The sequence below is a fragment of the Calidris pugnax genome, unplaced genomic scaffold (genome assembly GCF_001431845.1).
Source record: "Calidris pugnax isolate Ruff unplaced genomic scaffold, ASM143184v1 scaffold52, whole genome shotgun sequence".
Classification (NCBI taxonomy): Eukaryota; Metazoa; Chordata; class Aves; order Charadriiformes; family Scolopacidae; genus Calidris; species Calidris pugnax.
Genome location: NW_015090811.1, coordinates 21517 through 159002, shown reverse-complemented (window position 1 = coordinate 159002; position 137486 = coordinate 21517). Strand labels below are relative to the sequence as shown.

The 137486-nt window shown below is 37.8% G+C and overlaps 1 protein-coding gene across 1 annotated transcript; it reads left to right on the top strand.

Annotated features, from left to right (window-relative positions):
* Positions 1-17784: 17784 nt before the first annotated feature.
* SI (sucrase-isomaltase (alpha-glucosidase)) lies at positions 17785-68378 on the top strand. The gene is made up of 47 exons (XM_014938791.1): positions 17785-17908; positions 21589-21662; positions 25346-25466; positions 25556-25665; positions 26344-26495; positions 29030-29201; positions 30556-30655; positions 31212-31324; positions 31498-31623; positions 32466-32597; positions 32774-32893; positions 33683-33796; positions 35348-35432; positions 36198-36315; positions 36701-36872; positions 37576-37692; positions 38218-38372; positions 38943-39027; positions 40134-40190; positions 40823-40947; positions 41385-41473; positions 44152-44201; positions 45439-45609; positions 46543-46692; positions 48087-48296; positions 49109-49263; positions 50523-50691; positions 51572-51668; positions 51781-51893; positions 51978-52103; positions 52904-53032; positions 53134-53241; positions 53524-53586; positions 53850-53984; positions 54500-54584; positions 55427-55565; positions 58738-58871; positions 59305-59339; positions 59431-59547; positions 60943-61091; positions 62040-62124; positions 62220-62276; positions 62902-63026; positions 63309-63397; positions 64729-64778; positions 66876-67046; positions 68316-68378. The coding sequence occupies exons 1-47, from the start codon at positions 17785-17787 to the stop codon at positions 68376-68378; spliced, it is 5436 nt and encodes a 1811-aa protein (XP_014794277.1).
* Positions 68379-137486: the final 69108 nt, after the last annotated feature.

Genomic DNA, 137486 nt, shown 5'->3' with positions numbered 1-137486 from the left:
TGGGGGGGGGGGGGTTTGGTTTTGGTTTGGTTTGGTTTTTGTTGAGTTTTTTTGTGGTTGGACTCAATGATCTCAAAGGTCCCTTCCAACCATGATGAGTCTGTGATTTTGTGAAAAATAATAATAAAAAAAAGAAAAAATACAACACTTCTACTCCAGTGAAAGTGTCCCCACAGATACTTTAAAAAAGTGTAGATGTGGTGCTTAGGGACATGGTTTGGTTTTTGTTGGGTTTTTTTGTGGTTGGACTTGATGATCTCAGAGGTCTCTTCCAACCATGATGAGTCTGTGATTCTGTGAAAAATAATAATAAAAAAAATTAAAAATACAGCACTTCTATTCCAGTGAAAGCTTCAGGTCTAGCAGAGTAGAGCTATTTATAAGGTATATATCTAATGGATTAAAGTCTCCTTTTCAAAAACTGTGTGCTTTATCTCGCAGCGGCACACCTCTCGATAGGACTTTTAAAACCTTTAAAAATGCAGATGCAGGGTTATCATGTTGCTTCCAGTCTTACCCAATTTGCCAAGGTATTGTTCAATACATTTAATAAAGATGGGAAGTGCTCCCTGACATCAGTCATTAGTGTCTCAGTCTCTTCTTGCAGGTCCTGAGAGCTGCCCTGCAGAAAAGAGGGATAATAAATTACGTATATTGGGACGTGTCATGCCTTGGGGATACTGTGCAGGAGACATTTTTTACAGTACACCCCCACACGGAGGTTTTTCTCACCTTCCCTTTGTCTAGTTCCCTCCCTAGGGCTGACAGTGATACCTTCTGTTTGTAGTGTCACTTAGTCCTTAATTGAAGAATAAATAAATGAAGGTGCTTCAGTTCGGAGGAGGAATTTCCTTGGCTTTGTCTTGCTATGTAGACTTTGATGCACATTTTATAATTGCTAGTGTTAATAGGTTATATGAAGTCTGTAGAGAAACATAAAATGAAAGAAAAGTGATGTTAAAATTGATGTTAAATTTGAAGTGTCTTGTGAACGTTTGGGAATTGGTGGTTGTTTTTTTTAAGCCTTTTTGACAAAAAAAAAACAATCCAGGATGACTAACAGCGGTCTCTTATTTTTCAGAGGCAAGATCCTGGAACTCAACATTTGAGGAGATTTCCAGGAATGAGTAGAATATAAGATACACCTTGTTACTTATTTCAACACATTAATGTATGATGCACAAGCCCATGGCAGGACTGTGATCTGCCCCATGGTCCATGAGTACAGGAGATTCCTTTCCTCTCCTTATCAGGAATTTCCACTAAAACTTCTGTAGTTACAACCCTCCTGACAATAAAGTTTAGTTACAGCCATTTTCCTCTCAACAAAAAATCATGACACTGAGAATATGAGCATTCAATATCAAGTCCCACTTGAACAACACTCTTAAAACCATTTGGTAGTTACTCCTGAAGGAAAAAGAGGATTTGCAGTAACAACTCGTAATTAATCTGTCTAGCAAAAAAGGATCATTTCATTCAAAAAAATACCTGTAGAGTGAGGGCAATAAAGTAGACAACTTTTTTATTTTTTTCATAAATAGAATGAAGATATTGGCATTAGGGGACAACTCAAACTTTTACCTGCTCCTTTGGACCATATCAACCAAATAATTTGGTTTTACACAATTACATACAAATATTACCAGTCCTGAAAGACTGTACATGTATGAGAGCACTGGAACTTTAGGCTGATTTTCCATTTTTGGTTACCTCCTAATGGTCCCTTAGAATACAATAGTATGGGCTTAGAAAGATGAGTACGGGAGATCAGTTGAGTGGCATACGATATTTCTTATAAAATTTCTAACATTTGATAAATATGGAATGTGGTTAGCTGAGGAAATTGTGGACACATTCTTTTGTTTTTCATAGCCAGAAAAACCTGATGGGACTCACTGCAGCTTTGAGTGACACTCTGTTTGCAGAAGGACACCTTTATTGGGACGATGGTATGTATGTTGGTATGTATGCTGCTGTATGTATGATGCTTCTTGCCTTCATAAAATCCCTTTTTGCTCTGAGGGTGGTCGAGCACTGCAGGAGGTTGCCCAGAGAGGCTCTGGAGCCTCAACTCCTGGAGATATTCAAAGCCCAAATGAAAACAAAACAACTGGGGAGAGATGAAAAAAATTACAACAGTCTTTGAAAAGCAAATAGTGCTCAGTAGCTGAGTTTTGAGCTTTTCTGCCTGCAGTTTATAACAATAACACAGTTGTCACAGTGGAAACTGAGCTGTAAGAAACTGCATCACTTTTCCATCACTTTGGAAAAGAAGAGCTGGGGGTTCCTTCTGCCTTAGAAATCTTCAATGTTGTGGGGGGTGTTTGAGGAGGAGCAATAGGAACAGGTGGAAATGATGGACTCTGGCCAAAGCAAGCACATTTCTAGAGGACACATCTGAACATGTCTTCAGAGACAAAACTGAAATTAAACCTTCAGATTAGCATTAATTTCCTTACTTAAATGGCATAAAATAATAATTCTATGAGTTATGGGATTAATATGTTGTTTAAATGAAATTGTCCTCTGGACCTAAGGCAACACAGATACCAAAGATTTGTTCTCAAACCTAGGGGAACCAAAAGCATAGAAGATGTGGAAAGTTTTAACTAATTTCCTCAACATGAGTAAATTTGAATTGTCTTCAGATAAGAGATATTTAAGTCACTTATCCTTTTCATCCAGAGTGTATCACCCTCGTAATAGCAAAAAGCCATCACCTGAGATTACTGCAAGTAATGCAGAAAATGGTGTTATTTTGCATAATGATGTGTAGGGAACTTTGCAGGATGCTGTTAGTGTATTTTGAGGTGCCTCCTATACTCCACTGCCTGTTAGCACCAGAATTCAGAAGTGATGGCTGTGTTTCTGAAGTCTGATGATAAGTGAAATCAGCACAGATTACAAGGTGCATCTCACCAGGATGTCTCTGATCTCCTTTTGGCAGTGCAGAAAGGCAAGGACCTACAATGCCCGTAGAATTTCTGGCTGACTTTGTGTGCAAAATTTTGTTAAAAAAAAAAAAAAAGAAAAAAGATATGCTTAGTTTTAACTACATGGTTTTGGGGCCATAATCTGCATGTAATGTCTTTGTCTCGGGGCCAGTCTCACACTGGCTACCATCAGGCATGGACAATCAACTTTGATGATCCTACGTGGTTTGCTTCTAACTTAGAAGGTAATTCTTGCTTTGGTATGTTTTTTTTATTATTATTTTTAAAGAAGCACAGCTAAACATTTTGTCTTTTTTTTTGTGTGTGTACCAAAACACAGAAGTTTCATATTATGTATTCAAACCTCTGAAGACACATAAAATTTTTCTATCAAATACATGTGAATGGAATTAATACAAATTTTTGAAATGTTTGGTTTTGATACAGCTATAAATAGGCTAATTTACATAACAACTTACTCGTGTTTAATCTTCATGATTTTATCTTTTTTTAAATCATTTTAACCCGGTGGGCTGCCAACATATTTTGGAAATTCTGCTGTAAGCAGACACCAGCCCAAAGGAAAAATGAATATAGAGCCATATGTTTCCTGAAATATAGCCCTCAAGGAATATAGGCAACATTCTAGGACCATTTTACAGAAATAAGTCTCTTCAGATATTAGCATAATATTTCATCGGGACCAGTGTGATATCTGGCATGAAAACAAGCTTTTTGAGTAATGCCACCATTCAAACATAGGGTACTGTAATATCCTGCACTTTCTAAAGAGAACTTGGTTCAAATGTTCAAGAGTAACTTATTTTATAGCAGCAAGAGTGTCTCCACAAACCTATATATCATTCCTGAGCTAGTTTTATCCTTTTCTGATTTGTTGCACAATTTTCTAGACTTTCAGTTTTGAGAATTTATCCCATTCTAATTACAATAATAATGTAGCTAGTGATATTGATTTGATGATACCTCAAGTTTTTGACTCAGACAGTAAAACTTAAGTTATACATTGTTTTAAAGTGGTTAACACTGTATTGCCTCAACATGGTGTAAATATACCAGACAGTCATTAAATTTTAAATTAGGTGCTCTAAATATAAAGTAGAACTTTTCTAGCAAAAGAGGACCGAAAATTCCTTATTTCAATGAGTCATCATTGTCTAACAGTATCCAATTGCCCTTTGCTTTATTGTTTTTCCACTTTTTAATGGCATTACATAACCCTCTTCATCAAATATTTGGAACATTTATGTCTATATAAGATATTTTTTCCCACAATATTCTCTCCTGTCTCTCTCATATTTATCATCTCTCTGTCTCCACCTGAACACTTGTGGCCACAAATGCTCAGCTCAGTTTCAATGATCCCGAGATGTTTTCTCGTGGGTGAATAATAATTTTTCTGTCAATAGTATCACACCAGTTTTGGCATTTTACTTATTATTTTGCCATTGAGATTACCCTCCTTTCCCTTTGGACATGCGTCAACAGTTGCACTTCTTCCGATTCACACAGAAAAATCTTTCATTTATCAAGGTCCTTATTTAATACTAATTTAGATCTAACAGTCTGTAAAGCATATCCCTCCATTACTACTGGACATGCATTCCTGGTATAACTACACTGTGATCGCACTGTGGCTGTGTAGTTAAAAGGAATTTTTATCTACCTACAATATCAGTTGCATATATCTTTTCTAGGTGATATATCAGTAAGGCTAGAGAGAGGATGCATTGCTAACCTACTAGTTTTTTATAATGAGCTGGTGTTTACAACAATGAGAATGTAATGATTTTGATAGTGATCATCGCACTAGGAAGGAAGCAGAGGTGGTGGAGCATCCTGGTAAGAAAATTTGGGGAGGAAAGAAAGTCAGACTGAGGTGCAGCATGATCTGCAGGTCCCATTAACATGGTTCTTGGGGAAAAAAAAAAGGTCATTAAGCAAAAGAAACCATTTTTTTCTAATAAACTAAGTGGAAGATTTCCCTGGATCCCTCTTGAGAATACGGTGATTCTTAGAAACAAAACTCTAACTAATTTAGATCTAACAGTCTGTAAAGCATATCCCTCCATTACTACTGGACATGCATTCCTGGTATAACTACACTGTGATCGCACTGTGGCTGTGTAGTTAAAAGGAATTTTTATCTACCTACAATATCAGTTGCATATATCTTTTCTAGGTGATATATCAGTAAGGCTAGAGAGAGGATGCATTGCTAACCTACTAGTTTTTTATAATGAGCTGGTGTTTACAACAATGAGAATGTAATGATTTTGATAGTGATCATCGCACTAGGAAGGAAGCAGAGGTGGTGGAGCATCCTGGTAAGAAAATTTGGGGAGGAAAGAAAGTCAGACTGAGGTGCAGCATGATCTGCAGGTCCCATTAACATGGTTCTTGGGGAAAAAAAAAAGGTCATTAAGCAAAAGAAACCATTTTTTTCTAACAAACTAAGTGGAAGATTTCCCTGGATCCCTCTTGAGAATACAGTGATTCTTAGAAACAAAACTCTAGAACTAGTAACTTTGGAAAGATTTTTAGGAATTTCTGGATTTTGTGGATCAAAAAATACAAATTTATAGAATGCATTTTGAGAGCTTGTATTTCTTCTATCATTATTTGTTATTAAACTGTTGTTAGGTACACCTTTATGCTAGAACTAGTAACTTTGGAAAGATTTTTAGGGATTTCTGGATTTTATGGATTAAAAAATGAGAAATTTATAGAATGCATTTTGGGAGCTTGTATTTCTTCTGTCATTATTTGTTATTAAACTGTTAGGTACACCTTTATGTACTCTTGTGCAAACTGTTTTTTTAAATTTTAGTTATGTAGCTTTTTAATAATCTACAGATTATTTAACAGGTAAAAGCATTTTCAATGGTATGATCTGTCCTTTAAAAGCATTATCTTAGAGAATTCAGAATTAACATAATTTCTCCAAGTAGTGGTTTCCTTTTGGAGTAGTCTTCCCTTTCTTAAAATAGTTTCATTTAGAGATCCTTGTTCTCCTTTGGCTTGTGTCTGACAACAACAATGGTAAAACTATTGTAATGTGAGGAAGTATCCTGTGGTACAGTCAGGTGTTTGGTTTCCAATAAATATTATTGGAATACCGCTTTGGGTAATTGTGCTGTACAGAACTTGAACCAGAAGAAGTGCTAAAAATTAAATGGAAAATGAACCCATGTATTCTGAAGCTTACATTTTTTCCTTCATGCATTAAAAAGATATTTGAAAAAAATTACAGACTTGATTAACCCTAAACTTACACATAGTCATAGTTATGACCCCGTATCTGTTTTAACAGACTATAACTATTTTTAAAGACCACCTTACCTTTTCTTTTCATTTTTCTTATGACACAACAATACCATAAAACTACTGGATTTGACAAAATATAAAGACATTAGCATTGGGAGATCTTCTTGGTGATATTTCTGGAAGAAAAATGTCATCTTGCATTACTAATTTTGAAAAACTTTCTGGTAAAATTTCCTGGCTGTGGGGCCTTTTGTTACTGGAAATAAGATTTCAATAAGTGTTACAAAAAAGCCTTCTCAAGCTAAAATTAGGTAAAGTTTCTCCTTTGTGAAAAGACGTCATGTATTGAATTCATTAGCTTTCATATTTCCTTCATGATAAATTAGGGCTGTTATGCGAAGTTTCAAATTACTATAGTAACGACTGCTTTTGCTTTAATTTTGCAATTTCTTTATTAATTTTAAAATTAATTCGGGTTAATTATATATGTTCACTAAACTGTATTATCAGCTGACATGAAGTTCTTTATTCAACACTTGTAAACTTTATAGGCAGTACAAGGTCATGCTGGTTGTCAAGCTATTCCTTCCTTGGAGCAAAGTTTTCCTAGAGTGAGTGATGCACTGTTAAATCTGTAGAGTTAGGAAAAGGTTGCTTCTTTATCAATGCTTCCTTAGTAACACAGTTCAATATTAACTATAAGGATAACTATTTACCATGGCCCTGTAGAGCTGCTGCTAGTGGCTTAGTAACTTAAGAGCTATTTCTTAGGGTGCCTCCTGTATGCTGGTGACTATGACAGTAATTACCAACTAACTCATCTTAGCTCTAGCTTAACCCATAGCTTTCCTGTTCACCCAAGGATTTTGCAGACGAGGAAGGAGAAACATACCCATGGAGCTCACAGAGAAAAGTCCAATGGGCCTAAGGAAAGGATCACATTTTCTAATCTGGACATCTGAAAGAGAGAAAACAAGTTGTAACCTTCTACTGAACACACCAGATCTTCAGCGAGTAGAAAGCAATTGAATTAAGCAAAATCAGTCGATGCATAGAGATTTGCAGAAGAGAAGGGCTGAAGTTTCTCTGTGCTGGGTGTAAGTACAACTCCCTCCACATTGTCATTTGTAGGTGTTATGTGCAGCACCTACACAACACCACTTGTAATGTTGGTGGCTCCCAAAGCTTTGTTCAAAGCCTGGCACTACTTGGTGTTTTCTTTCAGACTCCCACTTGAGGTTACAAGTGACTGTAAAAACAATAGCTTGTTTGTTTTTTTTTTGCCAAAAGAAAAAATAAAAGCTTCTAGCTGTTGTGTTTAGAGAGAAAATCTTGAAACCAGTATAAACAGAATCTTTAAGTATCTCTGAGGAATGTGTGTGTAAAGCAGAAGCATCTAAGAGGATTATTTAACAATTCAGGATTTTAATCCTTCATTGTAGCGATGCAAACATTATCACTAGGTCCAAGAGTACTGTTTAGAGGTCACTGTGTAGGTTAAATGACATGGAGGAGACTATGCTAATGGAGGTCATATGTCTTTGAACTTTGGGGTTTCCCATATCTTGAATGGTATAAGCATGAGCTGATCCATACTGCCTGCATGAGCCCTTGTGTCATTTATGCAGACCAGGTCGCCTGCTGAGTGGTTGCTAAATTACTGTATAGAAATGGAGGCGTAAGAAAATTAGATTCTTGGCACTGATATTATTCATATCTTTCAGTTGTTATTACAAATATATGAATTTTAAATATTCACCCTTTTTTTAAAAAGCTCCCAAGCCTTTAATCCGTTTGTTTTCTTACAATGAACATCTATTATTTTTATTGAAAAAAAATGCAAAGCTGAATAATACACTGTAATAAAATGTCTAAATAAGTAGCCTCCCCTGGCGAGGAAACAGTGTATAATAATGGTGGCTTTGCTTTGTTTCCTGCTCAGTAGCAGCAAGAAGCACGGGCACTGGCTGGAGAACCATCTGCAGCAAGGACAAGGAAAGTCATAGAAACAGTCATCATACAAGCTTTGACAAAAAAATGCAAAAGGTCAAAACAGTGATTTCATTAAACAGCTACTTTCAGAATTATCTTTTCCTCACTGCAAAGCTGGGAGACAATCTGTCATTTCAGCTTTTGTTCAATAGTGACCTGAAAAAAAAAATAGGTTAGGAATTGTGGATAATAAAGTTAGGACTTAATAAGGTGTGTTTTGAGTGTTATTTACTAACTGGAGTTTTTCATTGCTTTTAGGTTAATGTCGGTTTTGCAGCTCTATAATTTCACCTTAAAATAATTTAATTTTTTATTTTTTATTTTTTTCTAATTAAGCGAAGAGATTAACCTTCATTTAAAAATAATAACTAAAGTTTCTGGCCTTCCTGGTTGCAAAAAAAGAGTAAAAAATGCACATTTGCAACTTCACAAGCCAAGAACGTTAGAGTCCCTAGTTATTAGTTTTTTTAAAAAATAGCATTACAAAATATATCCATTGCTGTTTTGGATCTGACTGATGTATGACTCAATAATCTTTGGAACTGGCAGACTCTTGGGCTTCCTAGTGGTCTGTGCATATGTGTCTTCAAACTGGCACAAGGAGGTAGATGTATAAGTATTTATTTTATGTTAGTGTGCATTTTGACAGCCTAAATACAGACTGGAGTGATGTGAGCTCTTTCTTTTGCCTTATTAGTTTTTTTAAAAAATAGCATTACAAAATATATCCATTGCTGTTTTGGATCTGACTGATGTATGACTCAATAATCTTTGGAACTGGCAGACTCTTGGGCTTCCTAGTGGTCTGTGCATATGTGTCTTCAAACTGGCACAAGGAGGTAGATGTATAAGTATTTATTTTATGTTAGTGTGCATTTTGACAGCCTAAATACAGACTGGAGTGATGTGAGCTCTTAAAAACAAGACTTTCTTTTGCTTATGATCAAATTAATAGACTGTACATGCTTTAGTTAAGCACATATGTGAATTTATCAGTTTCTAGAAGGGCAAAAATTAATGACATGCCTTGGGAGGTTTAAGAGACAGGTTTCCTTCTTCTGTAAGGACTTAAAAGGAGGAGAGGGGAGGACTCTCTTTTTAAGGAGATTTAATACCTGATATATGCATTTTTGTTTCCTGAAACCAGTTCTTAAATTTTTCACCAATTAGATTTCATATGAAGCAATACACTTTCTTTACTCAAACTGTAAGTTGAATGTTATCCTTGATGTGTAAGTGTGCAGAAAAAGCCTCTGATGTCTCTAGATCTGCTGGCAGAAGTGAAGAATCCTTTCTGCTGGTACATTTCAGGTAGGAATGAACACCCCAAAAAAAAAAAAAAAATTAAATTTCTCTCTGGTTTTGGGGTGTCTCTTCAGTTTTGCTGTGAGAGGTGTTTTCATCAAACTGCAAATTAAGAATGTCTTTCCAATGCTGCCCAAAGCAGAGCAGGAAGATCAGAGTCACTGCTAAAGAGACTGTACGACTCCAAAGAAAGTCAAGGTGAAGGAGGGAAGACACGAAGAGGTTTAAGGGGGATGGCACAGAGGCAGCTGTTGGACGTTATGGCCTGCAAACACCCTCAGTAAGCTTCAGTGTGAATGTGCTGTAGCAGCCCAAAGATTCCTGGATAGCATGGATAGTGGTATTCCCTTTAAAGCACCCTTGAGATGGCAGAGTAGAGCTGTGATGATGTAACCGAGAGTTACTGGTGCTATACTTTTGAACTTTATGTGCTGTCAGGAGGTAGCAATTAGCTGGAAGCAAATATTAATTCTCCCTTTTCCCCTTCATTTATAGGCAGAGAAGTCTATCCTAAAGTTAACATTGTCGGCTACAAATGACAGGTTCAAATCACTTGCTTGTAGGACACTTTATGTTTCTGAATATCCATAATGCTATCTCATTTCAGCTTAAAAAATAAAATAACAGGCAATGGGTTTTCATCGGTTAACACTGTCAAACACATTTTGATGTTTCCACATCTTGATGCATGAATGGCCAAAGAAAAAATCTTTTTTTTTCAAGCAATCTTGTAATTCCTTTCTCAGCTGAAAGAATGGATAATAAATATTGGCAATTTGGCTCTACTAAGACCTACCATTTGCTATCTTGAAGAACAGTAGTTATTAATTTACAGACATAATCAAGTGATTTATATTCATGATTATGGTTCAAACTATCATGACACTTGTTCTTTCTATATCAGACACCTTCTCATTTTCTGCTTTCTGTGTTCACTAGTTATAAAAAAAGAATGAGAGGTTTGGGGTTTTTTTAGAAGCCTTATTAAAACATTTTTGCTCTGATTTCAGATCTTAACAATTGAATCATTGCAAGCACCTGAGAAACCTGTACTCCTCTAACTATAGTAAGGCTCCAGCAGTGATTGCTATATTTTAGAAATTTACAGCAAGTAATTTCCTCATTTGAACTAAGAGCTGGAAAACTTCTTCTCTCTATACAGTATATGTTCAGCTGGAATTCTTACCTTTGTAATCACTGTCATGGCTTGTATAGGTCTCTAACTTGACCTAATAAAAATTCATAAATAACACTGGGATTCAATTTTAAACTATGGTCATTAGCTCTGCTGTGTTGGCTCAAAAGTGTTATTTGAATGAGGATAAAGGCCCATAGTTTACACACACAGAAACCTATTTATCTTCAAAAAGACAGAGTTAATACAATGTCTAATTGCATTGTTTTAGAAGAACTGCACATACTTTGAAAATGAACTTCAAACATGTTCTGCTTTTCCATGACAATGAAACTATTCAATTGACATTATTTCTGTATCTGTTTAGTAAACAAAATCAAAGTCTTCTGTCTGTCAATTGCTATAAAATGAAAACTGCTTTGTATGAGACCAAGCTCACAGTATCTGATCTTGAATTCTGAGGTGCTTTGGGAAAACAAGAATGAACTTTGAATGAATTCATTTGAATGAATTCAAATTCATTCTCTCCAGAGTCTCTTTGAGGGGAAAAAGTTTTTGCAATGAATTTATGAGGCTTTCCCAATTCTTTGTCTTACTTGGCCGGATTTGCATGAATCTCAGCTTGGTGTCTGAAAGAAACTCCATGGCAGGTATGTATTGTTTATTCCTGGTTTTTTTCATGAGGAGGTTTCTTGCTGTTTCTCCTTAAAGATGCTTCACAGTTGTGGTTTTTTTTCCTAAATATAGAGATCTTCTGTGTTCTCTTCTGCAGCCTATAACATGTTGCAAATCTGAACAACAGTCTGCCTTCATGGTCAATTGTGGAGCTGTGACAAAAATTTCCCAGGGATGTCTGGTAAGACTTCAGTCTAGAAATTTCCATTAAAAAAAGCTGCCTCACACTAGTTTTCAAAGCTCTGTTCTGAACACTGTTTACTGAAGCTTAAAAGAGGAAGAAGATGACTATGGTGTGGCAAGCATTTACTTTGTTATAGCCATTAATGAACTTTATGAAGGTGTTTTCTGTTTTCTTTGCAGTCCATCTCCTGACTGAGTTCACAGGTGCTGGTAGAGCTCTGGAGGGTACTGGTGCAGCAGACAAAGCTCTTCTGTGAACCACTTTGTTCATTCCAGATGGTGATTGCAGTTTTGGAGAGTGCTGAAGAGCAAGCTAAGGTTGCAGAACCTTCTTCACGTTGAATTCCACCAAACTCATCACATCTTATATTGCTTGGCAAAGGTCTGAGGACTTTATCCAGGTTTCCATTTACTCATGTGATAAAGAAAATAAGGTACAATCTATAAAAAATAAAGGGGAAGAGGTATCAACCTAAGTTTTTCTTTGCTCCTGTTTGGCAGTGCCAGGGTAGTTTATCGAGTGTTGATCGAGCCAGAGAAAACATGTAATTACTTCAGCTGAAAGATACTCTTTTCAAATTAAGGAGTCCTAGTCTCCAAGCTCTGCTTCAGCACTGTGTCTTTTATTCACCATTTATGTAAAATAGAGAAATAACCCTAAAAACACTCAGTCTTCTCTCCAGATTAATATAAAAATGGGAAAAGTGTAGTTATAGTTTCCCTTAGCTCTCTCTGTGGGCTGGGGTTGTTCTAACAGAGTTCTAAAACCTGTTCTTTTTCAGTATGAAAAGGAGCTGTGCTTCTATTTTTGGAAGTTTGGGGCTTTTTTCTTTTGGTTGAGCACTGGAACAAGTCTTCTGTGATTTCAGTGTCAAAGAGGAAGATTTTGGGGGCAGGAGTAACATCCATGTGATCTGCTTGTTATTTGATGGAATTTTATCAAGGGGTTCCCAGGAGCCCTCTAAGAGCTGTGCTGAATTTGGGCCGGTTTTCTGCTTGCGTGCATCTGCCTCATTAGTTTGCCAAGATGTCCTGAAATTCTTGGGAGAAAATTCATCACCAGTATAAACCGACTTACAGCGGCAGAGTTAGAGCAGGAACATACTGGGTTTCCTGCCAACAACCTGTTCAATCGTCGAATCTGAGACTCTGACCAAAATGTTGATTTGACCTAATTATTTAACTTTTGGCCAAGTAGGGAATTCATTTTGTCTCCAGAAAAGTAAGTTATAACTCAACGTATGAAGGATCTGTAACGTTCAGATATGTGCAGATGTATTTCATAGGATCATAGAAATCATATCTAGATATAAACGGTAGTACAACTGTGCCCATACTGCCAGGGAGGGACTTGTGCATGGTCCCCCTGTCCCACAGGTGACTGGGGACCTACACCTCAGCCCACTGACCACAAGATATTTGCTCATCAGGGAATATCAGCCAGAAACTTCAGGGTCTGTAAGGCTCCCTGGGATAACAATCCAGTGACTCCTTGGAGAGGCTGAACTCCCTTCTGTTGTCTAGGTGAAAAGCTCTAGATGTCTCTAATCAATCCATAATTCACTTAACGTGTTTCACAGTGATGTGTATGTTTCAATGAGGCCCTGCAATATTCTGTTCACACCAGAGTAATGCAAATCTGTTCAGATCTGAACTATGTAAGTTGTGGAAGCAGAATCTTACACCTCTCACTGAAGCTTTCCCATCTTTGCCTGGTTTTGTCTCAGGTTGTGTCTTGGTTAAGACCATTGTCGTGCTTTCACGCACTGCCTTTCACCTATAGACTTTAGAAGCATTCACAGAACTATTTTCATTACTGATATGGAAAAATCCTGAAGCAAGCAGGAGATGAGTTAATGAAGACTGACAGCTGATACTAAGTTGCCAAGTGGCTGACCTGGGAGTGGAGCACAGACCTATGGCTCTTTGCACTAAACGGGTACTTGCGCTTCAGTACGCAGAAAGGTGATAAGGAATGATATCTCCTCCTCCTTCTGAGGGAGCAAGGGCTGCATCTGGTATTTCAGAGAAGAAGCATACCTCAGTTGTCAGCTGCCTTGTCATGTGCACAAGGTAAATCAAGATAGTTTCTTTTTCTTAGGCTTGAGAGGTGAGTCTTTGAGCATGGGCTTCCCCTTGCTGCCTCTAAAAACTGCTCAGCCTTCTTCCTCCCTTAAATATGACTGTAGACGCACTGAAGAGCTTCCCAGTTGCTGAACTGTGATTGCTGAGTGGTTTCAGCCATGCAAACATCACATGTGGGGAGTACAGGAGTGTGCTCTGTGATGGTTGTCCTTCCAGGGTCGTTAATGAGTATCTTCCTGACTGAAATGGTAATCTGCAAGCAGCTTCTTGCAGGAATTAAGGGTTCCAAACTGTAATCTAAAGTAAATGTTTGATAGTGAAACAGTGAAAAAAAATATCTCATGAAACCATAGAAAAAGTGTAAGTTATTTTTTTTCCTAAATTGGTTCCTGCACTGAAAACTCAATTATTAGCTTAACTGTCTGAATGAATACAACCAGAGAGTTAACTATGACCAGCTAACAAGGTTTTCAAATTATGTGATTTAATTAAAAATGCATCTGTTAAAAACTAAGAGATAAATGTCTCTTTTTAAATTCCTACATTTTTAACACTACTTAATTTCCTAGCTTGTTTTCCTACACTATTCTCTGCAGTCTAGCCTGTAGTCCTGGGCTTCTAGTAATGCTGCTTACCAGCTGTCAGAAGCGAATCAGCTCTTAATTCCTGGAAACCAAAGCAGGACACAGCAGAGACCATGCTGTTCCAGGTCTTGATTTAATAGAGTTCTTGGTTGTCTTTATGGTCTCTCAGTGTCCCCGACTGAAGAGCTTTCCCCATTCCTGCTTCTTGGAGTTCAATATCAGACCTCGACCTGAACACCCTGTTGTTGATATCCTTTGTAGTCTAACAAAAATATACTCAGCTAGGAAACCTGCTGGTTAAATCTCTTGTGAGACTTTTTTGTTCAGTGCTTTTATGCTCTCAAGTTGCATAGAAAATGTTCACTAGGTGATTGATAATATAAGTTTGTAGGACCATGAATTCAAGAAAGCACTTAAGCAAAAGGTTATATTGATGTCAGGGTGATTGCAGACATGTTTAATGAACATGTTAAATGAAACACATGGCCATATGCTTTGCTGGGCTGAGTACTTCCCTGGAACAGTTAAATGAAAATACAAACCTTGGAGAACACATATACCTCAAACAAAAGTCCCATGCGTCCCAAAACCATTGATATCTTCCTAATCCATGTGAAACCATTACTTCTCAATGTGCACTCATAAAGCAGCATATTAGCAGTATCGAGAAGGATGTTAGAATTACATTTCCAGAGTTTATTTGCACACATGCAGACATGCATGATGTTACAATGAAATGGAGAGGGTAAGACAGGTAAATAACAGGCTGAATTTCAAAAACAGAGTCATTGAGAGTGGTGGCATTGATTTGTGTAAAGGTGGATGGTTACAGGAGAGCCCCAGTGCTCTATATGTATGATTGATTTTCTTTCTTTTAAGTGCTGACTAAGGAAAAGAGAACCATTCCCTTTGTGCTCAGAGAGAACACATCTCATTCCTGCACTTCACAGTGGGAGGTGAGATGTTCAGGAAATTGAATAAACTTGTGAACAGTTGAAGAACTACAAGTGGCACTTCTGAGCCATTTCTACATTACTGAAAAATAACTTGAAAACTCTTTAATAGTATAAATTGAAGGCTTTCTTTTTGAAAATAAAGATTTAATGTTAAGACTCTACTTATGTATTGTGAGAAAAAGACAAATCCTAGTTACATATGAAGGTTTCATATTAAGTTTATGATTGAAGCTTCTTCCCTATAGACACTTTTCCATGTTAGTCTTTCATCTTTTTCTTCTGCTTTTGACATTTATTAGTAGTATCTTATGAAATCTGTTTATATTAATATTAAATTTAATACTTTATAGTAATTCCTAAAAAAGTTTTAATGGTCATAAATTCAATTATCTCCTGCAACTATTTTAATAGCTCTTTTCCTTATTTGGGAACACCACTTCTTGAGGTGCTTAAAGCAGAAATGATAGACAAAGAATGTAAAGGTTCCATGAAGGTTCTAGTGGAAAAAAAAAAAGAAAAAAGAACAAACCCCATTCAGTCATGCAGGATGGATAAGCTTATTGGCATTTTATTGCCTCTTTTCTCTAATTTGCAGATTCTTATGCGTCATATTCAACAAAAATATTATTAATTAACCAGCCATTCCTTGCCTGCAATAATCACGGTAACTATATTTAGTCCAAAAAATTTCTGTAATCTTCCTGTAATCACGTATGTGCCTGCCATTGGTAGATGGGTTAGCAAACAATGCAATAACTGATAAGAGCGAAGGATAAAGCATCGGTTTTGATGTTGAGCTTTACAATCAAGAGCAGCAGATGAAGGAAGCAGAGGGGCTTTAAGGTATGTCATTCATTTTATTGCATCCAAGTTTCTGGAGACCTTTACCTCACTGCTGAGTACATACCACACAACACAACTTATATTTATAAACTATAAAGCCTTACTTCCTAAGTCTCTGGTCTTGGGGGAGACCATGAGAAGGAAAAAACTGAAATGCAACGTTATAGTTGGAACAGGGGAGGCGGGGTAAGGCTTGATGATAAGAACTTTAAGAAAATCCTAGTTTTCAGAGAAACGAATGTTACATTTTGGGACTCCTAGTCAACATGTATTCAGGCAATGTTAAAGGGAACTCAGGAGAGGAACTGCTAGAGTATTATTTCCACATTGTAAAGAACAGGTATTAAAATGTATGCTTTTCAATACACAGTGCAGCTGCAGACTTTGAAAACAATATTCCCTGGGGAGTTACAATATAAATGCAATATTAACAATGGCTATGAATTTTGATATTAATGGAGAAAATATTAATAGCCCTATGCTATTTATAAATGCTTCTTTATTAATCACCATGCTGAAAAGCACTTAGTTGTCTAAGTACTAGCCTTACTCATCCAGGGACTGTCGATGGGCCAGTCTTGCTTTTACTCTTCATTCATTCCTGTTGCTGTGGGATTTCCATGAATAGGGGTGCAGGTGGGGTGATAGGTTATACTTGGAAGAAATAGGAAGCAAGAATATACAATAGACTTAAACTGTTATTTTGCACAAGGAAAAGCTAATTCTAAAGTGTTTTTCATTCCTTTGGGTCATCAATAAAGCATGTGAAAGTGTGTGGATATGTCTGTGCAATGCACGTGATTCACACACTATTTGGCTTTGACTAAAAAGAACTCGTTTCTCTGTCTTTAGGGCTGTTTTATAAGGTTAAATGTTCTTAAGCAAATGTAAAATGCAGTAACTGCTGCCAATGTATATTGATCTGGATGCTGGAGGTTAGTTTTAATTAGTTTTATTGCTGGTGCGCAGTTCAACATTAATGGTACGGTGTTGTTCTTCACACAGGGCTGAGCTGCTGGCTCTGCAGCCAGCACAGCCCCCTTGGCGCAGTACACCCTGCTCCACTCTGCCTCTCAAAAATAGCAATGCTGGGAAAAACAGGAGTTTTACATAGCATTTTAAGGCACTGACTCCATCTACATACTTTCCCTGGTTTCAATTGTGATTTTGGCAGCAACCAGTGTACCTGAGAGGCAGTTTGTTCTGTCTTCACTGAACTGAGGCCCCCATGAAATCCCATGGGCTTATAGGCATGATATATTCTTCCACTTTACAAATAAGTAACTTACCTTGTTGCTACATCTTGCCTTTCCTGTATGTTGTGAGCATGCAATCAGAGCTCACTAGACGTTTTGTCAAATATGTTTTAACACCTCTATAAAACAGGACATAGTTTGTGTTTGTTCTAATGAAGGAAAGAAAACTTTAAAAAAAAATCAAAAAGGAGATTTTGATTTTTTTTCCATTTAAGGAATTTCAGTAACATAAATTACTTCAGTAGTTATTCTCAGGAGAAAATTGATTTAATATTAAATGGTTTGCAGGGAACAAAATGCATTTCTCAGTGATTGCCCACTACTGTAACAATGCAGTAATCTGCGCTGTGTGAATTTTCCTGAATTTGAGATTTGTTGCACATAGTCCTTAAAGAGTGTCTTATTTAAGCCCTGGGATTAGGGGACATGGTTTAAAACTTGAATCATCTATACATTTTGCCAATTTCTTAATTTAGTCATGTAATTTATAGAGTTCTCAAAGCTGTTATTTCTGTTTCCCTTTTACCAATGGTGTTTCTCTGGGTCTAGATGGGCAAGAGGAAGTTCAGTGGGCTGGAAGTCACCCTAATTGTCATCCTCTGCGTGGTGTTTGCTGTAAGCTGTGTCCTTATTGGGCTTTTGGCATCAGGACACTCCGGAGTCAAAAACATAGGTAAGGCCTTCCCATTGTTGTTCTAAGACCAGAGCAAAAAAACCTGAGTGGGAACTGCTCCCCTCTGCTTGCTGTGATTATTGAAAATGCCACAGAACTTCAGGAACTAAGTGCTGACATCCATTGTTTCTGTCACTGTTGGACTTGGACTTTTCAAAAAATATGGATGTTCCAGTGTTTCCCCATTGTAAAGTACTGACTCTCGGTGTTAATTGTTACGTTCTTATCACTACCCAAAGGTGAAGGATAGTCAGTCTTTCCTACACCTGAGGAAAGTTTCCAGTCATGAACATAATAAATATCATGACTCATAATTTATTGTCTTAGCTAAACAATCACGAGCAGCAGATAAAGGCAACAAAGGGGCTTTAAGGTATGTCATCTCTTCTCTTGCAGCCAAGTTATGTTTTAAGGCTCACAGCCGACATGCATTCAGGCAATGATAAAGGGAACTCAGGAAAGGAACTCTGAGGTATCATTTCCTCATTAAAATGTATGCTTTTCAATATACAGTGCAGTTGCAGACTTTAAATACAATATTCCCTGGGGAGTAACAATAAATATAATGTTAAAAATTACTACAAGTTTTTATATTAATGGAGAAAATATGAATAGCACTATGCTATTTATAAATGCTGCTTTATTAATCACCATACTGAAAAGCACTTAGTTATCTAAGTACTACCTTTACTCTTCTAGAGATTGTTGATGGGCCAGTCTTGCTTTTACTCTTTGTTCATTCCTGTTGCAGTGGGATTTCCATGAACGGAGGTGCAGGTGGGGTGATAGGTCGTACTTCACCGACATCAGTGTCTGCAGGGTTGTTTCTCTTATGTTTTTTCCTCACACCTTCCTCTCACGGTTGCTCTGCAGCATTTTTTGTCATTTCTTGAAGATCACAGAGATTCCAGCAGAACCTCTGATGGGCTTATCTTTGGCCAATGGTGGGTCCATTTTGGTGCCAGTAGGAACTGGCTCTGCCTCACATGAGACAGTCCCTGGTCTCTTCTTACAGAAGATATTGCTGCAGCCTCCTGCTCCAAGCACTTTGACATGTAAACCCCATACGAGCATGTGAAATTGTGTTGACATGCCAGTGCAAGGCACCTGTATTCACACTTTTTGCTTTAGCAAAAAAAACCTAGTTTCTCTGTCTTTAAGGCTGTTTTATAAGGTTAAATGTTCTTAAGCAAATGTAAAATGCAGTAACTGCTGCCAATGTATATTGATCTGGATGCTGGAGGTTAGTTTTAATTAGTTTTATTGCTGGTGCGCAGTTCAACATTAATGGTACGGTGTTGTTCTTCACACAGGGCTGAGCTGCTGGCTCTGCAGCCAGCACAGCCCCCTTGGCGCAGTACACCCTGCTCCACTCTGCCTCTCAAAAATAGCAATGCTGGGAAAAACAGGAGTTTTACATAGCATTTTAAGGCACTGACTCCATCTACATACTTTCCCTGGTTTCAATTGTGATTTTGGCAGCAACCAGTGTACCTGAGAGGCAGTTTGTTCTGTCTTCACTGAACTGAGGCCCCCATGAAATCCCATGGGCTTATAGGCATGATATATTCTTCCACTTTACAAATAAGTAACTTACCTTGTTGCTATATCTTGCCTTTCCTATGTGTTGTGAGCATGCAATCAGAGCTCACTAGATGTTTTGTCAAATATGGTTTTAACAGCTCAACATTCACCTTTATAAAACAGGACATAGTTTTTGTTTGTTCTAATGAAGGAAAGAAAACTTAAAAAAAATCAAAAAGGAGATTTTGATTTTTTTTCCATTTAAGGAATTTCAGTAACATAAATTACTTCAGTAGTTATTCTCAGGAGAAAATTGATTTAATATTAAATGGTTTGCAGGGAACAAAATGCATTTCTCAGTGATTGCCCACTACTGTAACAATGCAGTAATCTGCGCTGTGTGAATTTTCCTGAATTTGAGATTTGTTGCACATAGTCCTTAAAGAGTGTCTTATTTAAGCCCTGGGATTAGGGGACATGGTTTAAAACTTGAATCATCTATACATTTTGCCAATTTCTTAATTTAGTCATGTAATTTATAGAGTTCTCAAAGCTGTTATTTCTGTTTCCCTTTTACCAATGGTGTTTCTCTGGGTCTAGATGGGCAAGAGGAAGTTCAGTGGGCTGGAAGTCACCCTAATTGTCATCCTCTGCGTGGTGTTTGCTGTAAGCTGTGTCCTTATTGGGCTTTTGGCATCAGGACACTCCGGAGTCAAAAACATAGGTAAGGCCTTCCCATTGTTGTTCTAAGACCAGAGCAAAAAAACCTGAGTGGGAACTGCTCCCCTCTGCTTGCTGTGATTATTGAAAATGCCACAGAACTTCAGGAACTAAGTGCTGACATCCATTGTTTCTGTCACTGTTGGACTCGGACTTTTCAAAAAATATGGATGTTCCAGTGTTTCCCCATTGTAAAGTACTGACTCTCGGTGTTAATTGTTACGTTCTTATCACTACCCAAAGGTGAAGGATAGTCAGTCTTTCCTACACCTGAGGAAAGTTTCCAGTCATGAACATAATAAATATCATGACTCATAATTTATTGTCATGTAAAAAACTTTTATCCCTTCCTGACACGACTGGACTTGTTTTATAAAAACATAGAGTTGGTATGATTTGAAAAATTTTGAATGTAAAAAAGGTAACACTGAAAAAAAGAAAAGGGACCAGTGAGACTATGTGGGAGCTGCCAAATTGTGTGGAATATACATTATAACCATAAAAACCTATAGTGTTTCCTACTAATGTATTGGTACATTAGAAAACCCTTGTTTTACAGGGATATGATATAGAGCATCTTATAAAACTTTACATATAGTTCTACTTTGTGTGAGTAATCCCATTTACACATGGGGATTGAAGTAAAAAGCTTAAAGGTGAAAATGGCAGTAAAATAAAAATAATTGCTTATACACAACAAAAATATTGGTGTTTTAGTAAAACTACCCTTACAGCCTAATATCTGCATATTTTCTGCCTGTTTCTGCCACACAGTAAGTATAAATCTGCCTGTGCAAAATGTCTAAGTTTGTGTATTGCAGATAATGCAAACAGACAAGTCCATGTATTTGTGTGCATCTCAGCCTGAGACTTTATACACTTCAGAGTTCTCATTCTAAGCATATTCAGTGTTCCAAAATATGTGTAAAGTAACAAAGAAAGCAGCAGTGAAAGAAAACTTTTGTGAGCTGAAGTTGCCAAGAGGTCTCCTTAAATTTGGTCTGACAAATCTGAAATCTAATGGAGCAACTTAATGGAGCTTTAAGGTGCTTTTGCCTGATGCTTTAATTCAAGCTCCTGTGGAAGAACATTATTTTAGGGAAAGGAACACCTGTGAGAGCAGCAGCACAGTTATCTTTAAGAAAAAGCAAAGTCCTTTCAATTTTAATTTTGCAAGTATTTTCACAAGAAGCAATGCATATTGAGTTACAGGAATTACTGAATGTCCTGTACATATATAACTTAAGAAATAAAAACAAAGTCACCCATATGTTCAAAAACTTTAAAAAAACCTTCATGTGAAATAATTGTGTGTAATTTTTCAAAGGTAAGATAAATCACACTAGAATAGTTTACACTCATTTAAATATATGTTAATAGTTAAAGTATGCATTTTGAAATCCTGATAATAACCCATTAATTTATTTCCCTAACAGAATTTTATCCACAATGTCGGAACATAAATGTAGAAGAGAGAATTGACTGCATCCCGGATCAAATAGCAACAAAGGTCTGAAAGCATTCTAGAAAAAAATCAAAAAATAGGCTTTATCTTATACAACCTCATGTTTAATTGCAAAAAATTAACTTGTGTCTACCATATCAGTTGTAATTGACTGAATACTTTGCAAGGAATCTTAACTCCTGTATAACCCATTTCAGAAAGAACATCTGATTTTTCTAGCCGCTGTAGTAGTTTGCTGCCAAATGTTGAAGACCTTAGCCAAAGTACTCCCCAGCAGTGTGATGTTGGGATAAAAAGAAAGAAAATTAGCCAGACATCAAGCACTTAAAAAAAGTTACTCTTTACTTTTAACAACTTTTGGTTTTGTTTGATGGTCAGGTACTAACACTTATAATAGTTCAGAAATAACAGGTGAAGATGCACAAGACTTTTATAACATAAGAGACATGAACACAGTTTCCTTTCAGAACCAATTCGAATCTCAGTGTCTTCCTTTCCTGGTTGTGAAGTTTCTTATCTGGGAGAGCGCAGAGTGACCTTTTAGCTTGAGAATCAATTACTTAAGATTCCCGTTGAAAAGCATCATCTTAATTTTTCAGTGCTCTCACATTCAGAACCTTTTTGTAGTGGTTGGTCTTGAAAGGTTATTATTTTAATTTTTTTTCATTATCATTTTTTTCATCTTTATAATGGATGTTCTCATTTTCTGACAGAAGCTGGGGGACGTCTGATGTCTTTCTTTTGTTTTGGGGGGCAGCTTAAGTGAAAAAATAATAAATATATTATGATATGTGATATTTACGTCATTCATAGAGGTATAAAAAATTATTAACCAGCTCTCTCAATCTCTGAGGAAATTCACAGTCTAATTTCAGAAATGACAGTTGTTAAATCTTCTGTCATGCCATAGGTTTTGTTATGATATATGGTTTAATAAGGTCCTGTGGGCAAACAGGTTAGTAAAGGCTCAAATCACAGTCTATTTTTCTACTCTTTCGGTTCCTTCACTCCCCCAGGAGCAAGCACACCACAGTAGGACCAGTCATGCAGATCACTTTAATCTTTAATTACTACCTTCGAACCATTCACCCCACATTAAGTGCTGCACTCATTGTACAGTGAGGGAAATAGTTTTGCTCTGGTTGCAACTGTAAGCCTTATTATAAGTTTGCCCTTAATTTTTACCATCACTGATTAGAAAAAAATTTAAAAAAAAAATAAATCAAATTATAGATACCAGCAGAGAAGTGGGGCCAGATCCAGATTTGAGCACTGGAGTACCTATTCTGGAATTAGAGGTAAAATAAATGATTCCCAAACCTGTTCTTCCCTTAGTGAAGACCAGGCAGATGATTTCACAGGACTAGAAATAAGTATCACCTTTAACCTGTGCCCTGATGAAAGCTGTTAGGTGCATGCCTGACACAAACCTGAGTCCCACCCTAGTGTGTCCATTCATTCCTGTATAAATTTTCTCCTGGAAGCATTTTGGTTATCCTTCTTTGGGCTTTTCCAATACAGCAACCAGCAGAGCTGCAAAACTACAGGTACCTGCTTAGAATAACCTAACTCTTCTGTAGTGGTTTCCATTAGTGGATTTCGGAACAAATAGCAGCTAGGAAAAGTATGATTTTCCTAAGCTCATATAGCAGGTTAGTGCCTGTCTTGATTTTTTGTTCACTGAAGATGTAGGATTACAGAGGATAGAATTATGGAAACCAAATAGATACTTTGAAATAGTTTATAAAATGAGAAATAGGGAGCTCTCGTGGTGGGAGTTGGGAAGGTGGAAAGTGAGCATGGGTTTTTCAGCCTTAGAAAGTGCATTGATTTGCGGATCGATGTGGGGGAAAATGAGTCACTGGATCTGTCCTCTAACAGTGTTTTTTGCTTGGAACCTAATGAAAACGACCGTACACATGTTTTCTGATGTGATGAGTCCCTCACAGAGAGACGAAAATGTACCTGTTTGATGAATCTGGGTTTTATCTTGGGTGGTTTTGCAGAGATTTCTGTGTTCCATGCAATTACTACTGAATAAATGCACTAAGTCTTCCCAAGCCAGTGGCTCTGTGAGCTCCCTCTGTGCTTTCCTTCAGCTCGTGCATGATTTCTGGCTTGAGCCTGGCTTATTTTGCTCTGTTCAGAGGCTGAGAACAGCATTTCACCTGCACCGACCAGGCTAGACTCTATAGTCAAAAAAGAAGTACCACCCAGGACAGCAACAACAGAGATTTTGGGCCATTTTTCACCTATTTCAGCCTACAGAATATTCTAAAGAAGCATGGCACAAACACCAAAAGCATTTGAGCACAACCAGATGAAGGCAGAAACAGCTTCTGTTAGTGGGAAGGTGGAGGAAAAGGTCTTAAAGATCTCCATGTTGGATTTGGATACCTGAGATCACTTATGAATGCTGCCCTTTGCCCAAAGTGAAGCTTGTTGAATTACTACTGCCCTTTGCCCTAAGCAATGAATTGGGTTTTTAATGTGAGAAATGGTGTGGAAACTTAATGATTGCCCAAATCTTATCTTCAAACATAAAAATCACGCAAACAGCACATGAATAAGTTAATTTCTAACAGCAAAACAAAGGCACTGTAGCTTATTGGACTACTGAAAGATAGCGTAAAGGTTGGTGCCACTATGCTGAGATACTTTTACAGAATAGGTTTATTTGCTTGGGGTTTTTTTTTTGTTTGGTTTTTTAAAGCTAATTTGTCTCAATTTGAGGTTCATCATAAGCAACCTGAATATTTCTGCTATGGGAAAAATACATTAAAATGTAAATATTTTACATGATGAGCAATTATGCATATGTAGATCTTTAACAACCAGATGTTAAGCCAATTAGAACTTTTACCCCCTCTCCAGTGTGTGACTTTTGGTCAGACTATAATGCATCTGTCACAGCTCAAATATTTCAATAATTCTTTTTAAATGTTCATTTTGCCTGTGGATCTTGTGATTTTAAGAAAGAATGAATGTCTAATAAGGATGTTTCTACTCTGAATCCAGAGGAAAATCCTTTCTATTTAATGTATTTTGTGCTATTGAATTGACCTGATAAATTTTCAGAGAAAGAGTTCATAGAATCATAGAATCATAGAATCATAGAATCATAGAATCATAGAATCATAGAATCATAGAATGTCTCAGGCCGGAAGGGACCTCCAAGGGTCATCTAGTCCGGCCTCCCCGCAGTCAGCAGGGACCCCCCCAACTAGACCAGGCTGCCCAGGGCCTCGTCGAGCCTCTCCTTGAATATCTCCAGGGATGGGGCCACAGCCACCTCCCTGGGCAACCTGTTCCAGTGCTCCACTACCCTCACAGTAAAGAACCCCCTTCTAATCTCCAATCTAAATCTGTTCCCCTCCAGCTTGAAGCCATTTCCCCTCGTCCTGTCACTGCAGGCCTTTCTAAACAGGCTCTCCCCAGCCTTCCTGTAGGCTCCCTTCAGGTACTGGAAGGCTGCTATTAGGTCACCCCGGAGCCTCCTCTTCTCCAGGCTGAACAACCCCAGTTCCGTCAGCCTGTCCTTGTAGCAGAGGTGCTCCATCCCCTTGATCATCCTTGTGGCCCTCCTCTGGGGGAGGTTGTTGGTCCAATTGTTTCTGGTTTCTGGTGTTTGGGGTAAAATACACTCCATGTGTATTTTAACTGTTTTAGTACAGAGGATTTATTTGTATAAAATCAACTCATTTTTGTCCCTCATGTCCTTGAATCAGAGCACCTGCAACCTGCGTGGCTGCTGCTGGAGTCCCCAGAATGATACCAGTGTGCCCTGGTGTTTTTTCTCTTCAAACCATGGGTACAAAGTGGATGGGTCGATACGATCAACTACAGCAGGTAAGTTGAAGGCTGAGCTCCCCGATTTATGCACGTGCTGGTGTTCTGTTCAGCATAATAACATTGTGACAACATATTTTTTTCCCAAGGATTTGAGGCTACACTAACAAGGCTGCCATCACCTTCCCTCTTTGGAAATGATATCAATACTGTCCTCCTCACGGGAGAGTACCAGACACCAAATCGCTTCCGGTTCAAGGTTAATTTTTTTTTTATGCTGCTTTAAGGTTCATGTTTTGTACAAGATTTTAGGCTGGTTGTTGCTGTACAGTGAGAGCTGGATTAATCCCTCTGATGCATTCTCGTGACTCCTCCTGAAGTGCTCTGTTCCTCCTTTCTTTGTCCTCTCTGCTGTTGCAATACATCAGGGTAACTAGAGTTTAGCACAGTGGGATTTCGACATGAAAAATTACAGAGACCTTTGAAAAGCTCAGTTTTTATAATATCTAGCTTTTTTTCTCATCGTAGGAAAAATTTGGAGATAAATGTATTTATTTAGTTTTATTTATGGCCTGGCCATATCTCTTAATCAATTTGACACATTAGCTCATACAATGATTTCTGTTTTGCGTGGAAAACTCAACAGTCCATGCAGTGAATGTGGGGTACCGATGGGTTCTGGCGGTGAGCAGGGCTTCTTTGGTGGGAGACCTTCCTCTTGTGGTGGGTTCCTGCTGAGCCAGGGAAACACAGGGTCATGTATTAGGGCTGAAAATGAGTGATGAAAGTCGGAAGTGAATAACAAAGAGGGCAGAAGAGGAGACTGGGATACGGGTGGGAATAACCTAAGTAAGAACTATATGTTAACACTGGAAAGTGTTTGAATTAGGAATTAATTTTTAAAGGCCCAACGCTTCTGTTGTTAAAATATGTGCAGATCACTGATCCTAAAACAAATAGATTTGAAGTCCCTCACGAGCATGTGAAACCATTCACTGGATCTGCAGCCTCCAATTTAAACTACAAAGTGGAAGTGAAGCAGAACCCCTTTGGAATCGTGGTGACGAGAGTGAGCAACGGCAGAGTGCTGTAAGTAATGTTGGTGCTTTTTCTGTGTAATACTGATGTCATAGGTTTTCTCTGAAAGCCCCTCTTGCCACACAATCAATGTATGTCCAAGGTGCCATAAGTGACGTGACCTCTTGGACATGTAGTCTACTTCTCTTCTTTTGATTGATGGATATTCGACAAGGATTTCAGCGAGGCCTTTGGAAACTAATTCTGTGATATGGAGGTTTTAGGTCTGGCACTCTCGTTCACTTTCCCTCAATACTAGGGAAATTTTACAGCTACTTTCCTCAATTCAGGAAATTACTATTATTATTAATATTATCTGAAGAACTCTTGACAGTCATTCAGATTACATGGAAACATTCTTCATTGTATCTTTTATCTTATTTGTTGCAATCATAGTGAAGCTCTGAATCACCAAAACCAGGTTACCCTTTAGCCCTGTGATATCCAAGAAAAGCTGGTGCAAGTCACTGATAACCTGGTCATATAATGCTGTAAGCAAAATATTTGATGGAGTTGTACATTGAATGCTTTCATCCCACTTGGGCTGTAAAAATTAATAAATTAAAAAACCGGGAAGGAGGAAGTGTCCAGATGAATCTGCTTATTAAATCAGTCCAAGAATGATTACCTGTCAGAGTGCTAGGCTAGTTGGATCATCAACGCTCCAAGATTAATTAATTAGCGATTACTTTTGTCCTCTTATTAGTATTGTTTTCTTGCTTAGAATCCTCTGTCATGATTGATTTGCAATTATAGAGAGCACAAAAGAGGGACTTGCTATTCAGCAGCGCATGACTGATTAAACAGGTATATGGAGGGGGAATAAGAAAACTAGTCCAATAGAACCATCTTGAAACAGTGCTCTGGAAGATTTTCTGTATTTTCCTTGGGTTTTTGTTTAATTTGATAGAAGTGATTGAACTTTGTCCCTAAAGAAAAAAATTGCAATGATGCTTGACTCTGAGTATGAGTATCTCAAAGTATGCTGTTGTGAGCATGGGATAAGAGCAGCCCCTCAGAGGCAAATCCTTGATAAATTTGTTTACACAGGGTGAGTGCTTTTCCCAAACTCTTAAACAACCAAAGAAAAGGGAGGCCTCTTTGGAAGAGTGGGGACCCATATGTTATTACAGTTCATTACAAAATATCTAATTATCCAGGCAGTTATAAAGCCTGCAGCCTTCCATCACTTAAGCCCTCCAAAAGAGTCAGAACTCTGATTGACCTATTATCATCATCAAGTGCAAGAAAACCTGGAAGATTGTCATAGTTTCATTGGAAATACAAAATTCTCCCCCCCCCCCGAAAAAAAGCTATTTTCAATACAGTTTGTGAGCAGATAGGCAAGATAGTCCTTCAAATCAAAAAAACAGGACAGAAATACATCAGATGAGGATTTGTACTGTGAAGCCTCTCTTAAGTGTTAGTATTTTTAACTTAAAAACAAAAAAGAAAAGGAAATCTGAGCAGATTAAAATTGCAGCAAGCCCAGACCCCTCTGGTCTTGTCACTTTTTTGTGCAGAGTTTGTAATGACTAATGCACTCTGTATTTATTTAATAGTTTAATGGCCTCTTTATGTGTAAAAGAATTTCCTGATAATGACATACTTATGCTGATAAAGAAATGTAGTTATAGTGTACTAATACATATAAAGTGCTAAAGTCCCTTAAAATTAATGTGTCTGTGTTTGCCTAAAGTTACATTACTCTCCTCTGTAGGAATATCATGACTGTTAAATGTCACAAGTGTCACACAAAAATACAGCTGTTAAAAGAATTTCCAACTAAAACTACATAAAGTGAGCAGATAAAAACACATCCTTTGAAATTTTATACAATGTTAATACACATCAAAGTAGTTTGCCATCTGAAAATAAGTCATTTTCTGTGCTTTTGAGGAAAGAGTGCGTTTCTGTGGATCCCTGTAAGCTCTTGGTTTAATGAAGCTGAAGATAGCCTTCAAATCTGAGGATCAGCTTCACTCCAATTGCTCTCTGCTTTAAATCCGGTTTAACTCACAATTATGTTCTATTTATGATTGTTTCATTTAAAAAGCGGCAACTGATGGAAACTCTAACTACTTCTGGGTGGGGGTCAATTTTGGTACATTTGCCAACTGGAAATGTTCCAAGTGTTAGAGGAATGAGAGCAGAAAATGAACATGCTTACGTACAAAAGGAATGAAATTTAATGTTTTGATTAACTCCATGACATTGCCCTGTCGCTGTGGGTGGACAGGGAGAGGGGATTCAGGATTCAGAGCAAGAGTTGCAGGGTGGGAAGCTTTGGTGAAAGAGGGGAGTGCAAATAGATGGGCCACTTTTATGAGAGGTTTCTGTAGGATCAACAGACACTGCTCATCTCATCATTTGTGCAAGGGTGGCTCTGGTCCAGCTGCACTATTCCACCTCCCTCTCCTTCAGGTCTCTGGATGGAGCCCTGAACCTGCCATCCAGCTCTAACCAAAAGCAGTAGAAACAATTATTGCAACACTTCTTAGTGAAATACTCTTTTATTTAAAATTTATTCAAACTTGTTTCATCAGGTTTGACACTACCATAGGACCACTGCAGTATGCTGACCAGTTTTTACAGCTATCAATCAAGCTACCCAGCAGCAACATTTATGGTGTGGGAGAGCATGTGCACAAGCAGTACAGGCACGATGTCAACTGGAAAACCTGGCCCATGTTCAGCAGGGATATTGGCCCCTCTGGAGTAAGGACTGGTTTTATTCTTTGCAGATGACTTCTAGAATCCAAGCTTTTCATGCAGTAGACACGTTAATAATATCCATTGAGCTTTTCCCCAAAGGCTTGTCAGGCACCGCATGTTATTACTAAAAGCTCGATGGTACTGATGAACGTTCCCTGAGGAATAGTTTTTTATAAATATTTTGATTTTTGTGTTGAGGTGCAGTTGAAAACCAGCTGATAAACATTAATATATGAGAGACTTCAGTTTCTACTGATAAAGAAAATAAATAACAATATGTCCTAATGCATTGCTGTGTACAGCATTCAGTGCAGACAACACATGCTTCTTCAGTTAACATCCTCATAGCTCAGCAAATGATGGAAAAGTTCTCTTTGACAGCTGTCTCTATACAAGATAAAACATGTCTGTCAGCAGTTATTTGTTTCTATATTCTATATGGCTGTCTCTTTATGCAACGATTTCCAGGGCAATTTTTGATAATTGTGAAATTATTTGTTGCTGTTACCTCAGTTTTATAAAGCAACCACAAGCTTTTCTTTGAGAGGGCACTTCAGCATTTTGCTGAACAAGGAACTATACTAAGGGAAGCTTGAGGGGGAGATAACCAGATGTAATTAATTAATAATTTGGAATTTGTACCCTTTACCTTGAGACACTTTCACACTGTCTAATCAGTTTTGAAGATAGTTCCTACCTGAAGGGCTCTATTGACTGTAGACTCGCTAGATTAAACTAACAGTGAGCAGCAGGAATTTAGGTTCCTTTCAAATTGTTCTGTTCTGTTTCTTATTAATTTGTTCTGAGTCTTCTTTTGCAAGGGAAGAAGCACAACTATGAAAATAGATGTTATCATTTTTAAGGTTTTTGCTGCTAATAACAATGGGAAAAAAAACATTAGAAATGAAATAAAAAAGGAACAAGGCACTTAGATTAAACATAAAAAATATTACTTTGCAGGATTAATAGAAATATAGATTAGATGTAAAATCTAATCTGTGGTGAAAAGTGATGAAAGCACCTTTCAAGTTCTATTTTAAGCTTGATATGCATAGATATTACCTATAAATAGTGCTGCAATATATGCAGACTTGCCTGAAGATCCATCATATCTGCTTGCCTGTGTTATCTATATACTTGGGGAAACTTTTGTTATAATGGAAAATGTTGTCATAAAGAAGAAGAATGCCAGGAAAGAGGAAACAGAACTGTAGGAAAGTGTCAGGATTTGTGTGTCAGTTGTTTGCTATATTTTGAGGAGTTTCAAGTTCTACCTGTGTTATATTTTAAGTATCCCAGAACAGATACTGTTATTAGGTTTTAATCAGCTTATTTTTTTTCTAATTTATCCTTTAAGGAAATGCATAATCTATATGGAGTTCAAACTTTCTTCCTGTGTTTGGAAGACAGCACTGGAGCCTCCTTTGGTGTTTTCCTAATGAATAGCAATGCCATGGGTAAGAAAGCATGGTCTGAGCACTGAAGTTAAATATCTTTTTTAATGATCTGTGGGATCTGTAGTGTTTAGTGTACACAATGTAAGCAATGAGCAGCTCACAATTAACATAAAGGTGGTGCTGAAAACCTGAGGGCCAGAAACCTATCCAAAGCCTGTGCAGGAATCAAAGCCTAATTTTGGAGTGAGCAGTACTTTAAAGTAAATGCCCTTTAGTTTGTTTAGGTAAGCATGCATATATGTAAGCTTTATAGAGCTCTTCACATCTCTTGAAGCTGGAAAGTTTTACTAAAAATTTCAAGAGAAAAGATCAAGCCATTGGATTTCTTCTGATTCTCTTCTCTATAGGATGTAAAGGAATGGAAATATAGACATTTGAGTCATCTGAATGCATATTCCCTTCTTTGCCAGTTCAATTAGTGGGTTTGGGTTCCTTAGGTATTTTTGGTTTGTGCTTTTTTCTTAAGTAAATTTTTTAATCATCAATTAGAAAATTACAAAGTTATTCTAGAATTAGCTGATATTCAAAATTGGGTTTGTGCACTCTTGTCCGGCAGAATTTGTGGTGCAGCCTGCTCCAGCAGTGACCTACAGAACCATTGGTGGGATCCTTGACTTCTATATCCTCTTGGGGAACACTCCAGAGCAAGTAGTCCAGGAGTACCTGAAGGTATGTTTAGCTAGAGAGACTATGCATCAAACAGATTTTGAAAAGTGCTGGGTTTTTTTTGTTTGGTTGTTTTTTTATTATTTTTTTCACATCTTTATATGGCACTGTGTCTTCAGTGTGTTATTGAATAATTGAAAATATGACTCAGTGTATATTTAACTCTCCACTTGCAGCTCGTGGGACTGCCCATGTTGCCCTCTTACTGGAGCCTGGGCTTCCAGCTCAGCCGCTGGAATTACGGATCTCTGGATGAGGTGAAGAAAGTCGTGGAGAGGAACAGGGCGATTGGACTCCCTTATGTAAGTATGGGGCTTGAGGAGGGCATCAACCCTGTGAAGGCCGAGTTCTGCAGGAGAAATGGCCCAGAGATTCCGACTATGGTGTTCTGCAACCGGTTCATTTCACATGGGTTTAAATTAGTAAATTTCTAATATGTAGGCTTCTGGTGTCAAAGGTTTGTGTGCATTTTAATGGTAGACCATTAGCAGAATGTGGGACATGGTAGGGCTTAATTACAGTAAATTTTATTTGGGCACTTTATTGCAATACTTTTTCAGTCAGACTTTCCAACCATATCCACTTATCTTCTCATATTACCTAATCCATGAAATTTTTAAAAAATTGTCCTTTGGAAAGTTATGGAAGCATATATTATTCTTAATTGACAGCCAAAGGTAAAATACAATTAACTTTTAAAATTAGATTTCAGATTACATTAGCCTGATGTCTTAAATAGACTAAAAATACCCTAATTTTAAGCTAAGAGTTGAGGAAGAAATGTTTGGGTTTAAGGGGATGGCTCTTGCAGTAAGGCAGCCGCAACAAAATAGCCACATGTCCAGGGGCTTTTAGAAAGGATGCCAGTATACACAATCATTTAAAGTCTGTTAATGTTAAATGCAGCTCTTTTTAGGCACAAAAGATGTGTCAGTACCATTAATTAGGGCTGTAAGTAGGAGGTGAGATGCACATCATTTGCTAGTGGTCCTGACAGCACACTTTCTGTCAGGCTGCAGTGAAGTCCCAACAGTAAATTCGCTAGAGGACAAAAGGGAATTGTCAGAAGAAATTGTGTTGGTTTAATATACAAAATATTTGCATGTCACTTGTGATGTTAAAGCTGAACTACCTTCTCTTGCAGGATGCTCAGATTACTGATATTGACTATATGGAGGAAAAGAAAGATTTTACTTATGACAAAGAAAAATTTAAGGATCTCCCTAATTTTGCAGCTTATATGCGTGACTATGGACAAAAATATATCATCATATTGGTAAGCATTTAACTATTGCTTTTTCCCTTGTAAAACTATCATTATAATTATTTATTATTATATTTTGCATATGCTATGAAATTATTACATTTATTGTCTAACATTTTAGTAGTCTATAATAATTGATGGAGTATATCCTGGTTTCTCCTTATTTTTCTTTTCTAATTTTTCTTTAGGATCCTGCTATCAGCACAAAAAATCTAGTTGATAATAGTACATATGGAAGCTACGCCAGGGGAGAGAGCAAAAAAGTCTGGGTTACTGAATCAGATGGAGTAACAGCATTAATTGGGGAGGTAATCGCAATTTTATGAATTTGATTTTGGTCTGTTTTCACTGTTATGGTTTAATTTAAGCCAAGGAGCTCCTTTTAAACTCCCATTTTCTAAGTTCCTTCTTTTTCAGTAAAATTACCTGCCAGTAAGAACTAAGTTTATAAGGTCTCACTTAGGATGTGATACTTCTCAACCTCTCTTGATTATTTTTTTTTTTACATTTTTTTACATTAAACAAAAAGGAAAATTAAGGTAGTTTGAAGGCTCAAGGGAGAACTCATCAGCCAGTTCCCATTTATTTTCAGTTGTGACTGAAGAGAGAGACAAACTGGTGAGGATGCAGAGGAGGGCCACAAAGATGATCAAAGGGCTGGAGAACCTGCTCTATTAAAAAAGACGGAAGGAGTTAGGTCTTTTCTCTCTGCAGAAGGGAAGGGTTGGGGAGGGCTTCAGCACAGCATTCCAGTACCTAAAGAGCGGTTACAAAGAGGAGAAAGGCTCTTTCTTCACAAGGAGCCACATGGAGAATGACAGGCAACGGGTACAATTTGCAAAGGAAATTTTTTACAGTGCAAGCAATCAATCACTGGTATAAACTCACCAGGAGCGTGGTAGAGTCCCCATCGCTGGAGGTTTTCAGGATGCAATTGGACAGGGTGTGGAATGATCTCATCTGAGTTCCCTTTGCTCTGAAAGGTGGGACCAGATGATCTCTCAAAGTCCCTTCCAACCTGGGCTTTTCTGTGATTCTGTGAACTCTTTTTAATATAATTGAAAGTTTATGTAATTATTTTCCTATTAATATTACAGGTGTGGCCAGGAGAAACTGTGTTCCCAGACTTCACCAACCCAGAATGCACTGCCTGGTGGGTGGAAGAATGCAAACTATTTTATAATGTAGTGCCATATGATGGGATCTGGATTGTAAGTAATTCAGAACTTTCATTTTTATTTTATTTTTTAAAATAGGCAAGGATAGATGTTTATCAAATTCAGTTTGCATTGAATTTGAAAGGGATGTTTACTATTTCTAACCTGAAATCGGTGCAGGATGTGTATGTCTTCTGGTGCTGACTTTGCAATTCAAATTTGAATTTTAAATTTTAATCTCAATCATTAATCATGTCATTTAAATGATCAGTGTGCTGTTTTTTGGATGTTCAGTAACACTTTAAAATGCTTCAACTGGTGAACTATTGCTAAAGGCAAATGCTAGCACACTCCTGTACTCGGAATGGCAATATTTGGAGATCTGCATACCTGCTCAGTGAATGTGTGCTAGACAGGTCCTGAATAAAGGGTATAATACATATAATCAATATATCTATGTTCCAAATATCTCATGGAATTTCCAGTCAGTGAATTTGCAATTGCTATTCCTGGTAAGGATTTAGAAAAATCAGGCTCCTTAGACAGATTATCCCACAAAAGGACTAAAATACAGCCTGGCACAGTGGATTTTAGGTACAGTTCACGGAAATCAGATGAGATTAAGAACCATTTTGATTTACCAGATTAGGTTTTTAAAGTAGTGTCTTGTTATAAAGCTTCTAAAGGTGGGTGCCTGAAGCAAATCCATGCTTAAACTTCTCAATCCCTGTTTCAGCACAGTTCCCTTTCTTTATGTGTTTTTCCTACTTCCTTTTACTTAAAAATAAATAAATATTTTGAAAGAAAATGAGAATCTACAGAATATTTTGCCATACATTTTAAAAAGCTGTAATAATTTTATGGCAAAATACAGTCCTTCCACTGCTATGTGATAGAATGAGGTTCTCCTTACTTATTTTTGGTGATTCTGTGATTCCATCAAGCCAAGCTATGAAGTGCAAGACTGCACAGCTCTCTTACAGAGAGCAGATACTTTGAGTGAAGCAAATTGGTCACTAGACTACAGTGCCCTCATGATGAATTTGCTTTCTTCTTCCATGCATGCTTTTCCTGCAGCACATTCAGGGGTGTGCATAGAAGCACTTAAAGCACTGCCAAATAAAATATTCATGGAAAGAGACTGCAAAGTTTGAAAGTATAATGGCTCAGAAAGTATTATAAAGGGGATGTTTTAGAATATCAACTCATCTCATGTATTTTTACAGAAAGTAACAGTGTACATTTGCTGGTTCTACGTTTCTCTCCAAACACATGCTCTGTACCAAAGACATTTCCTTGAGAGATGTGTGGAGTTGACCTTAGGCAGGGACAATATTTACATGATCACCTCTTGCAATTCCTTTCTGTGGAAGAATAAGATGTAGCTCTTGCAACATGACATTCACCTGCATATATAAGTCTGTCCAACACTGAGACCTATCTTAAAATAGGAATGGACCAGGTCAGTATCTGAGTTATATCATTCCTGCCTAATTGTATAGTACTAGTTCTAAGTAATTACTTCTTAAAGGGTAAGAACATAAGACTTTGTTAGGAAAATGCACTGGAGGAAACTGCATTACATTCTGCATCTTATCTTTTCAGGATATGAATGAAGTATCCAGCTTCATCAAAGGCTCGAAAAATGGTTGTGCAAAGAATGACTTAAACTATCCTCCTTTCACTCCCAGTAAGTCCACCTGCTTTAACCAGAAAGCAAAATGTCAAAGAGTTTATGAATTATTGTGCAATTGGCCACAAGGATGCAAAGTGATTTTAGTGTAGTTCTTATGAGTGAGGTTTGAACATTACTATTGACAGAAAATACTGGTATACTTTGGCCCTCATAGAAGGTCTGGTTTATATAATTGGCTTTTTTCCCTTTTCAAATTATTACTGAATATCATCATTGCCTTAATTATGTCTGATAATGTGATGATCTTCTTGCACTACCAGTAGTTTTTGAGATGTATGCAGAACTAAAATGGAGTTCATAGTTTGTATTAAGTAGTAGATTAAAGTAAGCATTGCCATTGTGCTGTCAGATAATGATTGAGAAATTTAGAGCATAGTTCTCAGTTATTCCTTGCATGGATGCAAAGCTCAAGGGTAGAAAAGGACACAGAGCAAAGATGAACCAAACCAGCAGCCAACAGTAAAGTAAGCATTGCCATTGTGCTGTCAGATAATGATTGAGAAATTTAGAGCATAGTTCTCAGTTATTCCTTGCATGGATGCAAAGCTCAAGGGTAGAAAAGGACACAGAGCAAAGATGAACCAAACCAGCAGCCAACCAAACCAGCATTTTGATTTTGTAATAGTAATATGGGCCTTAGTGCAAACATTAAAGAGAAAAAAAGGCCTTAAATGTCATAAATGTGCATTAAAGAAAAGATTGGAAATATTCATAATAGAAATGTACTTTAAAAGTGATATTTGTATTTCTTTATTGAAGGTATTGTTGATAATGTCATGTATTCCAAGACACTTTGTATGGATGCAGTGCAGAAATGGGGGAAACATTATGATGTCCACAGTCTTTATGGATATTCCATGGCCTTATCAACACAGAAGTAAGGAATGCATCTTAAGATCTTTACAAAAAGGTTTGAGACCAGCATATGGCCTTCATTTTGAAAAACAGCAAGAGATTTCACTTCTACAGGAACCCAATTCCTGGAAATTACTGTATTATATTTAAGCCAATGCAGCTAATGCAAAATCTAACGACTAAAGTTGGTAGCAAAAGCCACACATTGGTTGTCAAAGTTGTATAGAAAGATTATTTAAAATTAATGTTTTGAACTTTGCTAAAAGGCACTTGGTTTACTGTAGAGGAGTCTACATCACTGGGATTAGTAATTATTGTAAATCAGTGTAAATCTGCCTTATATAAAACTATTGATATCTAAACTGTCTTTTTTCCTTTGCATAATTCCAGTCTCATTTCCATTTAAGGGCCATCGAAGGACTGTTTCCTGGAAAACGAAGCTTCCTAATTTCAAGGTCTACTTTTATTGGATCAGGAAAGCACACAGGACACTGGCTGGGAGATAATGCAGCAACATGGGATCACTTAAAATGGGCAATACCTGGAATGCTAGATTTCAACCTCTTTGGAATTCCTTATGTATGGCATTAGTTTGTGACATCCTTTCAAAACATAGGGATAAACAGTGATTCTACCTCTGTGATAACAGATCATCTAATCAGATACTATCTAGATAACCACCTTACATTTTCAGTTCCAAATTAATTCCCTTTAGAAATCTGGTTTTAATATTTCTTTTTCCAATTATTGATTTTTTGGTTTAGTCTACTTATTTTGATTCCTGTGGCTCTGTGCGTATAGTGAGAAAAATGTGAGTAACAAACATATTATCTTATATATCCCAAGCTTGTTACTTCTAGTAATTTTTTAAAAAATAGTGATCAACGTGAAAGAGTCTTCTCCTTATAATTTCAAATTAAATAGAGACTTCCATTTATAAGAGAAATAGAGCCAAATTACCCTTGCCATCATTTAAATTTATATGACTCTTGAGCTTTTTCATAATGTATGTATATTAGCACCAAAAAGAAAGGTAAAGGTTTGGAAGAAATAGAACAATGGACAGCGTTAGCTAGTAATTACTTTAATTTTTCATACAATGCAGTTTGTACATCACCATAGACTGAATTTGAAAGAAGAAAGGTACAAATATCTTGAATGGCTTGGTCACTCTGGCTAGCAATTAAGGTTGAGTTAATGTCTCTCTGAAAACTAGAAGTTTTCTGTAGAGATTAAAGGTGCAGTCTACTGTACATCCAACACTTTCTGATTTCATTTAAAGATTGGAGCAGATATTTGTGGTTTCTTTGGCGACACCACAGAAGAACTTTGCAGACGATGGATGCAAGTAGGAGCATTTTACCCATTTTCAAGGAATCACAATTGCGAAGGATTTATAGTAAGTTGTGCTTTCTCTTACAAAATGCTTTGTGTTACTCTACTACATTCCTTTAATAGTATCACTAGTCATTATTACCGTGAATGACAATTATGTAGTTAAACAACTTGAAAACGGCATAACCTTAAGCTCTATTTTATGAAATCTTAGATCTGACAGGTTTGGCTTCGTAAGAGTTAATTGCATATACTTGAGACTGCGTTTATTTAGCAACAATTTCATCACAAGGACAAGCACTCACTGCTGTGTGACCATCAGACTGGCTCTTGGGATCTCTTTAGCAGACACCTGGGTGTCTGGTGCATGCCAGGGTGAAACTCAGGCTAATCCTAATGTGCCCTTCTTGCAGATGGGCAAGGAGGGACATGCAGTGCAAAACGTGGGCACTCCAGAGGAGCAGGATCTCAGGTCACACCACCCAGAAGGCACTGAATTTCTGCCTTTCTGAAGCAGCAACCAATTTTCACATTTAGCAGACTGTTTTCTGCATGATCAAAATAAAAATAATCTGCTATTTGTTTCCAGCCTCAGGATCCGGCTGTATTTGGGCCTGATTCAGTCTTGGTGAAAACCTCCAAGCATTACTTGAACATTCGCTACACTTTGCTACCCTACCTGTATACACTCTTCTATAAAGCTCATACTCAAGGAGACACTGTTGTACGGCCAGTTTTGCATGAGTAAGTTGACTTATCAGCCTTTTTGATAGTTTTATGAGGAATAAAAAAATAAGACACATTAATGTTCTTAGGGACTTTCTAAACACTGATGTAATCTGTGAAAATGCATATTGGAATATATATAGACAACTTCTTAATTCATGAAATACCATTTTGGAGTAATCAGAAGAGTAATCAAAATCCACCTGTAATTTCTGCATATACGCATATATTATTGTCAGTCACTCTTGCAAGTTGCTATGAGATATTATTGTCAACTAATCAAATTATTCTCCACCATCATGTCTATATATCAAAATATATGTTTCCTTGCCTGGAAACTCTTGAATAAGCTGTGTCAAGAATACAGGCACACCTATGCTTTGACACACATGTAGAGAATATTAACTCAACTAGCAAGGCCTTACCTTCTCACCTTCAGATTGCCTCAGATTAAAAAAATACCCAATTTTTATATGAAACTCTTCAGTCATGGCGCTAGACAATCAGTACTCTGAAATATTGGGATTGCTGATGTTATAGTTCATTAAAAAAAACCCAGTTATTACTATATCCTTCCCACTTGCCCAGGTTCTACTCTGATGAAGTGACATGGAGTGTCGATAGGCAGTTCCTGTGGGGTCCTGGGCTGCTTATTTCCCCTGTACTTGACCCGGTAGGTTTGGCTATTTTGGTATCCATCTCCTAACTACTTCATGGGGCACAGGCACACGTTGAGTCACCCATTGCAGCTCTTTTCTCTGCCTGGGGACTGCAACATAAAATCCTCAAGTTACACTATTTCTGTCGCTCCTTTATTGCTCTGATTAGAAACCACCTTCCTGTGCTGAGCTTGTGTGTTATTCAGCTCAAAGATTATAGCTCCTCTACTATGTATGTATTTCCTGCTGAATTCACACTCCCCCTCCTTTTTTATGTTCAACAAGCTGAACCACAAAAGTAGGCTCTGCCATTTCCTGAGAGATCTCAGAAATTTGCTTTGGCCCTATTCTGCTCTGAATTCTTATGTCTTGACCAAACCTGTAAACTCCATTGGCAAAGCGACTGCAGGGGGCCTTGTTTATTAGCATTAATACAGTTTTATTTCTAGTGCAAACATGGGGTTAGCTAGATCCTTAGGTTGTTTGTGTTTTTTTTTTATTGGGTACCTCACATTAGTAATTTATGGTTGTTGATGGATGTTGACTCTAGGGAATCAAAGTCATCTGGTCTGATACTCTGATTTACTTTGCATTATCTCTGCATTTCCTTCAGAATCAGTTTCTCTTGCTGCATTTCAGCTTGTCTGTGATGCAACAAGGAAACAAATAAATCATGGCTTATTCTGAGGCAGAATCTGATAAATAATAACGATTAATGTCAGTATCACGTATGCCATGGAGAAACACAAAACATTTGTTAAATACATGAAATGAAAGCAAGAACCTGAAAGATGCCAGCCCAGAAAAATGTGAAAATGAAGATCTAGAGCTGCTTGTGGATTTGATCACTGCATTTGAATTAATTGTGACTTTGGGTTGCATACAATGAGCTGCCACGTTGTGGAGCAGGGATTCAGTTGTCTCCCAGCAGCTTTGCAGAAATTGTACCTGGATTGTTATCTTCCCTTGTGGGCAACATCATAAAAACCATTGAAGAAAACATCAAAAAGGAGAAGTATCAATTATTTTCACAATGTGGACTTTAGTTTTATTGGAAAACTTTGTTTATTAGATTAAATTGCCTTCAAATATGAAAGTCATTTCTTTGTTCACATTTCAGGGTGTGGAAGTAATTCAAGCATATATTCCTGATGCAGTATGGTATGAATATGATACCGTAAGTAAATGCAGAGAATATTATGGGGAAATTCTCTAAATGGATATGTGACAAAATAAGGTTGTTGGCTCTGGTGACAGAGACCTAAAATAAAGCCATAGGAAAGAAACAGTGAGACAAGGGATGAAGGGTGGTAGTGTAAGTGCCTGAATCAGCACCTCAAGAAAAAGGCACAGAAGTGTGGAATATGGTCCGGAGGATTGGAAGACAGGTTGAGTGGAAACTTTATTGAAGACCGTATTTAAGATTAAATACAAATATAATAATTCTAATTACGATACACAAGAGTCTGCAATTATCATCTACTACTCTCTTTTCTACAAATAAGTTTCTGTTGCTGTGATGATCCTTTTGATGGGGGAAAAAGGACTTTATTCATGTCAGAGTCCCAGCAGGACTTTCTCTCTGCATTGACTGAGCCAAAACCAAATAGCATGAGATGTTGATTTATAACATTAGATTATAGTGGTATGCAGTTGTTTTATGTTTATGTGCCCATTGGCACATAGATATTTATATTACTTAAGCTTTTTCTAAAAGGAAGCATTAAGATGAAACTCAGGACCTAAAAAACCATTCACAGCAGTGAGTAATGCAACATACTCATTCTCTTTTACAACCCTGTCAATTAGGGGGCAAAAATCTCAATGAGAAAACAATGGATCAGTATGTACCTACCAGCAGACAAAATGGGGCTCCATTTGAGAGGAGGTTATATTTACCCTACTCAACAACCAGCTAACACAACAGTTGCAAGGTATGCTTCAAAATCAAATGCTTTATGTTTGGGGTATTTTTCCAAGACTGGATTGAGGACTTTCAGGTTACAAATCCGTAGCAGCCCATTGAATTTGTCATTTTCACTTTGAAATATGGGAATAACTGTGAGCCAACCCTCACTTCCACAACTGTCTACACTACAGGTCCAGTGATTAATTACAGGTTTATTTGCGTGGTACTTTGCAAACTTATTTTGTATTTTAATCCGTTTACATGAAAATGAAAGGCAGCCAAAGACTAACTTTTTAATCCGTTTACATGAAAATGAAAGGCAACCAAGGGACTAATCTAAGGCAATTCTCCAAGTATGGCAACCTTGTTGAGTGTCACATTCTTAACATGAAAATCATGGATGTATTTAGGCTGTTTAGATGCTTGATACACATGTAAGACAGAAGGTCTCTGTTTCTACAGCCGCAAGAATCCAATGGGACTTATAATTGCCCTGGATGACAACAATGCAGCTTCTGGAGACTTATTCTGGGATGACGGAGAATCTACAGGTGAGCAGTTATCAATAGTGAAATAAGTAGGATTAATAAAGCATTGATAGGTACAAGTTTGAATCTTCCTGCTGATTTGATGGAGCAAGAATAAGATATTATTGTAACACACTATTAATACTTGATCATTCCTTTTTCCACCACTCGAAAGTGGGAAACTCTAAGTGTTATTAGTTTAGTTTTGGCTTGCTCAGGTTTCACTGTAGCCTTAAATATGGAAAGGTTTGGTGCATTAGCATGCTGACTGTTAAACCGTGCTGTCAAGACTGATATACATTCTGGTATATATCCAAATTAGTTTCAGCGGGTGCAAAAATGCACATAATTAGTATTCAACACTAAGAATCAGTAGAAAATGAATAACTAGCACTGTTATTAGCTCTCTGGAATTCTTTAAATTGCTTGTGAAAACAGTGGAAATTTTGATAACTCCAAAGTATGGTGTTGGAGCCAAGGGATTTTTTGCCATCTGGTTTCCCTGGTGTCCTGGTGCATAAACACGCGAGTGAGCGTGTACGGGCTTTATTTGTCCTGTTGCCAACCTCGCCTTTAGTGAAGCTGCCGGAGAACTTGTTTCCCCTGGGACAATCATTATGATTATGCCAAGGGCTGTCAACCCCATCTCTTGTGATGCACTGGAATCGATGCTACTTACCTCACCAGGATTTTTCTGTCAGACAATTTACAAAACACATACATTTTTGTATAATGTAAGTTTAAGGTCACAACTTCAGTCAACAGAAGTAAAAAAAAATAAAAGAAACAGACAAACCTCTATTTTAAGGTTAAACCTGCTTTTTAATACATGCTGTCTAAGGAGAGCAGAGTTCACTCTAGAGCAATGGAAGAACTTTACAAAAATTATATGTTTTCTTCATTTTAGTCTTGAGGTGTAGAGAATTTTGAAAAATTAATATCTTGAACTGTGGGATTTCTAAAAGGATTTGGGGCACTTAAATCCTTTAGGCTACTTTTGCAGTATTTGTCCTTTATTGCATACTTTTTAGAAAAGTCAGGAAGCAGTTCAAAGGGTTATTCTGAAATGATTTTTTTTAAGAACTTTTACAAAATACACAAGCTTGTGTTAAAATGGTTTAATGACTTGTATTTGACAAATTTTATTGTTTTATTTGCAATGAACCATAACATTCAGAGCTAAGTACTTTGGTTTATGGCATATGCCAGTTAATACTGTTGCATTTCAAATAGATCCGATCTTCTCTAATTAATGTCCTGCTGTATCTATATACCAATGCCAGTGGCAGAAATGTCAGAGCTTTCTTTAGCTACACTGGAATAAAGTCTAGGTTAGAAACTAGGAAAATCTGCAACAGTAAGAATGTACAGATGAGAATGAAGTTGGAGTAATATTACCATTGAGGTAAAAATAAATAATGCTACCATATTATGTGCATATTTAATTTATGATCCTGAAAATTAGGTCCGCATCATGCAGACTGGGATTCACGGAGGTGTTTCATAGACAAGGCATCTCACTGTGTATGCATGTTTTTGGGAGATACTCTGGGTATGACAGAGATCTTCCCATGTGAATTAACCTCACCACTGTCCATCCACAGGCGGTATCTGAATGCCACAGGCAGCATTCTTACCTCTGTCTTCTGATACACTTAACCACCTTCTTCTAGATACTTAGACCGTCCAATTTATTTGCCGTATCCTCCAGCTGCTAAAAGCTACCTTTATCCTTAGGTATAATCTGTTTGTTTTACTCACGTTGGGCCTGGTGCTCTGACTATATTTCCACAAAAGCAAGCAGCTCTTGGGGTCCAATATTGTATCCCCTTTTCCTAATTGCATAACTACATTGCCCTTCTACGTTATGCATTCGACCTGTAAAAGTCTCTTTTTCATGTTAACTATACCGATCATATCTCCCAGACAAACTTTCAAGCCTCTACTTCTTTTAAATTTGGAGAAAGTTTGGGATGCTTTGAAGAAATAGAGCTGTGATTTGGCTGATTATTGCTGCCATAAATAGGAAAGGCCTTGGGTGGTTACTGATATGACAGCTATATGTACTCCTTTGTCAAGGCCTAAAATAACAAAGCTATTATTGTACTCACTTCTGTTGAGAAACAAAACAATAAAACACCTTACGATGTTATTTCCTGCCCAAAACTTACAAGTTGGAGTCTTTTCAGGGAAACTGTTTACAATCTGCTTGAAATGACAGTATTTTTCTTTTTGTACATGGAAAAAAATGCCAGATTGACTCAATTTTTGTAATTCTTTGTCCTGGTGATGAGTTACTTCCCTCCTCTCTTGTGACATGGATTATTAATAATATAGTCATTTTTGCATGAAAAGCATTTATTTAAGGTATTTTAAAGGATTAACTTTGAGCCATACATCTACATTTAAGAGAAGTGAAGAAGGAATACCAGTTGAATTAAAAAATGGTACATTTTAGAAAGCTGATTTCAATGAATTTTTGGAAAAAAATTGGAATATTAGTTCTCCTGGGAGACTGCCAAAGGAAATAATAAGAGAATTGTCAGTTCCTTGACGAAATTTTCGTAAACCTTTGAGTTGCTCAGAGCTGCCTCTGAACACAGTAATAATAATAATTAACAATTTACTGGTCTCTAGCAGTGGCACAGTCCTGCTTTCAAGGCTGTTACACTGCAGGTGTAAGTTCTTCTTTCACATTTTAGGTACAGTTGAGAAGAAAGCCTACATTTACTACGAGTTTAAAGTTTCCAATGTAAGTATTTTATTTTAAACTATCTTATTTTCATTTTCAGTTTTTATTAATAGTATCTTCAAAGATACTTTTTTCCTCCTCCTTATTCTCCTATGACATTTTCTGAGAAGCAAAATATTTGAGAAAATCAAAGAGGAGTCATGTTCAAAATACTGTAATTTAACTGGGATGAAAATCTGCTATTTGTCTTTTCTTCTCCCAGTTAATATAAGTATCTAAAGAACTCCTATTTCCTTTCACATATCCAACTCAGCAGCAATATTTATTGAGCCAAAGAACTATAAAGCATCAGTGGCAGTTAAAAGAGAGAGTCAGAAAGGAGGTGAATGTAGTGTTTGTGGTTCTCAAACTACTGGCAATTTGAAAAAAGTCTCTGTACACTATAAAAATATAGCTGAATGTTCCCAAAGAGTGAACTATTCTTTGTCTGAACCTACAGAATCTACTTCCTGACTAAGTTTTAGTTTTTAATGCTTTTTAAACTGAAACTGCCTTGGCAGGGTTAATTTATGGCAGGGTGGAGTCCAGATAGTTTTCCTATTCAAAATTCACTGAAGATGTCATATGACAAGGTTTCCAAGCAGTAGGATAACATTTTTTTGGTATAATAATAATATTTGACAAAGGTATTCTTTCCCTTGCTGTGGTGAAACAGCAGGACAACTGAGAGACAATGCATAGAAACCTAGAGTGGAAGCAAAGTAATAGAAGGTGGAAGCACATGCGTGAAATTTCTTTTAATCCTATGTAATCATATAACCATTTGTAGGTAAGAAATCTTAGTTACTACTTTCACATGGATAGTAACAAGAAAGTTATACACTGGCATATGCATGACAGCCATGGTACACTTCTGTTCTTTGGACTCTTTAATAATAACTAAAGTAATTAAATAAGAACTGGTATATTTATTTCAGGAAAACTGAATAGGACCCTTCATTGTTAGATCCTGGTTATACCACTGTAGAGTAGATGTTAGTTGCCCTGCCACAGGCATGTGCCAGCCTTTTCTAATTCCTAAAACAAGCAAAAAAGGAGGCTGAAACACAACCATGAAGCATATTATACATATGGTAGAAAAGCATTATTGTGATAACAACAAGCAAGGTAATAAGTATTATGTTAGGAAAAGGCATTCTTTACAGTATGAAGATCTAATTAGAAAAAAATAATATTACATCAGGAGGATTTTTGCTACTTTTTTTTGTAAGAATGTGATCAATATATTATCTTCCAGAATGTTCTACAAATGAATGCTATAAACAACCAATATACTGATCCAAACAACTTGAAATTTGAAGAAATCAAGATATTGGGAGCGGTCCAGGAAATAACATCAGTTACTGTATCCCAGAACAATGTTGAGGAAAATCCTGCAGTTAAGATCTTGTATAATCCTTTGGAAAAGGTAAAACAATAAATGTTTCGGGAAAATGAGAAGTAAACATATTTGAAATTGCATCACCTTTATTTTATATATTGCAAAGGACAGTACTCAGTATTAATGTTTCAACAGAATATATCATGTATTTTAGTACAGAACAAAAGTACAGTTGCATTCAACTCAGCTCCATAGAAAGTACAAGAAAGTTTTGCTCTCAGACCCTCAGTGCAACAAAGTTTAGTTATGCAGTTATTCATGTAGCAAGATTTAATTTCTAAGAGGAGGAGTAGCTTTGTGATTTAGTTTGATGTTGGAGGAGGGTAACAAATATTTATGTTTTAGATGAGTATTTATGCATTGATTTATAAAACAAAATAAAGCATGCTGTTTACACCTCTTTTACCACTTTATACAGAGTTTTTCACAGAATAAATATGGGAAAGCAGTAACAAAGTACATTTATGTGCAAAGCAAGCAAAACGTGCTGCTGCTAGTGGGAAGCTTTCATGAAAGTGCTTTTCCACACTAAGGATAGTGCTGGCATTGCTTTCAATTTGCATTGCACACCTTCTTTAGTTATTATTAGCACCTGAGCTGCCTGTTATCTCAGTTACTGAATCAAAATGAAAATATTTTAACTTTTTCTTACCTCTTGCATTCATATTTCAAAATTAAGGAGCTCTGCCATTACCTTTTTTCCTTTTTGCTTCCCAAGAAGCTGTGGTATTGACTCATTTTTTTTTAGATTCTTAATTTTTCAGATTTTATCTGCAAGGATATCAGTTGCTTGGTATTTGTAAAAGTGAGACTATATCAAAGGTTACAGGCCTTTTTTGGTTTTTTGTGAGTTGTCACATAGCAAAATGTATTGTTCCTGAGGAGTGGCATCTCTCCTTATTGAAGGAAAAATGTATGTGATGTGGGATTTAATAACTATTTATTGTTTAATATTTAAAGGTTGCTCATATAACAGGACTTCAGCTTGAACTGGGAAAATCTTATACAGTAAAATGGACTCAAAAACCCAATTTTGATGGAAGGTTTAACTGTTATCCCAGTCCCAATCCAACAAAAGAAAAATGTGAACAACTTGGCTGCGTCTGGGAGGTAGGCAAAAATGATTCCTCTAAACTAATGAGACAAATTTTTCCAGAATCAGAGCTTTCTTGTTATAATTGTTACAGTGGAAAAAGTAGTCTGACAGATTGTCAGATGTAAATAAAATGGGGACACAGCAGCAATCCTGTACTAGCAGATTTTATTTACCTCACTAAAACTAAGGGAGTTGGAAAATGTGTAAACTCTTCCAAAGTATATCAGAAATTGAGGAAAAATATGATATTTTGGAAATTCTTCACAATGAGAACAATCAGCCATTGGAATGCTCTCCCCAGGGAAGTGATAAATTCCCCAACATTGGACACTTCTAAGATTCAGCTGGACAGGGTGCTGGGCCATCTTATCTAGACCATGCTTTTGCCGACAAAGGTTGAGCCAGATGATCCTTGAGGTGCCTTCCAGCCTGGTATACTATGATTGTAGGATTATATGAAATCTAAATTTTACAACTTGGACACATCTCCAAGGTATGAAGATCTAAAGTCTTTGCTAACTACTCTTCAACAACCAACAGCTGAAGTGGCTGATGGACTGATGCACTAATAGGAATATCTTTTGTAGTTTGGGGTATTTGGAAATGGCCTTTCTTGTGAAGTCAAACTCTGCTCCTGTTATGGACTGGAGATGTTTTGAACACTTGCTCAAGCTGAAAGGTGCTTTGAATTTGGTGACGACAGATGAATAAATATTTATTAGCAATTAAGATGTGCAGAGCAAGCATAGTTTCATTTAAACAACTAGGCAGGATTGATGGTAAGTATCCAGAGGTGGAAGGCTAATGCATTAACCTATATCAGCTCATCTACCCTCAGAATACCTAGTTGGAGTGTTTATGTTCAACTGTAGCAGGAAACTGAAAGTAATTTTGATCTTGCTGTCAGGAGATCTTAGATAAATAAGATGCAATTCTCAGTGGATATTTTAAGGATAATTTGTGTGAATAAAGCCAATGGAAAGGTCTCATCTGACATTGCTGGAATGTTTAACGAGTTTTGGGTACATCCCCTTGTATGAGCCAGAAACAGGAGATCAATGGAATTAAAAGGGAGGAAGGTTTAGGAATTTCAACAGGCCAAAACTAAACCATGTGGGATTGAGCTGAAGATCACAGATACAGGACAATTAAATCCACCTTCATTTTGCAAGGATTCATTTTCCTGACTAAACTGTTTGAACAGTCTTCACTGGGTTGTTTGATTATAGCTGATTTAGTGTAGAGATCAATGGGCTCTGTATTCTTTATTGTTTACTAGTTGCATTAAGCTTTTCCTAAAATTCTACATTTGACAGCAATCATGGGAGTTTTGGATTTCATGCAAGGAACTAACAAAATACAGCAGACCAGTGTAGCTCCCTAACCTGAAACTCATTTCCGTTTGCAGCAGGTAACATCAAATGAGGACATTCCACCCTGCTACTACAGCTCTGACAATGGGTACTCTGTAGACAAAGTAGAATACACCTCGTCAGGTTTGACAGCCAACCTCACCTTAGACAGAGCCCAGACCAGAGCTAATGAGAATTTCACTGCCCCAATTAGTACACTACGTTTGGAGGTGAAATATCATCTCAACAACATGCTGCAATTTAAGGTAATGTCATTTCAGAGTTTCTATTAGTATGTAATGTCCCATTCTTAAAAATTATCTTATTTACACAAATTATAAGAGCTTTTATAGTCAATTTTATATTACACAGACAGTAGCACCCTTGCCTAAATATGTTTCTTCTAATCAGTTAATTGTAATTGCTCTCGGCTCACATCGTTTTTTGTCCTGTAATTCTGCACTTGATTTTTACAATTAAATTATATGAATCAAAGGTATAACATCAATGTATATATGTAATGTCAACTAGAAACTCTGGAACTAAAGACGTTTTATTAGCATACAGGTAGATTTAGCTATAAGCATTATCATGACTGTACAAGCTTTTTTTGTGTTAATTATTCTACTTCTATTCTAAAATTTTTAATACATTATTGTTTAGACTGATTTATTTCTGTTCATAATAATACTGAAATAAGTGTGATTCTTTAAAATGGTCAAGCATTAAAAACTAACTTCTGTCAATTTTCAGAATACAGAAAACTTTAAAAAGAAATCTTAAAGGTGGCTAAAATATTTACCATACTTATATATATACCTATATTTTAAGTATAGGTATATACTTTAAATTCATCATTCCTGATCCAAATAAATCCTTAAGGTTTTTTGGTTGGTTTGTTGGGGTTTTTTTTGAGTCCAAATCAAATACACAATTGGTTCAAGAGTACCTCTTGAAAGAAAATACTCAGCAAGTTATTTCAACAATTTTCTGTATTCATTTTAGTTCAGATTTCTATCACTGTAGGTAAGATTTCAAACAACTCATTTATTGAAATGAATTAATTTTCACTTCATAGATTTATGATTATCAAAATGCACGATACGAGGTTCCGGTACCACTGAATCTCCCGAGCTCCCCAACGAACACAGAGGAGGAAAGACTTTATGAAGTATCCGTCCAGAAAAAACCATTTGGGATACAGGTTCGGCGCAAAAGCACAGGAACCGTCATGTAAGCCATAATAATTTTATTTTATTTCATTTGGTTTTGTTAGCTCTTTTCAAGCCAAACCATTTTCTTGTGTACTGCTTTTTAAATACCTCAAGACTGGGTTTTGTCTCCTTCCCATGAAATGGCTCTGTCTGCCAAATGCCAGATGCTTCTTCGCCATTGCATTGTATGAGAGCACTGACCAGGGGGAAGATGGAGGAGGTCTTCTGAGCAATATCTTATTTTTTCTTGTCATTATCTAATATTTTTCCCCTGTCACTTCATAATCTGACACTTGCTAAAGGTCCTTCTATAACACGTTGAAGCGTAGAACATAGACAACTCCAAAAGCTGTTTCTTATGTAGTTCTCAAGTCTCTGGGAGGCATAACAATATTCTACACTTCCTAAACTTTTCCTTAGGTAACCACAGTGTTGATCATTAAGGACTGATCATTTGGTTTAATTTTGGGGAATGCCTAGGAAAAAATATGGAAGAAATTAGTGTATCAACTAGCTTGCAGACGGATTTTGGTAACATGACTGCTAATAAGTCTCACAGGAGCTTAATTTTTTTCCTTGATTAAGTGTAAGTCAGAGCTAGAAAACAGAAAAATTATGTTAGCATTTGCATGTGTTATGTTTTTTATTAAAAAAAAACACACTATTTTGTAATTTTTTAAAGTACTCAAAACTTAATTGCAAGATGAGTTACTTTTTGCCAACCAGAGTAATCATTCAAACTGCAATTCAGCCTCCTGTAATGATGTAATTCTTTGGCAAAGCACCATCAGGTTGCAGTTTGATTTCCAACCCTAAAGATGCTGACTTACAACAAATAAGACCTATGAATTCAGTTTCAGTGTAATCTGCACAAAAAGTCCAGTGAACTGTAAAAAACACCTTATTTACTATATTCTATGTGGCACCAAGGATCAGTCTGGGAGGGAAATATGATCAGTCTCTCTTGAAACACATTTTCTCACTAAATTGCCAAAATATGATGCAACTTGCTGTGTATGATGCCTGTGCGTAATATATCTCTCTCTGAGGACTGTGTGGGGACAGAGGAATTTGTGTCTCTAGACTGTGTATCAAATTCTTAGACATCCCAATTTCACATGTTTTAAGTTTTCTGAATAACCATAACAGTTTTACTCCAACTTTATTGAAGACTGAGATTTTTCAGAGTAAAAGAGTAGACTTTAAAAAGTGTCTGCTAACTGAGCACAACACTGAAGATGCTATATTCTTGTTTTTATTTTCCTCTTTCCATTTTAGTTGGGATTCGCAACTACCCACCTTCACGTTCAGCGACATGTTCATTCAGATTTCTACCCGTTTAGCATCCCAGTATATATATGGATTTGGAGAAACTCAGCACACCATGTTTCGACGTAACATGAGCTGGCACACCTGGGGAATGTTCACAAGGGACCAGCCCCCTACTGTAAGTAGAAGCAAATGTGGCTTTTGGACCACTGAGCCTAATGTGCAGAGGTATTCAGCAGGACTCTAAAGTCCAGTGGATGTTTGCTGGTACCGGATACACCTATTGGCTTTGATCATATTTATTGTGGTTTGTAATTTAGATGAGTGTCTCAATGGCAATGGTCTTCTCTAAACCTATTCTTTGCAACAAGCAAGACCAATGTTTGGAGCTCGGGTCCCAAGTCAGATATCAGAAGACAACAAATGGCTTCGAAACAACAGGACGTGCCTCCTTTTTTAATTCTTCTCAGCTAATTATTCTGAAAGCTAGATATGAGTCAGGATAACTCCTACTACTGTGGGGTTAAATTTCTACTTACAGGAGTAAACCAGAAATCTTATGTCTCTGTGTGTACTTGTGTAATTTCCTATGAAAAAGCACAAAGTTTGCAATTTGCAGGGCATGACCAATGAAACAGTGGTGGTCAATTATAGCTCTAATTTCCAGTTCAGGTTTCAATGTATTTTGGAGTAAATGAAACATAACAGAATGTCACCAGCATCTCCTGATCATATAGACACCTGCTATTCCTTGAAAAGAAGGGAAAGTTTTGTCCTGGGACAGCACTTTCTCATTTGCAAGTTTTAAAGGTGATAATACCTTTGTTTTCCTCCCTGCTTGGTCAGCCTGAACAAGACAAACTCAAACTGTGAAGTTGAAAGTGATCTTCTGTAGATATATATTGTAGTGATGTAGGGTGTAAGTATATATTTTTGGAGTTTATTTGCTGTATGTTTGGCAGTTTTTTGTCCCATCTTTTATTCAATTTATTAATAAATGTAAATAAGTGAATGCTTGTTATGTTTCCCCAGTAAAATGTATTTTACTTTGTTTGCAGTACAAGCTGAATTCCTATGGTTACCAGCCATTTTACATGGCTCTGGAAGAAGATGGCAATGCCCATGGAGTTCTCTTGCTTAACAGCAACGCAATGGGTAAGAAAATTTTCACTTTATTTTCTAAATGTGTTTTCTTTTTTATGGTCAGTCTTTTGCAATGGTGGCTAATCGAGGCATTATTTTCTCATTTCACTTCTTTCATTTCCAGATGTGACATTCCAGCCAACCCCTGCCCTGACATACCGCACCACTGGAGGAATTCTCGACTTCTACATGGTTTTGGGTCCAACGCCAGAGCTTGTTGTTCAGGAGTACACTGCAGTAGGATTCTTACTCTGTTACGAACTAATATTGGCCTTTGTTTGGTTTCACCTACTCACCACCAATATCCGTTCTCATTTTTAGCTGATTGGACGACCTTTCATGCCACCCTACTGGGCTTTGGGATTCCAGTTGTGCCGCTACGGATACAGGAATGACTCGGAAGTTGCCCAGGTGGTGGAGGACATGAAGGCAGCCAGGATTCCCTATGTACGCTGGTAGCAGTTAGCATTTGAGCTGAAGCCTGAACTTTTGACTTCAGTGTAATAACTAAGACCATTTAAACACAAAATCAAAAAACAACCAAAAAAACCCCCCACCACGGTGGGGAGCAGACTATGTTTTATGCCAGAGCTGAATATCTCTGCACACTCTGGGCCATGTTAAATGTAGGCCTCAGGGTGCTTTATCTTCCTTATTCATACCAAAGAAGCATGGAGATGCCTCGGTCAGTCATGGGCTCTTGCCATGCTGGCTTGAAGGAGAGGTGATCAACAAGAAAAAGAGCAGGAAAGAAAATGAAGCAGCACCTTTTCAATGGTATATTGTCCTGTGTCAAGTCAGCTATGATTTGACATAGGTTGTTGGGAAAGTTGGAATAGCACACAAATCTAACAAAATTATACTGTGAAACTAATGTGACTTCATTTTAAATGTAATTAACATCACTGTTTCAGTGCAGAACCACTAATTCCACTCTTTATTTATAGATATGGTAACATTTGTGCAATTTCTGTGTACGTACACGTATGTACAAATCCAGGACTTTTTTGTCTATATCTTGTACTAATTTCTACCCTCACACTAGATGCAGTATCGAAAGATTTATTTTGTATTGGACTTATTGATAGGTTATGTAATATTAATTTAATAGCTTTACCTTAAAGTTACAGCTGCTTCCAATTTTACAGTTCAAAAGTTCAGTAGCTATTTTAACAGATTTTCAATAAATATGTATTTGGGAAAAAAGAAAAAATTCATTTTACATTAATTGTTTTTGTGAACTGCAGGATGTCCAGTATGTAGACATTGACTATATGGAAAGGCAACTGGACTTCACCATTGGCACACGCTTTGCTGGATTACCTGCTCTCGTTAACAGAATAAAAGAAGAAGGAATGAGATTTATCATTATCCTGGTCAGTTTTGAATGTTGCCTTTAAATTTCAATATATCCTTGCAGAAGGCAACATATATTCAACAGCATTTCTAAGCTTGGGTAAGTGTGTTTTTATTGTAGGATCCAGCCATTTCTGGAAATGAAACCGATTATCCTCCCTTCTCAAGAGGTCTGCAGGACGACGTCTTCATAAAATGGCCCAATAGCAATGACATCATCTATTCCAAGGTACTGTTCTTAAAAAGATGACAGTAGAGGCATTGCTGTATCCAAGGGAGCAACGTGTCAGCCTAGACTTCAGTGCTAACCATAGGGGGAAAGTCTGCTAAAGGTATATTCATGCCTGGCTGTAAATGACACACTGAATAAATACTACAAACTGAATTGTCTTCAGTTTGTATCGTCTTTCACAATAGGTATCGGGGAAGAAGGGTTACATCTGTCTGTTGTTGATGGTCAGTTTATATTCAACGTGGTTTGATTATTTTAAAATTTCCTTTCTCCTATTAGGTCTGGCCATTTCTTCCCAATGTACAAATCAATGAGTCACTGCCTGAGCAAACCCAAATACAGGTAAATGTTGATACGCTTTGGTTATGGACTCAAATATAGACAGAGCAGCATATTAATTAAGGAAAATAGCAGCAAACCAGTTGGTAATTCTAGTGGGGGGTATAAGGTAAAGAAACTGGCTAGCCTTCCTAATAGAGATAAAAAAGTTAGGGAACAAGTAATACATTTTTTAAATTTTTAATTATTGTTAAACAAATTCCAACATTTTAACAATAGGTTGCTTTCAATCCTCTATCTGTTTTGATTTCCTACTATTTTTACAGTTGTATGGGGCACATGTTGCTTTCCCAGACTTCTTCCGCAATTCCACAGCGCGGTGGTGGAAGAGAGAAATCCTGGAGGTCTACAACAATCCCATCAACCCCGCAAGAAGCATTAAGTTTGATGGCCTGTGGATTGTAAGTGTAGAAACGCATTTGATTTCTGGATTATTTTTTTTCTTTGGCCAGACACTAGCAGAGTGCACCACATTTCACAGTGTATGTATTGCTGTTGAAGCTCGGAGGGCATCCCGCATTAAATTGCCATTAAGTAAAATAAAAAACCCAGGCAGGAGGTGCAAGCAGAGCATCAGGCAGAACCTGAGCCCCCAGGCAAAGGTACCACCTTGGCTCTAGGTTGTACACCTGCAGTGTACATGGTGTACCATGACTTTCTTCCTCTACTGTGTCACTGTTTGCATGGGAGAAACAGAGTCCAGACTCGCTGTTCTTCCCTAGAAACACTTGTTGGCACCCCCCATGTTGGCACCATGTCACATCTGAACGGGCCAAGAACACATAGAATGGCAGCCTGAGACTGCGCTTGCAAGGGCTCCTGGGACTTCTACAAAGCTGTCTGTTTGTCATTTAGAATTTACTGTGTTTTATAAATGTGTAGCAAATGCCATCAGGTTTTTGCTCTATCTTTTCAGGACATGAATGAACCGGCAGCTTTTTTCAATGGCGCCATTGGTGGGTGTAGAAATGACCTTCTAAATTTTCCACCATACATACCTCGTAAGTGATCACTCTTTAAAACAGTTCTGAGTCATTCTGGTTACTACGTAATTTCTTATATGGTATACGTGGCGTAAATGCCTAAAGTTATGTATATAAAACCACAACTCCTAACTGAAAGTGGCCATTTATTTCTGAGACTATGGGCGCATTTCAACTCCATCTATTTCAGTAGGCGCAGTAACTGCATGGCACTTTTAAAAAATAAAGTTATTTTACACATGGGAGAGAACGTAGTTCTCTGTTTTGGAGCTTTCTCAGCTGAGTAATGCAATTAATTTAAAATTTAGAAAATATCCTTGTGTCTCCTCTCATTACCATATTGCTGTACAGTCAAATACTTGAAATACTTAGCTTTCTTAGCCTGGCTTTACTTAAGTACTGGTGTAAAGTAGTATTAATTAGCAAATATTTATTAGCATATACCTGTTGCTTAGACTTGTCTTCAGATATTAAGAACAGTTTCTCTGGAATTGTCAGGAAGTTAATATTCAGACTCAGCCTGTACCCTCTGCCACAGCCATTTTTCTATTTATATGGATGTTATGGCAATGTTTATGATTTGTAGTGTCTTCTGAATTGGGATAAACTCTGTTTACTTTTTGAGCCTCTTCAGCAAGAGCGTCTGTAACTGGGCTAGTAACACACTCATACACCCAGATGTCTGGACAGGAATACTAGAAATATTCCATTTTGGAAATGCAATTTTTAGTAAATATTTTAGTAAATATGTCTAAAACAGAGTGAATGCCAAAGAAATTATGAAAATTAAGAAAAAGTAACTAAGATCATTATTGCTTATTCATTATTAGAAATTAATATTTTTGTTCCCTTCCTGTTAGATTTGGGATACCGGTCAGAAGGATTAAGTTTCAAAACTCCATGCATGGAAGGTCAACAATATCTTGCAGACGGTACCCCAGTTAGACACTATGATGTCCACAGTCTTTATGGATGGTCACAAACAAAACCTACCCTAGAGTAAGTGACATTTGCACTCTTTGTTTGTGTTTCCAAAATATGTTGCAGACGAATATCCTCTTTCTACATTGTTATGGTCAAAACTTTCACTAGTTCATTTAACTTGCCTGAGAAATCCTTTTTTTGATTGTACTATCATTGATTCTTCACTTTGGTTGGAAGTGGAGTTTGGTGGTCAGAAGTTAGAGCAGCAGTGCCAGAGCTCTTGCAGTTGGTGTTATTTCCGTCCCATCACTGCTCAATGACTGCAGTGACCTGGCTCCTGCTGCAGGCAGGGCGCTGGGAGCCTCAGGAGGTAGTTACTCACCCTTGAGTGTTTCCTTCTCCCAACACATTCAAACACAACATGTTGCATTTGCAGCAGAGATCTCTATTAGGAGACAGGCACCAGGGCTGTCCTGGGGCAATGCTCTCCATCGTAAATGCCAAAAGTCAGTCAAAAGACACTGCTTGGGTATTCGTTCCCAAGGCAGAATGGAGACCAGGTCAGACCATTTTAATCAGCTGTTGGGAACACTAATTACTCAATGATAGTCTCACATAATTACTGTAATTAAAAAATAAAATACTGTTTGTTTCTAGGTTTTGCTGGGGTAGCCTGGGTTACTCCTAGGATTGATCTTGTTTTCACCTTATGCTCTGTATGTACTGAGGAAAAATGAATATAGTTTTTTAACAAGGGTAATTTAAGAAGGGCTCCCCTATGTCCTCTATTGAAAACAGATTTAGTAGTAATGAAAAGTGAAAACAGTGGCTTTTAAATGCAAGGTGTGTGCATAAGGCTTTACACTGAAGAACTTATTTTCTCCCTTCCCCAGCAGAGGTTGTTATCTGTTCCTTTCTGAATAGTACCCCAGCCTGCTTTAGATAACGTCTGATCTAATGATAATATATCTGAGCTGTTTCATTTCCAATTCAACGAGTGAGCAAGGAAACTGTGTTTCCTTATAAGTCTTAATGACCTTAAAGCCCTTGGTAACTTTGATATTACCATAAAGAAAGAAAATGTCAGGGCTGTGTGGATTTGTGACTGAGTGGATGTTGTATCTGGCAACGTGCCATCGCAGCTCTGCCAGTCAAGGCAGGAGTGAAATTGCTGACAGGACAGGAAGGAACGTCTGATACCTCTTGTGTCAGTGAAATTACATGTGATTTGGGCAGTGTAAGCAGACAATATTGAGCAGGAAAAGGGATATCGCCGTCCTTTCTGTGTAGTAGGTATGAACTGAAATGTAGCGAAATGTTTCCTTCTGTTTGGAGAGCGACCATAACGGAGACATCTGTGATAAATTGCAGAGCTTATACAGATATTCTCACATATGAAATTTATAGATAAATGTGAGTTTAAAAATATATATATATACTGTCAGTGTACATATATCTCAGCTACCAATTTGTTCTTTGGTACTTACTGAAGGAGTAATTGTGCAACTGAATGTAATTAATATTATATCATTATGCAGTGATGTAATTTCACACTCAGGCCGTGGCTCATCCTTGAGCAGTTCTACATAAAACATACAATTCCTTTACATTTGATGTTTTAGCTGCAGTTTCCAAAGCATCATTGAAGTGAGGTAAACCAGGCAGAGGCTGAAAACGTGTGATAGTACATTACAAAGAAATAAAAGATACTAGGAAACTTACTGTTTGCTTGGAAGAAATAATTACAGCACATTAGTCTCATTTAATTGCTACGGTAGTTTAAGTGATGTGTATTTTTTGCTGTAATTATAGTGTCATGGAAGCAAATCCTGTAGAAAAATAAGTTAAGTAGTGCCTTACTGAAGCAACTGTTTGAGCGATTACTGTGGGGCTGGCCGTGGAGAGCAGTGTGAGTTAATCAGTGTAGCTTTCTAACTACGATTGTGATTTAGTATTTTGTTGCAATGATTCACAACAGGTGTGCATGGCTGCAAAGGAATTGTTCTAAGAAAGTGGAGCAGTAAAGCATCCATCCCAGTCACATAGCACAAACCAACAGCATATGCTGCAGAGAAAGGTGCTTGTACTCTTAGATGGGCATCTAGAAAGTATAAATTCCCCTGCACTCAGCTAATTATTTATTTTTTCCCCTAGAGGTTACTTGGTTACTTTTGCAAATACTTTTGTCACAATGGCAAAGGTTTTATTTAAAAAAAAATTATTGGGTTTTTAAATTATTTGAGGTAATGTGATTGATTAATTGGTGACTCAGTTCTTTATCCAACTCATTCATGCTCATACCCTGGGGGCCTCAGGAGCTCTTCTGAATCATTGGCAAGTCGCCATGTCCCTTCCCAACAGCAATGGTTCTGAGTAAGGTTGTTGGTTTTTAGTGCCAGTGCATCTTGAAAATTCCATGACAGTCCTTGCCCTTCCATCCCCCAAACCCAAGTGCCTATATGTTTCCCGCCCTGGAAGTTTTTTTCCTAATTTGGGAAAGAGAAGTACCAATACCCTCAAAAATTACTAACCTCTGGTCAAAATCTCTTCTGCTTATGAGGAAGCTAATGTGATGAGGCTGATGCCAAGGTAGTCACACACATTGGTAGTCACTCCTTAGCTGTGAGGCCTGTTACCTGCGCTGAGCTGAAAAAACACTGACTTAATATCCTTGCTTTTAGACAAATTCATGTTAGTCACTTTATTATCACATCATCTAGCTGTTTCTGAAGTCACTACAGATCCATGTCTTTTTTTCCAGTATCTTTTTGGCAACTAGAGCCCAATACTCCTAGCACCTCTATTTTCTCCCTATGATCTTTTTAGTATTAGTTTTGTTAAATTGTTTTCCACTGCTGCTGCAAGTTTCCATGCACTTTATGAAAGGAATGACATGCCCTGAACCACATTGTGAAATCCTTAGAAAATGTGCAAGTTGGGCTACATTTGTATTTTCCCACACAGCAATTAGTTTGAGCTGGAAATCTGTATTTTAGCACCTCCTTGTTTTGCCACTTGTCTTCCCAGTGACAGGTTGACTGACACTGCTGACTTTCAATGTGTGTGTGAATCACAGGTGAATTCCTATAAAAAAAGCACATCTGGATTGAATGTATGCATAGTCATGCATGTTGTGCTGTCTGCTTTAGACTAGAGATTGTTAACATCTGTGTGTGGTGAGGGGTTTGTTTTCTGCTTTTGTTTGTGGTTTTTTTTTTTTTTTTTTTTTGTCTCTTTTCAATGTCAGTGCTTTGCAGAACGCCACCGGGGAGCGTGGGATTGTCATCGCCCGTTCCACGTATCCCAGTAGCGGAAGATGGGCAGGACACTGGCTGGGTGACAACACTGCAGCTTGGGATCAGCTCACTAAATCTGTTATTGGTGCGTAGAAAGAAAAGGATCTGTATGCAATTTACTGTGTGCGGTTATTTCTTTCTCTTTACCTAATTGCTTTTAGTATTTGGGCGTTTTTATCTGAAATAAGCCCTTTAGTTCTGCAACTGAAATGTTTTGTGTTTTTTTTCTTACTTCAATTCTGTACTGGGTGCTGGGAGCTCTTTTATTCCTTTGGGACTTGCCGTCTTCATGCCCTGTGTCCTGCTACTCATTTCTGTCTTTTCTCCTGACCAACCAGCTCCTATCACTTTCTGTAGGAGAAAAACATTACACATTAGAGAAAAATGTGGGATTTGTGTTTGGGTTTTTTTTTTCTTCTTCTCATTCAGCATTAAAATACGTATTACCTATATAACTATTAGCATACCAAAGGGGGGAAAAACCCCAGCTAGTAATGTTGAATTATTCTTCCTTTCAGGTATGATGGAGTTCAGTCTCTTTGGAATATCTTATGTAAGTTAGTGATTTATTACCTTACGTTTCATTATCTTGATGCTGTACCACAATTTATAGTATTTCAATTGGATTGTTTTTAAACTTTCAGACAGGAGCCGATATCTGTGGCTTCTTCAACGACTCAGAGTATGAGCTGTGTCTTCGCTGGATGCAGCTGGGTGCATTTTACCCATATTCCAGGAATCACAATGAGAAAGGAACAAAGGTGAGTTGCAATTTTTTAATGGTTCTTAGGAGCTGAGGTTTTGCAAAACACACACAGAGATCAGCCAGAACATCATACAAGCTGACCTGGCTCCAAAACCCAGTACATTCCAAGGAAAATGGGCAAGAAAAGAACGCGTTTGGCTCGTTATCAAATCAAAATTGTCTTTATTTATATACTAGCTCTGCAGTGAGCCTCCCCTTCACCTGGGAGGTTTTATGCCCAGAGAGCAGCTGCTCTGGGATTCAGACCACTCGAAGGAAGCATATTCTAAGTTCACTTTGACTCAATCAAAATCCTACATATTTTTCCCTGTATGCCATTTTTATTTGATCGCACTACACCAGAAAGACTAAAATAGAGCACTTCCATGGCAAGTGTACTGAAAGGAGCAAAACTGACCTTGATGCTCTGAGCCCTAATTGTCCATAATTATACAACAAATGAGAAATGGAAGAGTGTAATAAGATTCTGGAGTAAGACTTGGCAATTTCTGTGCTTTGCACATTTGCATCAGATACTGTATTTCTTGAAAGAGTAAAGGAAAACAATGGCCTAAAAGTAGGTCTGTGCTGGCTAAGGACTATATTGTAGAAAGCTGTAAAACACGATAACTGGAAAAATAAATAAATAAAAAAAAGAAACAGCACTTCTACTTCAGTGAAAACTTCAGGTCTAGCGGAGTAGAGCTATTTATAAGGTATATATCTAATGGATTAAAGTCTCCTTTTCAAAAACTGCGTGCTTTATCTTGCAGCGGCACACCTCTCGATAGGACTTTTAAAGCCTTTAAAAATGCAGATGCAGGGTTATCATGTTGCTTCCAGTCTTACCCAATTTGCCAAGGTATTGTTCAATACATTTAATAAAGATGGGAAGTGCTCCCTGACATCAGTCATTAGTGTCTCAGTCTCTTCTTGCAGGTCCTGAGAGCTGCCCTGCAGAAAAGAGGGATAATAAATTATGTACATTGGGATGTGTCATGCCTTGGGGATACTGTGCAGGAGACATTTTTTACAGTACACCCCCCACGGAGGTTTTTCTCACCTGCCCTTTGTCTAGTTCCCTCCCTAGGGCTGACAGTGATACCTTCTGTTTGTAGTGTCACTTAGTCCTTAATTGAAGAATAAATAAATAAAGGTGCTCCGGTTCAGAGGAGAAATTTCCTTGGCTTTGTCTTGCTATGTAGATTTTGACACACATTTTGGTAATTGCTAGTGTTAATAGGTTATATGAAATCTGGAGAGAAACATAAAGTGAAAGACAAGACATGCTAAATTTGAAGTGTCTTGTAACATTAGCAAATTTTTTTTACTTTTCTTTGTTTGTTTCTTTATTTTAGCTTTTTCAACCAAAACAATCCAGGATGACTAACAGCGGTCTCTTCTCTTTCAGAGGCAAGATCCTGCTTCCTGGAACTCAACATTTCACGAGATTTCCAGGAATGTGTTGAATATAAGATACACCTTGTTACCTTATCTCTACACATTAATGCATGATGCACACGCCCATGGCAGCACCGTGATCCGCCCCATGCTCCATGAGTATGTATGACTCCTTTGCTCTCCTTATCAGGAATTCCCATTAAAATTTACAATCCTCCTAACAACAAAATTTTCTCTTAGTTACAGCAATTTTTATTTAAAAAAAAAAAAGCACAAGACGAGAAGAGAAGCTTTTAATACCAAGTCTTACTTGAAAAGCGCTATTTTTCCTTTTTTCACTCTACATAATTAAACATTTGCTGCTCTAGGAGTGAAACAAATTTTAATGCTCACCCTTAACCTCTTTAAGAGCAAAAAAATGAAAAAGTTGCATCTTATGCTGGGCATACATAGAATCACTCACTCCCCACCCCCCAAAAAAATGCGAATTCTGCCACAAATCATGCAAGTTTTGTAGCAAAAAATTGCTTTTTTGTGTGTGTCCAAGCTGATATTTTTAAATGTTGTTAGACACATAAAGCCTTCTTTGTTCCTGGTCAGGAAGGGCAGTACCTGCAAAAGCTTTAACTCCGTCTATTAAAAGATGTGGTCTACTATCTACATGCATATCTAGGCTGAGGAACACTGAGTTGTTTGCATGTATTGACTTGCTTTTTTCAAAGCAACTATCTAAGAAAAAAGTAGCAGAAATTAGAAAGTGGTTCCCAGTCTGTCCATAACCAAATCTTACTATTGCTCATATGAGCCAAGCACAATGGATCTTCTGGGTTTGGTGATCTAAATACACTGCAAAGCAAACACAAAGAAATGGCAAAAAATAGAAAGCTAAGTAATACCTTGCATTCCTCTAATGATTTTCACATTAGGATCTTTATGCATTCCTGGCAAGCATTAATTGATCTATGAATTATTAATATTAGAATAAAGATAAGGAAATAGTAGATAACAGGAATAGTAGATTCAATTACTGACAAAAATAACATAAAGAAGGAACACTTTGGAAAAGTTCGCCACCCGATGTCTAGTCATTATTCTGTTAACTTGCAGGTTTGTGGAAGACAGAACAACCTGGGAAATATATGAGCAATTCCTCTGGGGACCTGCACTGCTCATCAGCCCTGTGATGCGCCAGGTATATTTTTAAGCACTTGTGTAAATATTTAAGTAACTTTAGCTAAAACTCGCTTTTTGATTTAAGGTACCTAAAACATGTATGTTTAATTCCAGAACACTGTTACAGTGAATGCATACTTACCCAATGCCCGCTGGTATGATTACTACACAGTAAGTAATTTTTAAAAATTATGTGTTATATGTCTTCTTCACAGTGCTGTTCAGACAGCAGCTGGGTGTGCTGGGAGGGGTGGTGAGGTGCAAACCTTCTCTCTCCCTTTCACAACCTTGCATTCAGTATCAGTTCTTAGCAATGTAACAGTGTGCTGGGAGGGGTGGTGAGGTGCAAACCCTCTCTCTCCCTTTTACAACCTTGCATTCAGTATCAGTTCTTCTTAGCTGATAAAAACTCCTTGATTCCTGTATAACAACATCTAATATCATGACCACGGTTAGGGTAAAGGTGAAATAATACCATTAATTTGAAGTTCTTCTATTAACTTTGTCTTACAATGTCTTTGTAAGGGATGTTGGAAATAAGGAAAGCTTTGCTAAGCGAAAGAGCAGGCATCACAAGTTCACATTTCACCTGACTGGCCACTTTTGTTCAGCTGTGGTCAAGCCAATCTTTTATAGATACAGAATTACAGTGTTTTCTCTTAAAAATATTATGTAGTTGCTCTTGCATTAACAACTCTTAATTAATTTGTCTAGCAAAAAAGGATCATTTAATTCTAAAAAACCCTGTAAAATGAGGTCAACTCAGTAGTAAGCATTTTTATTTTTTCCTAAATAGGATGAAGATATCGGCTTTAGGGGACAATTCAGAGATTTACCTGCTCCTTTGGACCATATCAACCTGCATATCCGAGGTGGATACATCCTTGCTTGGCAAAGTCCTGCTAATACAACTTTTTACAGGTAAAATTAACTGAAAAATTAAAATTTGTTTTTGCCCAGTTACATATAAATACCACCAGTCCTCAAAGAAGCTACATGTATGAGAGCACTGGAATTTATGGATGGTTTTCCTTTTTGGTTACTTCCTAATGGTCTCCTTAGAATATAGTATGGTCTTAGGAAAATGAGTACAGGAGATCAGTTGAGTGGCATGCAATCTTTCTTATAAAATTTCTAACATTTGATAAATATGAAATGTGATTAGCTGAGGAAATTGAGGACACATTCTTTTGTTTCCCATAGCCGGAAAAACCCGATGGGACTCACTGTAGCTTTGAGTGACACTCTGTTTGCAGAAGGACACCTTTATTGGGACGATGGGGTTCGCATTGGTATGTATGATGCTTCTTGCCTTCATAAAATCCCTTTTTGCTCTGAGGGTGGTCGAGCACTGCAGGAGGTTGCCCAGAGAGGCTCTGGAGCCTCAACTCCTGGAGATATTCAAAGCCCAAATGAAAAAAGACAAGACAAAAACCAAGGATACGAACTGGGGAGAGATGAAACAAATTACAGCAGTCCTTGAAAAGCAAATAGTGCTCAGTAGCTGAGTTTTGAGCTTTTCTGCCTGCAGTTTATAACAATAACACAGTTGTCACAGTGGAAACTGAGCTGTAAGAAACTGCATCACTTTTCCATCACTTTGGAAAAGAAGAGCTGGGGGTTCCTTCTGCCTTAGAAATCTTCAATGTTGTGGGGGGTGTTTGAGGAGGAGCAATAGGAACAGGTGGAAATGATGGACTCTGGCCAAAGCAAGCACATTTCTAGAGGACACATCTGAACATGTCTTCAGAGACAAAACTAAAATTAAACCTTCAGATTAGCATTAAAAGCATAGATGCTGTGGAAAGTTTTAACTAATTTCCTCAACATTTAAGTCACTTATCCTTTTCATCCAGAGTGTATTACCCTCGTAATAGCAAAAAGCCATCACCTGAGATTACTGCAAGTAATGCAGAAAATGGTGTTATTTTGCATAATGATGTGTAGGGAACTTTGCAGGATGCTGTTAGTGTCTTTTGAGGTGCCTCCCATACCCCACTGCCTGTTAGCACCAGAATTCAGAAGTGATGGCTGTGTTTCTGGAAGTCTGATGATAAGTGAAATCAGCACAGATTACAAGGTGCATCTCACCAGGATGCCTCTGATCTCCTTTTGGCAGTGCAGAAAGGCAAGGACCTACAATGCTTGTGATTATCAGAACTGCTTTTGAGTGTGTTTAGTGCTGAATTATAGAATGATAAAATATACAACAGCGATTTCAAAGAAGCATCAATGTCTATCATGGTCATGTGTAATTGGACAGTGAACAGAGGTGGGTGTGGGAAAAGACTCCCATGCCTTCTCCAGTGAGAAACATTTTTCTCTTGCTGATCTTAACACCCTTGCTCTTCCTAATGCTGGTTGTTTGCTGCCTTTTCTATCTTACCTCTAAAATGTTCTTATTTCGGCCTCATTTAAATAGCAGTCAGTCTTATAAGAAAGTATTCTATGTCTAAAAGTATGTGTCTTCTGGAAATAAAGAGCTGTTCTGTATTTATTTACAGATAGACATGCCATATATTTGTGGATAGTATATGGAGAGAATTCTTGAATTGAAATTTTGACAATGTGTTACCTAAGGGGAGTACCAAATGCACTTTTTTTTATTCTTTCTTTTTAACAGATGCATATGAAGATGGTGTGTATCTGCTAACATCATTTACAGCTAATCAGGTATGTAATGCTATCACAGTTTCTGAATAATCACTATAGGTGCTTATTATATTTTTAACTATAGGTATTTTAATTTGGGACTTCCTAATGTCTAGTTATCACATCGTAACATTAATTTGTGCTCACGATCTAATAGATTACAAGTAATATGATTAAATTGTGTTAAGAACAAATTTAAGAATGATTCTGAAGATACCAGTTTCAGGGCATTGTTAAATAGGGTGTATATTTATGGCATTGTAATTTCTGATATAATTCTGAAAGTACAAGCTTCTTTCATAAATGATTTCTATAAAATGAAAGGATATATCAATGCAGAACATCTGGAGCATGTAGATGGGTCAGAACAGCTGTGCCAGGAAAACCAGCCCTTTCTGATGAGAAAGAAGCTGGAGGTTGCAGACAGGACGCTTTGATCCTGGCTTACAGCTCCAGAGATACACCTCTGCCCAGCAAAGGATCTGGGTTTCTTCTCAGGAATAGACACCTAGAATTCTTCAGAATCCATTTTGCACTTTCAGGGTCCTTCTTGCTATTCCTTCCTAACAAGGATCAAGCTATGTTGCTGCTCCAAAGAGGAGGAGGGCATTCCTGTTAGCAGTGCATTTGTCCATGTTCACTGTAGAATGTATTTATTGTGTGCAATCTTAGTTCTGGGAGGAAGTAGTGGAAAACACAGCTTTTGGCAACCACAAAAGAAATCACTCTCTAAAATGGCAAAGAGGAGGAACAGGACCTGCCCTGTTCATGGGTCCTACTCACGTGTTCCCATTGATGACAAACCAGAGATCTGTTTGTGGTTGAGCCACAAACTTGAGTCCCAGTCCTAGGATGGGCGCATTGACCCCAGTCAATGTATTCCATAGAAACCTCTCGCATCCCATAAGAGAAGGTGGCTTTAGCTGCTGTGTCCATGCCTGCGAGGGGCAGCTGATGGGAGAGCAGGGAAAGCAGCTCAGTCCCAGCCACAGCTCTGCGTGGTGTGGAGTCACCACCTCAGTTCAGGATTCCTCTTTCTCTTTATTCCTCAGCACAGAAAACCTGGCATGCATTCCTGGGTAATGAAGTCAATGAACACGAGTGTTTAAGTACTGGCATTTTTAGGATGTCAGGTTTCAATTTTTATCTTAACCAGTTGAGTATCTGGAATTAAATGAGACTGTAATTATACAGACTTTGAGTTTAAAAGAAATGCTTTTTCTATTGCAATAGAAAATACACTGTTATTTCATTAGTTTTCCAGGGTCCCAGAATGTCTTCTAATTTTATCTATGCTGTTCTTTCTTCTCATTTAATTCTGTCTTTGTCAAATAATTGAATGTTAATTGCTAAGGAAAAGAAGTTTGTTTTGCTAATATTCAGTATTTGCAGTTGCAAGGAGATTATAAAATAAATACACCTTTTCCTGCTCTTGCAGAAAGTTGGTAAGGAAAAGTGTAATTAAAGAGGTGTTGAATCAACCAACAGTGAAAAATACACTGAAAGTAATACCCTCTAAGCACTAAATATGCAGAATTATATCATAGCACAATTGCAAGGGATCACAGTTGGGCTGTGAACCAGCAGGCACCATCTCTGGGCTGCTCAACACAGCATTTGCTCTCTGGAGACCTGCTGGACCTGGGCACACCTGAAAACAACAGCGTGCCCATAATCTAATTAAAATCACAGCCAGCTGGAAATGAGGGGGGGTCTGTGAGAGCTGAGGGAGATGCTGGGGTGGAGGAGCTGTTCTGGGAAGGCATTATGCAGGAGAACAGAGCCTGGATGAGGCCTCATGGAAGCCAGGAGACAAGGCTGTGACAGTGATGGAGGGTTTGTCCATGCAGCACTTGCCTCCCATGTCAGGCATCTTCTTCCTTCACTCCTCACATCCACCCGCTGAGTGGCAACTAAAACCACAGCAGAGCCCAGGATCTAGCCAGATTAACAAGGTGAAGAAAACTGAAGTCTTTGACATTTGGAAAATAAATACCAACAGTCGAGTATTTAAAAAAAATTAAAAAGCAAGTGAGGAAAGCAGGTGAAAAGCTCAAGTGGGTTTGTAGCAGTCTTATGAAAATCTCCAATTATTATTTTTTTTAATTTTCCTTTCAGAATGTTTTAGATATCAAGGTTTTGCATGACGGTTACACTGAGAAGAACAACTTAATGTTTACTGAGATTAAAGTCCTGGGGGTGCCCACCAACGTTCAGCAGGTGACCGTATCTCAGAACAGCGGGCCCATTACATCACATCACACCATGAACTACGATGGCGCCAAGAAGGTGAGATGCCATTTGCAGTGTAATGCCACCTTCACAACTGTGTATGTGCTCTGAAACCTTGGCAGAGTCAGCTCTCAGCTGTAATACCATATATTAAAATATATTTCAGCAAGATACATAAGCTACTATCAGGTACCGACTGTATAATGCATTAATATATAGCAAATAGCGTGCAGTAAGTGTGATAGAGTTTTTAAGCACAGAAATTACAGTCAAGGAATCTAAACCACTTCTGACATTGGAAAAGTGATAGATTTGGGTTTGTGCTTGGTTTCTGCTCTTCCTAATAGCTGACTGGTAACCTGTGAGATTTGAAGGAACGAAAAGTAACTGCAAGGATTTTTTCACAGTCTCTCCATGACCCTGTTGTTGTCAGTCGTGTCTAACAACATTTTCATTTCCCAGCTCTGTTTGCCTCCCACCATTTCTTATTCTGTCATGTCCCATTTTGGCGGGAGGCACTGCAGCACAGGGCACCTACATGTATGAGTCAAAACCCACTTTAGATAAAGTTATCGGTGCACCTTCCACCAACCTCAGAGCACCAGGGTTTCCATCTGCCTGTCCAGGACGTTCCTCCCCTTCTGCCTCCCCAGGCAATCAAGTTAAGCCCTCCTAAAGGTAGCTGAAATAAATGTATGTAATTGTATTGCCACTCAAGGCATTACTGCTGTGGAGCATCTTTCAAACATGAACAGAACTGGTGTTGAGTCTTGCCATCTTTTGGGCGGAGGGAAACTGCCTGACCTCTTCTGTTACTGGGATCTTACTACCCTGCCCTCGAAACTCAGTATTCCACTGAGTCTTAGTTTTTCTTCTCTTTCAGTGGAAAGCCAGAACTACATAAGTTCTGTACATAGTCAAAAACAGGAGTTAAAAATGTAATTGTTAAAAATGTATTTCATTCTGCTGTTGACTTTTGGATGGAAAAAAAAAAAGAGCATTCATATGCACAGCTGAATTATAATATTTTCTAAGTTTTGCTTCTTTTAAAAAAAAAAAATCCTTTCTTTTCTAAAATACAAAGAATCTCAGTTCTAAAAGGGCCTCTGAATGAAGGGAAAGGATCACAGCCTCATCACCAGACATCCCAAACCTATGCTGCTTAAATTGTATTTATAGTGACACAAATACAAAAGTAAAGGAAGAGCAATAAATTCTTGTAACCTAAAATAAGTAGCCACAATATTCTCTATCGAAGACAGAAAAAAGCAGTGGATCTTCAGGGCAGAGTTAATAATTTTTCTTTTTGTTTGTTTTTTTTCACAGCTCCTGAGAATTACCAATCTTCAACTTGCATTAGGCAAAGACTACACTGTGCAGTGGAGCTAAAATGCCCGCAGAACAGCATTGGCCATACTGTTGAATTTCCTCATTCTTTTAAAACCATCTTTCAGTTTTTCAACTTGCAAAGTGCCTCTTTGTCATCTTAGAGTAGTTTTTACTATAAAGACATAATTTTAAGGGCTGGTTTTTTGCATGACTTCAGCCAGGCATTTGTGTTCCCCAGTGTTTTGATCTAAAGTTGTACAATTAAACCTGAAGTTTCAAGTTTAACTAATGAATGTTGGTCTCTGAGTGCTTATTTCACTGAAGGAAATGTTGTGGTATGTTTACTATAATAGTAATTAATGTTAAAGACTTTTTGTATCCCAAGAGTGCAGCATATGATCTAAACAGATTGGTAAAGCATGTTTACAGTTAAATTTGATGGGATAAACTGCTGTCAGAGGTAGTAGTAATCTCCAGTGACTGCGCTTAAGATTCATTTAATGGATTCCTCTCTGCTTTAAAATTTTGTAGTAAAACAGCTAAGTAGCCAACATCTCACAGGCAGATCAGTGTAATTACAAGGCTGAATTTACTGAAACCTCCCCGTAAAGTAATCATGAAACAGGCAATTCAGAGAAGATGATTATTTAGGACTAAAGTTCTGAGAAATACTTTTTTCTGAAGGAACAAACTGCACTGTGTCCCCAGAGCTAGTGATGACCAGCTGGGTAAGTAAGGAGGTGCAAGGACACATCCCATCACTGTGGGAAGGGGTGGTGACAGGTCACCGAGCCTTCAGCCCGTTCCCTCTCACGTTAAATCCTACCACTTTGTACCCACCTGACTGATATGTGAAAGGGTAGGTACAGCCAAAGGCTCCAAGAGCTTATTTTCATCATTTTTCTTATTATTAGTTTTATCTGAGGGAACATCACTGTTGTGTTTTCTTGGCTTTGAGAGGCTCAGCATCTCTCATGTTTCAGCCACAGGGGAAGGCATTTACTGAGTCCCCAAGATAATAATTTATGAGGAACTTGTGCCGACTGAGAAATCACAGCTTCAGAGAAGCCTCGGCCACCAGGTGCTCCCTGTGGTGTCTCTTCCAAAGGGCCCGGGAATGGAGCATCCCCTCCTGCAGTTTGTACAAGCGCCCACGGCTGAGCCTGGCCCAGGGCTCACTTCTGAAGTATCTGCACAGCATCGTGGGCCTCAGCTGGAGACCACAGAAGGTACATGCTGAACTGGGCAGCATTTTTCTCAGGTTGATAGTAGCTCTTCATGCAGTGCTTCTCTTTGGGTCAGATACATGCACGTGTTGTGATTCTATGAGCCATGCTGAGTACTGGGGTCATTTTCAACAGAATTAAGTGAGCAACAATGAACATAGTCATTGTGTTGAGGAGACAGTTTTTTGATTATCACTCTCTGCATAGTTTAACATTTTAGCACTTAAAATAAGCACTCATAAAATAGCGTAAGGCACCCAGGAGTTTGATGTAATCTTGCTGCCCATTGCAGCAGAAAATTCTCACTGAAGGCACAATACCTTCCCCAAAAGCCATAAAGTTCTTTCACTATCCTTTAACTTTATTGGCTGCTGTCCTGGCCATTCTTAAAAAATAAATCCAAAGAAAACAGTACCTGTGAAAAGCCATAAATTTCTTTGGTATATTAAAATTTTTGACTAACTTTTCCCTAGCATTAAAATACCAGAGTTACTTTACCTTGTGGGTTGGCCCCCATAGGCAGCTGCATCGTGCCAAAGACTCAACAGGCTGCTGGGGATGAGGTGGGTGGGTCCAAAAAAATCCTTGGAACCTGTCCTGGTCTGAGCGTGGCCGTGGCAGGACACGGGGTGAGGGAGGTCCTTGCCCTGAGCCAGTGTCCGTTCTGCACCTGCACCATTGCACAGAGGGATGAACAAAAGGAAGGGGCACTTCTTAATGAGTCGTCTTGCATTTTTAATTCCTTAACAACAACCATTCTCAGCAGGATTCTTCATGCCGTATGTACAGCTGGAATCTGCCTGTTTGAGAGAGAGAGAGATAGTTTGAGGGTGTGTTTAGTTATACAAAAGTATATATTTAAGTGTATATATATATATACGAGCATTTTATATATGTATATATGTAGATCACTATCTATACACATGCATATGTATACAGAAAGACATACATACATAAAAAAAAATATATATACATGTATCTATATATACACACGTAAAAATCTGTTTTATTTCATCATTATTAAGTGAGATGTAAAAATCTGTTTTATTTCATCATTACTAAGTGGGGTTCCCTTTTACTGAGACTTTAAAAAATTTTAATAACGGTCCGGTTTCGGGGGAACTGCGCTGGAGAACACCCAGCTGCAAACTGGACATAATGAATGTGCTTTTTTTTCTTGAAAAGGGGTTCAAGTTTTAAGCAGCTCATCCCAGAGCCTATCCAAACTTCGTGGGAATCAGTGAGTTTCTTTCTGTGGGCTTTGGATCGACTCCTGAAAGATCAGGTCTCTGTTTTTTAAACCCTGTTTCCCCTGCCCCAGGCATGGGTCCCAGCACGGGTCCAGCTTCCTTTACCAGAGAAAAAACAGCCTTTGAATCCATTACTGCAGACCAAGACCACAGCTTAGAGATTAAATCAAGGTCAAGTAACAAGTTAATAAACTTTATGAAACTGTCCCTCCTAGCTGTGTAATTAGGAGCTGTAATCAAACAGAAACTTTAGCATTCCTATTGCTCTAACCTCAGCCCGCAAAGGACTTGGGAAACTGAGGGACGTGCAGCAATTGCACTTCAAACCCAACGGTGGTTGTGCAGATCCCCCCAGCTCTGGCCAACGTGCTTCTGCAAGATGGACAAATGTGTAACCACTGCTGGAGCACAGCCGACACAGAGAAATGCCCAAAGGATAACCCTCCAGGTGACAGCTTTTCCCATAATAATCCCAACAACTGCTTTAAAATCAAACATTTCTGTACCCACATAATGAATGGTTAATGTTGCAGTTATTTATCACTGCACCAGAGGAGGTGTCATACAAGCCAGAGCTGTGCCCCAGCCTGAGCACAAGGCCACCAGGCAGCCAGCAAGGGGCCTGCTGGAGGCCAGCTCCATAACCCCACCACCCCTCCAGAGGAAATTACATTTCCAATGACAGGTACCACGACCTTCAATACCTCGCAGAACAGAAGCATTTCATACCCAATTATTATTAATTCATCAGCCAGCCAAGCAACCACTGTGTTTGCCCTTGTGTGCTGGGTGCCATGCAGCCGACCCGACGGAGAACATGCTCTGATGAAACGGGTCATGTTGACATGTTTGGATTTTAAGGCCAAGGTGAGGTTTTTTGGTGACTTCCCACTCAACCTCTGTGTCCCCTGCTAAGACAGCTCTGCTTTTGCTCTTAAAGAGAGAGAAAGGAGAGAAACTGCAAAATCGGGGTTTCATTTCACTCCTTTTCCTTCCTGTTTCTCAAATAGCGAGTGTATCAGACCTCCTCACAGTCTCCTCCATGACTAGTAGTTTATCTTTGTATTTTAAATACGGTTATGTGGTTGTAGCAGTGTGTACTATTCAGATCTAATTACCTTCCTCATGCTTGGAAAGTGGAAGAACCCAAGAATCCTTCAATAATACAACATACAAAGCACAAGCCTGGAAACAGCTGGGAGCTTTTCTTTCCAGCAACCACAACGTGACGAGTGCTCTTGAGGTGACAGCTCTCTAAATTACATCCTTGCCTGATGAGTAGCTGGAGGACATTTTCAGAGGAGCGCCCTGTAATAACCAGAGGGCAACTTACCTTAAACAGAGTCTGACTCAGAAACCTACGGAAAGGATAATGAAATACCGGCTGTTTCCAGGATGATTCTGGGTCAGAACCCAGGTCTCCAGGCCACGGGGTTAATACCTGCAATATCACACCTGATATTTCTGCTATCTGGGAAGATGACAGATACCAGCAGTAGCTTTCCCATAGCATATGCTACATAAATAGGGGATTTTATAAATATTTCTGGTTCTCTTGGACTAAAATGTAACGGGAATACTCACATTTTTTGCCTTTTGGAAGACACTGCTGTGAGATTGTCCTTCCTCCCATCTCCTGTTGCGGGTGAAGCATATTTGCAGTGAGCTGTTCAATACAAGATCTCCTCCCTTGGCTTAGATCTTCCTCCATGCAACCACTGCTTTGCGAAAGCGGGTCTTTCACTGCTAAAAAGAAGCATCCGCTTATGCCAACTTACAGAAAAAACACCACTAATTGGTTTGGGAAGAAAATTATAAAGAATTGGCTCAGATTTGCCTTCGGTGTGACACCAAAGGGTTTCCAAATGATGACTGACTTACTCCAAAGGACTTGTCTCAGTGAGTATACGAGTGAGTGGATGGGCTGCCTGGGGTGGAGTGTCTCTGTCGAACAGGAGTAGATATCGTGGTGCTAAAGAGACATTGATGGCCCTGAAATTACTATTCCGTTGATGTAAAAGAAAAAAAAAAAAACTGTGTCACACTTGGCTGTGCTTGTTCTAATGAAGCTGCCACGCACGCACAGTTAATTGGATTTTTCCTTGGAGCCTGGGAGTAACAGCTGGATGGCAACATCTGGCAACACGGCAGGAGCATGGTCTGCCTTGTGAAAAGTGATGGAAATTCATCATTTGGGGTAGCAGGGAGGGGGGTGTAAAGTTTTCAAATGTCTTCACTGCTCCAGCACAAGGAGCTCCTCCCACCCCCTTTCAGGACAAGGAGCTCGCTCTTCCTTCCTTACATTTCAGTTATCTCAAGGTGGTGAGAAAACTCACACAGTCATGTGTTTAAAAGTTTCTCCCAGCTTCTTTGATGGGCACTAAAAGAAACGTTTTCTTTCTTTTTTATAAAAATGCAAGGTTTTTTGTAGAATCACCTTCACTGCTCCAGCACAAGGAGCTCCTCCCACTCCCCTTCAGGACTAGGAGCTCTTTCTTCCTTCCTTACATTTCAGTTATCTCAAGGTGGTGAGAAAACTCACACAGTCATGTGTTTAAAAGTTTCTCCCAGCTTCTTTGATGGGCACTAAAAGAAACATTTTCATTCTTTTTTATAAAAATGCAAGGTTTTTTTGTAGAATCATGGAATCACAGAATTGTCTAGGTTGGAAGGGACCTTTCAGATCATCGAGTTCAACTGTCAACATAACACTGACAAAAAGCATTCACTAAACCATATTGCTAAGCACTTTTTGGGTTTTCTTTAGCTAAACCAGGAAATTTTGGTAAGGAGCTACATCAGCAATGAAGAGTTTGCACGTTCCTCTTTACATTTGCTGAAAATACTAATCTCATGTTGTTCTGACGGTTAAGTCAAGCTTGATGGTGTTTCCACTGCTATTAGTAATATGAATATATTGGATCAGGAATTGCTATGAATTTTTGAATGATGATGAATTGAAATTGAAACTTTAAAATTTAATCCAATAGGAAGTAACACTTCAAATTATCCTATGAGGAAAGGTTAAGTGTTTAAATACACATCTGGTATATGCGACATATATAATTAACAAGTGCGTGTATAAGATTATATACTCACACACACTATATATATCCTTTAAATTATTAATATTTTAAATTCTATTATGTAAAATAAGGGCTTTTTTAACGTATTATATGGTTATTTTCAAATTCAGAGTCATTTAAGTTGAATTTTTAATGCATATGAGGCATTATGCACATTATAATAATTACGTAATAGGCAATTTAGGAATGCTCTCTGACCAGTGGTTCCTTTTTAATAATCTCATGAGACCTTTCAGGCAGATACACTGCACCATTTACTCCCACTGATATACCCCCATATTCAGGGTCAGGCCATAAAGCAGCTGATACTAATATATTCCAGCTATTTTTAAAAATTGCAGCAATTTGCATTGAGCACTCAGTACAGGAAAGGCAAATAAAAGTGACATTCATCCAGGATGGCCCAAAAGTATTTGTTAAAAACATTATTTGCCATAAATTACCTCCTAAAAATACCACGGGAATGAGGGAGAGCAAAGAATGTGGTCTAGATGAGTCCCTCTGGGTCCATGGCTTTCTTTGCTGTCTCAGGAAGAGCTGAGCTGGAGGATCTGCTGTGCAATGCAGGAAATGGACAACTTCTCTGTAGATCCAACTGTCCAACCCAAGGGCTCGTCAGGACACAGTGACGGGAACTGGAATTAAATCAGCCGTGTGTGAGCATTGATACAACAGACTTCTAATTCATAGAATCACAGAATGGTTTGGATTGGAAAGATCATCTTGAAGATCATCTAATTCCAGCCCTCTGCCATGGGCAGGGACACCTCCCACCAGACCAGGTTCTTCAAGGCCCCATCCAGCCTGGCCTTGAACACCTCCAGGGATGGGGCAGCCACAGCTTCTCTGGGCAACCTGGGCCAGTGTCTCACCACCCTTACAGCCAAGAATTTCTTCCTAATATCTAATCTAAATCTACCCTCTCTTTCAGTTTAAAACCATTACCCAGATTCCTTGGATCTAGGGATTGTTCCTCTACAAGGTGACACGAGGACAGTTCAAGTCACGTTGAAACAGACGATTAAAAAAATAACCTTGTACCTGGTTTTGATATTTGGAGAAAAGTCCAGGGATGAAGAGTATGATGTGATGTTCCAAATCCAGAGGAGCTCCTGCCTAAAAATTGCAAAACTTTGATGGTTTGTGTTATTTTCTCATGAATATGAAATGTAATTGAGAGTAACACACTGTGACTTGCGACTGTAATGTCTGACATGGAAGTTTCAGACAGTTGGGCTCTTTGTCAAGCCCAATCATTTTGCTTTGTTCATTTTGTTATTGCTTTCAGTAATACATTTAATTTTATCAGTTATTATTTTTAACAGATTCATGTGAAAATAGCTTTTCTTAACAATACACTGTCAGATATATATTTAACAAATGTTATCTGTAATGACACTTTCTGCCTCCTCTGAAAAGACTGCACAACTCCGTATGTTCGTTTAAAATAACAGCTGCAACATCTCTTTTCTCCCCTCTGTTGTCTCCTATTTGATCTACACAATTCCTCACGACATCCCAACAGCTGTATCTTATCATTTGTGCTGGGACCTTCGGATTACAGCAGACAGGAAAAAAACAGCTCCGGGAGGATCCGTCCTGTGAGGAAACACACGTGGGTCTCCTGTTGAATCGTGACACTGTCACCCACCCTCCCTGTTGTCACTCTCTGGGGATGAGTGATGCTGAGAAGGGACCGAGCAGGAGGAGCTGACCCAGACACTGCCAAAGGGTAAAGCAAATCAGAGCCAGGGAAGGAGAAAGGCTTCCTCCTGCATTAGTGCTACTAAATAATCTCTCCTTGGATAATAACCTTATATTCCCTCACTGCCCCGCTCCCCAGCCCTTCCCCCCAGGGCTGTCTTGCCCCCAGCACCCACCACCTCTGCAGAAAGGTGGGTCCAGCAGATGGCCCGTGTTTGGAAACCCCAGGCAGCCCCATCCTTGGGATGCAGGAGCCCTGACTTCCAAAGGCTGCGCCACAGCTAAACGCTTTCTTGCAGCAGGGCGTCAGCCGAAGGTTTTTCTGGTGTTTCAAAATTATACATTTCCCTCCCATTAAATAATGAATGAAAAGAAAATGGAATTTTCTGCACTGCATATACAAGCTCTCAGATTAATTTGTTGCTATCCAATATTCCCAGGTTCATTTTCCCTTGCAGCCTGCAGTGACGCTCGCGAAGCATGTTTTGTTATTTTTCATACCAGGCAGCTCTTGCTTCCTCTACAAGTTTCTATCTGATTCCTTTAATGAAATACCTCTCACAATTGAGCTAATCTCTCCTGAAGCTCCTCCTTTTCTCATTTTCACTGCCAGCCTTTGCCTTCTGTTCAGTGCTCTGTGCTGCTATCAGGCTTGAGAAAATGCTTTTACGGCTTCTACCTATTCCATCTCTAACTTTAGAAAACGAAATATTTTCATGCCACCTCTACACACTGCAATTTTAAATGGATCTAATCGGTTCTGCCCTCTACCTTTATAACTAGAAACATTTTGAAATGAAAATTGAGATATCCTATCCTTCAGTGATAGCCTAATCTCTCACTCTCTTCCTATATAACGTTTCAAGCAATGAAAAAAAAGTTTGCCTGACTTTGAGAACTTACCCATGGCACAAAAGCCTTTTCCAAGAGTTTTAATTGAAGCTAAACATCTATTTAGGTTACAACGTTCTATCTTTAACTTGAATAGAATAATTCCTTTTCTTGTATTTAACCTTTGATCAGCTGCCTACCTTTGAACTCTTGGATAACTTCCCCCTTCTTGTTATCCTTGTCCCACTTCTCCCATAACTCTTGCATAACGGCACCCTATAAATTAAAACAGAATTCTTGTAGGTGAAGTAGCTTCCCTCCTCCCACCTCCGATTTTAAATATTCCATTTCAGACCATATATACTTGCAAATATATCTTCAAATGCTTTCATGTTAATAATATCACTCAAAAGAGCGTGTGGTTACACGAATAGTAGTAATTTTTTAAAAATTAATATAGATCAAATATTAACATTAAAAATTGTAGCATGGTCTGTTTTTCTTTACTCTGAACATTCCATGACTTAGAATGTTCTAAACTATTATTATCTTGGTTTAAGTGATTGCATTAAATGATTTCTTGCTTCAGGATAGATGCAGGTAACATTAATACATGTCTCCAAATGAATTCAGAACAGAGAATTGAATTTCTGTATTCATAATGCATGGACTAGTAAACAGTTATCAATCCCCTTTTCCCCAAATAGTTTCAAACTATACAGATCTAAGTGATTTATAATTCATATGGCACTTGCAGACTTGGCGCACATACAAAGGTTGGCTTTTTCTCTTTTTCTTTTGAAATATCCTTTTTCATCGCACATTCCACCCCACTTCTTTCACTATCATATCCCAAATGAAGAGTAAATATTTTCTCACCTTGTGCGTATATAGAAATAAATGAAAAGCTGATTATAAAATTACTCACGAATCCTTCCACGTTGGGAGTGGTCACTCAGAAAATCAGAGAGTTGCATGGAAGGACAAGATACCTGGAAGGATGCAATGACATAGAATGAAATTATTGATGAGACTCTTGGTTCATGATGTATTTTAACACTGAATTCGTTACAGGCAAAGCCATTTACTTCATTTCAAAAGGTACATTGAATTTAGCTGGAGATACCACCCCTCTCTTTGTATGCATCTTCCTTTTCCCCCACGGACGATTTATTCCCTGTGTGTTTATTTATGAATGCAGCAGTAACACAGAGGCTTGCTTCTAAGTTTTCAGACTTTGAAATATGAACATGGAAAAAAAGTTGTTCTACTGAAATAATCCAACACTTTGGTTCAATTTGTGACTATTTCTCCATAGATTAACCTAATTTTCCCTCTAATGAGTGGCAAGTTCACAAGGAAACGACAACATTAATGAATGATGGTGACAGAGCTGGCATTAGGGTGAGGCTGGTTGCCACCACGGAAAGCTGTGCTGGTTCATCACCATCAGGATTCCTCAGGATGCTCAGCTTCTTCCAATCTCTTTTCAGCTCAGCATGTTCTGCATGGCAGCACCTAGTGAGTAAAGCAAAAAGGAATGGTTTCAATAAAATAATTTGAAATTAAATTATTTCTGAAACTGCAGGACGTTACCAAAATGACCATAAAGAAGGACCATCTCACTGAAACTAAAAATACATGATAAATAATACTGCGGAAAGGGTGAGGTGAGACTCAGGAGAGTCTGGGACTGCGAAGTTCATTTAAATCCTTTTTTCAAGCATCTTTAGGCTGGTTCTATTGTGCAACAAAAACTCAGGAGACTGCCAGTTCACGTGCCTTATTTCACCGGGACAACACCTCTGTGCTCAGGTAATGTTTTATAGTGTGCTTTAAATATGAATCAAGTATACTAACATTGGTCAAGGATGGCAGCGCGGGGCGACATTTCTGTCAGAAAAATCTGCCTATACAACTGAAGCCTGTAAAAACTGCAGGAGAGTGTGAGGAATGTTGATTTGCAGTTATAAAATACCCATAGTTAAAATATTTTACATGACCCAGTGATTTTTACACCTGGAGATACGCTTGTAAACATGATTTAGCCAGGCTCATTTTAAAGAAAAGTTATGTGCTAAGGTGAACCAGGCTGCGAGTCCCTATACATTATTTTATAACAGGGAGCTTGAAGAATACATCAGATTTATTTTTTTATTCTTGAAGACAAAAAAAATAGGCTATTTAATACTTTTTCTCCCAACTTTGCAAATGCCCCAGAAACAGGACAGCATGTTGATAAGGGGGATCACCTGTATCTTTACATCTCCACCATGTGCGGGCAGTGTTGGGGGCTGGCACCAACCAGGTTGGTACCTGGAAGGTGACAGCCCTGTCTGGGTGTTGGTCACCTGCTGCAGATGCACTTGGCAGGTGTCCCCAGGAGCTGGAGGTACCAGGATGGGTACCCAGAGGTGCAGAGAATCACATACAGCTCCTCCTGGTATCAGGCAGCCAAACCAGTAAGGACATAGATGACTCTGGTGTGGATCCGCTGATCACGGATAACTAACTAACCCCAAAATAAACTCCAGCACAGTGAGATTCAACATACTAGAATAATTTATAGCACTGGATATTATGTCCACGAGAGAAAACAAACATTTGCGTAGTTCAAACTAATGAGACAATCTAAGTCCCAGAGCATTTTATTTTGCTTTGATGGTTCCATTAAAAACCTAATTTGCAAATAATTTAAAACTATTATGCATACACACACACACACATATCCCACGCTGATATACAAATATATCAGTATTATTACTCATCCACACAAGTGTTGCACTACTTTGCTGACACGACACAGAACTATAGAATCGTTTAGGTTGGAAAAAACGTTTAAGATCATTGAGTCCAACCATTAACCTAACACTGCCAAATCTACTACTAAACCATGTCCCTCTGCACCATGGCCCCATTACTCGTAAATACCTCCAGGGATGGTGACTCAATCCCTTCCCTGGGCAGCCTGTTCCAATATTTGATAACCCTTTTGGTGAAGAAATTTTTCCTAATATCCAAACTAAAGCCTCACAAATTTCCCTGGTGTTAATATAAGACTTTCACGGGATCAATAAAAAAGCCTTGGCATTTTCTCAGCATTTTTCAGACTTAAATTTTCTCATAGGGTGTAAAACAGATAGGACCTCACTGAAATCTCTGGAATTACACTTAAAAAAACCTCCCAGAAGAAGATGTCCATGCCTTTTCTAGCAGTGGATTATTCTGACTGTTTCTCAAAGTTTGTTGTTTCTCATCTTCATACTGAAAACATCTTTCAGATCAGCATTCCCCTTACCGGATGTATCATATGCCCTGCTGTACTGACTGCCAAAAAGCTCAAGTTTTTGATATTTCTTCAGACATTTTTATGCTTTTATGACTTTCAAAAAATGAATATTGCCATCAGCCAGTGCAGGCTTTTGCTGGCAGTGCCACATGCATGACCAGAGTGATTACTTAAATACTCTCTCAGTACCTAGAAAATAGAACCATTCATTAATATCTTATGAGAAGAATTTTGGGTCAGGCTTTTTGCCTCTCATAATGCATTTTAATGCATTTCTTATTGAGTCTTCCATTACAGTTCTGGAGAGGTAATTCATACTTTCCTTCTATTCAATACTTTCTTGCAAGAGAAGAACAAAAGCTGGAATTCTCTACCTACTGCTAGATAATTCCTCTGAGATTTTTTTTATTTATTACTAATAGATGTTAGATAAGGAATATACTTTCAACCATACCATAAAGCAAATTTATGAGAACACAGATACACATATGGATCAAAAAGGAAATAATTTTTTTTCCTTAAATAAAGGGGGAACAAAACCAAAAGAAGAATTCTTTTTAAATTACTCCACATTGAAAATGTCAAACTTTGAGGTTATATATATTGCCAACATAGACTGATTTGAAGTTCCTTTACATATTGGGTAATGAATCATAATATTCTTTTTTATTGTTGCTGTTGTGTAGAAACAACATCCCAGAGAGGAAATATTTTCAACTGCTAGAAATGCCACTTTCACATTCATGTATTGCATATACCTATATAGAATGTGTCTATTAATATTTACAGCTACAGACATGCATCTATATATTCTGCAGAACTGATTCTGTCAGCAGGAAAATACTTAGTTGCTTGACAAAAGATACCACTTTTCTGTATTTTAAATATATAATGTATATAATAAAAAATATAACATATCAAAATGTCCTTTCCAGCATCTGTGAAGAACACTGTTTTCCTACTATGGTGACTTTGTAAAAAGTTAACACATTTAGATACTGTGTGTATTTGTTTTTATGGATATTTATGCTTAGAAAGCCCACAGCTACCTACATGCCCTGTATTCACCTACATATTTGTCCAGCTACCTGTTCAGCTGCGTAGGTGTATGGATATAAGCAGTGTGCTTCACCTGGGGTTTGAGATAATTTTAAATAATCACAAAATTTAATAAATCAGTACTTCTGTAGTAGCAAGGCTTAAAATACTACATTCTTAATATTTTGGTAAGTATCTTCAAGAATGATAACAAAATAAATACTTAATTTCCTGTAGCCTGTTATTTTATAATTTTTTTAAACATTTTTGAATTTTTTTGGATAAAATAAAACATAAAGAACATCAGTTTGTTTCACTAAAGTAAAAAGTAGCAGCTGTGCACTTATTGCAATATGTGTATGAGAACATCATCGTCGTGCTTAGGTGCACTGCTCTGCACCCAGAGAGCTACAAACAGGGGGAGGAAAAGAAGTTTGTATGTAATACTGTGGGAAAATAGGAAAACCAGGAAAATACTTTTCTTTTTTTTTTTTTTTTTTTTTTTTAAATTCCAAGTCACATAGGAAAGAAACCCCATTTTATTGTTGAAACCAAAGAATTTCAACTTCCCGGTTGTCTTTTTTGTTGTCAACTTCAGAAGTTTCCAAAGCCTAACAACATTACTTCAAAAGCATTTGGTTTAAATGTACACTAGATAATGAAAGAACATCTTTTAAGAATATTTTCAGACACATAAAAACCCCTAGCAAGCTTACTCGGCTGACATTTTGACAAATGATGTACCAAAAAAGATCTGGTCACAGAAATAAACTTGGTGGGGGGAGAGTGACACTTTCTTCCCAGCTAATTGTCAACTGGGGAAACAAACACATCAAAAGAAATACATTATGATATTACTCTAGTGAATACGGTCTGTCAGGAAACGCTGCCTGTTTATTTGTTTGGAATAAGCAATAATTTTGATCTCAGGCAGGGCGCAGAGATGAGTTCTGGAAGCAGAAGAAATCTATCTGCAAGGGCTCGCAGAGCAATGTGCTTGGAGAAACAATGAAGGAGCATTTGAAGGCCCATTAGACAGCAGTGAGAGAATCAGAAAAGGCAACAATTTAAACAGCTTCTTTCTTATTTAACAGCTTATCGGGGCTGGAAATAAGTTCAAGATGGGAAGTTAGGAAGAGTAGCATGTTAAAGACATCACTCAGCTGCTCAAATGACTCTGGATTCAGGACACTATAATTCAGAACAGAACAGAAACTACCTCCGAGAGTTGTGCTTGGGAGAAAAATCCAGAAACTCAGCATTTGACCTCAGGTATTTCAGACCCAACCGAGTTACATGAAACTGTTAACTCGTCTGACTGCCCTGTAATTCCTGTGGAAATGTGGAGCTGGGAATCTCTCAGATCATCCTCCAAAATTGCCATCCAGCAGCAGGAGGAAACAGAGTGCCATTCACTCCAACAGCCCCCATTAAATGCAAGTCTATCCCAAACCTCTAAAAAGTGTATTTTGAATGTTACTAGGCCCTGCCAACACATTTGTTGTTCGCAGTTTTACCATAAGAAGATCTCCCAGCTCCTACAGCACCCATTTTTGAAGGTAAAATTAAGGAGTTAGAGAAAATGGAGAAGAATGTAATAAATGTGACATCCTGGAACTTATTAATGAAACAGGTAAAGTATTACTACAAGATATTGAAAAAGGACCTGTACTCCTGACATTAGTCTGAGAACTGAGCTACACTTTCAAGGACTTTACCATTAATACTTAAAAGAGTCAATAGTAACATTCCTTTTTATCTTTATTTGTCTATAATTGTGTTCAAACAAACCAAAAACCTGGGTTTCAAACATTTATTGTAGTGCCTGTGATGTCCTCAGTGGATAGTCTTCTGCTGTTGAACTGCAGGTTTACAGTATCTGTTTTTTTTTTTAACTAGACTTTGATTTTAAGAAATAATGGGCAAAACCTGAATTGTTTCTGTTCATTTATGTACCCTGATAATGCTATAATGTTAACAAATATATCTTAATATATTTTTTTTTCTTGTTTAGGTAGTATTTAAATAGCTCTGAAAGTCAGGAGCACCTGGTTTATTTATGGACTGGTGAACACTGTCCATTTCCTTCAGCATTAACCTTTACCATGATACTGCAGCATCTGAGACATCTTAAAAAAGAAAAATCTCTTGACTTTCATGCGTGTTTACACAAGTTAATGGTGAAATGCTCACCAAACAAAGCATGAAAGTACAAAGTGCTGCTTAAAACTGGAGATGCTTTTGATCAGAGAGAAGTCCACACAAGATAACAATTTCCTGTCTACCTTCCACCAGCCACTGCTTTTGCCACAAAGGTTATTTCCCTGCACAGGTGTCAGGCTGAATTTCCACAAGGCTACTCAGTGGCTGTGGTGAACAGGTGAACTGATGAGCAAAGACTAAAGAGAAGTCTGGTTGAGCTTGGCTTTGGAGAAATCAGTGTCATGGGCCTCCAGGGGATGGATCAGGATCACTGAGAACATGTGCCCACAGTCAGAGAGGGGATGTGGCTGTATCTGAGCCTTCCTCAGCAGAAGGGAGCCCCGACCAAATAACCGATTTCAATCTGATTTTATCTAAAAATATGCCTGTAACAAGCCAGAGATTGCCTTCTCTTCAAAATTTATACTTATTAGAAAATGACTGAGCAGAATTAACCACAGAGGGCAATCAGAACAGAAAACAGCAGATGCCATTTCACTTGTCTCATTTGACAGCCTAAGAGCAAAACCATCCACAACAAAATTATTGTCTAATTAAGAGCAGAGACGAAGCTTTCTACAGGAATCAATACAAACCCAGTGCACTTGATAGTGACAAGTTGGCTTAGCTTCTTTGGATGGATATAACACATCCCTCCACTTCCATCACCCTTTTCCAAAAAACTTCCTTTTCTCTCTTGTGGGAAATTTCCACTTTTAGTTTAATGGTATTTTCCACTGGCAAAGGAAGAGGAAAAAATCATTCCACTGCTGTCCCTTAATATCTCCCAAGCCCAGGCTAAGCAGTAGCCTACCCTGAGTTAGTCTTGCCCTTTCTCACTTTTCTTTTCCAAATGACTTCTACAGAGTTGATAAATAACTGCAAACATCAGTGGCCACTAAAAACAGCAGGGGAAAAGAAAAAAAAGTCACACATAAGCCCACCAAACAACAACAAACCCCAACAGTTTTCAATTATTATTGAAGAACAGCTTCAAATCCCTTATGGACACAAGTGAGGAACTGCACTTACCCCCTGTTGCAAAATCCTTCCCAGGCTGGCTGTCCTCAGGTGTTTCTAATATGTGGAGATAAATGTTGATGAAACACTTGCAGGGCTGAAGATCCTCCTTCAATTGCCCAGAACCCTTGAAGAAAGGCTTCCTGGGCAGTCCTTGCTATGAAGAGTTGAGCAGTTCTCCTGGCCAATTAGTGAGGGGTAAGGTAGCAGCCAAGTGATCTGAGCAGGCTAGAAAATTGGTGAACAAATTAGTAAGATAAACTTAAACTCAATCTCACAAAAAGGTTGAACTAGCAGTTTAAAGCAGCATCATGAGAAGAAATGTGGACCTTGGAGTACACATCTACTTACAGGAATGTTGAGTTATGTGATCAAGAGATCTGTGCAGGCTTATTATGCTGACTCATTGGTTATGGTAGTAATAAATCCTACTGCTTTTTTCCTAAATATGGTGATTTTTCCCCCTTTTTCTCAGTATTGTGAAATCAGCAATTATTTTTTATGCTTGCTATAGAGCTCTTTAATCATTCCACTATTGTAGCTGCCAGAAGTTTTTGTCTTCTGTAAATGTCTGAAAAAGTCTGAAAAATATTGGGTATTTTATTAACCCTCTTCTAATGCATTCTTTATGCAACCCGGAAACAGCCTTAGGTTTTATGTGCTGCACTGGAAATCTTGAATTTTACTACAAATCAGATTAAAATAAATTTGAGATTAAAGGTATTCTCAAAAAATAGCTCAGAAACACAAGGTGTGATGTTACTCTATCAGTGACGACAGGGACTATTTCTCCTCCCCTCTTGTCACTGGGCAGCAGCGTGTTTGCAGACGCCTGCACAGACCTTTCTCAATCAGGTTGTAGTTTCTGCTCCAACTTTTTGCATTTTCTGTCTTTAATGAGGTAGATTTGTACAACTTTATCTCACAAGTAAGCGTCCTTGTGTTCTTCTACTTGTTTTCCTTGAACTTGACAGTAATGCCTTGTCTGTTTGAGCGAGCTGTTAAAAATTGTATGTTTTACATGAAAGAACATTGGTCCAGTGGCTTTTTTTCCCCCACTTTTATTTCTCTCTACCATAAAACCAATCCTCCATGAACTTACCATCACTGAAGACAGTAATAGAAAACAAAATGCACTGATGGAAACTTTAGTGCTAACCATCCCTTATGGCTATGTTAGAAATGTTATAAAATATACCTTGTTTATGGGAAAGCTGACACATTCTTTTTGTGCCTGTAATCTCTGGACACCACAGCTGCCCTGGATCCCTTATGGCTATGTTAGAAATGTTATAAAATATACCTTGTTTATGGCAAAGCTGACACGTTCTTTTTGTGCCCGTAATCTCCCGGAGACCACAGCTGCCCTGAGTAGTGTTGATGATTTTTCCATAAGAGTTATGAGACATTTTACAGAAAAGGCCATAAGATCACATATTTTGCATCCAAAAATGATGCATGGAGCATTCAAGTTTGCCACGTACATTATTTGCTATAGTGATCACACAATTTAACAAATTATTAAAAATAGGATAATTGCATACCGAGTTCAGGGCATTTCCTTTGCAGGCTCAGCTATTATGCATTTGATTTCACTTTGCAGAGAATTTTGTTTCATCTCCTGCAGAAATATTATCATCAAGTATTAATAGTTTTTCCATATTCATAGTCATAATATGCTAAGTGTTTGACTGTTTTCCATCATTCTAATAAACTACGCTGAAAGGAAAAAATTATGAATCGTCTTAGATGGTGAAGCAATATTACACTCGCAGTCAAAAACTAAGTTCCATTTCTAAAGGGCACAATAGAGAGCAAGTCTACGAGACTAATGAAAAAATGTTAGGGCTCTCGATGTACAAATACAATTTGTCAATCTTTTTTTTCAAAAAAAAACCAACCAGACCACTTCAGATATTCCTGTACCTTCTTCACACAATGCAAAACCCACTTGAACTTCTGTGGGAGGCAATTAACAATAATGAAAGCTAACTTCAGTTTTGAGCATGTTGTTTTTAAATGCCACTCACAGAAGTTCAGGTAGATCTTAAATCCTTTGGATGAATAGAACCTTCTCTTTCAAAAAGGAGATGGACAGAGTCTATCACACACCAGGAGCTTTTGTTTGCCTTCATTGCAAATTCAAAAAACTGCTCTCATAGCAGAAATGATGATTGACTTTGAGAAGGTGAATGCATCAGGTCCAGACTCATTTTACTTACAAAGACTAACTATAACATGGATAGGAAGGAACTCAACCCCCATATTCACCTCAAATTCTGGTGATATCTATCTAGACTGCATCTAGATTTCATGGCCTCTTCTTTTTTAAGTGAATGCATCTAAGGACAACCAGTGGAATACAGCTTTCATTTGCAGTTTAAACAAAACAATTTCTCATAAATGTGTAAGCATTTCCTTTCTGAAATGCTTTTAAACAAAAGTTCCCTACAGAAAAAAAGGACAGAGACTTTGTTAAAATGAAGACTTTGTATAATATTTTAGATTAAATTCATGATTTAGCAAGTGCGACTCTTGGTGTTATTACACTTCTGCAGCATTTAGAAAAAAAAATAGATGGCTAGAAAAAACATGAAGAATTATTGCTAACAAAGATGTAGTGTAACACATTTCATGCTCTTGCCAACGACAAAAGTAATAAAGTTTGAAGAAGATAATACAACAAATGCGATGGTTTGTTTTGCATCTTAAATAGATAATGAAGTAAGTAGAGGCAATATATCTAGCAGTTAATGCACCCAGTACTACATAAATAAGAGGTTACTGCAGTATTATTTAGGATGCTAATAAAACTAACAGATAACCAGATTATTGCTCTTTTTCTTGCACCATTAGTCCCACTTGGTGATAGTCTCCTACTGAAGTTAGTGAGGCTACTCCCAGCAATAAGACAACCGCAAACGTTGGACCATTGGAGCCAAATATAAGCCAAAACGCTACTACTCCCTTTCTTGCACGAAAAACTGATTTTGTAAGAAGGGGTCAGGTCATGAGGAACAGTGCAGCGAATGTTCCCAGAGCACAACAGTGTTTGCAGGTCCTGTGGAGCCTCCAGCCCCAGCCGGGGCAAATCTGTCCTTGCAAGAGACAGCTCCAGTCACCGCTCCCTGCTCCAACCCCTCATCCTGGCCACCAAACCTTCCAACAGGAGAGGGAAGAGCCATCACAACAAGCTGAACAACAAGGGGGAGATAAACAGCCATCTAACGGTGGCAGTCAAGGCTTAGGCTGAAATTAAACAATCTTGTACCTAAATGTCCTGTTTCTATTCACACTGAGAAAATCCTCTTGACATAATTTAATTACACCTAAGAGGACCTTATATCACAGCATAAGCAAGAAATTTTGACAACTCTGTGTCATAGCTGATGACATTATCTGAGTCACTTTTGATGGGATTAATGTTGTTTAAGTAAGCTGAAGAGAATTTCACTGCACAAAATAGAATAGCAACAGAACAACAGGTCCAGAGGGTGAACAATGCTGTTACAGGCAAAGGCAGATAATTATGAAATGTAATTATACTTTGAGTTTCTCAGGGAAAAGAGCAAGACTTGATAAACATTTTAGCACATTCTGGCTGAGAGGAAAAAAAAGGACGTTTCAAGGAAATTAAAAACATAAACCAGCAGTTTTTGCAGGAAGAGTCTGAAATGCTGAATCTTGGCATTAGGCAGGTCAATTAAATATATGAAAAGATTATTTATTTCCTGTAACTTATACCTCTACAAATAAAAGGTAACAAGAATATCAGACATATGAGTGCATATTCATGTATGATGAATTTTAGAATCTAGAACTAATCATCAGCTAAACCTAACACAGATCACCCTTTCTTTGCTGCTGGCTTGTCTTCTCCACATTGTCAGAGGCAATCCCACCACTTCTCCAGTAGCAGTATGTATAGACTGGATCTAACCTGGATGCAGTTTGCCAAAATTTGTATAATATTCTGAACAAAATTATATGAAAAAACTCATAAGAGAAACGAATCGAGGTAAGAAATCCCATTTATTCCATTTCCCTATACTTTTGTACTAAAATATCTGAACAAAATTATATGAAAAAACTCATAAAAGAAACGAACGAGGTAAGGAATCCCATTTATTCCATTTTCGTATACTTTTGTACTAAAATGTGTGACATTGAGCAGTTCACACTGATATTGCCCAACATGGGCTCAAACAGATTTAACATGCCTTTTCTATTATAAATTGTGAAAAAGAAGAGGATAATTGAATGACAGTGGCTATGACTGCCAAAATAACCAAACATAAGTTACTGGATAAAGCAGCAAAACTTTTGTTCACTCCTTACAATTCATCGTGAATTAAACTTCTGACACATAGCAAATCCTATATAAAATTAACGATCTGCTCCCTCTCCTTTTCTACATCACAAAAAGTGGGACGTGCTTTGCTGAGGGCCCTGGAAGTACAAACAAAATGTAAATGGAAATATTTTAATGGAAATATCTTAAATAACTCTACTAATTACATAATGTCATTTGGATTAAAAAAAAAAAAAAATTGACTCCTCAGTGCTGTTGCAATATGTGGCCTCAGCTGAACTAAAACTTTCATATTTGGAGTTCCTTGTGCAAAACTGTCATTCTACCTTATGTTTATCCAATTTAGGACAGGTATTATGGGGCCAGAAATGCGTGATGGCTGCAGAAACAGATGTGCTAGAAAATGGGAAAATCTGTAGCTGCATTATCTGGCATCCCTTGCCTTTTGTCAGTTCAAATCAAGATTTTTGCGTGTAGTTATGCATAGGTTTTGATGATTTTTTTAAAAATCATTTTGCATATATTGAAAAAAAAATCCAGCGGATCAAAATCTAGTAATACAATCAGTGATTGATTAAAAATATGCTTCGTGATAGAAAGCATATGAAAAATATGCTTTTTAATAGAAAGTGACTAGAAAACACATCTAAGTGTGTATTTTTGTCATTTGGTGTCCCCCTTAATAAAACCCCGTAACTTGTCAAAAAGTCAAGGTGTGTTGACTTCACAACAAGCAAGGGAAGGAAAAACCTTATGAAATAGCACAAGAATAGAAATGCTGTAAGAGAAAAGAAAACTTTGGGTTACCATACATTTTTCAACATTTACTCAGATCAAGTATCTAAAAATAAAAATGTCTACCTTTCCCACTAAATTAGTCTCAGCCAGAGTATGTTGTCGGATACATACATTATATAAAACCAAAAGAAAAGGGTATTAAAAATAGAAGAAAATAAATAAATCAAAAAATAGAAAGCAAGCAAATATCTTGCTTTGAAATAAGAGATTTGCTTTCATATACATAAACACAAATGATTCTTTTATCATGGCATATGTATCCTTAATTAGAGGTGCATGTACAGGATTTTTCAAAAACTACAGAGGATCTGTCAATATATCTCACAGTGTACATTTGAATAGTCACGCTGCACAAAACTCCTGTGTGCAGCAGTTTCTTTTCCAGAAGCACATGGAGGCTTGTTTAGAGCAATATATTTATAAATGTTGTCTTTGAAAACAAATTAAAAAACCAAGAAGCAATCAATTCTGCACTAAGTATTGCCTGAAGAGACCATCTAAAATGAGGATGTTCACTATCTGATAATTTTTTTCCATAAACTTATTTCTGTATCTCCCTAAAATAATTTTGAAACCTATTTGACTTAGTGCAGCCTCTTAGTGGAAATTTTTTTTTTTCCATGCTGGTAGACTCGTATCCTCAGGTAAACTCATATCCTCATTATCCATGATGCTCGTTGGTTCTTTTGACCCAGGAAAACCCATGCACATATTGCACAGTCTGGCACTGATCTCCCAATGGGACTGGCAGAAGGGAAAGTGAGAAAAAGCAAGGCAGAAAAGGAAGGACAGACAGACGGAAGCATTGCTCCACGTCTTGATTTGACAACTCGGTCCTCTTAGAAAAGGGGTCACAACCAGAAGACTAGCAGAGCTCTGCAGAACACATAGAGATGTAACACCTCTAATTCCAGCTACAGCACTATTTTAGAGGATCCAGAAAAAAGGGGGAAAAAAAGAAAAAAAAAAAACAAGGGAAAAGGAAAATACAGGAATCCAAGCACCCTGGCTTGCTCAGAGCTGCCATGATTTCAAATTCTGAATGTTGAAAACATGAGGTGCCTAAGTCAGTGGGGAAGCCACAGGGGGAGAAATCCCATAGGTTGAAATCCATCGTTTTTTTCAAGTAAAACTGGACATCTCAAACTGCACATCCACTGACCAGTTTAAAAACTCAGAGTGAAATCTAATGATGACCTAATGATCAGTGACAATTATAACTATGAGCACATGAGGTGTTTCAGTATAAAACCGCAAAGAATTGCCATTAGAGCTCAGTAGGTGGCTTTGCAAGAAATTAAACAGAATCAGGCAAGAGAGGAAATCATCTAGCAGCGATAAGGAAATACTTGGACACAAAATATGATGGAAAAATATTTTCTGGGAAGTACTGTATTAGAAATCCTACAGTTTGTTTGTATTAATTAAAACACAAGAGCATTACTTTTCACACTGACATTGGGAATGAAGAGGTTTTCTTTGACATTCAGAAGTTCTCAAGATTCTCTTTGCCTATTGAGATGTCTTCAAAATTACTTCTAGTGTAAAGCAAACAGAAAGAAATGGTAGCAAACCAATTCACCAGCAGTGAACATGAAGATTCAGCAGTTCACTTGTATTTAGGATAACAAATACTAAAATACTTAATCCTTGAATAGTAATATGTGTGATCTTATAAACTTATGTGCTGTTCCCCCTGTGCTAGATGGTACACTTAACATTGCTAATGATGGACAAAGTGTTGGTCTATGAATGTATTTGTGGAAAAATGCAGATTCAGGTCAACAGAACTATTTATATCTAATTCACAAGATTGTCTCATCTGAAGGAAATTGTCTCATAGAAGGAAAAAAGTTTTAGCAGACATCAAAGTCTTTTATTTTGTTTCAACATTTCAAAGCAAAATTGTTTCTATTTTTTACTTTCAATGCTTCATTTCAAAGTACTTCTTTATTAAAGAGTAAAACATAAAGACATTTTTAAGATTTTTGTTTTGTTAGAGAAGCTAATGAAAATAGTTAGATTAACATAAAACAAGCCATGAGCTGTCTGAGGTGGTTTTGGCTCACCAAGTATAACAAGTACGGGTTAACCATATCATAAATTCACAATTCAATTGAAATAAAAAACTACAAGAAACTATAACCAATCACTTGATAAATAAAATACAGTCAAATGGTCATATCGTATTGCAATGTGTGTCCCCATTCCTCAAAGTATACTTTTAATAAAGTTTCATTTTCCAGTTCTTGTTTTTTACAGAGTTGATATCAGGTAACTCACATCAACAGGACTCCAGGCAAACACCAGCCTCATGGCACATTCTGAAAGTTCAGGACTTCTGGTGTGCTTGTGATAGTTCTCTATTGTGTGTTTCTTATTATTCATACATATTATAATTACATATATATTTACATATGCTTCATACAAACATTTTTTTACAAAGACACTAAAGTACTGAGATTGTGTATGCATTTTTGAAGCTTCTACTTCTTCTCTGGCTTGGTATGCAGATAGCATAGTTTAAGTGCTGAAATGGTGTTTGTTTCTATTTTATTTCCTTTATTTCCTTTCCTTTATATATTTTTTTTCCTCTTTTTAAGATTCTGTGACCTATTTGCTAAGGAAAGAGCTTACCTGTTTGTTGGGAAGGAGTTTGTCTGCCTGTCTGACTCGAACAAAGCCATCCGCTTGATCATAGGAGATTCAGCCCTTTTCCCAGGCTAGACAGCACACAAGAAACTCTGTGTTGTGTCATTTTAAACATTTACCCTGGAGGTACAAGTCCCATAATTCTTTACTTCTAAGCCACACACCACAAACTCAGAACACCTGGGAAACAACAGATTCCAGCATTATTATTCTGCACACAAAAGAAACAAACCATTCAATCAATCATCTCCACTAAGAGAACTTCTCAAGCCATGTTATAAGAATGTATGGGGTACTATGAACAACGAGTTCAACATGTGGTGGTGATTTTGAAGAGTTCACAAACTCTGTAAAACACTGGAAAAAAAGCTGGAAGAAGATGTTGCTTTGCCTGCACTCTATCTAGCCATCAGGAGAAAAGCCACTTGGATAAAGCCTCTGTTTTCAAAAATTATAGCAAACATCATCAGACAGATTCATCCTTATGACTTTTGCCTAATAATGGATAAAATTCCAAACCACCTCGCCAAACCCCCAAAAGCTAATCCATTAGCATCCTTAGTCTTTGAAAAAAGCCTGAGAACAAAACCACCCCCAAAGGACGCTCTGGTGTTTACAGCAACTATTTGGAAAAAGCTCTTCTTTTTATGGGCAACTCTGTTTTTATCAGAATAAGGCATTCCTGCCTCTCAGTGGTAGACGGAGGATAAATGCATTAAGGAGTGAGATAAATGTATTAAGGAGTGAGAACTCCATCCTAGGAAAAAACAAAGCAAACAAAAAACCCCCCAAAACCAAACAAACTTAAAAAAATGAAGAAATTGATAAATATCTTTCACCAAAATGAAACAGAAAACAAATTCCAGAATACCATGATTACTTTTTAAACATAAAATGAAATAAACCCCAAATTCACAGTAGAGTGCTCTAGAGAAGAAAAATTAAGCAACCAACTTTCAATAAAACCTGTAAAATTCAGTCTAATATGTGAATTAGACCTTAAAAAATAACTGGGTCTTTACAGCAGGTCAAAACCTCAAACCATACTTCAGGTGCTTGTATGCAAGGCTCCTTAAAGCTCACTGGGACAAGAAGCATTTCAACCAAACACCAACTACAACAACAACAACAACAAAAACAAACAAACAAACAAACACAAACAAACAAAAACACCGCAAAAAAAAAAACACCAAAAAGAAAAAAAAAAAAGAAAACCAAAAAACCCTGAAGCTCTTGATTATATTTACATCGAGAATGGGAAATCAGATGAAGAGAACTCTCTGGGAAGGACATGTTTCCATAGAGCTGCTAACTTCTCGAGGCAACACAATAAATCCTGTAACAGATCATAATTGGATTTCCATAGCAAAATCTTCACATTCTGATATTATTCTGATTCAATTTCTCAAGTCACTGGGACATATTTCTCTGAGGGTCTCACAAAGACCATTTTTCTTAACTGCTGTGGGACTCCAGCAGACAGAAGAGAGCTGGGTAACAGATGGCACGCTTACTGCTTGGTAATATCAAAAGAAGGCTTGCACTGCTTTTGTTTTGCAATTTGTTTAATTTTACAGATCTGTGGATATGCAAAATTAAATCAAACCTTCTCTTCCCTCTGCCCAATGTATCGTTATGATTTATGTTCTAAATAGTCCCCTAAAATGGTCAAGGATTCCATTACAGGAGCAACTCTTCAAACACATAACAAATGACAGTCTTTGTTCCAAATACTTCGTAATTTGAACAGAAAGAAGGAAATGATGAAAAACTGGAATTGCTGTTTTCTCATCATAAAAGTGGCAAAAGATGCTTTCAGTCAAGGAAATGATGAAACTAAGAGTGTTGAGTATGGGTCTGACAGCTCGGTGAAGCTATCCTTTTCTTACAGCCACTTTGTATAGAGGCAGCTACAGAATATAGTTAAAAAACAGAGAGCTAATTGTACACATCTAATTGTATAGCTCCTTTAGGGACTGGAAGGAGCCATAAGGTCCCCCCGGAGGCTACTCTTCTCCAGGCTGAACAACCCCAACTCTTTCAGCCTGTCCTCATAGCAGAGGTACTCCAGCCCTCGCATCATCCTCATGACCCTTCTATCAGCTACTTAAGAGACATTCCTGGAAAACACTGGCCTTAGCCAGGGTATAAATCAGAGCAATCTTCATGGGTTTGGGAATTCAGGACCCCAACACCACTGTGGTGTGAACTTGATTACTCTGTAAGCACACAACAGTGAACCATGGCTATGTCACAGGTGTTCCCTCCACCAAGTTTCTGAACAGACCAGCATCAGCTCAAATGAGGAGTTTTTCACTGTTTTATACCATATGATGCAGATGAATGATGCCAAAAATTGAAGAGGCTAGATTATATATGTAAGTGTATTGTGCGTGTGTATATATGTGTGTATATATTTAAATATCACGCTTCAACTCTCTCCCAAATGTTGTGAGAACTGAAATAATTGCACTGTTCACAACTTTAATTAAAAGACTATGGGTTTGCCACTTTTCAGGAGCCTTTTCTTTTTTAAGTGGTGGGGGAAAAGCGTGGCATCTGATGTAATGAACTCCTGTGCCTTACAGAGTTCTGGAAATTTCAAAAATATATTTGAATTTGCTATTTATATTTTCTGAAAGTTTCTTCAAATCATGGCCAAAATTGTAATGAAAATCTAGACCATCTATTGCACAGTGGCCATTTACTGACACCTCTTGCTTCGCTGCTTCGCAGTGTTTCACACTTCTTGTGCAGAACTCCGAGGAATTTTTCCCTTTTCAATACCCACCCAAGACTTTTTTCTACAAAGCTCAGCCTCTAAACTTTTAAACTTCTCTCAAAGATACACTGTGATACCACGAGTCATCCAGAAGTCTATTTGGATTTAGGAAATGAATTTTGCCTGGGCTGTCCTCAAATCCAGGCAATCCACATTAGGCTTGTGGGATATCTGCTCTGTGGAAAGCACAGAATTATATTTACCACACAGATTGTTCCTCTTGCAAAGCAAGTTGAAGAAAACAGAAACAAATAGAAATTGTTCAAAAGAAATGGCTTTATAGCTACAGTCCCTCCACAACTTCTTCCTATAATTAAAAAAGAGAGTCTTGTAGTAACCATGTTCATGGGGGAAACTTCTTTCCTGATTATCAGATTCTTTATGTATCAGTGACATCAGAAGTAATTTTATGTTAACATACAGATGTACATATTTGCAAAGGAAATGGCAAATTTCTAATCAGGATTCACCTGCTGCCAGGCTCAGTGTGAGAATATACCAGCGACTGTCAACAAAGTGTCAAATGAAATTATGCAATGTGCAAAGTAAATGTAGGGAAAGATCATTTGGGAGACATTACTAATCATGTTAAATACACATAGCAACACTAAAAGCCTGAGTTTCAAAGGCCTGGAGGTGCCTAATGAGATTTTTAAAACTGCCTTTTTAGCAGGACTGAAACATGGTGGGAAGTGCCTCACTGCACCTACCTACCTTTGAAATCAGCGTTTTATGTTTCTATCTTCAAATCTAAAAATACTCTTCTGAAGCTCCGGAATGAACCAAAGTGACTCCAAGGAGTCATCTCTGCGTATTCGAGACTAAAGCAGCATTTAAAGGCATTTAAAGTGACTTCAGCTGCCTTCAGACCAGGCCTGAAAAGAGACAGAACTGGAATTTCTAAGAATCCACCTGCACCCCCACTTTGTGCTGGCTCCTGGCACACACGTTTTCTGAGCTGTGATATAACACATACCTTTAGGATTCACGCCACATCATCCACTTATTACCTTCTTTCCCATTTAAAAGAAGAACAGTGATTTAACTTCAGCACCATATACATGGGCATTTGCATTACGTGTATACAAAGGTTTCTGCTCCAGGCAGCCATATGGCCAAGTAGGGCTCAGAGGTGGTCTCTTCTGAAGCTGTCTATCCCTGACCCAGACCAGGCTCAAGTATTCCCCCTGCATTTCTAAGAAAAGAGTTCTGTGATTTTTCAGCTTCATCTGAAATGAGGGAACTGGGGTGCAGCCGGGCAGAGTGGCTCAAAACATGGGTCAAACAGCACCGAGTGTTGTCAAGGAATATTGGAGTGGGTTTGGAGCATGATGCAGAGTCAGACAATAATAAAAATAGAAGGATAAAAATCCTGGATTATATTTTACTTTGAAACAAGCCAAGCCTTGCTGAGCAAAATCACGAATATTAACAGATAAGTGTCGAGGACTGGGGCTTGGGACCAAACCAAGGAGCTAAGCTTTTGACAGCACAGATATACTTGCAATTTCAAACAACTCTATTTTTTTTCCTTTTAAAATTACTGTTTCCCTCTTGGTTCATAGCAGAGATATATCCTCTTAAAGATGAAGGGTAAACATTGCATTTGAAAAATGCAATAAAGATCCATTTGCCATTTTTTTTCCCCTACAAAAAGCAAACTATTTGCATAGCAATGCCCAGGCCTTCCTTTGCCTCCCCACGGGCAGGCTCTGATGCTTCAGAAACACAAAGAGCAGAATACAAATCAGTCCCTACTTCCATGACATCCCATGATTTCAGCTGAGAGCAATTTACTTAAGATGTATTTCTTCGGCTGGGAATACACAGCACCAGTTCTCCTTATTGTCCTGGACATTTCACCCACTAAACCATTCGTTTCCTCTGAGGACAGAAGTAAATAGCACAATTTGTTCTCACAGAAGACTAGCTGTTTCTGAAATGTGAAGAAGCTCATGGCAAATGGGCAGAATGTTAGGAATAAATAAGAAAAATGGGGCAGCAGAAATAAATCTTCTACGATGACTTCTCTCATTCATTTAAATGGGAAACAGTCTTTCCTGTTGCTTGCAGGAATCAAGACACGAAAAAGTTTGCAAGTTCCAGTGAAAGTATCTTTAGTTCATTGGTAATTTTCTACGCTGATCTGAAATATAAACTTTAAAGAAAAATGTGAAGACACAGACTTCCAAAAATAGCTAGCAATTTAAGAAAACTGTATCATTGAGGGGAGAAAAGATGTATGCTATAGCCATTTAAACAATAAATTGCTTTAAGCATGTAAGTAAACCAGTGAAAACACTAAATCTTATCCTATTTTTCAGCAAGCTACTGCTACACCAAGGCAGGAATTAAATAGAACATATTGTACCTGATCTTACAAAAAAGTTTAATCTAAGTCCCACTTCATATGTCTCTGAAACTCCATCTTCCAAAGACTGACCTTATCCAGGTACCATTTCATGCTTTCCCATTGCCTGTAGCAGAGTTTTCCTCCTGAAGATTAATCTAAGTCTTTTGAGATGCTCAAGAGACTTAGATGAAAATGAGAAGTCAACTCTCTCAATGCTTCTCAAATTATCACGAAGATTCAGCACAAGTGCAGGTGACAAACCTGCCCCAGCCAGATTTCATTGGGAATTTCCTGAGCAAAAGCAGAAGCAAGATATCTCACTTGCCTGAATTCTCCCTGAATTTTCAGACGATACAGTGATCCAGACAGTTTTCCCCAGGAGACTTTCAAACGATCGTACTTACTGGGGCAACACAAAGAGGGGTTATCATCAAAGCTGAAAAATCAGAGAGAAAAGGAAGTATTAGGCAAACAAAACTTCAGCTGTAAAGACTGATTTCTAGGTATTTCTGGATTTTAGATGATGCCAGGTAGAAGGTGTCCCAGGGTAATCAGGATTACAAGTGTATCAAAGAACATAAAACCCAATCTCCTGACCCAAATAAAAAGCTCTGGTGCCCTTCCCTGTGCTACTCCTTCTTATCATCCCCCTACCATCCTTCTCACCCCTCACCTTTGTGAGCAGCAAACACAGCAGGACCTACAACACACATCTCTGGTCTCCAAAGTGAACGCCTTAGCCAAAAAGGTCTTTTAATTCAGGTTCTTCCTATCCTTTTAAGCCAGAGAGGAATTAAAAGAAACTTCTGTAACCAAGCATGTCCAAAGAAGGCGGTTTGACAGAAACATTTCATTTCTCAAACAAAAGTCCATTTGAGTTTGTTGAATAATTTCTAATTTGTTCTCCTTGATATATGCTGTGATTACAACTCCCAAACAGCATTTTCATTCACAACCTGACAAATTGATTGATCATTCTTGTTATCTGTCTCAGAGATTCTTCACTGAATTTTGAAGTTAAAGGGTGAAATAAATTCAGAAGATAAAGTGGTTGAAACTAGAGACTTTCAGATTTAGGACTAAATGACAACATTTCACCTTTTTCTCTAGCTTTAAACCAGTGGAGATGAGAGCATTACACAGGTGCTAAAGTGCCATCACTTGTATGTCACAGAGCAGAGTGATGCACAGGTTAGATTAAAAATAACCAATTTAAACTTTCAAAACAGTTCACACTCACGTTAAATGCCTTAGCAACCACCCTCCATCCTTTTATATTCAAGCAGAGTTAAATTTAGATTCTTTTAGCATAAGAGGGCAAAATAGGCGACTGTAAATACAGTTATGTGCTGGTGAGAGCAAGTCCATACTGATCGATGAAAATGAAGGGTGACATCTCATATGCACAAGGAAATTAGCAGAAAACATGAGTTATGAGCTACTTCTGTTTAGATTCCCTCTGAACATGGACACATTTAGGAATTTGGTCCATAAACTTTCATGATTATTCAATTAATTCTTCTATTCAAGTGTGTGCCCGGCATGAGCTTCAGTAAACCTTTTGTCTGTAATAATGTCACCAGCCAGTCACAAAAAAATGCACCCCCCGAGTCTCTGCAGATAGCGCCGAGCTATTTCTGAGACAATGATTGTCAAGGGAAAAGAAACGTCACGTCACAACTGCAGCTTTCTGAATTGCATTGAAATGCAGCCTCATAATGAACAGACTACAGGATCCTACAGAAGGAAGACTGAAGATTTTCCTACCTCTGCACATGAAGGCAACGGCTTTCCAGAGTTTTATAGACAATAAAATATTACTGAACACAGGATGCCCAGTGTCAGCACTGGTACCCAATATGCAGGAAACATAAGCATCAGGCCCAAAAGTGGGGCATAACACACAGCTTAGCAGCAGGTTGTCCACCTACAGTCACAGACCTTGACAACAGCACTGCAAGGAAGCCCTTGGACAATTCCGGGAAAAGGAGGAGCAAGAGTCATTGAGATAATTTGCTTTTTAATGTGAATGAATGCAATTTTCAAGAAGGTGCAGGCAGTATTAAATCAGCCTACAAAAATGTTTCACTTACCTCTCTACCAAATACAGTCCTTAAGCCTGATGGGAGCAGAGGTAGCTCTGGGATGTGATCCTGGCAGAAGACATAAGACATGTGAGGCCGGTCTGGTTCAGCAGAAAGTTTTGTGGTGGTGGTGGTGGTCACAGCACTCATGTGGAGCTTGTGGGTTCAGAGTTGGTAAGAATCTGAAAAGCCATCAGAAGAAATGCCTTTAGACATCTGGACGTTCATCAGCCCACACATCAAAATTTCCCACTTAATTACTGGGAAAAGCTGGTCTCACACATGGCCTCGGGGCTGAACAGTAACTGGGCTTTCTCCCTCCTCTGGGAGGCAGTGCCAGAGGTGCTGCAGTTCTGCTGACACTTATTTCTCTTATTCTCATACAGATACATTAGTACCAAAATGTTAATAGAATCATAATAAAGAAGCCATTAAAATACCTTTGGCCAGGGAAATATGAAAGCAGGTTGTTCAAACACAGAGGAGACCCCCTTTTAAAGAGAGAGCTTCTCTGCAAAACTAAAAGCACCACAGAGAGGACATATCAGAAAATGCACGATGAACTAAGCTTCACAAAGAATTTTTCTCTACATTAATAAAAATTAATTATAGAATGTTGGTAGTGTTTTACGTTAGCTTACAGCACTTAGATCTGGCAGAGTCAAAAATAGGTGCATGTAAAGTATAATCTCCTTTCTCATTATATTTTTTTCTTCTATATATTTTTATTAGGATACCATGGTTTCCAAAGCAGATGCCATATAGACAAGTAGGAATAGATTTTATTCAGAGTTTTATTCAGGAAAGCATGCTCCAAATAGTTTAATATAAATGTCAGCTGAGGAGAGGATTTCACCTTAGCAATATTCAAAGGTTAGGACAATATGCCAACAGAGATACTTTGTTAATGCTGGTACAATGGCTTTATAATCACCCACAACAAAGAATCATGAAAAGCAACTTTAGTAAATTGAAAACTCAGTTAGGAGGTGTTTATAAAAAGCACTACATTTCTCTGCGAGTTTTTCAGCAAAGGGAGGGAACCTGTTGTTGGAGTGGAAAGACCATTAAGTTGTCGAAAACAGCTATTTTGAAATTGCAGCCAAAACCCAGGCTCCATGCAAAGTCTATGCTATAGTGAATTTCTGTCTTGATCGTTAATTTTCATGCCTGAAAGTAGTCTTGCATATTTTATTCTCATTTAGAATACCTGAGAACAATAAACGCCAAAAAAAGGAATGGGAGCTTTGTAAGTTCACCCAAAGTGATTAATACTTCTTAACTTCAATGCAACAATAGGACATGTCTGACCTACACCGCTGAAAGAAGTGATGAACAGACACGTAAATCTTCCTTAATTACCTCTCTTTGTAACATGGAAAAAAATGGGTGGTAACTTAAGGAAGTAATCAGCCAGTCAAATCAGAGAGTAGTGGAAAGGTCAGGCTCTTACAGCCTAAACATTGTGAATTACAAGAAATATAAAGCATTAAAACTCCAAATGGCTTCCTTTTGACAGAGGTTTTAATGAGAATGGAAAAAGAGATAGCAATCTGTCCTCACGACAAATATTGTAATGAGAATATTCTCCTCCTCTTTAAAATCTCTTCATTGAGGGAAAATATGCTTTTGTACCAGGATCCTGAAGGATTTGATTCATGTTTGCACATTACACATTTCAAGAAATTCACATGATCAATTGACTTGCCTGTCATCTCTCCATTACGAAAACAACTCTGCTTGATCATCTGGCACGGCCTCCAGCTGCCCTCTGCCATGACTCCTGTTTCCCACTTGGTTTGGAAAATGCACATCCACACTATCTAGTGGGCGCAGAGTAATTAGGAAAGAAGCATGAACAATTACAAATAAAAGCTAAGCAAGCCTATCTAAATGACAAGATTTTAAATCCCCCATTAAAAGCATGCCCATTAGCCAAACTGTCGGAATAACGAGATTTTATTTTTTCTCAGTAGCACTCCAAAACCCACATGGCCTTGAACAAAGATCCCTGGAGCTCAGTCCCATCCCTTCCCACCCGGGCACTGCAGAGCCCTGTGACGGTCACCAAAGGGGTGTTCACCTTGCAAACACCACAGTGACTTAGGCAGCCTCCTTGCCCAGCTTCCAGTGAGCTCCACTAAGGACATCCTGAGCCCCAGATGGCATTTCTGTACTTAACGACCCTTTTTAGAAACATGTCTAATGATTTTAATTCCATGCGAAAAGCAGCATTTTTAAAGCTTCCCAGAGTTTCCTTACTAATGTACCTCAAATATGCCCAGGAGAACAGTGGCTCCTGAGTGTGAAAGTGTCTTATTCTGCTCTTGGCTTCACTACTGCATATTTCAACAAGGATGTAAAAGCAAGTTTGGTGTTCCATAAGAACCAGAAAATATGCTTTCTTTCTGTTTGTTTTGTTTTGTTTTTTTCAATAAATCTCTAACCTTTATCTGGTTTTGGTAAGTGACAGACAAATAACATGCGTTACTTCAAGGTGATTACATCTGAGGCTATCTTTAAAGGAGCTTCATACTGATACCATCATTACCACTACAAGTGGGTATAACAAGTCCTCCTTTCCATGTTTAAAAAATAATCGTGGTATCATGGTGTTTTACCATTGCACTTCCTCTTTCTCTTGCTCTCTTACTACATCAAGCCCCATAGGAAGCAATCATTTCTATGCAAATGCTGTGTAATAGAAATATAACTTCTCCATAACCTGCCTTTCCTTGGGGAAACCAATCTGCTGTGTTTGGATACCTACAAAATACAACCACTGTGGTTTCCAAGCAAAGCACTAAGCTGCAAAATTTTATGATATTAATGGCCTTCTGCATCATTTACATATTCATGTATTGCTTCTGACTTGTGCACATTTTATTATTTCTGGAGGAGCAATAATAATCTCATTTACACAATAACCGATTTTGGCCAGATTCAATAATCTGAGGTAACTGGCACAAACACCACACAGACCTCAGCAGCCATGTGACCCCCTGTAGTATCCTTTCATAAATCACTCCGAAAAGATGTTTAAAAGACGATGACAGCTATGAGGGAGACTGTTGGTAGGAACAGTTAATTGCAAAGTGCTTCATATTCCCTCATCTCAATGGGGAATGTCAAGGTTGTAGCACTCGGTGACCATTTGGGGCTAAAACACGAGAAATTGGCCTGTTCACAGCAAGGTATGCAAGAGGTCACTTTGCATATGGACTGCTTGCCCTCTTCTGTTCAGAACTGGGAAAAAAAGGGTAATAACAGACAGGAATTTGTAGCAGAGAGCACTTCTGTCATCTCCATCAATCTGCAAAGCAGCTGGTAATCTCTTGAGTAGGTACAGTCTCGCTGATGAAGCGAATAACCCTCTCCCTCTGGAGTGCAGGACACACCGCAGCAAGGTTGGGGCTAAAAGGGTTGGATTTGTCCTTTTTGCCTCAGGTTCAAAATGTCACGTTGGGGGTCTCACTGTGGAAAGGAGGAAGAGGCTCTGCCCAGCGTTACACAAAGCCTCCAACACTCCTCCGGAATAAACAAGCTGTAACGCTACAGTAATTTCAGTCCAGCCACCAAAAATTCCCTTTGTCTTTCTAAAAATTGAACTTTCAGGGAAAATGACTAACAGGCAAGAAATGTATTACTGAGAGTCTTTGAATAATATGCGGGGTCCTCGGCGCTGGTCTCAGCAGCACTTCTAATGCTCTCCAGAGTGTAAGACTTTAAAAATGAGTTGTACTATGCAGCCTTTTCATATTTGCCCCCAATTACCTGAAGCAAATAAATAAACAAACAACGTGAACCCTTTGTATGTATAACATTAAGAACAAACATATCGATAGTTATTTCCCGTGAGCCTGCACTGTTTGCTTTTAGCACATCATAACAGTCACACGGTGGATTTGTTCTCTCCTGATCTTAATAGGTTGCCACATGAAGAAAGCAGGCCCCTAACAGCTTCTTCTCTCTAAACACTTACAGCATGAATAATGCCACCAGCAGGTCTCTTCATCACCTTCTGTGACTGCCCAAGGCCATGAGAATTAGTCCTTACAGAAATTGCTGCAAGAAGGTGTAGAGGAGGTTCTCAAGCATATTTGCAGAGCAGGTATTTGGGTAAATTTGCAGGCACTTGGAGGCATCACAAATTGCCACACAGCTTTACTGTATATCAGTTTTGTACTTTGGAGAAAATAATGCCTGGAGAAAGGATTTCTTCATGTAAGAAGCCATGGCTCCAAAGTAGGCTTGGAATGGAGAGGGGTGCTGAAGCACAAGCAGTGAAAGCTTCTGTCTAGCAAAGGTTAATCCAGAGAGGAATTTATGCTGTGAAACCTTAGCTACACAACTGCCAGCTGAGTTCCTGACACTTCTGAACACAGAATATCAGACTTCCTTTAATGGCACCTTTCTGGGCAAGAGTTGCAACTTTTGCAACGCATTCTTTCAAAAGAAGAGTTCAATTCTTTTTCATAGCAAACAGATACAGACAAGACCATTTGGGTTCATGATGACTGTGGATATCTTCAGCAAAGACACAAATTTCCACCCTTACCTCTAGTGGCAGAGCTCAGCCTCCTGAACACCCATCTCCATATCCCAGTGGTTAGGGACTGAACACTTCTGACGAGCAGCATACACCCATCTCCATATCCCAGTGGTTAGGGAATGAACCACTTCTGACCAGCAGCATCTCTCATGCCTCCGTTCTCTGCCTGGAAAAAGAAAGGAAAAAAAAAAAAAAAAGATAGTTGTGCTTCCCTTCTTAACATGGCTGTTTGGAGATAAAGTGCAGGAGAAGGTATGAAAACTTGCAGAGCAGTAGACACAGGGGCTATAGAAAATTAAATATAGCTACAAAACAAGCACCAGCTACAGAGGTTATGGCAGATTCTAAGCACTGACACGTTCTAAGTGTAAAACGAAGACACAATCAATTGTTAACTTAGAAATAAAAGAATTAAATCCTTCACCTTTTAAGAAAATGCATACAATGGGGGGTGGGGGAAATTTGTCTGAAATACAGAATTTCCTTCAAACAAGAAGTGCCCCGAGGTAGTAGCGTAGAAGTTCCTATTTTCTCTAGTTTCAATGTGAAAACTGATAGCTGCACACTATTACTAAGTTTAAAAAAGGCTCATGAAATATCTCATAAAGATCTAAAAAACATTCATATTGAATTTAGCATAAAAAAAAAAAAAAAAGATAGTTGTGCTTCCCTTCTTAACATGGCTGTTTGGAGAGAAAGTGCAGGAGAAGGTATGAAAACTTGCAGACCTGTAGACACAGGGGCTGTAGAAAATTAAATATAACTACAAAACAAGCACCAGTTACAGAGGCTATGGCAGATTCTGAGCACTGACACGTTCTAAGTGTAAAACAAAGACACAATCAATTGTTAACTTAGAAATAAAAGAATTAAATCCTTCACCTTTTAAGAAAATGCATACAACGGGGGGTGGGGGAGATCTGTCTGAAATACAGAATTTCCTTCAAACAAGAAGTGCCCCGAGGTAGTAGCGTAGAAGTTCCTATTTTCTCTAGTTTCAATGTGAAAACTGATAGCTGCACACTATTACTAAGTTTAAAAAAGGCTCATGAAATATCTCATAAAGATCTAAAAAACATTCATATTGAATTTAGCATTTTTTTTTTCCTTTTCACCAAAGCCCTTGGCTGTACTTCACCTGAACTTGCTTACCTCTAATCTTATCCGTGGGGAGGTAAATGAAACCAAATACATTGTTTCTGGTTGATGAAGCATTTTAACCTCCCTCAACAGGCTCATCTTTCCATTAATAACACAGTCCTACCTCTAACAAAAGATTATATTTTCCAAAGTGACAACAAAGAAGAAAAAAAATCAATGCTTAAGTGACATTATTTGAGGAAGTAAATAGAAAAAAAAAACCTTTCCACTAATCAAATAGAAATAAAGCAAAGCAACATGAGAGTCAGCAGTTTGGAGCCAAATCTCCATCCCTTTGCGGTTTCTGGTGTCTGCAGGTATCTCTAGGTTTTTACTCTTTCTGTCTTTACTGTTTTGGTTTGGATTCGTTGGGGTTTTTTTTCATTTTGATGCATTTCCATGGCTTCCATGGAAGACTTCCATCCACCTGGATATGCCATTTTTCCAGCTGCTGGTTGACCATAGGCCTGTTTTAGGAAGAGCTGTGATCACTGGTGGGTGCTGCAGCTGGATGCAGCCCCTTATTCACACTGGGAAGAATTGAGCCCTGATCCGTTTGCGTTTGAAATGGCTGGAAGTGTACTTTTCTAACCTTGTGGGAATTTAAAAACATTAGCCTAATTAAAATTGTTGTTGTATTTGTTTTGTCAGGCTCTCCCTTTTATCTGCATGATAATGATTTTGCCTCATCAGTTCAAGAAGTGTCTGTGCATGGAAACAGTGAGTGATAGATTCATATAATGAGGCTCTAAATGACTACAAAAGACTTTACATCGCTGTGAATCATCCATCTACAGTGCTGCATTATTCAGAAATTAATGCAACCCTATAAATGAATAATGATTTAAATGTACTTTTAAAAATTGTTAATGCTCCAGCATTTCTTCCTTTTCTACATAATCAGAAAATTGATTATGACTATGACTAGACCTATGTTCTTAATTTAACTTATGCAATGGTGATGTAGAAAAAGTCTTGTAACAACAATGAAAATGGAAAGATTTCCAGGAGACTAGAAATGGGTTTATAACATCCAGAATTCCCTAGACAAATTCAGTCGGCTTCAGAGGGAATTAACACCAAAAAAGCCTCCTGAAAGGCTGCAGGGTCTAGAGACAATTGAATTATTGCCAAAGTTAGTCCAAAATAGATTAGAATACACAAAATAATTAAGAATAGCATGACACAGAAAACATTTTGCTCATTATTTGTTTTCTCATATTACTCTCTTCTTTAAAAACGAGTGATTAAGAGAGTCATAAAGCAAGGAGCTGTATGAGCAGTAGAAATAACACAAACTAACTTCCCAAGCATTTGTCTGAGGATGATATCCCACGCAGATTATCTGATGAACACAATAGGGTGAATGCAACCACAGCCTTCATCACAGCGGGTTCTATAAATGGATTTCACTCTTCTATCTGGATTTTTAATTTTAGAAAATACTGAAAGCTCTCTTTCTTTGAGACAGGATTGACAAACAGATTCAAAACTGTTGAAGGCAGGGAGTTAAGATACAGATAAATAGAGACAAACAATTGTAAAGAACGCTGTTGAAGGCAGGGAGTTAAGATACAGATAGAGACAAACAATTGTAAAGAACAGTCATATAAGTCTTCAGAAACCAGAATAAAACCCATTATGATGTTACAACACTAGTTTCAGCATTTCTGATATTCAAATACACAGGCTGATCCTCCAGCCATGTCACGTACTCGGCATATGCTGGGGTACTGGATCACAGATTATGGTCCCAAATCTAGACCTGCAAAGGGGGTTATTCCATTAAAATCACTAAACTTATTCTGGTGTTTTCACGAAAATGGAGGACGCGATCAGGATTAGAACTGGGTCTATACATTTTACTGAATGCTCTGTGAACAACATATAAATAGTTTCTTTAGGCATGTGTTTTAAACCAGGTACTACCTAAATTATTAAATGCGTTTCTGTTCAATGGATAGCACCAAGTTTTCAGTAGACCAAAGATGAGAAATTGTTTTCTTCACACTAAAACAACTAAATGTAATAACTCTCTACCAAAAGACTGCTGAACAAGGTTTCTTTTGCAATAATAAAAGTATATAGCACATATATTTAGAGTTTAATTGAAACTAGATACTTAACAGAATCTTCAGCCATAGAAGATGGTTTCAATAAAGTCATCTTCCACTAGGATTGTTTTATATTCCACAAGTCCCTATTAAATTATCGCAAATTATTGATGCTATAAAGGACATGAACTGTACCAAGGCTACAGTCACAGATGTCTCTCTTATTAAAATCCTGTAAAAATCACTACCACTCGAGCAGCAGAATTGAGTTTGTATCAAAGACGCAGTGAAATATTGCCACCCACCTATCAGACTGCTGCTCCTTCCAATTACTTGGAGTTTGATAAACTTACCGGTATGTACTTTCGTTATTACCTAATTCTGCTGATAAATCGTGATCTCAACTTTTTTGTCCACAAATGATTTACTAGGCTGAAAACAATATTGCCTTTCTTAATTCATCTTAGCCAGCGAGGCTTTATTAAAGGATGGGACAAACACTGGGGCCGTGGTGTTATCTTACCCTTTGGTATGGGACCACCCCAAGAGATCTGCCTCACACTCACCCATCCTGGCTACTCTTTCAGTTATGGACAGACACGGTCCTGCTCTACACTGTATTTAATATGACAAGGGAGATTTTAACAATATATAGACACACTAATAACGACCAAGCCCATTTCCTTTTCTGTTAGCTGACAAGCAATATTCCTATTTCTGCAAATCGATTACTTTTACTGAGTTAAAAAAAAAAAAAATTTATCAAGCTTCATGTCCAGGATTACACATTACTCCATAGTGCTGGAGAAGCTTCAATTTTTTATAGATTTAAAGGGAGACATATCTTTGAATCTGTTAAGATTTTTCCCCCTTTCAAGAAGGAAAAAAATTTATCTCAGTGATAAATAATAGCCAGCTATTGGAAAAAAAGCATCTCATCTTAATATTGGATAGGATCTTTGGTGTCTCCTCTCAGAGCTGACTAACCAGCTAAGCCAAAACCAGCAAAATCATGTTGGCTGCAATATTGATTCAATTTAATTTTTTGCTTTTTTTCCTCCCTAATGTTTCTTTGTCTATTCTTTAATTATCAGCAGTAGTCTCTGACTTAAGCACTCTCTCAAGTGAACTCATTAATCAGGAAAAAAGCACATTTCTGCTATTGTCTAGAAATTGTTTTGGGGTTTATCCCAAAAACAAAATGTAGAACGATGCTTTTGTTATTCAGTATCAAGGAATTGAGTAAAAAATCCTAAACCACCTCACATCTCACAAGTGCATGTGTCTTCTCTGTTGTAAATAAACTCAGTACATGGATTAAACTAGGGATGTTCCATTTTATACAATTAATTTTGATGATTTGTAAGGAAAACATGGAAATCTGGCTCTCCTCTATTTTTGGGACAACTGGGAACATGGCTATTCCTTGTATAAACTTGCACAGTAAAGGACATGATCAATAAGCAACAAATCCAACTCATTCATTCCTTCCTGGACACACACACAAATGAAACATAACTTATCTGTCTTGTACCGTCCTGCTATTCATCAGTAAAAGCTGCCAACCTTAAAATAACTCTGTGTTACCTTTTTTTAGAATTTCAAGTTCTTGAGAGTGATCTCAAAAGGTCTAGGAAATGTTTTATCTCAAACTTGTAACATTAAACAGGGATTGCCATGATTCATAAATTATTCTCTTTTTATTGTTTAAGACTGACAAATGTGCCAACTTTTCAATTTAATTAGGGAAATTCTCTGTAAGATATGTATTTTAGTCAAGTTCTGTTCTCCCAGTTTCACCTTAGGTTTCATCCTTTACATCAACCAAAGAAATATACTCAACTTGTTCTCTCAGAAATTGTCTCATGTAGATAAAACAAAATGTTTCATTTTACATATTTGCATTTGTCTTGAAAGATGCCTTCAAATCCTCCTCTGTCTGGCAGGGAGACACATTGCTCTTCTGAGCTTCCTAAAGGAAGAGCTTCCCAACGCAAGGGAATTTAAGGATTTAAACTCATCATTATGCAACTACCTTTCACAACCACCTCACCTTCCACCTCCAGTCCATGAATTCTGCCACTACATTTCATTCACAGAAATCTACATCATGGAAAAGCCAATCAAAAAATAAAGGAAGAGAAATAGTCAGGGAGGAATAAATCATGCAATGGCTTGGGTAGGAAGTGACCTTAAAGATCATCAAATTCCAACCCCCCTGCCATGGGCAGGGACACCATCCACTAGACCAGGTTGCTCAAAGCCCCGTCCAACCTGGCCTTGAATAAATGAATGAAAGTAAAATATTCTATATAGAATTTCTGCATTAATCACAGACTCTGAAGAGAAATAGAAAATAACTTTTAATTGGAAGGACTTCAGACATTAAACTTCGAATACTTTTTCCCTGCATTTTTCTTCAAGACCCTGAAACGCAGAAGTCTATGGATCTTTACGCAATGGCTTGCAAGTTACAGTCAAGTTGACTAAAATTACCCATTTTTATTGAATTCTTTTTGTAATGAATTTTCCTTTAGCAGAACAGAAAGCACATTAATGCAATCTAAACTTCTCCTGTACTGAAAAATCAAAATCAGCAAAATGGACAAATGACTTCGAACTTAACATGCATTGTCTGTTTTAATCTCAGATATGATTGCAAAAATACTATTCTCCAAATTACACCAGATGCACATAATTTGAATGCATGTATTGCTGTTACTGCAATGCAGGAGCAATATCCATGCCATACACGATAAATTATATTATCCTAATATGATTAATTTTATAGTTATGGTTACACTTCGAGAGTTTCTTTTACTGAGTTATGGCATACGCAGGGACTGGGATACTTACATATGAAGAGTGTTGCTCAAGACTAGTTTTAGTAATTAAAAGAATTCAGAAAAACCCCACAACTTTTTAATGCAGAATTTGTAGAGAGGTTGTAATGAATGAACACATGAACGCTATTCCTTTTCTTGACTGTGAAAAATTGGCTAGTTTAATTTCGTTCCCATTGTACTTTCCCCTTACTTTCCTGTTTCTTGGTTTTCATAAATTCTAATACTTTGAAAATTTTTGAACTACTGCAGCTTGAGTTTTGTAAAACTTAGTAAGTGACATGATATTTTAAATATAATTTATTATATTTATGAATTAAACATGCATTACTTTTACAACTGGCAAACCCACGAAGATTTAATAGAATTTTTGTCATCCTAAGTAACTGTTTAGCCAGGTAACTTAGTGTATTTTCTAGGATTTATAGATTTTTGTGAAATTCCTTTTTGACATATATGTATGTATATATAATTCTGCAAACTTTAAACACCATTAGCTGACTGAATAGGTACATATGAGAAATTAACCAAAATCAGTCCTTACTAAAAAATCCCTCCAGTGAATAAATTAACATAGGTACTTCAAATAAAGAATTTCCAAACTGGAGATCAAGACAATGCTCCCTCAAGCACCAAGGCAATGACAGGTAGGTACAGACTAGGTAATGAAGGAAGTCTAGAGAGTGTGACCAATGGGACAGTGAATTTAAGTATTTTCAAAGGTTTTTGGGGACCGGATTTAACCTCCTTCCCTCTATGACCAAAATTTATGTAAGTATTCTGATAATGGTTTTGGAGCTCATGGGCCAACTTGAACCAAATCTGACAGGTGAATAGAATTCAGTAAAAAAAGTAATTATTTTCCTACAAATTTTGAAGGCAGCCCAGAGAACAAAGAGTACACCAATACTTGCTCCCTATTCATGAGCAACGTGACTTCAAATCTTACTCTTACATTTAAGCACAACCATTTTCCAAAGGCTTGAAGAAAACCAGGATTTTTAAAAAGTGTGGTTCTCCAGCCCAAATACATGATCTGAGTTTCAACAATTTTCTTTGTCTTAAGTCATAAGCATTTTCTTCCTAATACTGTTATCCTTTTGGTAGTTTTCAAGATTGCTCTATGAGACATTCCTGGATTGTTTCTTGTTATTCTCACACACCTGTAAATTACATTGAAGGCCATACTCTTCATTGTACTTTTTTTGGACTTATTTATTTATTTGTTTACTTTATTTACTTATTTCATGGCTTCATGGTTTATCAAGCTCATGACTATGTCTGCACGCTTTTTCCAAAAAAAAAAAAAAAAAAAAGCAGCAAAAGATTAAATTAAAATTGCAGAAAAAAAGTAAATTGTTCCCATTTTGTAAAACTAGGGGGTTAGTTAAAAGAGAAACCAGGTTTTGAACAATTTTTTCCTAATAACTATTTATCCTACTGGGGAATTTCTGCAGCAACCAGGATGTCACTGCCAAAATATTCAGTAGAAAGGGATTATAGGTATATGCAGAGATAACATAATCTTCATATACATCAGTTAAATAGTCAATCAACCAGGAGACACAAATCCATAGGAATTCTGGCTTCATTAGTTTCACTGCTCACAGAACTACTTGGATTTTTTTTTTTTTTTAATGGTGCTTTAATCCTGTTAGATTTCAGAGGCAAAGCAGTTACGAGATTGAGCTAGAATCTATTCCCTCTTATGCATCATTAAACAGCTCCAGACTGAATTAATTACATCTGATCAACCCACTCAAGGCAATGAGGCCATGAAAGGTGCAAGTTAGGGGCTGCAAAACATTTATTACTGATGACAGGGCACCAGAAAGAAAACGCTGACTTTCAGATCCAAGTGTGAGCTACAAATCTAAACTTGAGTTAGTAAGGCTGGTTTTAGTGAAATAACTCTTTTACTCTACAAAGTGGTTGCATTTGAAGTGGAAAAATGGGATACAGAGTGCTGTGATAGTATTTTCATTTTTACGGAGCCATTTTTGAGCATAATACTACAATTTCACTTTGATGCTCCAGGCTTCACCACTGACCTCAATTCCTGTAGGAGTATATTCAGCGTACAAAAGAGCAAACCGGGCAGGATCTCAGAAGCCCCCAACCCATTTGGATGATGATCCAGGAATCTATTCATGAATAGCAGAGGTCCCAGTGACATTTGCTAATCACAGCCCCTTCAGCTATATGCAGGCTGTCACCACATACCTATCGGGAACTTGGTGGCTCTCACTCTCAGTACCAAAACCTCATGGATAAATGGATAACCACTGCAAGTCCTGTGAACTGCAAAAGGCATACTTCTGCAAGAAGAGAAACACCACGCTCAGATGGGGTATTATGAGGAGTGTTAACCATGCAGATGATAGCAGAGTTTTAGAGAGCTTCTCCCTTACTAACTAGACACAGCTGTGTCTTTTTTTCCAGATTGATATAAGACCAAGATGTCACTCTGCAGCACTGAGCCACATCTTGGCTGAGACAGCTGGCCTTCTGGGCTGTGAGTGCATATTTCCACATCACGTCCAGCTTTTCATCCACCAACACCCACAAGTTCTTCTCATCAGGGCTGCTTTCAACCCTGATGCCGAATTTGCCCCAAAAGGCGAAATAGAAACTGCAGTCTCAGAAAATAGAAACTGCTCATAAAATAGAAACTGCTCAGAGACTAAGTTTTCAAGTCCATAAGCAGGAGGTATTTATTAACAACGCGTTGGGGAACTCTCCAGGCCGCCCCCCAGCCTGTATTGATACTGGGGCATTGCCCCAACCCAAGGGCAAGACCCTGCACTTGGCCTTGTTGAACCTCATGAGGTTCACACGGGCCCACTTCTCGAGCCTGTCCAGGTCCTTCTGGATGGCAACCTGTCCCTCAGGCATGACAACTGCACCCCTCAGCTTGGTGTCATCTGCAAACTTGCTGAGGGTGCACTTGATACCACTGTCTTGTCATTGATGAAGATATTAAACAGTACTGGGCCCAATACAGGCCCCTGAGAGACACCAGTTTTCACTAATCTCCATCTGGATATTGAGCTGTTGACCACTACCCTCTGGATGCCACCATTGAACAATTCCTCATCCACCGAACAGTCCATCCATCAAATCCACGTCTCTCCAATTTAGAGAGAAGGATGTTGTGGGAGCCAGTGTCAAAAGACTTATAGAAGTCCAGGTAGAACTTGCCCTCCTTGAAGCCATGCTGGCTGTCCCTTTTTACCTTTCACTTCAGTAGGCCAAGCAAACCATAAATTAGGTTCTGTTCTCCCTGTCACCCAAACAGTCTTTCTCTGTACACGTTTCTATTTGAATTCACATTTTTAAGTATAAATACACTGTATTTAGATGAAATTTAACTAACGACCTGAACTATATTTTGCATTAATACTGCGTACCTGCACAAAGACTACATTATGCAGCCCTAAAACAGGGACCTCTGTATTTTCTAATGCCTTAAATCTAGCAATCTAATTCTCTTTTCTGCCAAGACTAGAAAGTGGGTAGGAAAAATTATGATAAAGCAATTTTGTTGGGGTTTACTGACCTCTATTACATGGAGATATTTCAGTGCTGTTGATGCTGGCAGAGTTCACACAGCAATTTGTCTGACCAGCTCCCCAGCAGCTGTCCTTGCCCACCGATGAGCCAGCTTCAGCCGCCTGCTGCCCAAGGCCTGCCTGCTCTTCCACAAGGAATTCCAAAATTTTCGGTTTGCTCATTTCTCAAATACAGCTACGCTTCAATAGAGCAATATTCTGTGCAGAACAGAACGGCCTATCTTTAGTGAGTTACTATGTTAACGTAAATCTATGACCCACTGAGTGATGGGATACAGGCTGCTGACAAATTTATATGCTGGACCTTCCATCTATATCATCTCAATTTATACAGAAAGGATCTTTGGGTAGTTCTTCTTGTATATTTTGCTAAACCTTTTTTAAAATATTGAAATTGACAAAATTTTTCTCGGTAATTTGAAAGTACCTATGAAATTCATTTTTTTAAACAAGGTCTGTTACGGAATTAATGGTTCCTTTCCCTCTTCCCCTCCATCTTCTATATTCTGTCATAAATGAAAAGAAATTTAACAAGCAGAGGTAGTTAAACATATTTAGCACAGATACCTAAAGCAGATTTTAATACTTTCAGTATTCCTAAAATATCTCTGTGAAAAAATATGTAGCTTAAAGAAAGACGTAACTGTGCGGTGCAGTTTTCTCTATCATGACTCTTCAAGAAAGTATAACTACACATCGTCTTTATTACGAAGGATTATGAAGGACTTCTGAGTCCCGATCAAGGGGATATTTCACATCATGTCACCTGGCACCAGCTGTGTACAACAGCCCCCAGGAGTCAGACCTCCTGACTTCTCACACTCACTTCACAGAATTGTAAACATTTTTGAAAGCTTTATGTTATCTTTATACACCTGGTGAATTCTTCTGGGAAGGATTAAACCTACTACACTGTCCAACACCTTAATGTAGATAGCACCAGCCATTTTTTGATGCTTCAAACTCCAGTGCCGCCCACTGTGGCCATTCCCATTTTACAATTTTGAACTGTAGAAAAAGGAAGTTTACACAACTGGTGTAAGAGCACTGAGAAAGATACCCACACCCATGGCTTATTTCACATATGTGAGCAGTCTCACTGTGGAGCTGGGACAGGTGAAATACCATGAGCCTTCCCTGTCTCACAAAATGTCAGAGGTTGGTATGGAGAGATACTGGAGGGAATAAATGGCAGTTTCTTTATAAATGTTGGAGTCACAGTTAAGAAAACTGTCCATCAAATCTTCGGTCGTAAATAGGATTGACAGGACATGCACATTATTGCTAACTAAAATTCCAATTATTCAAAGACTTTTTAACCTCTTCAAATGTCAAAAACTATGAAGAATCCCACTGAAATCAATGGTCCTCTTCTCTTTTCTAAAATTAAGCATAATGCAGGCCTAGAGCTGACATAACTCAACCATCAAACATTAACTTCTCCAGATCCTCAGCACATCCCAAAGTTTATGCCAAGAGTTTTTAATCTACAGAATAATCGTTCCAGCACTTGATAGTAACTGACACAAAATATTGAAAAGAAGTTATTTTTGTGACACTGATTAAAACTGTGTTTTTTAAACTTGAACTCGTAATAAAAAGGCAACTATAAATCAACAAGCACGTCTCTAGAGGTTTCACCCATTATCCCATGATGATGGAACACTCAAAACTTCATAAACACCAGAACTGTGCAAAACTAAAAACTGTAACTTCTTAACTAGAACTAGGTAAAACTAAGACTAACTAAAACTGCTTAGGGAAAAAAAAATATCTGGTTGAAAATAAGTTACCTATGCTTTCACTATAGAATGTAACTAGAAATAAATTCATGAATAAAAAAGGAACTGTAACTAATTCATTGTTACAGAACAGTAAATCCTGAGCATTACTCCTTGTAGTAGAAACAGTTTACAGTCTTTGACTAAATCTGTCATGCCTCTGCATTTCTGTTAAGCTTGTTGAATGTCCTGGGTACCAAGGAGCAGGGATAAAGTCATTCAGCACCTAGTCAGTGTGTATCGTAACATAAACGTGATGGTGTCTACACCAGATTAAAAACCTGCAGTAGTAGGCAGTGAAGAAGAGCATGATAAAAAGCATGCACAGAGCAAGTTATTTCATTTTCAGCAGGGATGAAGTTGCCAGCTATAACAGCAAGGAAGACATAGCACCATCAGGAGAGCAGCCACTCCAGTGGCGAATCTGCCCACGGGTGATGTTAACAGCAAGGCAGGGGTGGAACTAAGTTTAAACAGTCAAACTGTAGGTACTTGATCACATAGAAGAGTCAAAAGCTACAGACAAAAAATACCTGCCAAATTTTACAGGACAGACCAGTTAAGTGCCTGGAAGAATCTCCATCCTGTCAATTTTCTAAATGCAAGTCAGTGCTAAGAATCTGAAAAATACACATCTGTGTAAAATCTTCAAAAATATTACAATTCCAAATTACTACAGAACTCTGACTTCTTGTATTCTTGTAATTGTTGTTTAAATTAAATTTAGTATTATTAGATCCTGATTTCCCTGTGAGGTTGCTTGCTTCCATTTCTAAACCGGAACTTAAAAAAAAATGGAAGTAAAAATGCAACTGTTACTGGATTTTGTTCAACTGATCTTCAACGTCTGTTGGCATGGTGAAAGCTTCATTGACTATTCAGACTTTTTCCTGAAACAGAGAAAATTGGATTTTTTTTTCCCCTTAGGCTAGGAGTTTTATTTATAAATGCTGGTGGAAAAAAAAAAAATTAACTGATGTTCAATGGTTATTATGTAGATGGTCACAGGGCCTCCTCTTACCAAAAAAAAAGCTGCATTAATTAGTTAATCCTGTATAAATGACCTAGCTGCACCATAGCTGTAGTTGTCTAAATAGGTGTTAATGACAAGGCATTTCAGTATTTTCTTGGGAAATCAATAGTTTCAAAGTAGGAATTGCGATTTTCTGCCAAAATTAATGAATCTGCTGCTCTAGAGGTCAGGATGTCATTTGCAGTATACTGTGCAGACTGCAAAAGAAATAATTTCTCAGTGCACTTACTCACATTGAATTGTAGCATTGGTCCAGTGTGAATAGTAATAGCTGTATGAGCAAGAGGTTAGAAAGTATAGACTGGAATATAAGGAAAACAATGCCTGAAGTCAGGGAGATAGCTGAACAAAAAAAAAAAAAAAAAGACATTATTTAGGTGTTTGTTGTAACAAGAATAGCAAAACAAGTTACACCAAGTCCCCAGAGTGGTGTTTTTTCTGTGGCTGGCTCCCTAATAAAGGTAAAAGAGTTATGAAAACAGCTCATTTCCCAGCTCATTTCAAATGTTGTCCTCTACCTCAAGTTGAAACAACTCCAATAAACCCTCCAGGCCTCTTCTGCTCCTGGATCTCATTTCCACAGCCTTGGCCAGCACAATAATTCTGGTGTTTCCACATGTAAGAAATTGTCAGCTGCATTACTTACTGTGACGTGGTGCCCTCAAGAAAGCATCTCCTGCTCCAGACTGCGACTCCATGTTCTTTAGTTACAACCTGGAATTACCCAGATAGGAAACCCCACTGGTTTCATCCTGGAGTTACCTGTTGTATGATGAAGGAAGACCCAAAATCGATAGCATCGCACAAGTGCATGACAATTTTGTGAGGTCTGTATATTAACTTCTATTAATTAAAGAAGTTGAAAGAAAAGGCATGTACCTAACTGAAGCGATTTCCAGGGTGAGTGGCTACTTGAACTTGGATTTTAAATACATTCCTCCATTTTAAATTATTCTTCAAGCTTTTCATAAATAAAAAAAGTTTCCCTTGTCCCTAGGCATATTTTTCCAAGGTTTCACAGCTCTAATTATTATGAGCAATATCTTCATGGTCTCCTGCTACATCGCTCAAAAATATAACGAAAAAAAAGATCTATTTTGAAAGTTTCTTTGAACTTCATAAGTCGATGATTTCTTATATAACTGCAATAAAAACCTCTGGGAAAGAACCTATTATGAGCACTGTGTCAGCAATTTTAGCTTATTACAGATGGCTTGCTCCCCTTTCCACATAACTATTTAATGAATTTAAACTAAGGATTGTATAATTTCCCAGCCAGTAGCAGCCGTGAGTTTTCACCAGGAGGTTTTTAAGCTGAGATTATGGACCAATTTAGGAAAGGAATTTAATGAAGGAAGTAACTTCTAAATGCAGCTGAGCAGTGTTTGGCTTCAGTGGGAACTCAGGACCACACCACATCTTCCAGAAGCTGTGCCAGGGATCCTACAATGCCTTTCAGTGTTATGGTAGCACATCAGAGATGTGTCAAAGATGTTGGCCAAATGTCTCCTTTTTTTGTGGTTTTTAATTTCTTACCCATTTCTAGCCAATTATCCTGACATTTTAAAGCAGTTACTGCAGGAAGTATCCTCGGTCCTCCCTTCCTCCCCTCTCTCTGCTATGGAGCAATTGTTACTGCTCCTTGTTAGAACAGCAGTTATCAATAAAACTATTTATATCCTTATGGTGTGCCATCCACTGGTCAAAGTTCAATCGTACTAAGAACTGTAAATAAGATAAAAATAAAACAAAGCAGCTCTCCATCTTCCCTCCAGAAAATCACAAACTGTTTCTCACAGAAGTCTTATTTCTAGGATAATAAAAAAAAGCTTATGAAAGAAACAAAGTGAGGGTAGAATTAGAGTGCAAAAATACTGTCGACATAATTCTTTACTCATATTACAATGCCATCACAAGCTTTAGAATCTGTAAGAGGAGAATAAGGTCTTTTTCCAATGTGAATGACAACCCTCTGCCTTTCAAAACAATTTTGATAACCAACAATAGCACAAAAGACAAAGTTTTGAAGGTGTAATGTAACTTTTCAGTTTCTCCTTTCCCAGCATGACTTTTGTATGATACTTTTTCTATACAGAACTTTTGTACCAATTGTTGAAGAACTCATATTTAGTGCAAAGCATAAATTTACTGCTGGCTAAAAATACAGGAAATTGCACACCTAGGATGACCTTATGCTTTTATGAATTTCATTTTTGGTTTTTACAGTTTTGACATTTGTGGACCTTAAGAATCAAACCAGAAGTTCCAGTCATGAAGACTTTAGTTCGTACCCTACACTGACATCACCTAAACCAAAACAATGATCCTTTTGCTTTTGCAGTCATTAAAACCAAATTCACCCACCTTCTACCAACCCATCATCTTCCCATCACAGCTGCACATGCAGTGTTGACACATATGACATAAGGAATATCACTGTTGGCACTTACCATCTCCAATAATACCAGAAAGAAATTTAAAGGTGTGTTCTCTGATTTAGGGGAATGAGAGAGAATGGATTTAATTGAGTGTGATGTTTTTCATTTGACAAGTATGTAGGAAAAAAGACCCCTGAGCACTGCTGAACTGGACTGGCTCTGCAGAGCTGTGGGAGACAGTGCTAAATGCATGTGTACTCCAAGTTTCTAGAAATTCCTGTGATCAGGGAGGGATTTTAGAGAAGACAGAGGAACAAGCCATGCCAATGGATATAAATCTGAAAAGAGATTAAAGCAGAGCACTCAATACACACCAGTTGCTTAGAGATCTGCAGAAGACCTGCTTCTCTGTGCAACACAGCTATTTTCCTCGGCATAATGTTTTTCTTGAATATGTTGTACTCACAGTATCAAGAGGAAAAAAAATATCTGTATTAGTCATAGGTAGCCAAATGCCATCTGTTATCCTGCCTGAAAGTGAACATTCATCACAAACACTTTCATGATTACGTTTGCCTTCTGGAGGAGGTACCACTGGTAAACCCTAGTTGTTCTACAGACTACAGATGCCCTTGCTAATGTTTTAATTATGTTCTCTAATATATTTTTGTTCCATTTTATTGGGAAATCACAGTGCATTCCAAAAAAGAAACCGAAATACTGTGTTTTTCCAGCAAAAAATGAAAACTCGTTGTCAAAGGGAAGAATTGCTTGGTATCTACTTTCCTTGTGAAGCTGGTTTCATCATAGATTTATGCGAGGTATATCTAAGTTATAGGTCTGCAAAATTTGGACACTACTCCAAAAATTATCATGACTATGGTGAATCACAAGGAAATAAAGTTACTTTTTACTGTCTGGTATCTTCCAAATGCCCCCATACACTGCTAATTATCCACTGCCAAGCATGAGAACACCTACTTGACATCACCTTAATTCTATTACTTACCTCAACTATTGTCCTTTGCAACGTAAATGCTAGAACCTTGCCTTCAAGTAAAGTGAGGTTAAATTATTGAGAAAGAAGCCTGCAATGCCCATAAAAGTAACTTTTTCATTTCTAGACTAAGCTATGCAACAGCATCAAAACAAAATGGCTAAACTCCAGTATTTTTGCAAACAAATAACTAAAAGCAAACAAATAAATCCACAAACATTAACATTTTAATTACTTACATTCTAAAGACTATGATAACAACTAGATAAAAAGCACCAGAGAGATTTCTTCAGCATCAGTGTTATAAGCTGCAAATATTGCTGCAGTAAGTCAACAAGCAAAGTTTTATTGTTAAATATGTAATTAAAATAGAAAACATCACAGTCACCTAGGAAAACCTGAACTGATTTGAAAGAGAAAATCTTATTTTGAATTAGCACTCCAGAACCCAAGTGGAAGTCCCTAGCACTAACAACTTGAGAATTTGGTTTGTCTATTTTTTATTACTCCATAGTCCTCCTACAGTGGAAAAACAGATGAATTTGAACTGAAAGAGTGCATGCAGATTTGCATAATAGTAGCCCTGAAAAAAAACACCCTAGGACTATCAGGTATAGGATGAAACAGAAAATTAAACTAACATAAATTTTCTGGCAGTATTTTTATGACCTACTTCCCAGTATCTTTCTGAAGCTAGCGCACCTCTGTCTAGTAATCCCTAAACTAGAACTGAAAGAAACTTACGATTTAAAATGGTAGAAGGTCCAACACCAGGTAAATCTCTATGACACTTCTCATAGTTAAGTTGCACATCATTGTAACTTAATCCAGTTTCTATATTGACAGCATTCTTTAGTGGTAGATTCATTACTAGGAAGATACTCTCAGGTCTGTCTTAATGTCTTTATGGTTTGTGGGTACCTCAGAAATTTAAAACCAACAAAGCTCTTTTAAGGATTTCTACTAAAATGAGGGCATTACCTGGTAAACACAAGCTAAGGCCCACACAGCTGTACAAGAAAGTGAGAGAGGGAAAAATAAAATTATGCTAAGTTTCACTAATGAAATGATCTTTATTAATGGCTTCTACCATTCAAACTGTTTCTATCATGTTCTTAAAACACCTATTTAGACATACCCCCTTCTTGCATTGCACTCCAATATGACATAATTGCATTTATTATACACCAGTGATAAAATTCATGCACATATTAGGATATGAGATAAAAAGATAAATTGCCTTACTTCTTGAATGCTTTGTGCAATAATTAGTATTGAAAAAGATCATATGGAAAGATGTTGCAGTAAGTATCTATAATTCTTCCAGAAATATGCCTCTGTTGAAAACTGGGATGATATGATGCTTAACCTATATCTGCATCGTTGCAGCCATTAATCTTTTCTAGGTAAAGCAGCAGTTGAGTGCCCAGTTCTACAATGTTGCTTTCTTAATATTAAAAATTTTGCTACAAACATTATTTCTGTATCTATTCCTTGCCAGCCAGGCCAGAACTGCCTCTCCCTGACCTCTGCTGGGATATCTCTTTGCTATATTTCTCCCCGCTGTGAAATTCTGTGGTTATTTCTCCCCTTGCCTCTGATTCTGCTCCTCTGCTTTGCTTTTCTGAGATCCCTTCAGGTTTTCTCCAGTGCCCAGCCATGAGGACACTGCATGACCAGGTCCCACCCCATGGCCACCTCCCTACCCACAGTCAAACCAGAGCTGTGCACAGCAAAGGGATGCTCCTGCACGACTGCTATAATGAAAATGAGTGGGCTGACTGAAAAAGAATCATGCTCAAAAAGAATCTAAGAATACCATCCGTGCACAAAGACTCATGAAAATACATGAAGGATTTCCCTTGATATACATTCAGACACAGATTGTGTTTACCTCTCTAGGATGTGAAGCTGATTATTCATAATCAGTATCTCATCAGTAACAGAAGTTTCAGTTTCCACCCGCACGCAATGAAAATGATATTATGATCGCATCAGCATACTTTATTATTATTGTTACATCAAATCATCCTCCCTAGGTACATGTAAACACTTCTTTTTTTCTTCCTTCCACTGAAATAGCTCACTGGGTGGCCTCTTTATAAAATAATGAAGAATAAAGGTGTTCACATAGATTTGTGTCAAAAACCATTCATCCATCTAAGGAATAGAACGAAACAGCATCTCTGTACACCTGTAATAAAATCTGCATGACTGTTCTGATAGCACTAAGTCCCTAATCAAGTAAAAGGGAGTTAGCATCATTAAATAGAAACATCCTGAGAGGCAGTGATAGAACATATTCACCCTCTGTTCAACCCTCACAGATACACAGAAATATAATTTTACCCAATATAAAACTGCAGATCAGACTGTCCAATATTAAACTTTAAAAGAGCTACAAGACAAAGAAGCACCATCAAACATATGACAAAAATCAATCCATTTATGCAATTTAACACAGTGAATGAATCCTTGCCATACTAAGGACAATGGGAGGTTCATAAGAAAAACTGCAGCTACATATAGTTGTCAAGGACCCAGCCTAAACCATTCCTTTACACTCATCCAGGATCCCCAAGACCTAGATGAGCCCTGAACAAGAGTAACAGAGTTGTTGTGACGATGCAAGTCTATAAACAAGGGAGGGTTTTAGGAGAGAGGATTCGGAGCCTTAAAAAAGCTTTTAAGTAGCTCATTAAGGAACTGAAATTCATAAATGTCTTGAGTCCACTGATAACAGAAATTCACACAGGTACTACTGTCCCAAAGAGCACACTTGCCGCTTTTGATAACCCTCAAAGTGGAGACTCCAACCACTCCCTATCCTGAACTGTCTCACCAATTAACATAATTGAGCTTAAATTTCAAGACACTGCTCTGAATTAAATTAGTTTGGCTGTTGCTTCTACCTTCAGGGATGTTTCTCCAGCTCTGACAATCTCCAGGGAAGCACCGTCTTTAACTGCTGTCTGTAAACCATTTCTGCGTCTTTCACTACCCTGGGTTAGAAGCCTTTCTTCCTAATATTTAGTCAAAATATTTTTTCTTGAAAATTATTCACCCTAATGTGTCATTGACTATTTTTATCATTGTTTATTTCTGTAAAAGCCCTTCATCTGTCTGAAAGCTGTCCTGCAACTTTCCCAAGCTGTGACAGCCCTTGGAATGTGCATTCAACACAGGAAACGCCTTCTGCCAACTAATACCATGTGCTGTTCCTGTCCACGCATGTATATGCATGAATTCACACGTACACACACAGCCTAGAGACTAAAAATGAAAGAAATCTTGGTTTATGAAGCACATCCTCGTGTTCAGACTGAGAACAATATTTCCTTGTTGAAATTCCAGGTAATTTGAAGAGTTTAAATACAAACAAGTCTAATGACACAATCCATGAGACTGAGAAAGCACGACTCATGAAATGCTCAATGCTGTCACTTAGAAGCTGCTTCCACAAAACACACAAATTCATTCCTGAGAAAAGCTTCTATTCAGACAGGAACATCAACTAGACGATCTGCTGTAATCCCATAACATCTGTGACTTTTCTAATTACAAGATTATATCCAAATACAAATTTGTTATTACACCAGCATTCATTCTAATAATAAAAGCAAATAAATACAGGTGGATTTTTGAGACTGTTAACACCTGAACTGTGAACTTGAACTTATCCATCTATCAAGTAAGAAAAACTTTTCCCATCTACAGCTATTTAAATTTCCTGGGCATGACAGTTATTGATATTTGAGTAAAGCTGCAAAAAAATAAAATGAGGAGTAGTTCGTTTTGGTTGATAGAAAGGACTTTCACTGCCCATTTATCTGAATCCTGAGTGTATCTATTACAACATATCGCCCAATACCATAAATAAAATCCATTCGATATTAAAATAGAATTAAGTCTTCAGTCGAATTTTTAACTTACTAAACCAATTTATTTCATTCTTTGTTTCCTTACTTAATAAGCTTCTGGTCCGTGAAAGTCCATTATGTCCTACCTTGTAATTACTCTTAGTTTCCTTAATAGCCTCTTCAGCTTTTTAAAACCCCAAATAAATTACGTGTATCACTTCTCAGTTTTCTGTTATTTTGCTGACACACTGGAGGAAAGAACATTTTCCTTTTGGGAGTGCTGCTATCTGTCCCTATAGTATCACTCTCATTATAACTCTGTAGTTATTTTTCTGCTAATTTACTGAATACTGAAGTAAGGCCCATTGGTTTATAACTCCTGAGCTCATTCCTAGCATGTGTTTTAAAGACAGAGAAAAGATAGTTTTCCCTCTGGTTGTCCAGATTTTAACAATAATGTAGTTCAGGAAACCAATACTTTAGTTTCTGGAGAAATCTTGAGATAGAGTTGCCTCCATTTCAGGGAATATATATTTATAACACCACCGTTTGTCTTTTGTAGTTTTAATCTACTGTATCCCTTGGTGTGCCAACAGCACAGGCGGTAGGGCTATATTCCTAAGAAGAAATGTGATTATTACAAAATGATGCAGAGCAGATTATCTGCATCTTTAATCAATAGTTTAAATGTTAAACAATGCATATCGAGCATTGAAACATGGTCTTTACTGCTTTATCCCTTGTGGAGTATAATTATATTTTATATATATGAAAGCAATTTCATTTGTTTGTATCAAGAGATACACTTGTGTAATATTCAAAACAATAATAATGTGCACAGTGATCCAGACAGGATTTACATGTTTTTAACAACTCTGTATTAAATACCACATCCTTTTGTTATTTTAGCAGACTATCAGCATTCAGTATTAAAAAAGAAAGTCAGGAATGAGCTCCAGAAGAGGTGAGATGCAGTTTGATTAAACCCCATGTTACTCCAGTCTTCCTCTAGAGTATATCTGTTCATTTTAGTGGGGTTAAATAAATCAAATATGTGATAAATCAAGTATACATCCTCTCCCATCTTCCAAGCATGGGATTTAAACTTATCCTGATCTAAGGGTTCATGTTTACAGGGAGAAGTGACTCTACATGCTTGCCTCTGCACAGAAACCTGACACGTTTTCCTGCTTTTGTGGTTATTTTATAGAAGTGTTAGCCTTTGTAAGGTTTGGGTAAATCTGGAGCAAGGAAATTAAAAACCGGGGAGATCCACCTTTCACTCCTGTCCTCATGGAAGTCCACCACGGTTCTGAGCCTCTGATATTCTGCAGAGGCAGAATGAATAACAAAACTCATGGATGGCTGTAGTGAAATAAGACTACATTTGCTATTTTTATATATTCTTCCTGTATATTTTGTTATTAAAGTATATGTAGAGAATGAAAACATCCCATGTTCATATAATGACAAAAAAGACTACACCACTGAACTCTCCGCAACTGCTGCAGGGTGGTCCCTGCTTCCCCCCTTCCCATCACTAGAGTCAGACACAGAAAACCAAAGAATAAAAACAGCCACTACCTTTGTAGAATTTTGATCATAGAGTTCTCTAATGACTAAGTGATCAGTTTTGACGTGCAATGCAAATCTGAAGTTAAAAATAATCATTTTCCTGCAAAGTTAATTATGAATCATTAGAAAGACCGAAATAAAATCTCCTACCCCTTTCTTTTTAGGTTTTCTAGGCAAATACGGAAAATATGGATCACTTTAGAGAACCATTACAATGTAGCAGACACTTGGTAACTTTGGGACTTTTTAAAGCTACTCTTGTGTCTCTAAATCATACAATTTTGCTGTTGCATCTGGAAGCACCACAGGCTAACAGAAGTAAATCACCTTAATGGCTACAAATATCTTCTGTTGAAGCTTACTAAAACTAATAGGCACATCAATAGATACACATACCATGAGCATGATGAAAGTTGATACTTACATTGAAAAGCACTAGTCAGTTACAACAAACCAAAATAGGAAAAGAAAAGTAAAGTGTATCTCCGCAGAAAGTAGCCCTTGGTAAATTTAAATTCAACTGCTTTCTAAGCTGCAGCATCTCCGTGGGCTGTATGAGAAAATTACCAGTATTGCTGAAGCTACAGAGAATTCCCTTTATTCCCTCCACATCCTCTGAAATCCAAAAAGAGGTATTGCTTGCTTCTTCTCTCTTTCTTTTAAGTAACTCAAGAAAGAATAGAGTTTCAACAGCACCGGAGGTCAGTTTGTTGATGGATTTTTTGAAGCAAAGCACAAGAAGGAACAAATACCAAAGTGAACTTCTTTCTATTTTTCTTAGCAGCATACCTCATTTCAGACCTCTGAGGAATCTTTTTCTGCCCTCAACCTTACCCCCTAATGCTTGAACATTTAAGGTAAATTTTGCTGTTTGAGAGAAGACCAAGTGGAAAGGCCAAGTGGAAGAAAGAAGGGGGAAGAAAAGTCAAAGGTATTTAAACTTCCAGGAACACGCTAAAGGCAAAACTAGTAAATTGATATATGTCTCCATATGTACAGAGTGACATCAATAACCTGTGACATTCCCAGGCCTAAATATCAGAGAGGCTGAGATTTAAGGAACTTAAGGCGTTAGAGACGGGTAAGTAATTCATGTGCACATCCACGAGGAGGGGAGAAAGAATACAGTAAGGTGACACATGGTCCCCCAAACACCAGCTGAGTCTGAGCACTTCACTCCCCAGCAGCCTGGGCACCACTCCCCTCTTTCTGGATGTTTTTGCAAGAAGGCAATGGTGTTACAGACTGCACTGTGTCTCAGCACACATCGATGGAAGCTCACAGAGACAAATCCACTATATAAAGGCAGTATTTACAGCAAAAGACACCACTACTTGCCTATATTTTTTGGCAGAATACTTTTTTGGCATTTTGAGGGTGCCAGAGCACTGGAACAGGCTCCCCAGAGAGGTTTTGGAGTCTCCTTCTCTGGAGACATTAAAACTATCACTTTCAGAGTCTAGAGAGAAAAGCAGGCAGGAGGGGCTGAGAAAAATTGGAAAGTATTTTAACTCCCCTCTTCCAAACCACTCTCTTTATTTCAGCAGTGCCACACTGGACCTCAGGGGCTGCTCTAGAATCAGGCCCCACCTAAAATTCCCTGATGTCATGAGCAGGGAAGATTTCATGTAGCCAACTTCCACAGCTCCTGGGGGTGCTGGTCTACTGAGAGCTTCCAAAAGTTGGTCTTGTGGCTGAGAAGGCTCCCTGCTGTGCAGGCAGTGCCTGGTGCAGTATGGCTTTCTCCCCTTGCCCAGCCAAGCACCCCCTGATGCTCTCACCACCACCCCTGCCCCGCCGGGGAAATCTCAGCCTGGGAACTGCCAATGCCAGAAAGTCTCTTTGCTTCCTCTCCTTCCAGCATTATGAATGCACATCAAGACTTAAAACATGCTGTTCCAAAAATATAACCCGTACCCCTCTCAAGTGAAGCAATTAACATAACTTGTTGACTGATTTCCCTTACCATGTATCTAAAGCAACATTCCTCTATTAAATATGCTTCAGTCTCATTCTCAGAATAATATATCACTTTAATAACCTCAGCAATAAACACGATACCTGCAAAACCAACAGGAGTGGAAAGCAATGCAGGATGAAGAGGATGCTGTGGACTCCTTGGCACGTACAACCTCTACCAAACCCACAGACAGGTTGGGGAAGTGGATATCTGACCCTGCCAGACATCCATAGGAAAAACTCCAGGAAAATGGGCGTGATTAAACCCTCTGACTGACCCCGGGAGCTGAGGGCCTGCCCTCACTCTTCACCCCCAGTGACTGAAGGGACAGTTGATTAGATGAGCCTGGAAGAAAGCTTCAGCTCCTGAGATCTGAATGAAATTGTTGCTCCCCTGTGATTCCCCTTTCCCTCATCCCCCTTTGGCAGCCACCATTCCCTTCCCAACAGCCCCAACCCGTTGGTATGTGCAAAGTCCCTTCGGGGAAGTACTGGGGACACCACATTTGATATCTGTGATTTTATCTAATGCTTCTCTCTATTAATTCATACTTCTCACACTGGGCTCTGTTACGCCAGAATATACTGTTTCTCTGTTTCCTTTAAACAATTTTTTACCTCCTCGTGGGCTTGTTTCCCCCATTTTGTTTTTACTCTGACGTAATTCTTTTGATTTTAGCGGGACTGTTGCAACACAATGCAAAATCAGGCAGGATCAAATCGTGGTTTATTTACTTTGAAGTAACAGTATTAGATGATTCTAAGAATGCTGGACTTTTGACTAGAAGAAAGAAATTTGGTTTTTATAGTGCAGGCCTGCAGATTGCACCAGCAAAACATCCCAGCTGACAATACACATAAAAAGTTGATTTTCTTTACAGCTGTAGATAAGCCAATCTGGATTTCCTTAATTTCTCAGTCAGCTTAGAGCACAACACAAGTAAAGGATAAGTAAGACTGTCCTTTCTTTTCCCACTGTCAGTTCACATTAACTAATTTATAAGAAATAGTTTACCTTTATTTAAATAGAAATTCCCTGCCTCAAAACCTAGTCTCAGGGTGAGCTAAAAGCTGCTGTAGCCCCAGCAAAATTAAGATAATTTTATACGCATTGCTTCTGCTTTTCTTTTTTTTTTTTTTGCTTGGTATGGTGGTCAAGTGTAGTTTTATTTAAAAAAAGAAAAGCCAAACCTTGGCTGCTATGCTAACAACTGGGAATACAAGAGTGGCCTGAAAATAAGAAACAGGTTTTTACTGAAATTTCATTTTATAATGTTGTAACACCTACTTCTTCTCTGGAGTAAATTACCTACTGAGATTGTATTAAAGAATTTCTGGGCACTGTATTGAAGAATAATAATAGCAATTTCATAGTGATTTCACAGTATTAAGCATGCACCACACAAGAAAACTATCACAGCAAAATCCAATTTGTTACTTTTCCAACACTGAATTTTACTTCTCTTTGGTTTGCAATTAGTTATTACAAAAGTTTAATCAGTCTCAGTTTCTTCTTCCTCTTTACATGTAGCACAGTAAGAATAAGATGTAACCAATAATTATGTAAATTGGACTTGTCTTAGTACACAGGAAATTGAGGATAATTCAAAACACTATCCCTTAGCAACTTGTATATTCATATACTACTTTGGCTATTCTTAGAAGAGATAACATTTAAAAATATGATTAGAAAATGAAGGTATTTTTCAGGTCCACTAGAATGATAAATTCTTTTACCTGCATGTTGAGAAGGCTGCACTAGGATTTTAAGAGAAGTTGCTCTTCAAATAAGTGGAGGTTGACCTGAAAGAGAGAAATGTAAATTGGAAAGCATCACAAAATCACAGTGTGGAAGAATGATGCAGAATCTTTTCAAAAGAGAAAAAAGCATCATGGATAAAGCAAGAACAGAAAGAGGAATGCCTTAAGCAATAGGGAAATTAAAGACAAATTTGGGCCTATCAGACCCTAGAAGAGTGAATAGTAGGATTGAAAAGAATATTTCAAATAGAAATTATGTAGAAAATGCTAAGGGAACATTTGGCTGGTTGCAGTTCTAACCTTTCTTTGCAAAGAAGGAACCTGGTTCAGCAGTAAGATAACGATGCTCACAAGTGCTGTTCAATCAATTCAAACCCTATTCTGCAAGGAGAGAAGTTAAAAATTGAGGTGTAACTTGAAATATGTAAGACTTTCGTCAGCAGGGATGAGATTTAGAAAACACAGAGTCAGTGAGTTAGATGTTGTGTCAGAAAAGGATGTGGATGGCTGTCTAAACTGCTGCCACTTTCTCAAATGAAGGAACCCAATATTCAGAAGGTTAATGTGGGACCTGGAAAGCTCTCCTGAAGATGAACCTTGGGGACACGTCCTACAAACTCAGTAAGTCTAACACTTAGACAATGTTTTCTCCAGAAGGAAAGCAAAAAAGTAGAGGTGGAAGAGTTGTAATTTCTTCCACTTTTCATCCTTTATTTATACTGTAGGCCAGTGGTTAGACCAGGCACTAAGGAAATAGAAGGCTCAGATTCCAAGACTTCCCCAACAACAGGAGGTTTAGATGTTTACCACCCCCCCGAAATATCCCAAAGTCTCCACAGCCACTGAATTAGGTATCAGGTCCTTACATTGACTGGAAATATATAGGATTGTGTTTCACAGAATATTCACTCAATTATTGAGGAATGCAATTGTGTAGATAAAAAACAGATATATTTAGTTAACATCTCCATACAGAAAAAATGTGTTTTCTGTGCTCTGTTTTGCTGCAATGGTTGGCAGATGAGAAGGCTACTCTTACATTTAAAGCTGCTAACTTTGATGTATATTTGCTCAATACATATGAAACCAGATTGATCATTATGGAGTTCTGCTATTTCAGTCCAATTCATCCCCATTTTCACTTTGATTTCTCCTCTTTCTTCAGGGTATTAGTTTTTAGCTGAACGAGTGTGAGTTGTGATTTGGAGTTTCAATGCTACATCTTTGATTCATGTGATAAAACAGCAAGTGCAGCAGACAACATCAAGAACTGTCTGCGAAAATGCTGATTTACTATTGCATTGCTTTGTTCTGAAAAAGGTAGTGAAATAATGAATTTATGGCACTCAAAGAAATCCTGGACTAGATTTTCAGAAAAACTTTATTTCACGTGGAAAACACAGGTAGGATTTAATCGTCATGATTCTCCTGAAAAAATGAATACTCACTTAGAGAAGAAAGCTGTTATTATAGCTCGCTTGGTCAGCCGAGTTCACGGTGTGGGAGGGTCCCAAGTCAAGGCAATAGCAAACATGGTGAAAAGGGAGGGAAAGTCCACAGTGTATTGTGCAAGATCAAGTGCATCTGTCCAACACCACAGCAATAAAATGGGAGCTTGAAATCTAACACTGGCTTACCTCAAAAGGTGGTCAACAGAACAATACCAAGAGTTTCGTTCCAGAAATAGCCAATATCCTCTTTGCCTTGAAATTACAACCGAACATTTTTACATTTCCAGCCTAAAAATAACTACTGAAATGTCAGAGCTTGTACCATGACATAAAATCCAAATTTCACTCTGAAGGTTTGAGAGTTATTTGCAGAGAAAGTTTAATTGTTGGTGGGTAAAGAACCCATACTGGTACTGACAGTGATACCAGTATATGCATATCTAATCTCTTGTAATTGGAGTTCATAAAAAATCAGAAAGATTCTTTATTAGCTAAGAAAAACTGTCTTTTATTTAAGTCTTCTTAATTTGCTATAAAAAAAACACTACACAAATGTTTGCTAACAACAGTTTGCACATATGGGATCATGTATTTACACAGCATAATGGTTGGTCACTGGAGCACAAGATGATTTCCTTTTTTTCAGTTCATGCTTTTCAGTAACGTGTTTTCATTTTAATAAAACCGTGTGTGTCCCTGAGCTATGATTAGTATGCGAATTTTCCAAGGTAAACCTTCCTATTTGAAGAGAATCACTTAATAGCTCTCTCCACTTTACTACGCATTACCTCCTCTTTTTATACCACTGCTGTCTCCTCCACTGCGTGACATAAGCAGCGGAAAAAAACAAGCAAAAAGTATCCTCATAAAAAAAAGATTGCCAAGGGATATCAAACACACTTTGAATGCCGTTATCTCCTAAATGTGGATACTCACTCAAGTGACTCTGGGACTCCAGAATTTACGTAGCCAAAATCTGGCTCTATACATGCATTAAAACCCAACTTATAACCACTCGGAAAGGCTATAAAGTTTGCTTTTTTGAAGTTTCAAAGTCATCAATATTGAGTCAGCGCAGCAGTGTGGAGATGGGGATAGGAAACCAGCAAGTGGCACCAGCAGCAAACGGGTGAGGCAAATAAAATGTGTATTGGCAGATGCGAGGAGCTCAGTCTTTGATGTCAAACACACTCCTGTTTGAGGCATTTTATTTGTCTGCCAGTTTATTTGACTGTCTGTGTTTTGGGGGGGTTTGAATACCTGAATGAAGCAGAGCTGACAAGCTATTTTGGTAGGAGGCTGGAGTTGTTACCACCACTAAGAATTGCAGCATTATCACTGCTGAGACTTTGATCAACTTGTTGCCTAAACTTTGAGTGATTTGTCATTCTTTCTAGCATGGAGATGGAGTGAATCTTAGAGAGAGTTAGCAGCTTGTCAAAACTGTGACTAATGAACAAAGGAGACTGAAAAATGACTGAAAGTGGCTCTTTTCCTTGGCAGCTTTGCTCCACGGGTGATGGCAGTGGCTGTGAGCTGTGGATGTGTCATGTTTTCTTCACTGTTTTGGTTTTTTTTTTTTTTTTTCTGTGTAAAAAAGGTACAAGGACAGACCTGGAGCAACCAAGACTCAGGTTTGGGAAGCACTGCAAAATTATTTTGAGGGACAAGCAACGCTGTCTGTATCTGGAAGTACTCGAGGATGAGCATGAGAGGAAAAATGAATGCAAGGCATTAAATAGTCAGTTAGTTCCAGGTCATCTGGATTGGAAATAAAAGAGAGGTTTCCAGAACATGGCTGGGGAGGGCCAAAAGGTGCAGTAGTGAGATGTTCATGGAGGTCCCTCCAGGCAGCCAGGAACACATCATGGTGCCTGCAAGATGCCATACTGCAAAGGGGACAGGATAGCAGTGGGACAGTGTGTTATTTTTCCAGCACTAAAAAGAACACTTCTTAGCACAAATGGCTGTAGAAGACTTTAGAGTAACTCTGTAACAGTAGAAGATACATATCAAAGTGACTTCTGTGGCAATATCTCAACTCTTATAAACAAACAAAGGCAGAAGGCTAAAGATCTGAACACGAAGTAGTGGCTAAGTGAGTGATGAAAGTGAATGGTTTTACTTTTGAGGCTATCAGTCCTTCTTTGCCAAGCAAATATGGTATAATAAGGATTGATTCAGGCTGAAAACCTGCCCAGGAGACAGACTGCTTAGAGAGGTACAAAACCAACACAAAATTTTGTACACGGAATGGTTTGAACAAGGAATGAAGAAAAGGCCCATTACAAACAAAATCACAATGACAAAAATAAAATTAAGCAAAAGCTTAATTAATAGAGCACTTCATTTGCAACATATTCTAGTATTAAGGTAATATGATCCATTGTTTCCCTTCAATGAGTATTTTTGACCTAGTTGGTTTTAAGTAAATGTTGGTGGAAAGTCTTTATGGGAATAGTGAAGGTCATTGATTCAAATTTATACATGTATAATTTAGAAAGCATCAGGGAGCCAAAAGGAAGAAGGAAATAGCATCTTGTAACTCTCAGTCCTTAAGAAAATGCCCCTAAGTACTTATGGATCAATGTTCTATCACACCAGAAGAGCACTTTGTAGCAGCTGTTCTTTAGGACACCAGATCACCAAAAGAACTGGAAAACCATTATCACCAGTATATAAACTAATAGAAAGCTTTTCTTTTTAAACAGTAACAGAAAACGAGACTTGATTAAATAGATAACTGGGTCAAAAATAATATAAGTTGCAAATATCTCCAATAATAAATAAAATAGGCTACATTAGAAAAATACAACCACATCTGAAAAAAAAAATTATGTAGGAAGAAGCTTGGGAAGCAAAAGCTGCTATCTAGTATACAATACTGTTAGAAGAAACTGGTAACCAACTTAAGGAATTTGAAGCAGAAGCTGGAAACTTGGAAAACTGATAGGGAAGGGTGACAGGGGTAAGGCTCTGACCATCAGCTTTAAAAAAATATTATAGTTAAAACTACAACACCCTTCCCCAAAGTTCAGAAAACTCTGTAATGCATGGTAGAGATGTAGGGAATTCCAACAATGGGATTTCTCCATTACTAAAATAAGGGGCAGAAAAATTAACACCAATAAATTCACTGTATAGTAGCTTACCTGTTATTTTGCTAAGATCCAAGTGATTTACTGTGTTCATGAGATGATGAGTCACTTTCTTTCCAAAAATGAATTGAAGATGCCAAGCAGCAGCTGTTAAATATAGGCATCATAAAATGAGGAGGGCCAAAATATGCTCCTTCTGTACATTTCAAACAAGCCTTATTTATTATCATTGACTTTTAATGCCTATTCAAAATCTAACAAATTTCTGGATTAGTAAAAGAAATGCAGTGTTTTGTCAACATATAAAGGAGATAAACAGAATGAAAACTGAATGACAAAGTAATTATATAATTATCAGTCTGACAATGATTCCAGGCCAAGTAAAGGAAAGACTGATGCAGAGCTCACTAAGCACAGAACTAAAAAAGTGTAATTAATGCCAATCAAACTCAAGTTTATAAGACTAGATCATTGCCCAACTAACAAGATGCCTCTTTTTAAAATTATAGGTTCATTAATGAAAGGTGAAAACATAAGAAATATTTATTTTTGGTCCTGGACGCTTCATTTTTAAAAAGTAAAGTTAGAAATAAACACAATAAACAATGGAAGGAGCTTGATTATCTCCCAAGGTTAATAATGTGAACAGTCAGTTGGGATGTGACTGTCCTGACATTTAAATGATATGACACCTAAACCAGAGCATCTAAACCATGGTGAGGTCTGAGAGGTTCTTTGTGTCATCACCATCCACAAGGCAGTTTAAACCAACACACGCACAGTGCAAGAGGAGCAGGAAGGGATGACATGCAGCACAGCTCCTGTGACTAAGCTGGTGAATGGTAATTTATGAAGCCATTATAAACTGATCGTTTACAATGTTTGCCCACACTCATTTGCTCTCTATTCCCCATCTCCCCTTCCCTTTCTGAGATCCCTATAGTTTATCTCCTACACCTGTCCAAGTTTGAGTGATGTAGATGCATGTTTATCAATCATGTTCACCTGATAAAGTCTTCCAATTTGTTCATTTTTAAATTGTTCATCCTTCAATGCATAACACTGCGCTTCATCCTCCCACATTTTAAACAGTGTCTACTATTTATTTGTCAAATGTCATTCAAGTACTTCTCTGTGATATTGCCGCCCTCCTCTCTTTACAATATACCCCATTTTTTCAACCAGTTCCATTAGCATCCTCCCATTTTTCTCCAGAGGACTAGAGAAAACATCAAATAAGATCAGTTCTTAGATTGATTCTTCAGAAATTCTGTATTTGAGTCTCAGAGTTCCTCGCAGTGCAAATCAAAACAAACTTAAAAGCCTACCAAAAACTACATGGTGAACAAGATTGAAAATGTATTATTCAGGCCAGTAGAAAGAGATAAGATTAAGCTTTTGGACATTGGTATAGAAAAATATACTTAAAACCAGAGATATTCTTAAAGCAGTGACTAGAATTAATCATGATGCGTTAGTGATTATTTAAAGCTGAAAATATTCTAATCCAGACAATATTTTCTAAATGGCATAAGTTAATTTAAATCAGGAAATTAAGCCATGGCTGCTGGAATACATGGTAACGGTAGTTTTTCATGTTTTATGATCTATTTGGAGTCCAAACTTGATTAAAGACAGAGGCAGAATTCCCAACGGACTGAGAATATACCTACTCCCCCTACGTATACAGACTTTAAGCATGGACGTCCACGTACAAGCTCCTTAGCAGTCCTACCTTTTTTGACTCTATCCCTTCTACAGAGTTATCTATAGCTCAGAATTGAGTTCAGTTCAATTTTGTATTTGCCTTCTATATTCCCTTTGATGCTGCATTAAGTGATCTAATGACGTTAATCACATATTGTTCCACGCTTACAGTCTTCTGGACTGTCCTAAACAAACACACTGCCATTCCATTATTATTTTTTTTGCCATAAGAGTTCATTTGATAAATCTGGATAGAACCTGGAAAATCATTTATATGACAATTTTCAGAAAGGTTTGACAATTTCAGTTAGAGTTGTACATGAGCACCACCTTTGACAATTAGACCTTAGGATTTCTGCTGAACACATACGTGTCCGGTAAAATAAGTAACAGCCACAAATCAGAACCTGAAGAAGTGTGAAATTGTACATCATGTCTCACATCCATCACCATTTTTCTAAGCTTGCTGTTTCATGATACCTAGTACTATTTTTTGATAAGTAATGGTTTGTTCTGGACAGGAAATTTCATTAGCATACTTAGCTATTAGATGCTACTGAAGTATAAGAGTCAGCATGCTTTTCAAAGAAGGGGCCATGGAATATGAAGCATACTACAGAAAAATGGTTCAAATACTGAGAAGTTTGGTTATTTTAAGTTTTTGGCAGCTGTATACCACATCTGCTTTTAAGATGCCAATAACTTACTCGAGACAGAGCCAGGTATTAAAGAAAACTTGCAGGCAACAAAGAGCCAATTGCCAGAAACAAATGGGATGTGTATTTTATAAAGAAATTCTTGTAATACTTCACACTTTCTGTTGAACTTCAAAACAGGACAAAAGAGGTCATGGATACAGGTAGGCAATCCAGTGCAGTGAGGACCGCAGTAGAAGACAGAATCCTTCTTACTTTCTCTTTATTATGAAATAAAAATGGAGCTATGAATCATCCCAGCATAGACAAATCATCTGAGGCATCTTAAAACAGCCGCCTGACTGATTGCTGTAATATCACCTGTCATTCAATAAAAAGAACTGCAGTACATGCTTACAAGTTGATAGAAATGTGCCCAAAGCCAAATGGAAACCCTCGGTTTCATTAAATAACATGATTTTGGAAGTTCCTCAATTGAAGCGTTTGAAGTCCCTTTAGAGCAGATGCAGTGACCTTTGTGAAAGCCAGATGGGTACCAGCACGACAGACAAGATCAGGCCAAACAGACAGAGGTTACAGCAAAAAATGACCATGAATGTCTCTGGGATGGAGCTGCAAATCAGACACAGCATCTGTAAGGGTCCTGGGTCACCTGAGAAACGCTTCAGTCAGAGCTGCCACTAAGTTTAAAAAGTTTAGGTTAGAAACAAAATGGAAAAGCAGGGATTTATTGACAACACTTGCTTACCAGGCTTCCCAACTCATAAAGCCAACACAGATAAAGTACACTGGCCACCACATCACAACCCATCCGGAGGCCCACTCTGAATTTCAGTGTACCACTGCCCCAGCAGAAACAGCATCACATATAAAGATCTTCCCACAAATGAATTCCACCCTCTGAAAAAACACAAATTATAAAAAAAGTCACAATATTCCCATGTAAGTATATTCACTTTTTTTTTCTTATGGCCAGTGTCTTCATCTCTGCAAAGACTGAAAACAAATACAGCTTCTACCAGAGGAGAATGTTCTGTTGGAAGTTTAGATCACATCAGTACCCTTCTCCCTCATTTTAGAAGTTCCAATAAGAAGGCTAAAAAAATCCACAAAGGTACCTTTTGTTATTTAATTTGTTGTTTGTGTGGTGGTTTTTTTCTGAACAGAGGCTGATTCACACCTCTCAAAGAAATTACACTTATAATAAATATCAAGATATAGTGATCTTGCTACCAACATTACCTCTATATGTACCAGTTTCTGGGATTCTGTAATGACGTAAGATTGAATTTGCATTACAACATTAAGAAATAAATTTTCCTCAGTTCACTTAAGCAGGTATTCTTTCTCTGAACAAGCAGGTGATGCCAGCAACTGTGAGGCCCAACGCGTACTGAAGTCAAATGAGATTTTAACTGTATGCAGATTTAAGGATGAGATGCTCAAATGATTTTCAGGCTTTCCAGGAATGCTTAGCCAAGAGATCTGCAGCTGTCTCCTAGTTTATAACTCAGTCAAATATAAAAAATAAAATTAATTCTTCTTGTATTCAGAAAGACATCTGACACGTGTTTGTGGCTGAAGATACTACACACAGCTCTTCTGTTGATTTCACAACTGTTCAGACAATTAAGCTATAACTACTTTTGTGTAAAGGTCTTTTGTGAAGCAATAACATTCCTTTGAGCCTAATGTTGCTAAATAATGTTAGTATCTCATCTTCCTATTTTCATCATAGGTTTATACTTCAAGTCCAAACCTTTTTCCACAATGCATGCCAGAGGCTTTGTTTTAAGACTATACAAATACATGACACAATTATAGACCATAAGTTATAAAAACTGCAATAATATCCTACAGTAATAGTCATAAGAGCATCTAGGAATAGAGCAAAGATTTTGGATTATTTTTTGAAAATAAAGTTCTCAAATAAATGTCTTTTTTTTCAACAGACAAAACTAAATAAAAGAACAGAGCTCTGTATGAGCCTGCTCAAAACCAAAAGGTTGCTAAATAATGTTAGTATCTCATCTTCCCATTTTCATCATAGTAGCGTGCCAGAGATGGAAAAGCAGACAAATACCCGTTGAGAACTACAAGGGCATTGCCAGGGCATGCAGAGAT

Excerpts from the sequence above, each read along its gene's own strand:
- SI (XM_014938791.1), top strand. The coding sequence starts at position 17,785 with ATGGGCAAGAGGAAGTTCAGTGGGCTGGAAGTCACCCTAATTGTCATC. Across the intron at positions 31,325-31,497 it reads TAGTCCAGGAGTACCTGAAG|CTCGTGGGACTGCCCATGTT; the intron begins GTATGTTTAGCT and ends CTCCACTTGCAG. Across the intron at positions 63,027-63,308 it reads GCTAATACAACTTTTTACAG|CCGGAAAAACCCGATGGGAC; the intron begins GTAAAATTAACT and ends TGTTTCCCATAG.